Source organism: Lepisosteus platostomus, chromosome 1 (assembly GCF_059453375.1).
Source record: "Lepisosteus platostomus isolate fLepPlt1 chromosome 1, fLepPlt1.hap1, whole genome shotgun sequence".
NCBI classification, from domain to species: Eukaryota; Metazoa; Chordata; class Actinopteri; order Semionotiformes; family Lepisosteidae; genus Lepisosteus; species Lepisosteus platostomus.
In genome coordinates this window covers 53,888,939-54,008,778 of record NC_142611.1, presented here as the reverse complement: position 1 = coordinate 54,008,778, position 119,840 = coordinate 53,888,939, and the positions used below count along the sequence as shown (strand labels likewise).

Genomic DNA, 119,840 nt, shown 5'->3' with positions numbered 1-119,840 from the left:
TTAATCCTGCTCTGCTGCTCTCCTTCACAACACCCCTTACACACAACCCCAAATGTTAAATTTGCAGATGTTGAAACCCCACTGCATTACACAGCAGGAGGAAAAAATTAAGACACAAAATACATTTTTGTATTTTATTAAGAATGAGTCATATATCATTGTATCGGAAACTAAATATTTCTCAGAACTACTGACTCCATATGGAGAGGGAACATCAGCATATGTTTATTCATCCTTTTCTGCTGATGTGATCATTTTGTAGTTTCACGTCATCAGACTTCTTTTTAAGAATGAGAATGCTGTGTACTATAAACCTTACTGACTGGTTTATGCACCTGGAAGAAAGTCATACAGCTAAAAAATAGTTTTTCTTGAACAATGCTCTCATGAAACACAAGAAACAATGCACTTGTAAAGAGATTAAACTCAATTTGATTCAAAGTGATTTCATATTATGTTTGTCAATACAGAGTGTAAAGCCTGGATCCCTACCACATTACACATTCATAATTTTAGCTTTTATTGGCGATATTAATTCCCTCTTGATATTTAATGTAAACGTGCAGAGTGGTCCATGCACATAGCAAAAGCAGAAACTATAAATATAAGAGGCAAACACTGACCTTGAAAAAGATAAACACCTGTTTTCATGTTGAGGCATCATTTTCTAGGCCAGGGGTGGTTTTCATTTCAGTTTAACTCAGTGACCTTAATCTGCTGGTTACGGTTTTAACTGGACCAAACCAAACATCTTATCAAAGTTGTTTGGGTAGTGTTACTTTATAGAGAAATTGAAGACCTGCACACAAAACAGACCTCCTGCCTTAGGATTAGACACACCCATTTTAGAATCAGTTGGATAGTATTAGCACTAGGATATATACAGTACTTAGAAGCACAGAATTTAAAGAGATGTTACAATTGTGCAGTGCACAATAAAAATATGATTTAGAACATTATTTTTATCACCACAATAAAAATTCAGGAATCAGGCTGAGGAAGACTGACTGGGTGCCTGGCTTTATAACACTCACTCTGACAGCCAAAAAGGTTCAGCCAGTATAGCCCACAGAAAATTCACCAATGTTCTCAAACCAGAGAAGGGATAGATAGATGATTCCTGTCCTAGGCTGTTGTCATTTTATCATATGGTTTTTGTTTTTAATAAAATGTAATGAGAAAAAAGTGCCAATATAGTAAATATCAGTTGCTACTGTAAATCTCAAACCAAGATTGAAAAATAAAACTCTGGACAGTTAAAAAGCTTTACAGTAATATTTTATTAGACTTATAAATGTTTGCACTTAAGACTTAACTCTTATTCAAAGTAGATCTGGTATTTGTGTAGTTCATTCTTTCTTAGTTTGCTTAGCATCTTGTCATTTCCACTAAAGGAAGTGGTATCTGCAATTTGATGGGTTTGGTCCCATGTTTTTTTTTCTTGACTTGTTTCTCTAAAATTACAACAGCTTTATAAAAACATGACTGTATTCCACTAATTACATGAAGATTGGTTAAAAAAAATGTTTTACAAAGAATACCATATCAATAGTTTACATAACTCTGGAAGTTGGTTTTGATGCTTATAGAAAAGTGAAAAAATCACCTCATCCAGTAAAGTATTAGTTTCACAGGCTACAACAGGCTTGCATTATGTAACTGTTCAAAAATCAAAAACGGCCAGTTAAGCAAACGAATAGGTTTAATCTGTCCTATGCAAAAAAATCTATATATATACAACTTTAATGCATCAATGAATAATAAAATTCAATGTATAAAAGGATTTTTTAATTGACCAGTTCAGGAAAAGCTACAGTACGATTCAATTTGTATCCAGTCTCATGAAGTGCCTCTTACACATATATACAGCCAGATATATTGTATAAACAAAACACATACACATACAAATATTTAAGTAACATAGTCAGTTATAGCACCATGACACTTCTGCTTACCAACTGCCTATTGATACATCCTTTCCCACGAAGATCATTTAAAGTTGTGGAACAAGGCACTGCAAACCAGACTTTCAGCACAACCCAAAAGAGGCCCACACCATTACATCTTCTCATAAGTAAGTTCATGGCCACAGGTGGTGCAGACTTTCTTGTAGGTGTCCTCTTCGATCTCTTCCTCTGGCCCGTATTCGTGTTGATGTACACTGGAGTCCTTTTTCCACATGCTGCTCCTCACGGCCCGCCTCAGCTCTGACGGCAGACAAAAGTGACACTGTCAGTTTTTCAAAACAAGTTTGGCGCCTAATCTTGATTGTAAATTCTGAAAAAACAAATTGGTAATTGATACTCCTCCAATTCTTCTATATATTGGTTTATTGAAGTTTGGGAAGGCAGTACTTTCTCATTTAAAAATCTGATTTGCCCATTTTAACACTTTACTGGGTCTTTGTTTACGAAACTGTTTTACGTCATTTATACTGCAGAAAACCGCTTGTGGCTGTAGGACCAACCAGTACCAGTGGTTCCAGTAGGGAAGTGACAGGTTTAAAGCTCCAGAAAGATTCAGCAATACAAAAGCCGTGTGTGAATTCTCTGTGCGACAGTAATGTGTGGATGTTTCTCTAGAGCTGGACAGCATAAAGGTTTCTTTTCCCAGGCCATGATGCTACCCATGAAGATACTGTAGGTACGTGTGATGACATGTCTCTTGGGGAAGGATTGGGGTGTCTTTTTTTACGACAAATAGCTAAGAGTGAAAAACACCTGCAAATAGAAAGTTTAAGGAGTAGGGAGCAATCACCCACAAAAGAACACACGGACTGATAGGAATAGCACTCAATGGTGATAAAGAGAGGCACATTCTTTTTCTGGTCTGCCAGAATCCCAAACAGAACAGAGGAAGGAGGAATAGATCTGTCACCCTCTCAAAGTGAGAGCTGAGCAGTAAACATGCAGTCCAGTCTGCCAAGGAAAGGAAGATTTTATCTCAGGAGCATAATTCTTATTGAACTAAACAGAAATAAATTTAACAAATTTAAGCATAGGCCTGTGAAAATTCAGTAAATCTTGGAACAGCATCTGAATTGTTTGGGCACGCCTGTACCAGTTGACAAGTGGTGATCTGGCTACACTGTTGTATAAAGTGTACTTTGCTAATTAATCAAATACTTACACAAATCTCAGAATGTATAAGTTTCCTACCTTTTACCTTCTTGTCAAATCGTTTCTGCCTCAGTTTTTCTCGGGACTCCTTTCGTGACTCTTTCGCTTCATCCAGTGCTTCCTGGCTACCCCACACCTCCAGAGATCGCTGTATCACCTTTAGAGCCAGGACACATGAGGAAAGTCACCTGACAGTTCAAGACGCGCAATTCACGTAAAGCTTTACACCTGATATCAGACAACTATTTTGCCTAAAGTCAGCAGCTTCAAGCAAGAGGTTGACATATGGCACTACATAAAGTTCTAATCAGCACATTCATGCCTATTTTGAGAGTTCGATAGTTTTTTTAGGTGCTACTTCTGTTTATATTTTTAAAGTAGCTCTGCAGTGACTTGACATATTAGAAACCCCACATGTGAACAAAGAATTATAACAAATGATAAACTTGTAATCTTCTAAATTATTTAAATGTATTTAAAAACTTGAGATAGTAAAATGTCTATGTCAGTTGTGTAGGTATTTGATTTTTTCTCTGTTGCATACAGCGTAATGTTTGTTTCACTTCTCTTGCGAGAATTAGATTATCTGACAATAAAAATGCCTCACTATGTTCTTGCTAGCCCCCTCATGAAGGTATTAACGCGTTTTTCTTGGCTGCTACAGAACTTGAGATGGTTTACAGGGGGTATCAAATTGGTTTCAGGTACACAAAATGTACACTGCTTTCATCAGAAGAATGTTAAAGCTATAACAGTCATCTCAACTTAAACTGGTACTCTGCAAGTTCTGAAAACAACACGAGTGGCAAATTTTGAAAATTATTTTTTTGTTAACCTAATACAGAAAATTGAACATATGCTATGTATTCTTTAAAACTGAAGAAATATGGAGTTTATTAAAATTATTCCCCGTCTGACCTAAGGTGTCAGCTCAAGTAGGGCAGACACACACTCACACTGGGGCCAATCTTCCCAGAAGCCAATAAGCCTACCAGTATGTGTTTGGACTGAGTAAGGATACCAGAATACCCAGAGGAAACCCACTCAAACACAGTAAGAACATGCAAACTCAACACACTTAGCTCCCTTAGTCTGGAATTGAACCCAGCAAAGCTAACTACTGTGCCACCGCAATTCAAATTATCTTTCGTATACATGTAGTTTCATATAGTAACTACAGAGCTCCTTGAAGCAAACTCTTTTAAAGAGATCATCTTCAAGAATCAAACCTGTAAATCTAAACTGTAAGCATCTCTGTATAGCAAACCTTCTGACATGATGCATTTTCTCTGTGTTCTTCTGCATTTTCCTCCTGATGTATCCACTTTTGTTTAAAAAAAAAATGCACAGCCACTTTCACTACTTGTGTATGAACACAAAGCTGCCAAACAGAAATCAGGCATGCGTACCCAAGAATGATGCAGTAAAACTGTCAAATCTTCTAAATACATGGGAAATTACATTTCTTTACTGTAAATACACAATGATGTAGAGGCAATAAACCGGAGACCATTTTGTTTTGTATGTTTGCATTATTGAGTCATTCCACATACCTGCTACGACCCTTAAAAGTCCTACCCCTAGCTGAAGACCTCTGTTCTAATGCCATTCAATCCACTGCTGAGGATATAAAGACAGTAACTGGGGTAAAGTCCTTCCCTAAGGCCCTGGGTACCTGGAGTTTGAGATAGAGTTTCATATCACCCCATCGAGTGTTGTGAGGGTTCTTTTTCAGCACATATCTCAGCACCGGCTCTCGCTTGTCCAGGTCACAGTCTTTCAGGAGGAATTCCTCCTTGGCTTCTGTGCGGGTTATTAGCTTGTGCTTGGTTTCACTGTCCCTGAAACGACACAAACACCAAAGACTAAAGAGGAGGAACAAATGGCAAAACATCCGTCCAACCTACTAATACCCAGTTTGTGACTGGGCTCCACCGATTTACTCAAGGCATTGGGAAGTAAATTTCTTTTTCAAAATCCTGACTACATCAGTGGGGAGAATTACTTCTAGTGCAACACCCTGATCAACACCCTGAACCAAGGATCACAATTCAGAACCCCAGAGAGCCACTGGGCTGGTTACAAAACAAAATGTGTGGCTAATTTTAACATCTTAAATAACAGCATCTCCTGCAACATACCATCAAGAATAAGGTCATCTACTGATCCACCAGCACCACTTTAAACAGCAGTCATGCATTCTTTATATCACCCGCTACACACTTTCTGAACCCAAGTTTGTTTTACCAGAATCTCAGATCTTCAGAATACAGATTGGCATTCCACAATCCATCCATTTTCTAACTGCTTTATCCAATACAGGGTCACAGGGGAGCCAAAGCCTCCAGGTCCAGAACTGAACCCAGGCCCCAGCACTGCCAGTCTGCACTGCTAACCACTGTGTCATGTTCAATAATAGAACAGAAAATTACAAAATGCTGTTAATGGTTGCATTAATAGCCCATCCAAGAAAACTGAGCAAGTATGACTCAGCCTGGATCCTCAAAAGCCAGGTCTAAAGGTTTGTACCTGCAGTTGTCACACACGGACAAGTCAAAGGTGTTGCTGAGGTAGGAGTCCATGAAAGCTTTATTGCATTCTTCACACAACAGGTAGTCAAACTCAACCACTGGTCCTAAAAAACAAAACGAGAAATGGCGGATGTGAAGATTTCTTTAAATCCACCTCACTTATGGAAGAACGTTTAATAGAAAATCTAACCAGAATTCATATTTCAGAGATATGTGCATTAAATAACTGCTGTCCTCTAATGAACTGATATAACCTCTGCTCTGAAAAGGATGTCTCCAGTTAAAAAAAAATCCCATAATTGCTATCCATACTACCAGGGTGACACAACGCAATCTACTCATAACTTCAAGCATGGCTGAAATAATCAATAGCCAGTATATTGATTGCCTGGATTGTGTTTGTTGCACACTGTCTGAATGCCAATGAAGCTGCATGTGAATGGATGTCCTGCACAGGAGATAGTCCCAAGAACGAGCTGGCTCAGCTGTACCTGGTTTGTGAACCACTTTCTCCACTTTTTGCTCTTCTTCCTCTTCCTCAATGAAGAATCCTCCTCCAGAGTCAATGGTTTTGGAGATCTTTGCACAGGTTCCACCTGCGTGATAAAGCAAAAAGAACCTTTTGCGTTTTTTTTTATTTAATGGAGTTTTGTAACGATGGCCAATTCTATCATCCTCAGCTGTCTGGGACTGTAATTACGTGACTTCATTTCATCACTTAAACATCATACTGTACTTTAATTTGGCTTAACCCATTTGCCTGAGGGCTGACCTCCTGGCCATAGGATGACGAGGCTTTAACACCGATGCAGAGAGAGGAGTGACCAAGGGGCAGCTGCAGAGGTGAAGACAGGGTGGAGGAGGGATGTAAACGATGAATGCAAGGGACAGGGGGAGATATTTTAACTTTAAATACTCAATAAACCATTTACACGCCTAATTGTTGACTGTTATCATTCCTAGTGAAATATTTCTTATAATCCTTAAGTGGAGTAGCCAGTTGTGTGTTTTTTTTCCCCACTCAGCTCACAGATACGATCCCCATGTCCACAGAGGAGATTAACAAAACACAGGCAGACTCTTCTGTCCTGTCTATCTTTGAGATGCTTGTCTTTTAACATGCCTTAGGCACCAAACCCCCTTATCAGCATTCAGCGCCACTCAGAGGAGAGGCGAGTCCTTCATCAACAGCACCACAATCCAGGAAGCTGTGGGGAAGCTGTAGAGGTCACTTGTTGTTGCTGAGAGCTGAGAGAGAGCCGGCAGTCCAATCCCACCCTACCCTTGGTGATGCTCAGCCAACTGTGTGCCACTGCTTTGGGAATCCCAGTGACAATCAGCCATCAGTTATCAGTCATTGAACTCAACCTTTACTGGTTGATCCATTCAGGAGGCCCTCTTCTGTAATCTTTGAGTCCCCTGAAGCCCCTGATTAGGCTGAAGCACATACCATATGTTTACAACAAGAAAGGTTGAACTGCATTCCTTTGCAGATCAAACTAATTTCTAATTTTATTTGTGGTACACCCAATGAATAACAGATTTAATACTAGCTACTGTACTACATCAAAACATCAGTTCGCATTACCAACCTGTATAAATAACTATTACAAGAATCACTACATATCAGTAATATGTTAAACTGGTAAACAAAATGTGATGTGTAATTTTGGTTCAAATCTAAAATAAATAAACAGTATGGACAGGAAACATCACATCAATTCTGATTTTAAAGGGATTTTCCTTCCCACCCAGGCACAAATTTAGTATTATCAATACCGAGAAAAATATTTATGTACAGAGCAATCTCGTGTTCATTCTAAGCCCTGAGTCTCACATTTGAATTGTGTATACCTCAAAGACAGCACCAACAGAATTGTAGCCATAGTACCTACAATTTACACAGCACTATGTATCAGGTATAATACTTATGGGCATCAAATTCAAAACTGTTGCTTATATCTCCATTGCTATTTATATACCCATGTTTTTAAGTGACATTTTAGAAGAAACTTTTTCTGAAGACTTGTGTTGGGTTTCACTTTTTGCTACAGTATGTACTGCCGAAAGTTCATAATTATTTATTTATAGAGCACATTTTAACTCACAAGGTTATTTACAGAAGAACACAATGAAAAAAACTAAATTCAAACAAAAATTCTAAAATCGAAAGTGTGGTTACTTTCAAACAGAGCAACTAGATTCTAAAAGTCTGGTTTGCTTCTAGATGTAAGAAAACGGATTAAGAACAAGGAAGAGAATATTTGCTAAAGGCTGCTTCTCCGGTCTTGAATCTCATTCTTGGGATTTTGAAAAGTGTTGTTCTGGCAGACTTCAAGACGCACTGCAGCTCATAGAGTGAAAGCAGCTGCAAAACATATTCTGGCATTTTATTTAACACTGAGTTAAGAGATCAATAAAGGTTTACAATCAATCCTGTTTATCTGGAATATCTGGAATTATGTTTATCTAGAAAACAGACATATAAAGGTTTTATTTTACAAACATCAGAAACGAAACTCTGGAAAAGAATTATTGACATGATCTGTGTGAGATGTTCTTAAATTATACAAAACTAAATTATCTGTATTTCTTTCATTTGTTTCACACTGAAGCAGATTCTGGGAACATCAGCCCTTACTAACCTTAAGCGAACATATCTAATCATTTATGCACCGATTTTAGCATTTAACTACAAAAAAGTCATCAAACCTTTCTCAGACGAATATGGCCTGCTGGCAATCCTTGCTTGTCTTAACATGAGTGCCCGCTGTCTGTTGCGCTCAATCTTCGCCCTCATAGCTGCTGACAGAGGAGCAGGAGGGGTCTCGGTACTCCGCTCATTGTCTTCACTCTGTTTCTCAACTGCAGGTGCCAGATCTGAGGTAGCAGTAAGTGAGTCCATGTTCATAAAATCACCTCTCCCTTGCTTACTTCCCGCAGGCAGCTGGGCGAAAGTAAAAGAATATATCTTCCAGTTAATTAAAAATAATATCTTCGTTGTTGAATCCGAAGGACTGCAAAGAGATCTAATCAAATAAATACGTACTTTTTTCACAATTCTTAACTTTCAGATAAACTACAGTATTCGATCACTTGCCGACATGTGATCTTCGTTCGAATATGTGTTATTCAATTAAATATATTGATATTTTTACATGGTGTATGGATGTACTGATTAAACACAATTTTACTTTGTGTCATGCTTATACAAAAGGTTAAACCATGTCACCGGTTATCAGTTGCACTTTGAATCACATAAATGTTACGTTTAATTCGATACCATTGTTTTCGATTGAATTCAATGGTCTTTTTCTCTGCATGGCTCGTCACGACACCGGTTTTACGAACAACGAAAATAGACAACAAACTAACATAAATAACAGTTTCGTATGCGATAACTTCATTCGTTTACAAAAATGTGCCTACCGTTTTGTTAGTCTTAGATTCCAAACATTAAAAAACAAAGTATGTCGGACAAAACCTAAACCTGATCATTTTTATCTTTACTGGAAGAGTACTTTATTTCACTTTTTACATAAGGATCCCTGCGCATGTTGATGACATATACTTTAGAGTCGCTCACGCAATACACTCACTTGCTCCTTATTTGCATCTGTTGTGTATGATAGGTTGTACGCGTCTGCTGCTTACGTCACGTATCCCTAGTGGCTGAGGCGTCTCACTCACAGCTGAAGGATACCGTGTATAGGAGGATGTTTTCTGCAGAACGTCAGCGCCTTGAGTTTTCTGGGCAGAATCTGATGACAACTCCGTTTGCCAAATGGAAATGCGGACTAATGCAAAACTGAATATTGTCTTCAAACTTGTATCACGATTGCTTCGTATAATTCATATCAAATTATATGTAAAGTATACATAAATCTGTCATAATAACACTCCACGCAAAGCGCTTTACAGATAATGGGGCATTATAATAGTGTGTACCTCCACCACCACCAATGTGCAGCATCCACCTGGATGATGCAACAGCAGCCATAGTGAAACAGAACACTCACCACACATCAGCTATCAGTGGGGAGGAGAGCAGAGTAATGAAGCCAATTCATAGATGGGGATTATTAGGAGGCCATGATTGGTAAGGGCCAATGGGAAATTTGGCCAGGACGCAGGGGTTACACCCCTACTCTTTTCGAGAAACACCCTGGGATTTTTAATGACCACAGAGAGTCAGGACCTTGGTTTTACGTCTCATCTGAAGGACAGCACCAGTTTACAGTATAGTGTCCCCGTCACTATACTGGGGCATTAGGACCCACATGGACCGCAGGGTGAGCGCCCCCTGTTGGCCCCAATAACACCTCTTCCAGCAGCAACCCTGGTTTTTCCCAAGAGGTCTCCCATCCAGGTACTGACCAGGCTCACACCTGCTTAGCTTCAGTGGGTTGCCAGTTGTGAGTTGCAGAGTGATATGGCTTCATAATGATGAAACATTTTGTAATACAGTATTTCCTTCGTATTAAACGTAACAAAATACAAGAACAAAAACAGGTCACCCACCCCGTTAATACTTAACTATTCCATCCCCTCCCCCTTAGCTTGAGTGTCCAGTCAAGGACTAAATAACAACAGCAGTCCCTAGCAATAGGGATCTGACTGCACCAGCAGCATCACTCAAAGTGCCCACAATACCCCTAAGAGCACCATATAAATGACATTACTCAATATTCTGATGACTCAATGATAACAGAGGAAAGAGGACAGAGGCTCTCAACTCAGTGCCATCATCCTTTTACTTTCAGTCAGACCAGTTAATCATATCCTTGTCTGCTAATGCAAAAGGCCAATATAAAGAATTATTATGTAGCAAGAGTACCACATGAGAACAGGGAATAATCCTTTATTAGAACAATAGACATAGAGGAAGAGACTTGCTTCCAGAACTTAAACACGTCTGGACATTACACTCCCAAAACACGTGGAAAAGATCAGGTTAAAGTTATTGCCATGCAGAAGGGTAGAAAGAAATAACAATGTTTTGGCTGTTGAGCCTTCTTCAGATGTGATGGAGAGAGAGGAAGGTAGCAGGGATCTAAAGCACAGGCAAACGGGGAACAGATGACAGAGCAGATGATAATACTGTAGGTACAGAGCAGGTGAGAAAGAGCTTCCCAACAAAGTGAGATCTGGGGGGACAGGAGTGAAACAGCAGTCTGTCATTAAGAGAATGGAGGAGGTGTGTAAGAGATGTTCAGTGTCCCCACCCATGCCTCTTAGCATTAGGGTGTACTGTACATAAGGGACTGGGAACTAGCTTACTATCATATACAGTATCATCATCAAGGGATCAAATACACCCTGTAAAGAAATGTGAATCATACTATGATACAGATTTTTGATAGTAGAATTTATATTATTCCATATATTGTTCCAGGCAATATCTTTATCTGCAATACCGAGTGAATAGTGCCTGTCTCAGATCGCACTGGATACACCCACTTAGATTTAAACAGGTTTAAGTTGACTTTGTAAGAGACAAAACTATCTCACCATATTTCAGCCATGATTATTGGCTTAGATGGATGTCATTAACCTCAAATCTGCTGACAAGACAGAAATAGAGTGCCAGCACATGACTGTACATCCCTGGCTATTTTTTTCATTCAGTGTGACTTGCCTGTTGAATACCTCTGAACATCCACTGTAATGCTATCAGTTCTCACAGGTGTACACCTTATTTACTAAATTGTCTTTACTGCTTATTAGGATAAGCAGCTGTTATAAAATAAGAACTTTTTGAGATACATAACATTAATGCTTAGAATTTACAAACAACCAGAATGTGAAAGAAGATCACTTAATTGGCCATATACAATTTCTTGTATTAGGAATTTTACTTTTCACATACCCCAACTTGCTCTCTCTGAGACACACAGACAGGGAGAGAGGCTTGGGGTTAGAGCACAGAGTCAGCCCTTTATACAGTGTCCCTGGAGCAGTTTGAGTTAAGGGCCTTGCTCAGGGACCCAACATCATAGGATTCCTCTGTCAGCTGGAGGATATGAACCAGCAACCTTCCAGCCACAGGCACAGCACCTTAGCCATGGAGCCACCACACCACCCTAATGTAGTGTCTGTTCATTACCAATTGATCACCAATCACTTCTGACTAAAAAGCTTTAAAGTGAGCAAATTCTTAATTAGCAAGTGGAGGAGAGACTGCATAAAGTTCTGTGCTCTGAAGTTGTTGTAAACAATGGACTTTAAAGGATTTTTGAAACCATCATTTGAGTGCAAAGAAAAACAGCAGAACACCAAGCAGATAAGTTACAGGCACCAATTATTACTGATGATTTAAGGCCCAGTCAGAACCAAAACTAGGAGACACAGAGGTAATACAGGATTGGAATCAGAACTAGTTAAATGAATGTTCAATTAAGCAGATGGAGGAAAAAATTGGCAAAGCACCATATTTCCAGTGAACTATTGGCAGCTGCATTACCACCCTGTAGCCTAATCATGTCAGTTCTCAAAAACATAGAAAAACTGGCCTCAGTAAGTATTGTAATCAGAGCTCTGCCAGCAGGCATATAACTCTGCAACTCACAACTGGAAACCCACTGAAGCTAAGCAAGTATGAGCCTGGTTAGTACCTGGATAGGAGACCTCCTGGGAAAAACTAAGGTTGCTGCTGGAAGAGGTGTTATTGGGGCCAGCAGGAGGCACTCACCCTGTGGTCCATGTGGGTCCTAATGCCCCAGTAGATTGACGGGGACACTATACTGTAAACTGGTGCTGTCCTTCAGATGAGACATAAAACCAAGGTCCTGACTCTCTGTGGTCATTAACAATCCCAGGATGTTTCTCGAAAAGAGTAGGGGTGTAACCCTGGCATCCTGGCCAAGTTTCCTATTGGGCCTCCTTATAATCCCCATCTATGAATTGGCTTCATTACTCTGCTCTCCTCTCCACTGATAGCTGATGTGTGGTGGATGCTGCACATTGGTGGTGGTGGAGGGGAGTCCCCATTACCTGTAAAGCGCTTTGAGTGGAGTGTCCAGAAAAGCGCTATATAAGTGTAAGCAATTATTATTATTATCTCCAAGGAAATTCAGATTCTTGCTGTAAGTAGCGTTGGTGGAGCAGTAGATGGCACTGTTCCCTCTGAACCACAATTTCTAAATCAATGACCTAGTATGGTTACAGAGAACGCCACAGAAGGTTTTGCCTGTCCTTAGTATAAGATATTAGACCGAGGTCCTGACTACCTTGTCATAAAAGGATTCCATTGCATTTTTTTAAATTGTTTTTTTTCCAGTGTCCTGGCTTTACACCACTCTGGGTTTGTAGAATCTGCTTTTCCTGATATTCCCCCTTAATTCAATTAGTAAAGCAATTTCTCACTTCCCATTCTGATCTGTTGTGTAGTGGTGTTCCTGACACAATGGCTGCCAAGAGTCTTCCAGTCGGGTGCTTCCGAGGTGAAGTAGGTCCTCTTTTGGGACATGTTTTGGGATTCTTTTGAGGTGAAGAACACTACATAAATATAAGTAATTATTCAAGTAAATAAGATATGTAATAAGGAACATTTTGCATAAGATTTACTTATTATGAACATGGATTAGTGATTATTTTAGCAGCAGAACATGGTCCTTTCGAATACAGTACTTTCACATAATATAACACAAGCTGGTAGTTTTTCAAAAAGTATAAAATGTATTAAACATTAGTAATAAAAAGTTACAAAAAATACAGCTTTGATTTGTAATTGTTTGAACTCCAGAATCTGAGAAGCAAAGATCACGGTAACCTGAGGGTAACCTTTCACCAACATTTCTGAGACTGTACCTTATCATGTCAGATTCCTTAAAATCTATGTATTAGAACTGAACCAATAATTAAACTACAGTTGACTCATCAGGTTTGGCTAATGCAAACTGAATTGTTTACAAAGGCTACGTTGTTACACTACGGTGTTTTACTTTTCAGAAGTAATATGAAATTAATGAATTCAGAACTCAATTAAGATGGAGACATATGTTTAGATTTAAAACTTTTGTTATGCAGGACTTGAAGTAAACATTAATCTTTTCTGAGAAGCCTTCCATCTGAAAGATAAAGCTCCTTGTGTTGATTGAGGAAACACATGCCCTCAAATAACTAAAACTCTTTTAGAGGAGGAAAAGGTAGGCTGCTATATTTTCTTCACAGCTCCTGTGAATCCATTCCATTTGAAGACCCATGCAAGATGGAAACAAGATGCTCAGTAGGGCAGTATAGTGTTTCCTAATAAATCACCATGCCTAAAATATTTTAAGAAATCAATACAATCACTGCTTCAAATACATTTGTACATAGTTTGTTACTTCCAACATTTTAAGCAGTTGTTTCTACATATATTATTGCAAATTCACTTAAAGATGGATAATATAATTATTATTGCAGTGTAACAATGTTATTCGGGAGAAGCTGTGGTGAACACCAGTAAAAGTCAACGTCCCATCTGAGGGAGTGGAGGCACCAGTTTGAGGTTACTGAAAACCAAAAAGAAAACAAAAAGGAAAAAAGAAAAATGCACCACTTTGAACAGCGGCGTCCAGGCTGGACTGTCCCTAACTAGCGGGGTCCAGCCTGGGGGAAAAAGAATTTCTTGGAACAGTGGGATCTAGTCTGGACCATCCCTATTTGGTGAAGAAAGGGAGCGCAAGGTCAAAAACAAAAGGAACTCAACCCGCCCCAGTGGAGATACATGGCGGGAAAAGGGAGGGAAAACGCAACCTGCCCCGGTGGGAGACAGGCGGCGGGACAGGAGAAAAGAAAAAGAAAAGAAAATGATGCAAAAACGACGGCCTCAACACTCTCATCACAATCCCCTGCGGACCTATCCCTGGCATTCTCCCCTTGCGGGGGTTGCTCGTCTTTCTGGGGAAGTGCTCAGTGTGTCTTAAAGGGCCCCGACAGCTGTGGCTCGTCCTTAGTTAAAGCACAGCTGCCACCCAGAGCTCCACCTCCACGCTGAACACACCCCCACGTAAAACCACATGCAGGTTTACAGTTACCAACACGTACGGTATGTTACAAATTTAGGAAGAAATACAAACAAAATTGTATGCATTTTTGAAATCATGCCACACAGCACTACACCTTTTAGATAAAAGAAAATATATAAACAAATGTACTATTTTCCTATATCAGATTTCTGTAATGACACAATAGATTTGGATGCAGAATTCTTTGCTAAAGCCTGGGAGACTGGTTGTCTGTAGAAGTCACTCCTGACTCTCCTTCATTAACAGCCTCATCCTTCAGCTCATTGCTATTCCCTTCAAACACTGCTTCTTCTGCTTTCAGCCTTTTGTATTCTGTGTGGAAGAAGATGACAAAATAGCAGGTTCCCACACAGCATAAAGCTGCCATCACCAGAGCTGGCACTGCAAGAGAATGAGAAACACTAAGTGGCAACGTGTGCATTACTCCTTGAAGACCCGTAAAAGAACTGCAGAATGTTAAGACCTTAGGCTATTTAAAATCACATCTGCTTTATTTAAAACCACTGTGGAAAGAGTCAGTTCTGCAACAGCTGTTCCTCTTTCTTGTTTTTTGAACTGAGATTTAAAAATGTTAGTATGCAGCCCACTATACACATGACAACCAAGTGCTTTGGAACCTTTGGATTCCCAAAATTCAATTCTGTGGTTTTTGACACACTTTAATTATATCTTTTTGACTAGCTCCCTATTCTCCATATTGTTATCTGAAACATCATGTATTTCCACAGTTTTTCTTACCGTACATCATCTTGTTTCAAAATTTGAATGTTGTAGTATCATGCTGCACTTTTAGGTGCTAAAAGCATTTTCTCAAAGGTTTATCTGCACCATCAGGTCAGCTCTAACTGTAATGATGATAAAAAAGATCAGCCAAAAGGTTTCTGATATTTTAATTTGACAAAGGTCTAAGACTGTGCATTTTACCTTTCCAGCTCAAGGCAGAATTATCTCCTAGTGCACAGGCTGAATAAGGCAGATCTGCAAGTGGCTTAGTCAGCAGCTGTAACACGATAATGAAGACAATGGACTGGATTTGTCTGCAATGAGATGCATTAGGAAGGAATTAAAACATTTCGCTCATTTTATTCTAATTACATCAGTTCTGATTTGCTAAGTACAAAGACTGTGATGTAAGAGTCAATGTAATGTCCAAAACTAAAGAGTTAAGACTTAGGCCGTGTCCCAAAAGCCACACTAAAGCTCTAGTATCAACACATGAATATTTTATTCAGGCAACTTCCCACAGCTGTGATGGGTTAGAATATGAAACATCACAATTTTGCAAGGAATTTGGGGTAATTCCCTTCAGAGATGTCAGCTCCTATGCGGACATATCAGAAGGGTTAGAGGGTTAATTGAAACACAATTTAGAAAATGTGACACCCTAAGCCTTTGCCGATCCAAGCAGAAACATGCATGTGAAAGACATGAGACTGCAAGTACGGATATTAGGACACGTCGTTGGTCTAGTTGCACAGACAATTATAACAATTCAAAAAGTGCTTTACACATAGAAGAAAACCCACTTAAACAACCAGTGAAATAAAGAGAAATGTGTGCAATCTAAAGACCCAGGGAGAGGCAAACCTTTTGCAAAAAGACTTCTTTGTAAACTCCACAGATAAGTCAGAATGAGATTCTAATTTTCATTTTTTGCTTTGTGAAGAGAAGACATAAATATTATAGGCTTAAAGCTATCCCTTTTAAACTATCACTTTGAATAAATGTCTAAAATCTTGGAAGAGACCTTCTTTACCCAGATATGAAAATGAGTCCTGCAGATGTTGCCTCTCCAACGGGATAGGAACTCTCTACTGATAATTCCATGGCAATGGGATACACTGAGAATCCAAACAAGCCAAAAAGAGAGCAAACAGCTGCCACCGCATAGCTCTGTTGTTCCATCTGAGATACCTGTTGGTCGAACAAAAGCAAGGAAAACATCGACAGGAAAGATCCCATAAATGCATACTTCTCGCTCAGTCATCCATACTACCATTAGGGTGTTTTAGCAAAACTTCGGAAGTTGAACAGCATGGATTTAATTTTGTGATTCTCAGGTTGTAGGACTAATCTGAGCAGATCTGCACTCTGACTAGGGAAGCTCATTGAGTGTAGAACTGCCAATTTTGTGTCATAAAATTTTCATTTCTAAAATATTGTACAGCAAGTATGTGCGGGTACCAACTTTTTAAAATACAAATCCATAAAAAGGAATTAACTAATATGTTCATTTCAAACTCAACTTACCACAGCAAACACAATGCAGGCCAGTGAGGAAAGACACATGTTGATTTTGGTGACTTCTATGAAATTCTTTGTCCTGTCTACGTACATCCCAAAAACAAAAGCTCCCAGTATACCAAACACAATAAAGAGGGCACCACAAAGTCCTGCAAATTCCTGTTTAATGAAATAAAGGCAGTCATTCATTCCGTATTTCTTGTATCAGCATTTTACCACGTCAGTACTTAACAGCTCAGGAGATCATGAGGTTATAAATGTACTGAATTTTCTAACAATGTTTTATATGTCTTCAGTAATCAGTATGATTTCCTTTTTCAGTTTTGAATTGTTGATTATTTTCTTCCTTTTTATGTACCCTCACTATGGAATAATTGATTGCAAGTCAGACGTATTCACTTCTACCTTGGAGCTACTTTACAACACTTCCTAATGTAAAATTACATCCAACCACTGAAACATACACCATCAAGTCACCCACTTGTTTTTCACATTGTGAGCTCTGATGGCAGATCTAAGGTATCAGAGCCAACTTTTACTGTTCATACTGCACGTTTACAGGCACCAAGCAAACCAGAGGCTGCTGTTGTACAGAAAGGCAAGAATATAATAGTTGTGAACAAACCCAACCAAATCTCAAAACAACTGGCTAGTTAAAGTAACAGTGGACTTAAAAAACAGGTTATATTCATTAAGTGATTTCTGCATTATAGGGTCTGGCTTCTGCTCTAAATGTGCCTTTTCATTCTGGTAAGTCTGTTCTGATTAGTGTGCCTGCAGCCTTCCTTCACAGTGGACCAAGAATACTGTTAAACTGTAAGTCTGAGATACTGATGTTTGGATCCTTTATTTACTTACATTTGAGTATCCTTTAACGCATAGCATTTGCTCCAGCAGTGTGGAAAAGCAAGTGAAAATGGCAATCCCACAGCCGAAACACAGCAGAAGAATCATGTATGCTTTGTTCTTTAGCAGCTGCAGACAAAGAGCAGATAGAAGAATGTTGTTCAGCATCAAGTTCTGTTTGTGCAAGCCTGGCTCACTCCTACTTTCCCTTCAGCCTAAACAAAGACAGAACCTTAGGTAAGCTACAGTACATGCTCTTAAAGTCATATTAGCACCATCACCTACATATCCCACTCCCCAACAAAGATGTTAATTGTGAAAACACAGCACTGTAACATATTGTAAGCGCTCAATCACTTGAATCAGCACATGATATGTATTCTGAAAAAAAGTGTTTTTGTCATTTTATTTTTTAAATCAAATCTGATGATGCAGTTTCACTGATACAAATGATAGAAATAAATAGAATTTGCTTGAAGTGTTCTGCCGAGACAATTGCTTATGGGATTGTATTAGTTTACACAATTTCATATCTTCATATATTGCTGCCTTTCTTCTGGAATCAAAAGTTTAGTTTCCAAAAATTAGGAAATATTTTTACCTGTTACTCTTCCAGTTTCTTCTAGAGGTAAAAAAAGGTTTGCCAAAATGTACTTATTTAAAACTGATATTATGAGTTAGATTTATATCATTACTAAGTAATACTTACTGCATGTTTTTAGTAATACTAGTGATACGTATGCTATTGCTATTGCTATTAGTAATACTTTACAAAAAATGAGTACGATTATGAATCATGAACACCAAGTGTTTCTACAGACACTTCTGAGAAAAACAGGAACCAGAAACATGACAGAGCTCTTTCCCAAACATCTCAGAATGTTCAGAGAACTACTAGAGACATCCGAAACTGATCTGAATGAAACACCTAATTCAAATTACCAAAACGTTATCATCATCTTTCTCTTATCACAGTAGAGCAGACATTCAGGATTACATCCATTTTTTAACTCTTTACCAGATTTATTCCTGCAAAAAATGGCTCCGAACTGGATATTTCAGCACTGGCAGAAGGGGGTGTCGGGGGAACGCTGTCTCGGATGCCCAGTGTTGCTAGGAGACAGACAATGGAAGCTGGAATAGTATAAATTCCCAGCTACAACCCAAAAAAAAACATTTCAAATTAATTTTAGATTAATCAGCACAAAATCACTGTATTAAAAATATTTTCACAATGAACAGTAAAATATAAGTGGTTAATTTTAGGAAACAATTTGGTCAGAAAGATGATAGATAAAGTTGATTTTGCATTAATATGAGTCATATGAGTTAGACTTAGTTTCAGCTTAGTTCAGCTTCAGGTTTGTGTAGAAGGAAAAAAGTTAAAGAAATAATCCTTTTTTCAGGGATGACATCTCTACCCCAGAATATCTGATTTCCTTTTGTGAAAGTGTCAGTTTTTTCCCCAACAATGCACTCACCAATAACGGAATTTCATTTTTGTCCTTAACAATCAAAGGAGAAATGATGTTTGCAAGCAGAATTCCCAGAGGGTTTGCTGCAACAAAAATAAAAAATGGAAACTATGTGATATGATTTAACATATTGTCACACATATTATTTTACCCTAGATATAAATTTAAATTGTGTTTTTACTCTGTATTTTACTGTACAGAAATACAAACCTCGGACATCACAGCAGTCTTAGGTGAAATTGCAATTTGGTAAATGTACAGTACAGTATCAGTATATACATTTCAATATATTAATATCAATATGATGATAAATACAAGGTCCCATATTATAGAGAATTATAGAAATACAGATAGAGTGGTCTATATTTGGCCATTTCTTAGCTGCCAATGTATTAACTGCAGCTTCTTATTAAAGTTCCCATTTGTAATTTAAAGAGTTTAAGTCTGAGTTGGTCTTTGATCATTTGTGGAAGTAGGTTTTAAGCCATTTTATTACTTCCAGGCAGGTGTTTATGGATCAAAGATGCTTTATTTCACAGTGGTAGACACTCTTCAAATTGGACTGCATTGACTAGAAGATATCACAGCCACTTTCCTGGCATCAAAACATTCCTCAGTCACTTACACATGGAGGCGAGCATATTGGCAGTGGCTCTCTGGTGTTCTGGAAACCAGAGTGCTGCCATTTTGGTGGGCGAGAAGATGACCAGTGGCTGAGCCAGAGCACACAGGCTCTGTCCACCCATCAGCATGGGGTAGTTTCCAAGGGTGTAAGGGGTAAGCCCCAGAATGCTGACGAGGCGAAGGATACTCCCGGACATGTTAAGCCAGGAGCTGAGTATCAGCTGCAGCCCAAGAGGATGGAGGACACAAAATGATAGATAATTAAGAAAACAATCACCCCTGGGACTTCCTGCATTCACATGACTCTCTGCACCAAGCAAACACCTAAAATTCCTTCTGACAATACCTTAAGTTTTAAATTTACTGTATGAGACAATCACCTATTAACAATTATTTCAACTAAAACGAACGTAACCCAGTATTAAATTACTATTTAAGCTGCTTTTTATTAAAAATGATTACACACATATTCCCCTACTGAAGTGCAGCTCTGCTGCAAAATGTTAACAGAGGTAGAAATCATAGATGAGAACTTGCTACCTTGGATGATTGATTTGAACAGAAGCAATTTCTTGGTTAACATATAGAAGAAAGGAATTGAGAAATACTGCATTTAATTTCATTTCCTTTTTGCTCATTAGCTAGAATGAGCTTTCTGTAGTGGTGACAACACTATAGATGCACAACATAAAAAGTAAGATCTCGTTCATATAGCAACAATACTTTATATTATTTCATAGGAAATAAAATGCTTTACAATTTTGTTCATAAATAAAGCAGCCAATAAGACTGCACAAATTAAGTGTAAACAGAGAGCATGATGCAAAATTAAGTTAGACTCATACATTTAAAAAGACACTGCAGTAACAGCTCGCAGATATAGCATTTTCTAAAACTCACCGACATTCGCAGTCCTAAAGTGTCAAGCATCCATGTTGTTCCAAAGCTCACAGGAATGGCTACAACCATGTAAACAAGTGACAGCCAGTTAATCTGATCCAGAGTGGCATGAAAAAACTGGGCTGTCTGGTCAGCAACTGGAGCAAAACTCAACCATAGCTGAAAACAGAGACACAGCTATCATTTGAGAACAGAAAGACAACCAGCTTCTGAAATACAGATCAATATAACAAGTGTTAAAGTAATACCCAAACACATACATAGAATATAAAAAGACATTGGCTGATTTAGGTATTACAGCAAACAAGAGTGAACTCTGCCCCAGCTTCTACCTCTTGAGAGGTTCTGAAAAGTAGTCAGAAAGATTAGATTAGAGTTTAAGCATAACAAGAAGTTACACTTAAGTGAAGAAATAAACCTGAATAAGGAGTAATGGACCAAACAAATAGATTTCTAAAATATTTTGTAATAGATCCAAAGGGCATTTTATACAAAAATATTGCGATATACGAGTTCTTGTTTGTCACACCACAGATTTCAGCACACCAACAAAATTGTATTCTTAGTTACATAGTAATGCAAGCTAACGTTTTCTAAGATATTTTTGAACAGATTTCCCTTTCTAATCTTCTGCTTCCCCTTTCATATTTAATATTGTGTGGTATGGTCAGTCACCTGAATTGCAGAACTACAGCTGACACCAGATTTCTGCACCGAGCAGAATTTCTCAGAGAGCAGGAAGAAGCACTAGTTGTGTTTCATAATTTCATGTGATGTGGGCACGCTAGATATACCAAGTACTCTTCCTTTGCATCTGCACAATAAAAGTGTAAGCAGAGTGCTGCATGATGCAAACGTTTAGCAATACTGTTTATACTGTCTTTATACTGTTGGGAGGGGCTTTTTAGAGACAAATAAATGACAATTTAGAGACAATAGTCAACATCTAGGTAGTGTCAACATTTGCAGTTCTCAGGAGATTCAAATCAAGAAAGGAAGTGAGCTGTTTATTGAGTTTATTGAGACAGGAATTGTCTGGTGTCCCTTGGTTAATTAAGTTCCAGGCAAGTGATTAAGAGTCAGAGGATAAAAAGAGAGGAGAGTGGAGACAGAGCAGAGAGAAGAAACAGTGTCTGGAAGGATGTCCTTGTTCCGATCAGCTTTTAAGACTACAAAATGAGTATTTGAACCTTGTGAAGAGATCATGGCATTCTGTTGTTTTAAGAAAACTGATTTCCTTTATAAAGAATCCCTAGGTTATAAATAGTCTCTTCTAGTTAGTGGATGCATTTTTTTAGACTATGGATAGGTTCCCAGTAACTTTGTAGCATCCAGATATATATAGAGAGATTCAACTGTAGGTCATATTCTATTTGGTTTAGAAGGCAGGTTTATCATATTTTTTTGGCCTGTTAGATATTATATAGAATTTGAATATTTTGGTTGGTCAGGATGTAGGCCTCCAAGACATAAACAGAGAAACTTGTAGAGTGACTTGTATGTTATATTTTGTGTTACGTGTTCTAACTGTGTGTTAATGTCATTATTAATAAATATTTGTTTAACCTGGTGTGCTGATTTATTACTCTTTTCGTCAAAGCTGTGCCAGGGAACGAACATCTCAAATGTTTCTAATTATACCAATTCCTCTGGTTTATTTTTGTCAATCTTTACAATTTGGGGGTTATGATTATTTATTTTACTTATTGATTATTCCACAAGGCCATTTTCACCATTCACCTTTTTGTAACCCCTTATTTATAACAATTTTATAACTTTTAAAAATGTTAACATTTAATAATAACATTTTAAAATACACTGCTAATTTTGCACTTTAATACATATATTCTGTAATACCAGAGTAAGATATAATCTATGTATCTATTTACTGTTATCAAAGTTTCTAAAACCACCACAGTTTTCAGGACAAAACCTATGTTATTGTAAGTGTCTGTCTGGACATGAACAAGCTTTCTGGAAACGTAATTCAACAACAGTTTAACACCTATGCAAACAAGCAATTTGCCTTTGAGAATCATTTTATGCATCATTTGTTTTGCCGCGAGTACCTGTGGTGCTGTGCGGAATAGCAAGTCAAGATCCAAGAGCTCTGGGTATCTCCAAGGGTATTCAGGGAGAGTCAAATGCAACAAGTGTAGGAGTAGAAAGGGCTGTCTGGGGTTTTTCAGGCAGACTGGTGTCAGGTTAAAGGCTGCCCGGGGTTTCAGGCAGACGGGGTTGACAGCAGCAGATGTGCCTGGGTCTTCCAAACTGCCAGGTAGCTCGGTGGTTCAGGCAGACCAGCGAGGCTGCCCAGTTTTCAAGCAGATATAGACTGAGTCTGGCTGCCCAGGATTTAAGTCTGGCAAGCTAAGATGCCCAGGTTCCAAGCAGAGGAGACTGACGGCTTAAGCGGTGCTTGACACAGTTCTTGACAGAGTTCTCAATCTGTATTTGGATGTAAACGGATCTGATCGCCAATGGCCGTCAGTAGCCCAATGACAGAGTGCCAAATAAGCTGTGAATCAAGCCTTTATGTGGGTGATAATTAGAGGCTTGATTAGTAGCCTCTTTAGTCAAAGATTAGTAGATTAGTAGCCTCTTTAGCCGATGATTAGTAGATTTGCTGCCTGATTGAAAGGCAACCGGACGAACAGACAAGCAGCCTGATCTCGATCTTGCAGGCTCGCCGGGTAGGTGAGCACTTGTGGGAATGCTGCCGTTGCCCATGGCAACCACAGGCTGGGAGCCACTCCCGGGCCGGGCGCGGGATCATTACATTTATGGATATGCATAAATTAATTAACAACGATTACAGACATATATGATAAATATATCCTGTAACAACGCCTTCTAAATATGGTGCCTTTACTTCTTGCTTATTTTTCTCAGCCTAATGTGGAAATAAAACATTGTTACAGCATGTATGAAAATGCATGGGGATCTTGCTGCACATAAGGGTAGAAATTGTCTCTGTAAACAATTGTACAACAATTTTATTTGCAAAAATGAAAATGAAAATTTTCTGGAAATACAAAGGAGTAAAAAATTAAATAGATTTGTATTACAGGGAAAAGTTAAATGCTTTTTTATTAAGTTTCAGTTAACTACAGTAGACCATTGAGCTAGTCTAACTGCAAAGTCACTTGATTTGACATAACCTTTAACCACAGCATTTTCATCAGATTCTCGTCTCAAAATGGCTCCTATACTAACATACAGGAAATACTTATTTTACTTTTACCAGCCACTCCTGCTTAAATAAAGGAATTAATCACAGGCCACAACCTTAGCAGCTGAGGCAAGGCATTACACTGAAATTCTCAGTTAACGAAAAAAACTATTGTATACACACATACAGCTGGCTGAAATGTATCTCAAATAAAACAAGACTACTATGCATGTTTTGGCAACAAATGGCAGGTCTTTACACAACAAGGTCAAACAGTGGTAACTACTTGTTTAAGCCATGGGGTGTGATTTTCTATTAGATAAGCCAACTTCATATGCTTTAAAAAGAAACCATTCTTGGTGAACATCAATAATTCCAAACCTCAATTTGTATACCATGTTGCATACGCATGGCAGGAATAATTACCATGAAGGACGTATTGTAATAAGAGTGGCACTGTGGTGTAGTTGTTAGTAAGACTGCTTTGCAGTACTAGGACCCTGGTTTCAATTCTGGACCTGTGGTGCTATCTCCCCTGTTTTTGTGCGGGTTTCTTCCCACAGTCCAGAAACATACTGGAAGGTTAATTGGCTTCTGGTAAAACTGGCTCTGGTGTGATTATGTCTGTCTGTCCTGTGACAGACTCGAGTCTTGTACATGGTGTATCTCACCTTGTGCCCATTGCTTGCTAGTATTGGTTATAGCTCTCCTGTGCCCCTTAATTGGAACGTTAAAGTCATTAAAAATGGATGGATGAATGGATTTATTATAACACAGCATTAAAAACAGGGATTACAATGAGTATACAAAGGGGCAGTAACTCTACAATATAATGCCAAAAACAATTAATACTCAGAATTTATAGTGTGATAGATTTATTTTGATAACCATGATGTATTATACCACTGTCAATTTTGTACGATCAAAATAATCCAAATACTAAATTAGTGAGGTTAGAGACCAGAATCTGACATACAGTATGAATTTATGAAGAAAATGACAAAGCTATAATGGAATGAGATATCAGCCTGACAAAAAGCAGAAAAGGACATAAAATTCATCAGGCAGACTTTAATGACTTTGAGGTAACCAGTTGCTTTGATTTAATAATTATAATAATAATTGCTTACACTTATATAGCGCTTTTCTGGACACTCCACTCAAAGCGCTTTACAGGTAATGGGGGCTCCCCCCCACCACCACCAATGTGCAGCATCCACCTAGATGATGCGACGGCAACCATAGTGCGCCAGAACGCTCACCACACATCAGCTATCCGTGGGGAGGAGAGCAGAGTAATGTAGCCAATTCATAGATGGGGATTATTAGGAGGCCATGATTGGTAAGGGCCAATGGGGAATTTGGCCATGACGCCGGGGTACACCCCTACTCTTTTCGAGAAACACCCTGGGATTTTTAATGACCACAGAGAGTCAGGACCTCGGTTTTACGTCTCATCCGAAGGACGGCGCCTGTTTACAGTATAGTGTCCCCATCACTATACTGGGGCATTAGGACCCACATGGACCGCAGGTTAATTTTGAGAACCCAGTTATTTGACAAAGATACAAACAATTTTCAAAAAGTACATTTTACAAGGAAATTTATGTGATAAAGTCACAAATAATTCTTAATAATTTATCTTTTTCGATAAATTATTTTTTGTTGTTAGCTTCTCCTTTGGTGGGGACTTGGTGTATCTGCCCACTAAATATTAGCCAATAGGAAGTTTTAATTTACTTCAGATTGAAGTCCATGAATGTTAGGGGCACATTTTGCTCTAAAAAGCTTCTAAAATCATCCTAGTAGTGCCGCATGTCAATCAGTGTTAATTGAATACTAGTGTACTGTGTGCAGCAGAAAGACACAAGGAGAGGAGACACTGATCCTCTTAAATGAGCATGCCAATCTAAAGGAGTATTGCTACAGCTCCATGAACTCTAGGGCAGGGATCCCCAGTCCTTTTCTTGGGGAACCACACACTTGCTGTATATGTACTCTTTACTTAACTGAATCTTTAATAGAACTAACACTGTAGATCAGAGGTTTCCAGCTGTAGACACACTGGGCCTCCTGTGGCACGACTGGGGGCCTCACCTCCAACATGTTCAAACTCAAATTAACTATTATTTGATTAATAAAAGCTTGATTTCTGGAAGTGAGTGTTAAGCCAGAATAAAGACCTGAATGTGGGAGCCCCTGATACAGGGTAGGAATCTGCAGCCCTGCTGATCTGTAGGACTGCAATGTCTTCCCAGCAGTTTTTTCAGCAGCCTTAGTCAATGAGCAGAGATGTTAACAGCATGTTAACTCCTAATTAAGAAAATGATTAATCCAATTAAGCCATTAAGAGGTGAGTACAAACCAAAACCAGAAGTCTGTGGCAATCAAGTACCAGGACCGCAAAATTCTGACCTAAGGTAATTCATCAATTGTGTTCCATGTTTACAAAGTTTATTTTAAAGTGACATGCCTACCTTAAAAGGGTAATTTACAACTATTGCATTTTCACTACATTCCAATTCAGCAAAACCTATTTATTGTCAATTGGATAGAAGATGATTTTTTTAATTGTAAACCATAATTATGTCATAATTGCACAAGTCAGAATCGAACCTAGAACCCAAGAACTGTGATCGATAACCTCCACGTCACCGTGCTGCCCTGAAACAAAGTTCTCAACGGCTCAGGTGTAAAGGGAAAAGTGGTTTGACTTGTTCTTTTATTAGCAGGGGCATCGTGTTATACCAGGACGCGAGTTCTGACAAAGTTTAAAGGACCGTCACGTGACAAAACAATCTAAAACTATCCAGGAATACTAAAGAGAGCGTCATGTGTGATTATATCAATATCAAAACTCCAGAGCAGCTGAACTTAACCCTTCACCCGAATGCGTACCCTTTTAGCTTTACAGTCATCGCCCAACCACATACCTTACTTTTAGTCAGAAGTCAGAAGTCATTCCCTACAATGGATTTGTTGAGTTCTTATCCTTTAGGATCAACCCTGATGTAATTGTTTTGCTTCTTTTCAGAATACTACACCGGATTGTAAATCTTATCTCTGGGCTACACAGTAGAATTAACCTAATAAAATCTGTAGTACATTGTTTTATGTTTTTAAGCAATCATTTGATTCCAAATCCCAAACATTTATCATAATACGCCAATAACAATAGTCAGGTTTCTCACTCGACGAGATATTGGTTGCACTTATTGATAAAAAAAATTAACTGGTTAGATTAGTTTTATTAATCCTAAAACAAAAAAAAAACTAATTTCAATACCTACCATTGAGTTAGAACTGTTGAGGATACAGATCACAAGCAGGAGGAACCATCTCCGCTTGTACACCTTATACTTCAGAAGTTTAGTCAGATCTTCATTTGGCTCGGGAACCCGTATAACATCATCACTGTCGGAATCCCCATCCTCTTCCATTCCTTCAACACGAGTCTGTCTTCTGACTCTAACCGCAGTCTCTTTCTTCTTTCAGTCACTCTGAACTGAGGAAACGAAACCAGGGCAATGATCTGAATTAATGAAAAATCTTATTTGCTAGAAAAACGATACAAAATCTTCCGTCTCCACGAGGAAGAACCAGTCTTTTAAATCGATTTTTTAAATGAAAGGAAAAATATAATCTTTTGTGATTAATGAAATGTATGCAGCTCAGTGGACTCTTCACGGCGGAAAAAACAAAAACAAAAACAAAACTGCAACCGAAGGTTACCTTAACACACTTGTCTATCTCACGGGATCTGGAGCGATGGGCAAATCGGCTGACTCGCTGCTACCACTCCCTTTGTATCGCCCAACCTGCTCCCTGTACTGTACGGTCATAGTGCCTGTCGTTTTCAACGTTTATAAACGGCACCAATCTTTTTACAATAGACTTTTTAAATTTCTTTTTTACACCTTAAATGTTCTAATTTGTAACGTGACTGTCATCATCATCATTATTATTATTATTATTTTACATGGCTTCTGATATTTTCTCGGTTTAACTTCAATTTCTACCCTGCATACTGTAAGTAATTAAATGAGTTAAAAACGAGTTGAATGAGAAAAACTAAATTTTTAAGTGACTATTCGGTCACTAATTATTTTGATATTTTGACATATTTTACATAAATAAAACTCCAGTTTAATGAATTGATGAATATTCAGCTTATTTTTTATGTACTATAATATTGATGGGTACCAACAGTGTTCTAGCAATAAAGGAGACCTCTGGGTTAAATTAGTTGTTCTTTACTGGGCTGCTGAACACCTCTGTGTTACATAAACAGCTGGCTGGAGCTAGCAGTCCTGGGCTTCTGACAGGCTGGAATCCGACTGCAGTGACTTGGAGATCTTTGTCGACTGGCAGGGAAAGCCGATTGTGGAGGAGAAGATGGTGATGTGTAATGGAGGGTGGGATTAAGAGTGTGTGAAGGCAAACAATGCAGATGGGTGGACGGTTGTGGGGAAAGATGCAACTGGATTGGTGCCGGTATTCAGGAAATTGTCAGGGTTAAGGGTTGCAAGTTTCTGGCTGCAGGTTTCGGGTTTTAGGGTTAAAACCCTATTTGAGATCAGAGCTGTCTGCTCTCTCAGATCGGAGCTGGGCATAGCACTACCAGACGCACCTCAATGTCAGAGCGCCGTTTCAGTGGTGTAACTGGGTATAAATAAGGAGACTGGAACTGGGTGATTAATTGGATGATGGGGGCTCGATTGTGGTCTGCTGGCCCCAGGAGGAATTTGGTCACTTGAGAAAATTCCCAGGGCACCTGTGGGGTTCAAACTCCCAACTCTCCTGGCATGACACTCAGTTCACAGGTGAATCACAGCCGACACTTACTCTCTGGAGAAGAAAAATAGCTGAATCTTAATTCCCATCCACCCCAGGGCTCACATCCATTCACAAATAATCAGAAATGTTACAGAAGTGTATGAAGAATGATGGCACAAGGTAGAACTCAAGGTAATAACACAAATCTAACAACAACAACATACAACATACCAAAGCTCTTGGGCTTGTGTATCCATAACATCCAAATTAATACATGAATTATCATATTTCCAGCACCTTTAGTGGTTTTATTCTTCAGGACAGGGGAGAATGCAATGGCATACAGTGCTACAATATATACTGATGGAAAAAAGAAACGCAACACCTCTCCTCCACACTCTGGCCCTCCCGTCTGCGTGGAACAGGCTGAAGAGTGACTCATCCGTGAAGAGGACCTGATGCCACTGCTGACGAGTCCATCACAGCCTCTGTCTGGCCCAAGCCAGTCAGGTGTGACGTCTAGGAGGTGTGAGCAGAGAGCCTCTGACAGGTCGCCTTGCTCTAAGGCCAGCAGCATGGAGCCTCACTGTCCTGTCACTGATGTGGGCATTGTGTCTGCCTGCAGTTTCAGCAGCAGTAAGGGTGGCAGATCTGAAATGATCTCTCAGATTGACAGTCTGTTGTGTCGGTCCTGCTGTGGTGTGGTCACATGAGGGCGACCGGATTTTGGACGGTCGTTTGTCCTGCTGATCTGCTGAAACCTTCTCTTACTCCATAGTGTCTGGAAATGCTGGCACATGACATGCCTGCCTGCAGCATGCCAGTGGCCCTCTCCCTTGCTTCTGGTGACATTTGAGGCATTATGAAATTCACAGAAAATTGACTATGTGTGGCCTTTTTCTTTCAGTGACCTAAGTTTTGAATTAAGGCCTTTTTAAAGGTGACCTGATCAGGCATTGTTCCACCTGAAAACCTTATTGGTCTCATCATTGCTGGAGCTTAATGTTAGCACACTTAAGTTCTACAACATTAGAATTTCTATCTTTCTCTGGTATTTTTCATATTTTTTCAGATAAGTAATTTAACTTGGATGTTACTCCAGTGTCATGGGTACAGTGTGTCTATTTATTTTTAACGGCCTCTGGTGGAAAGCTGGCTGATAAAGTCTTGCTAAAAATCCAGTCAGCCACATTCTCCTTAAATTAGAGTGCCCATTTACCGCTCAGTCAGAAAGCTGATGATGGCATAGCATTAATAGCATAGTGATGAAAGGTATGTGAAATGTAGGAAAATCCAATGCTTGTTATTATGTGTGGGATCAGAACCTCATTCTTTTAATGGTGGGAGGACTTGGTCTGAAAGAGGGAAGATGCTTGAATGGTAAATTACTACAGAGGAATGAATTATCATGAAGGAAAGAGATCAGACATGATGAAGGTGAACTGATACAGGTGTGTTCTGAGAGATGACTCAGACTGGAGGGACAAAAACAGACAGAGATGCAAAGCTTGACTCAGGAACCTCCAGTATTCCTGGTCCTGAGGGGCTGGTGTGTCTGCAGGTTATCTAGATCTTTTGGAAGCCCCAGCACCTGAATAGCTGAGAGAAGTAGTTAAAGCTGTCAAATTATGCCAATAAAGAGCTGATTGGGATCATTAAGAGCTGAGCTGGAATGACGACCCCTGGCTTATGTTATGACAAGCAGTGTCCAGTCCAGGTACAAAAGAGTTGCAGTTGCAGGCTTTTCTTCTAAGTCGGTTCTTAAAGACCAATACTTAAAGACTGATATCAACTCATTACTCGTTAATTTCTTTCTTTCCTGGCCCTTCATATGCTAGTGCTTTGAAAAAAGATGTAAATCTGCAGACATATCAGCCTTCGACCAGCAGCCCTGGTCCAGAAGAGCCCCGATTCAAAAGGATTAATCATTCACCATTAAATCCATGGCCACCATTGTACATATGTCAAAGTGCCTTGTGTAAATCGATGCAGAACCAATTAACCCATGGAATGTTTACATCATTTAGTACAAGTTACATGGTACAATAAAAAACAATATAATGTATAGTTATTTTCAAGTAATAAAACAAAACTATTTTCAGGTTACCCATTTTCTCAAAACTGTGAGAGGAAAAAACACTGAGTATATTTTAAAAGCAGGTAGAAAAAGCTAGTGCTGGTGATTCAAGAATGAACTCTATAAAGAATTTCCCACTTCTTATCAGTAACACCTAGTACATAGAATTTAACAGCACCCTTGGGGGGGCAAATATTCATAGACCTATCAGTGTCATTGTCTAGATATTCTGGAAAAGCAATTGAATTGGATGGTTATTACTGAAAATTCAAGTTCCCCAACTACTTGAAGAAACATGTTGATATTGTGTGCATGTTGCGGTGTTTAAAGTACATTATTTTCAATGTTATTTGAACATTTTCAATTTTATATTCAGGTGGTCTTCTTTTGACGGGCTGCAAGACAGTGAGCATCAGATTCATGGAGTATTAGTGTATCATTTTTAATAATAGTATCATTTTAAATAAATCAATGCAAAGAAGGAACCGATAATTTAACCCTAATCTCAAAGATTACATCTAAAGGCTTTGTCAGTCATAGTGCAATCTCCTGTTTAAAGTGCTGTTTGAGTTCAGTTTACAGCATTAAGTTAATTTTTTAAAACAGATTTAAAGTAGATTTAAAGATTGCAATGGTAGCATAAAAGCGGTGGCTCTGTGGTTAAGGATCTGCGCCTGTGACTGGAAGGTTGCTGGTTCAAATCCTGTGGCTGGCAAAGGAATCTTACTCTGTTGGGCCCCTGAGCAAGGCCCTTAACCCTAACTGCTCCAGGGGTGCTATACAATGGCTGCCCCTGTGCTCTGACCCCAAGCTTCTCTCCCTGTCTGTGTCTCCATGGAGAAAAGCTGGGGTATGCGAAAAGATGAATTCCTAATGCAAGAAATTGTATAGGGCTAATAAAGAAACATTATCATTATAAAGATTATTTCTACTTTTATTGAAATAGATATTACCATACAAGGACAAAGAAAGTTTGAGATCCTGGCTTTGGGAAAGGATCTCAAATGTATTCAGTGATTATGCTATCAAGTAACATCTTTTGGTTTAATTTGTATATGTTATTTTGGGTTGTTTTTGGTCTGCAAGTTTAAAAATAATTAATAATGAATATTAATAGTATATATAATTTATTAACAATGTAATTAATCTATTCTGCTAATGGAGTTTTAATTAAGTATCACACACTGCAAAATGTATATATTGTTTTGAGCATTTCTGTTGTGACACAATGCCCAGTGTGACTCACAGTTTTTTTAATTTCATTGAAAACATACAAAACCTCCTTGCAAATAGGAAGGGATCTACTTCGTCCACCACTGAGGAGCAAAGCACTCTTGGCTAAAATGTAGCAGTCATTATGTGCCAACAGCCCCACTACACAGTAGATCAGGTGGAGTGAGAAATTGCTTTAAGAAATAAATTAAGAGAACATATTATGCAGACCAGATTGAACAAACTCAAATAATAAAAAGATAATAAAAGCACAACATCAGAGTTAAAACCATTATTCTTACAAACAGTGCCATGGGATCTTTAATGATCAAGAAGTTAGGACCCTGGTTTAACTTTTCTTCAGAAGGACTACACCTTCTACAGAACTGGTTCCCGGTTGTTGTCTTCTGCTTTTTGCCCTAGCTGAGTTCTTATTCACAGGATAATTTATTTCAGATTTCAATCTAAAGGAATATTTATTACTTTGCTTTCAGTTCTTAAAGGATCAAATGGAATTTGTAATTGGTATCAAAGCTGTACCAATTTTATAGTTGCATAATTAACCGTCATTTGAGACAATGTAACTAATTGGACCTCAGCAGAAGGAAAAAATGTGGGAATATCTGATACAATGTTATTCCCACCTCAGTGTGTTCATCAAAAACAACTAGTAATAGCAGTTCAGTCAAAAGGTTGACAAGAGATTGTATAAAGTTCTATAAGTTGAAGTTATTGAAACAGTACCCTTAAAGCTAAATAAAAGTCTAAACAAGCAAGGGGATCAATAATGTTCTAATTTATTTTTTATCATCCAGGTGGATGCTGCACATTGGTGGTGGTGGAGGGGAGTCCCTATTACCTGTAAAGGGCTTTGAGTGGAATGTCCAGAAAAGCGCTATATAAGTGTAAGAAATTATTACTTGCTTTGTTTCTGAGATGTAAAAAGATCCTGAGCATATTCCACTGCCTCATAAGTAAGCACTCCTTGTAAGGCACTCCTGACTGATGAATGATACAAGCTAAGGAGTGGAATGATTAGTTACTGCTCCGTTCTAATAACATAGAGCAAAAACATTCAAATGTTAAAAGTAATTTTGTGCCTTGGTTTGGGTATTGTCTCCATCCTCTGTTCAAAAATGCAAAATATGACATAATTAGCTACTTTGCATAATTTCCTGCCAAAACATTGCCCTCACATAAAATTTGACCAACACACTCAATGTACAGTAGAAGCAATGGTTTTTATGTTGTCATCATGTTAAACTGAAAGTGATATGATGTTTCACACAGGACTCTTTTTACCGGACAAGTATTTGCTGAGAACATTGAATTCCATGGCCATTTTATATCCACATGTATTTAGAAGCATACTAATATTTATAGGTACAACACAAACTTGAACTAAAACCTTGACATAAAGATCAAATAGTGCAGTGATATCATTTTGTCATTGTTAACCCATTAATTCCTGTTTTGTTCAATAAGATTTACTGTAAATGGTAAAAGTATTACTAATAATATACAGTACATGTCCCCCCAAATTCAGCTTCAACTAAGCATTTTAGACAATGAAACTCTTTGCAGGTGGAACTAAGTAGTTTAGAGTTAGGATCAAAACACTTTTCAAAGTAAGATATATTTATACAGAAAAATTTGTGAATTTTATTTTCAACACAATCCACAATTCAACAGTGGTATACTATATACAGTAATTGCATACACTTTGAACAAAGTTGACGCTGATCCAGACAGAATTTCAGATGTATCTCACCTGTGCACCTCTGTGTAAACCTGCAGCCTCCTCTGCAGTGCATGTATCAGGACTGACTCTTCAGCCTCAGGGGAAGCAAGGCAGATGTCAGCGCTGTGTAGAACACTGCCAGATGGAATCCTTCTATTAGAATTGTTATTACTATAAATACAGTAAAGTCATTAAGAGACACAAAATGCACCTCTGTTGTGACTTCATTATTTATATATAAAAAGTACATTAGGATTTTATGCTTAGGCAATAAGCAGTGATATAGTCAAGTTACTGTATTTTTGTATATTACTGGACTTTTTTGGGGGCATGGATCCTTAAAGGATAACATTGATGAATTTTTCAGACATGCAGATTGCAAAGTCTGATGCAGGAGTGAAACATCTCATTAGGAAATTGGAGTTACAAATGTGACTTTGAACACTATTTGCCCCAGTACCCACTTGTCCTCGGAAATAAATTGCCTCTAATTCCATTTAAACCTGAAAAGGAGCAATAATAAGCATTTTTATCAAGAATCGTTGTCTTGTATTTCTCACGTGTGACAATTTTCTCAGGGCAGCTTTTTCCCCTACATCTACTCTCATTATTATATAAAGAAAGCAAGTTATGGTGAAAACCTTATCCTTAGTGGGCCTGGATCAGAGTGCAAGAAAACTATAACAGTAGCATGAAGGCTTTTTTGTTTATTGTTTAAATGTGCACATTTGATGACTGCTGTACTGCAGAAGAACTTTAAATATAGACCTGATAAATTCATTTGTAAATTCATTTCTGGAGTAAATTGCTCTGAAAAAGATTTTCTTAAAGTAGATTTGTTTAAATAATGTTACCACCTTGTGTGCTGAATCATTATATGGGACAAACTGTATGTGCACAAAGACTTTACAGAATAAAAGGCTTTTTGTGATGCATTCCTTCTGATAGAACACAGTGAAAGTAACTGTGCACCAAAGCAATCTTTGTTGTTAGTATTAGGTGTACTGGCCTGCATTAGATATGCAGCACTCAACAGTTGCGTTTTGCAGTATTTTTCAAAGATGTAAAACAAATTAGGATGAATAGATAAAATGTACTTTTTGATATTATGTGGGAAATATTGTGCTTTTGGATGCTTAGACACATATGTGGATTTTCATATGATAACAGGAAGTTTAATCATGTGAGTACTAAACTGAGGAACTTGGGAGACAGAAGTTTATGGAAGGCCAAATTTTACAAAACAAAGAACACCCAGGAAATCATAAATAAGAACAGGAACATAGTTAATATGACACAAATGAGACAAAGAGGCATCTGATACAGAAATTAATCTCAGTAAACAATAAGACAAATCAAAAGAGCTAGACAAATGAAAGGTACAAATAAGCTGAAATGCTCATGTAAAGTCTTAAAACACTAAACATTAAGTGTTAGATCAAGAATCTTGTACTGTATATACTGTATAAGATAGAGATATGACAGATATAACAGAGATTTGGCTAAATAATGAGAATGAGGATGCATACAACACAGTTAGATGCAAACTTTTTTGGGAAACAGGCTGTCAGAAGAAGAGTTGTTTTAGCATTGCTATTTAAACTTCAACAATAACAGCTCAGAAGGATATCTTGACTACACATCTGTTGACTTATAGGGGAAAATGAGAACAAGTGGTATTGCAAATAGTAAATGATTGTTTTTTAATTTGTTTTTTTATCTGCCAGTTAGAACAACAAACAGAAATAGTGTACGTCTTTACCTAGTGTTGAACACAGAAGGCATGACAGAATTTGTAGTAGTGAGGTGGTTGAGTTGCTTAAATCAGGTGATAATAATGTAAGGCAACGGGGGCTCAGACGGGCACCCTTGCCGCATTAGGTCGGCCCCATCCCGACTGAGGCTCGAACCCGGGACTCCCGTGTCTCTCTGCAGCAACCCAGCCCAGTGAGCCAAAGAGAGATCTCTCTACAGCCCAGTAGCTGTAGTCCTGCTATCACAGGGAAGGGCGGTGACGTCACCTGCTCTGGTACGCCGGCTCTTACACAGTGCCTGTCGGCCGTATGCGTTACAATAACATGGTCATTTTTGAGGATTTTTTTTATTTAGAAATGGTGAGTGTTGCAGCACCCTGGAGCTCACCTTGAAAGCATAGAGAGCAAACAGGGCAGAAAATAAGTGACAACCTACCTCTGGTACACCAGTCTTCTGCAGGGCCATGAAGAAAGGAACAACTTAGAATCATCAATGAAATGTTGTCAGTATACCTTTGTAGGAGGGAGGAAATTTGCAGTACCCAGGGAATTACATACACACAGTGAATTGGCATGGAAAATGATGAGGGACCTGCCAAGCATTCTCAGCTGGTAAGATTTCAAACATATATAAGAAGCTGTTGAAACAGACAAAACTGCTGTTTACGGTGCCATGAGTGCACATTAAACATGTAATTTAATACTTCACAGAGCACCCTGACTACTGACTGTCATGGCACAGTGGTGTAGCGCACCAGTGCTTTAGTACTCAACCACCGACCCTTCTTCCTCTAAGCCTTCAGCATCACACACTCTTAGCTCAGACATCCTGTCCTTCCTGGACTTTCACTCCAGCACTCAGACAGCACCTGGGCAACTATCCTATCCTTTCCCACTTGTGCTTTTACATTAGACATGGAGTTTAAATCTCCATAGTAGTCTGATTTCTTCTCAATATCTTCAGTACAGGTGTGAGTCTTTGGTATACAATTCTGGTGAGTCACACTTTCTCAGATTATGTCGAGATGGTAGGCATGGGCAGAAGAACCTGCTTAAACATGCATTCATACCTGTGGTCATGCTGGCCTGATTCAGCTGTTTTCAACGTTTAGGTGTTTTTCTGTTTGTATTCTGCTTTTCTTTTCTCAATATCCAATTGTATAACTAGCAAGCGAGTAACGGTCGTTATATAACGTTTTAAGACAATATACGGATATGTGAACATTCTTAAAATAAGCACAACTGTGGAATGTACTACATAGTGCCCTGACTTTATAGGTCAAAATAATTGTATTAAGTGAGCTAATTTATTAGAGTACATTGATATCTTTCAAAGAATTATTGAATCTTCGTTTCGTTTGCAAAGGCAGTACCAGAATTCGGCAACTTCAGAATCATTATCTTATGCATGTAGCGGCATGTGCCTTTCGTTCTCTAAAACAAAACAGACTTTAGGCTGTGTTAAAATATTTTTTTTTACAATTCTCGAAGTCTGCAATTACTTCTAACAGCACTGTTAGAAGTGATTGCAGTGCAACACAGCTGTTCCCCCACTGTTTCTACTAGGTAACCTGTTTGCTTCCACCTCTCCGCTCACTGTTCACAACCCCCTCAACCATTTCATCCGCGCATGCTCGGGAGCAAACACGGAGTACCCGCTCGGTTTGTTTCGGGATTGCCCGGACATTTTCGCCTCTTTGTTTTACTGAAAGTGGATTTAACTCGGATTCAACCCAAGATCCTGCGGACTGTTCTGCCCAGAAACAGGTCAGTTGCTTAAACTTGAAAAAAATCGAACTGGGAATTTTGCAAAGGTTATTGCTCGTCCGCTGTAGTCGGTTATCATAACATATCCTTGTGTATTTTTTTTCTTTGTAGCTTTTTTCTCTTGGTGGTATGTGCATGCTGTTCGTGTTGTTGTGTGTGTCTGTGTGGTGGTGCTGTGTGTGTATGGCGACGCCGGGCCCTGCAGTTATACACCGGGGTCATTTTTTTATTGAAAAGTGCAGCTTAGTGGGGAATCAAAGGGTCGAGGGGACGCGCCGTGATTGTACCCCTCACATGTGGAAATGCGGTCATTCAAGATAATATGTATTTTTGAAAAAAAGCGTAGGTGCTATTCTGCATGTGAACCAAATTTTTCATTAGACTGGAATGTTCATGGAACCCACGGTCCACCATTAACCCCTTCATGCTTAGAAAGTTTGGGGGTGGGAAAAGGAGGTGGGGGTGTAGATGACGCCACACGATTTAAAATAGGGACAAAAGAAAGTTCCAGCGTGAAGTGTTGAAGATTTTGAAAGATGGTGAAGAAAAATGCCTAGGTGCACGGTTGTGCTATGATTTTGAGTTTTACTGAGGTGGAAAAATCACTTGTGGACTCATTTTCTTGGACAGGTAAAATGCTCAACTTGTAATTCATACTTTATGTGTTCAAGAACTGAGGTGTAGAAATGCTAAAGGAGAGTGGAAATGCTAGGAAAAACCTTGGGGTCAGAAACGATTAGCCAAATGACGGATGCTGTTGGCTATGTCCTCTTTTAACACAAGGCAAACCGATTGAAGTGAGGCGTCGAACACCCTGTGAGAGATCCAACTTTTATTTTATGTTTTTTTTCTTCTATTGAAAATATAATTTGACATCTTTTAGCTCGTTGTCTAGTTGCTTTGTTCTATGCTTATATAGGAGTTGTCTAGGAATTAAATAGGTTGATGCTTTCTGTGAAATTTCTGTGGCAAGTTCATGAAAATCCTCTGTTTCGAATAAATTCGGTGGGTAATCAGATCAGACTCAAGCAGAGGGCAACCGGTTAAAAACTCCTGAAATGACTGGGTTTTGATAGCCTATTTTCTGCCAAAGCATTTCTGAAATGTCTACCTGAAGTACACGGAGTAGAAATCTTGGGACTCTTTAAAGTGTTGTCTGAAAGCAGACACCTCACAGGAGTGTCCTTTAAATCCTAGGGTATCATAATGGTATTTAAAAAGTCTGTCCACAGAACCACTATTTGGTATCATTTTGACATCTCCAGCCTGGTTAATAGAGTTTCGCAACTAACATTGCAATTCCGTGTTTACTCATGTGTGGATGACATGTAGTCATTTAAATACCAGTACTCCATGCACAAGGTTGGCGCAACAGTGGGATACTGAAAATTGGGCCCGAGCGTCTGCTGTAGGAACCTTTTGTAAAGATTCATTTATCTGTTTAGAAATGAGGAGTGGACAGGTTTCTTAAGTCACTTCAAACCAGAATGTGTAATTGACCGTGCTGTATTGTATTTTGAATTTCCTGCTACTTGTAAAACATGTTCAGTCCAAGTTCTAGAGTGCAGTTGGTGGGAGCCTTCCTTGTCTTAATTTTTTTGATTGGAAATATTTTCAGGGCATTGAAAGTGGATTCAAATAATTAAATAGCCAAGAGTTTTAAAATGTGGAATAGCAGTGGGGTGTTAAAGGTGTGCCCACTTTAAATTATGTTTTACAAAGACTGTATCACACTATCACTTTGTTAAAGGGGTTGCTTCATAAGTCAAACCCATCATATAAAACTCCTGAAAGTTGCAACTGTTAATGTTGAAATCTTTGTTTTTGTTACATTTACAGGCTTTAAAAAGCAATTGGCAAAGGGCCCCCTGAAGGAGCTTTCCAAATATCCATTGACATTAATCAGAAGTTGCAGTGCATTTTAATTTTCAAATTCATTAGAAGCAATTTTGCCTTTTGGAGAAGTTTGCGAGCATTTTCTGTACTTGCGGAGACCTGTAGCACAGGCCCTCAGACTTTGGGATAGGTCCTTTTGTAGTGTGGTTTACCTGCAGCTGCAGTTGTGGCCAAGTTCAGCTGTGTAAACCGCCGCTTTTTCCTTGTCATTAGGCAAGCAAAGTGTGAGCTGCATCTTTTTATAGATTTCCCTTTGTCAACAGCTCTAGAATAGTTTGATTTAACTCTAAATGTTCTCAAACATTTCAAAATGATGGTAAAGGAAATTTGCCTCATGCCACTTCCACAGCTGAGCTGTCTCTGACCAATTCACAACAAAAGGCAAATCGGAACACAGAATCGTAATTTCAACAATACTCACATTTTACTGAAACTTGTTTTTCCACTGTTTTCTTTGGATGGACGCTAAATTTCAGTATTTTAATTTTAAATTTCAGCTGTTCACATTGCTTTAAATCTGTTATAGCTGAATTGGCTTTGGGGTTGTTTTATTGGCAATTAGTCAATCGCCATATTTAAATTGTAGCTTGATTTTAAGTCTTGACTTGATCTTGGGACTTTAATTATAAATGTTTCTCTTTAAAAAAAAATCAAATTGAAATTGGAGCAACGGTTAAGAGTTTACTCACTTGCTTTAGTAGAAAATGATTCATTTGTACCTTTCAACCTTGCTGAAACAACCAAGAATAACCTATTTTCATAAAAGCTGTATTGAGAATATTAATTTCACTAAAAAGAAAACTGTGATTTGTCTGGTCTGTGACTGTTGAGTGTGAACATTAATTCATTAGAAAATTGGCATATTTATGTGGTTTTTCCTGACCAGGACAAACACCATTACTGTTATCTCTAGAGGAAGTGAATAAACTACTTTTAAAGTCAGTTTTTCTTACTTTTCTGAAATGCAACCTTGACTGTCAGGCTCACTGAGAATTTTAGACAATCTTTGAGGCTTTTTGCGATGACTTTGCAGGATTGCGAAACCGCTATGAAAATGTGAACGTACTGTTCTCACAATCTGTTTTTGTACAGTTGTGGAAATTGGTGTTAGTTTTGTTTCTCTCACTCCAAAATCAATTAATGTGTTAACTCAAACTGTAAGAATTTGGTCAGAAGTCATTGTAGCTCTAGAGTTCACTGTTATAATTTATTCTCATTTTAAGATGTTTGGTTCCATGACAAGTTGCAACTGAAGTCACGGTTATGGCAATCTCATCGTTGTAGAAGGAACTCTTTTGTACAAGTCTAGGAAAAGCTTTTTGTTAGAATAGGTGACAGTTGCACGTTTCATCTGTAGCAACTGCATTGTTTTCCTCAGCTCTCAGACAATGGTAGAAGTCTTCTAATTGGGCCGAACCTTGACTTTCTGAAGCTGTCCGTGATAATCGGGAATAGCACCATAAAGTAAATAAGATCAAAGTAAATTACCCACATCCCCAAACATATCAAACTAATTTCTGGTTTGGGCGTGGTTGAAGGGAATTCAGATGCGTTTGACAATTGATTACCTTACTTTATCCGATTGCTTCCCCAGGCAGAATACCATTATTTTACCACAGGCTACAGAATGATGAACCTACATGCTTTGTGAATTTGTTCTCCTTGGTTACCAGGAGTGGAATGGTTAATAGCTCTGCGGCCTAACAGCTTGTAGGACCTGTGTTAGGTTTTTGCCCAGGGCACCTTGTGTATGGAGCTTGTATTTTATCCCTGTGTTTACTTGGATTTCTCTGATGCTCTGGACTCTTTCCACCTCTCAAAGACATACTGGATTGGTTAATCGGTGTCTTTTGAGTGTTCCCATTTTGTGTGTATGTTGTGCCCTCCTAATGGACTGGCTTCCTGTCCAGGGTGTAATCCCACCTTCCACTCTGAAATAGATTTCACATTGCTGTCTCCCTCACTAGGAATAAATGTCTTTCTGATGATGGATGCATACCAGGAAATACAATTGTGATCAATTAAAGCTGGTGGAGATGATCAGGTTGCCCAGAATTGCTGAAACACCTTTTTTGGTGAACTTCTTATTTTCCTAAGTAATAAAATCAAGTCTAAAAATATTCCCCACTCCATTCACATTTTTCTCACCCAACACCCTCAGAATACTGGAACTCTGCTAAAACATTTGAGAATTGTACAATTCATTTTTGACGAAGAAGAATGAATAATTAAGCAGTGTTACTCAAATGGATCCTTATAGTTGTTTGGTTTTTAAAGAGGTGCTGATGTAAACCTAAATGTCACCTTCTTTCTGGTCCAATCAACTTTCTGTTTGAAATGTGGTATTTCCAATAGTAAATGGGGACGGGATGTGTTTTTTGTTCATTTCTGTGTCAGCACAGTACTTGGGACGTTAAACATTTGTGGTAGAATGTACCTGCTAGAACTTTCCTGGCTAATTACTATTGAATGGCAGTTTAGCTAAAATGCTTGAATAACAAGTTTCAATTTTGTATGTTCTATTTCTTTATATTTTAATTGCACACTAATTCGTATTGAAATGGTTAAGGCAAACATTTTTAAGGAATATTTGTAGCCATATTAAACAATTCCATATTGCTCTTGGGTACTATTGGAGTTATTTGATTATAACTCTACAAAGCTATGTGTATGTATGTTATGTTAGGCATAAGGGGGAGGGGAATGAATTGTCAAACTACTGAGTAACAACTAAATAACCTTTGTGAAAAATGGCCATTTGTTCCAAGGCCATGCATAAAACATAAATAACATAGAACAATATAGTATTTAGTATTATAGTACTATGTTATCTTTTCCTTTTTCTTGTTTATGTGCAGATGTGGTCAGAAAAAGGGCTGAACTCTAGGGCTACTGGATATTGGAGCTAGCATAGAATCCGTAGTACATCATGAGAAGTGCTTTACAGTAATGCTTTCATGAGTATTGATCAAGGTTAGTCCACATGTGATCAACAAGGTGCCTTTTCACTGCTTCACCAGGCCATGACATAGCTGTGGTATAGCCTGGGCAATCGCTAGTTATTAACCATATGATTTCTCTGTAGGCATTTTCTCAGAGTATGGGTGCTAGTACTTCTGGAATATTGCTGTTTCTTCAAGAATTATTTTCATTGATGACACTTAAAGATTGTACTATTTTACTCTCACTGGAAAACAATTAGTGAGATAATGGACAAACTAGATCACCCCTTGATACCTCCTTCAATAGAGTATTGATGTGCATCTTGGAGTTGTTACATAAATAGAATTATTGTTCCTTTTCTTTGTGAGGAGAATATAGTCATTTCCACCACAGCATGTTGCTGGCAGCTTATGCAGATAGGGTAAAATGAATGTTTTCTGAAAGTATTAAAAATTGTTTTTAACTGAAAAGATTAAGATCAACAAATTAGTGTTAATGTGGTTTCATTGCAGGTTTTAGATATTGGAAAATGTTTCCTATAGTCTACAGATTAGTGTAAAAACCAGACAACACATCACCCTAAAAAACTGATTCTGATTTTTACATGATATTTACAAATAATAGGTTTATTTGTGCTGATTATAAATTACAAAGACGATACAAATACTTTATTTTCTTTGCTAGTGCTGTTTTGAATGATGGATTTTTTACAATCAGTGTTTTTCTCAACATTTCATAACGCTTAATACTCTAAGTGTCTGTTTTTGTGTTCTTTTCATCAAGTACTTGTCGATCAGTCACTCGAAACAAAATGTAAATACACGTGACCCTTCCTTCCGCTTTTTCCTGTTACCCCATAAGCGACGGGTTTCCTCTTTAAATACTGCTGCAGCCCTGCTGAATAATCTGGTGTGTGGGGGCTGGGGTTCAGTCTTCGACTATCTGAAATAACTTTATTTTTCTGTCAAGCACAAGAACCACCGCAGGTCTTTGAATAAAAAAAAAGACTATGATCAGCTAGCAACTGATCTGCTGCACTGTGAAATTTCAGGAAGCTTTTGGCCTGACACACTGCACTTAAAACTGCCACAACTATGAAGTCCATTTTTATGGTACCATAAAGGTGGATTAAAGAGATTCTGGTCAGGAAAGGCTGTAGGTATTTTGAGCATCATACACTTCTATTACTGTAAGATATTGTGGACACTAGCCATGTTTCTTCTTGTTTTCTAAGCTTACTCTAAAGAACACACTTTATTTTTTCTTGTTTCCTACAGTATTGTTCAGTTTGTAGGTTTGCTGTTGTAATTAACTGCCCCGGAATCATTTGAATTAGTTAAAAATCTTTCTGAATTATACAACTGTATCAGGAGAGGAGCTACATTGCTACTTTTCCAGCTTCTTGCCAGTGGCCATTGCAGTACTGTGGGTCATTATTAAACATTTTATATAACCTGTTGGAACAGGTAATTAATTTGGTATAACTTATACAAGACTCCATGGTTTTGGATCTTGTTGACTAAAATGATGGTCCAGGTCTATTTTCCATAGCAAGAAAAATAGGTATAGTTTTTCTTGGATTCCCTTTAATTTTGCCTTTAATACTGCAATTTGCTATAGACATTTTATTATGTGAGCTTTCATTTTAGCCACTGGAATGTAAATGAGCATTACTACTGATTAAACCTTGGACAGGGGTCTTGTTAAAGCAGGTCTTTCAACATGTTTTGCAATGCAAAGCAAGGAGATCTAGGCCTGTTGCTTAAAAAAACACACTTAGTCCCACTGCAGCTGTACGTTTTCTAAGTTTCCTCTCCCAGCTGTGGATGTCTGTTGAACTTTAGTGATGCTCCCAAGTAAGAAGACTTTACCTGAATGATTTTGCTTCCAGTTAGAGGGAAACCAACCTTTGATAAGTTTGTTTAGCTTTGCTCCATCTGTGATGAGTCAGAGGAAGCTTATTTTCTGTTCTACAGGACAGGGGGATTACTTTCTAGGTGACCTGATCCCTGCAGACAGGCAAAATTAATACACTGAATTTTAAATCTTTTTTATCAGGTTCACCAACATATATCTGAACAGTTACACGTCATTAATACTTGAATTCCGTGAGAGCTAATTTTGTTGCAGTCTAGTAGCATACATGGCCACCATCCATTAAAGGCAGAACATCTGCAACATATCCTTTGCGTCAAATTGCAGATATTTTCTTGTGAGGTTCCTCTCCTAGAGGAACAGCCAAGCATGTCTCTGTCCTCTGGTCTCTCAGCACTAGATGCCACATGTTTTTCCATAAATGTTCAATGAGGCTCAGTGGTTGGGTAGGGCATCCACATCATAATGGTCACATTCTCATGTTTCAAGAAAGCAGTTGTTACATTGTTGTGTGGTACACAGACAAAAAGTGCATCATTCTGCATGTGCATGCTGTACTAGCTGTTGTCTGTCAGGAGGGTCTACACAAAACCTTGATTAACTGCTCGAGAGGACTATTTTTCACCCCACTTTACTCTTTCCTGTCCCTCTCTCTGTGCTGGAAACACCTGTCCAAAATGAGCATTTTCTGTACCTAGAGGGTTTGATTAGTTGTCATACAGTGTCACTACGCTGACTAGGTTCTGCTCTCTATTGACTTGTAGTATGGGCAAACTGCGGTACTCTTGTAAAAATCCAAGAACAGGAATAAAATTGTTATAGGTCATATGTCGGCATCAGCATGAAGAATTAAATTTCCAAATGTTTTCATACAGTCTTGAGCCCTAATTAACATAGAACATTTTAGATTTATTTTGGCCACTCATTTTTAAATGAGTAGAGCTCTGCGTGGACATCTGTTGCATTGAAAAGTCAATCAGAAAGCCGTATTGCAGCGTTTATGATTAGGTGTAACTTAAAAAGGCTAATATTCTCAGAATACACATCCATCCATTTTCTATTCTGCTTACCCACTACAGGTTTGGGGGGGTGCCAGAGCTTGAACCAGCAAGCAAACGGTGCAAGGCAGGATACGCCAAGTCCATCGCAGGGCATGCACAGACACAAACATGCACACACTTGCACAAGCCACTTTTCCCAGAAGCCAGTTAACCTTCCAATATGTCTTTGGATGGTGGGAGGAATCCCATACAAACAGGGAGAAAATACAAACTCCACACAGATAGCACCCCAGGAAGTGAACCCAGGGCCCCAGTTTCTGTGAGGCATTATTGCTAACTGCTGTGCCATCATGCTGCCCTGTTCTCAGATAATGTGAAACCATTGAATTCATACAATTCATTCTTTGATTAAGGATTTCAGCATAGTAAAAAACAGACCCGATTTCACAGAGGAGATGAGATTTCATGGTCTGTGTCATTTTTCATGGCAGTGTTTTTGGTAGGGCCTTATATAAAATCACCGAGTTGCAAAATATTACTGGGAATGTTTTCCCTTCCTACAAAAGAGAAAATAACTTCGCACTCAATTTTATGTTACTAAGAGGATTTTATTTTACAGCGGTGTTTTCAGCCTCACCCAGAGGACATAGGAGGTCCAGTGTCCTAGTCCAACTTTTTGCTACATTTGGGCATACATGGTCGCAGCCAGTCCATTGCACAACCAGGAGGTCTGGGCTTTGCCAAGGCTTCTGGTTCTGTAGCCGCTGTGGTCCTGTGGATATTCCAATTGCAAAAGTGCCTTGAGGTTAATTTAGAATAGGCAGTCTGTAAAGGTAACACCGCCTAAGAGATCAGCACATCGCCAAACCTGGGAGAAACGATAATCAGAGGACATCGTAGCATGTTTATCCACACATGATGCTGCATAAAAAGATCTTTAGACTTCAATGACTTGCCAAATCACGTCCCTTAGTCATAATGCCACTTTTATGTGGTGAATGTTTTAAAGGGTAAAGGGACCACACGTGAAACTGGGTAAACCTTCGGTCATGCATAAAGAAGGCTCCAACATTCCATTTTGTAACTCAGGTGTGATTGTAAAATATGATGTACCAAAGTGAAGGGACCATCGAAACAGCAATCTTGAATATCTGCAGTTAAGGAGGACTTTTTCAAATTTGGTTTTTACACTTGTTTGTGAATATTAAGTAAAAAGAAGCTAATCTCAAAAGTCATTTTGCCGAACATTCTTCTTTCAGACAAAAGTTAGAAAAAAGATTGCACTTCAAATTAACATAAAAATATGAATGATGTATAAATTCAGAAAATTCCCCAAACCCATAAAAATATGAATGCCAATTTTAAAGTAAATTGTAAAGTAATCTTTGTGGAAGACTGGGAACAAATAGATCCCTTCTTATGTGTTAACAGATTAACTGCTCTTATTCCCTGCATATAGGTATTTTAATAAATTAATCTAGACCCATTCATCTTCATCACTTTAGCACTGGTTTGTGGCCTATCCTGAGAAATCTATAATTTTTTGTAATTTTTGAGGGATAAATAACTTAGCAGATATTTGGGGGGGGGGGGGATCCTAGTAGAGTGAGGATATTTGCTATACTTAAACACTAAAAGTATTTTTACCTCTATATGAAGGACAGAATTCCTTCTTAAAGTCACATTTCTCCGTTCTCTCCCGTACATCGTAATCTTGCTTAGTGTGTGAATTGGGGGTCATAGTTAGGGGCTGGCCGGCACCACTTCCTCCGAGTGCTTGTCTCCTGGATGTGGTTTTATACTTGGGGTGCCTTGTGTGTGCAGATGGCATGTGTGCCTGTGAGTTTTCTCTAGGTGCTTCATTTTCTTCTCACCTCCCAGAGACATGCTGACTAGGGTGATTGGTGACTGTAATTCAGGGGGTGGGTGTCCAGTCCAGGTTCTGGAGGGCTGCAATGTCTGCCAGTAAACAGCTGTTTTTAGTTTTTAGCTTTGTAAGAGCTGGAATGAAATCCTGCAGACGCACTGGTCGTGCATGTAGGATTGGACACTCCAGCTCTTAACAGGCCCTGTGTGGTGGTGATTTTGTATTAGTTTAGTGTTTGAGATATTCATGTACCACGTCTTATTTAATAATTGTGGTGATTTATTTTTTTCCACCTCTATATTTTTATTTCTCGCTTTGGTCTACATTTAAAGTAGGCAGGTGAAAACAAGTATTTTGGAGCTGAATTAGCCAAGAAATGGGATTTTTAAGGTGATTCTAATCTTTGTAAGAAATTTGGAACCTTGGCTTACTGACTGGGTGCCCGCAAGGGAGTTGATCTTCACCCTGTGCCTGCCAGCATGTCTACCCAGCTGAAAAAAAAGGAAATGTTTGTGCTCGGCAGAAGCTGCAGCTGAGAAATGCCAAGTGCATTTCCCCATCGGGGTACTGTGTGGACATACTACTCCACCTTGCCAGAGGTATTTGTTCTTGGGAACTTGCGTGGAAGAAGTGGTAGGAGCTTGTGTGACAAACTCCCTTTCCCTCCCTGCCTTACTGTGTGTGGCTGCTCTTTTATTAGCCTTTATAAACCAACAGATGTCTGTTTGAACATAGCAAAGAGCCAAAGGCAAAAAATGCCCTAATATTTCATATTACATTTTAGGCAGCCATTACTTTTCTTCTTTGTGCATCTGAAAGAAGTGATTCCTACTTAAAAGGTTGTGGTGAGTCTTTAGTTTTTTTTTTAGAGTAACCATGTTTTGTTAATAGTGCTCATAGGGTCATAGTGGTTGATGTGCAAGTTCCAGAAAATTCATTTACAGAAGTCTGCTCTATTTTTCCATATTTTGGAATCTAGACAAGTCACTACATATTGGTGAGCAAGGGAATTGGAGATGTGGAGCTAATGTCCATGTCGTTGTGGAAGATCTAGTGGTGTTGTAACTTTTTAAACTTTTTTAAAAAAGTTTTTATAAAACGGCTATCATGTGTTTGACAAATGGATGAAATTAGAACTGTGGCCATGCTGCATTTCCTGCTTCCTGCTATCAGAAGGATGAGGTCAAAGGTGGGGAAAGTATTCCTTTCCATTTCATTTATCTAATTAATTCCCGGGCAGAGATGGTGTCAGATCTGTGCAATTATGTTTAATTAACCATGAAATTACTTACATCTTTTTTTTCTCAGCTAAGCTTTCCAGTAAGTTAAATTAATTAAAACTTCATATGAGGTAAACAGTGTATAGGTATAGGTGAGGTACCTATACAGTGTATAGGCATCCTTTGCAGCCTACGCATGCTGACGCAGCTGCTCACCTGTACTACTAGAGGTATTTGTAAACTTCAGTTAGAAAATCACTTTCAGTCTGCTCTTTGAAAATGTTAATTTGTTGTATTGAATACAATTTTAAGAAATACAAAAAAAACTTTAGGAAGGTATAGCAAATTCCCACATTTTACAGCTCAGTTGGCCACAATGACCTAAAGTAAACATCTTCTACAACAAATGCATAGTAGATTTCATTTTATAATACATTTAATACATGCAAAGATAATGTATTTGTACAATCTTTATTTTGGAAATAATGAAGCCAATATCTCTTAATAATGACTATACTTAGTTCATCAGATATGCTTTAACATATTTAAAATGAATCTGTCATTTATTTTATTTATTTTTATTAAGATGCATTCTGGGAGTCTGGCCTGGATTAGCAGGGGTACAGCTGGCTAAGGGGATCTTCAGTTCACAGTGTGAACTGATACACTGTGTGCTGTGCCTGGCCTATGCCTGAAGCTCAAGTTATTTTTTTCCCTTAACAGACAGCAGCATGAAAGATATACATGTACAAATATAAAGTCCTTAAAGCCAGTAAGGGCATGAGAACAGTAGTTAGTACAGATAAATATCAAATGGAGACTCCTAATTGGCTTAGGACACAATATAATAGCTGTCTCTAAAATAATTTATTTTTTATACTGGCAGTCAGAAGAGTGGGGACACATGGAAACTACTGAAAAACAAGAAGGAAATGAAGAACATGTAATAGCTAATGATTTAAACATTTAATAATCCACTCAGGAGGAAATGCAGCAGGAAATAAGTTTAACTTAAGTTTTATTGCCTACTTTCCACATGCTGTTAAATATCTTCCCCTCCTGTTTAGAATCTGTAGTTGATATTGTGGTGCTGTGTACAACAGTGCTGCAGTCCTCCTCCTAGGTATGCTCTTGCACAGCTTGTCTTTTTGTTTTTGAAACTTCTGTCTTAATTGCTTCTGATTACATATTTAGCCTTTTGGCGATTGTAGCCTTTTTAATCTTCTCTCAGGCTTATTCCATAAAATCACATTCAGATTGTAGTATGTTGACTGGTGAGCCTAATATTTTAATTAAACAAAATCTGATTTAATTACTCTTTGTTCTGCTTTTAATAATTGTGGCATAGCTTGGTTGTCTTTCTAAAGTTATTATCATGTTTGAAAACACTATTAACCCACATTACATATCTGATAGTATAATGCAAAATGATATTTATATGCAGGGCAGTGCACATTGTACACTAGTAGCTATAAAGATGCAAATCCATCCACTTAATAAATAGGAATGTATGTATCTTATGGTGTGCTTTACTGTCACGTCTTGCAGAAAGAGCGTTCTATAAAAAGCAAGCATTAAGAAAAGAATATTAAATTGTGTGCAGAAGCAATTTGATGGCATTAAATTTGGGTATCAGGGTACTACAAACCTTGAAAACTCTAAGCAAACTTTGAACTTGGAAGCAGGAGTGGGAAAAAAAAGTAAAACTATGCAGGGGATTCGAAGGATTTGTGAATTCCCCCTGTCAGTGCTCGGACCTGAGCCTCTCTCCTGAAACCGTCACGCTGCTGGATCACTTCTAGCTGTATGTTCTTCCAGGGTTTAGAAAGAAAACCCTTAGCTTTAAAAAATGCTGACACAGTTACTTTAACAATCATCCCTTCATACTAAAAACTATATTGCTATTTGAGGTATGAGTTAGGTCACATTTAGTTCCAAGGTAAACGCCTTATTCTTACTGTTTTTGCTTTTTTCTGGATTCTGGATCCTTTACTGACTACTAACTCTCTGCATCTGAAATAGGTCTTAGATGTAAATAAAAGTATTAGTTGTGCTGAATATTGTATGTTCACAGCTTGTCCAGCCTCATGGTGGTTTTACAGTATTCAGTATAGTTAAAATGAGAAGTTTGATAGAGGCTGCGTTCCTTATACAGTCATAAACAGATTTTTTTTCCCACCTTTAAAGATCAGAGATTAAAGATTGCCAGGAATCTTATCTTATTTTAAATACATTCTCAGTGTTACTGATGTTGGCAATGTAGGATACTAAAAGTTTAGTTAATGAAGTATGAAGTCTTTTAAGATTTGACCTATTCCTACGAATCTTATCGGAAGAATTATTTCTTGGAAAAATGAATGGTATGGTAAATTGCAACTGGGACAGATGTAGGACTTCAATTCATTTCTTTGCTACAGCAGCAAAGTTTTAATATGAAGTTGGTAAAATTGATGGGTGTTTGCAGTATTATTGATGTAAAGGTTTTTTTTATTATATTGTTTAAGTATTAGTTAAACCATTTGTTTGATAGGTGGATCTTCATAATCAATTAGTGACTGAGCCCTTTACTCCAGCTCCCTTAGGTCAAAGGTCATGGCAGTGAGGCAAAGATTCCTCTGTGTGACCAGTATGGCAGTAAAAGGTTTAACTCGGCTGAGCCTCTTTGCCTTTAATGCAGCAAAGGCAAGTCTCATTATGAAAAAACAACCTTGAAGCTTCAGTCTTGATTCACTGTCATCAAGGATACTTAGAGCCACATAGGAGACTTTTCTGGATTGTACCAGGAACTAGGGCAAAGGAGAGAGTGATCTGCAGCAAAATTGTGTCTCTGGAGCAGGCTTAGCAACTCCTCTACTTTACCTCTTTCAAGTTAAAAAAATGCTTTTAAAATGAAATTCTTTAGAGGAGTACAGCTTTTTTAAAAGGCTTTGAGAAATACAAAAAATGCAGCATAACATTTGAAGAATGTATGGTGGTTTGTAAGCTTTGCTTTTTTGTTGTTTTTTTCACGTTGTTCTTTTGACTTATTTGACCCATGTCCATCAGAGGAACACAAGGCTATATGTAAATAGGACATTTTAAGGAAATGTGTGTGTTTAAAATGTAGAATTAGGTAAAAGAGCTCGGAAAGAACAGTTACAATCCACAGTAACATCCTCAGTATTAGATAGTCGTAATAGTGCATTTCGTCAGGTACAATGTCACTGAGGATAAAAAAAGATGAGTGTGGTGCTAGTAGAAGGATCATTCCACAGAAATCAATCAAAAGGACAGTTTTGAATTGTGTGCTTTGCTTCTGAAAATTTTTCAGGATTGTGTGCTTTTGGGGCTACATAATTAGACCTGGGTAATTTTGCTCCCCTCCAGCAGGGCCATCATGTCCATTATTGTTTAAGTATATACGATATTATAAAAACACACACAGCAAACAGTATACACAAAATACATTATCTGTCCTATAACCTCGGCACAGCTTTATTGCTAACCTTGGATTTTTCATTTATTGTACCCTACACCCTTTTCAGCATTCCCTGAAATTTGTGAGCACTTTCAATACAGAATGCCATGTGAATCTTTTGAGTGTATCAAGTATACTCTCCTGCTAAATTGACGCTGTAGTGGTTTGGTGAATCTGTACCAGCTTTTAATATATTAAATCAATTAACAAAGGTGCCCTTGTAACACCATTGGAGAAATAATGTAATAGGTTACATGTGTCATGTGCATCATTTTAGTGAAGCAATTACACATCTCATACAGTAAGTAGTTATTAATGCAATTTGTATTTGAGTGCAGTGTCCTGTTGCAGTAAAGCAGCAGTGAACTGGTGCAACTGTAACATTCATGTTAAATAATTTACTAAGGTGGCCTGTTAACACATGACTGTATAATAGCACAGGTGAATTAAATAAAGATCAGTACTAGAATGTGGCCTGTAAAAGTGAGACACGAGATCCCAGCCGTGTCCTTAAAGGACACAAAGGTGTGTAATTGAACTTAGTACTATTCCAGAATACATTCATGCATTATACTGATCAGTGTAAGATTTGTAACGTAAATTACTGCAGTCTAAAGAGAATAGGTTGACATGAAAAGTAGTGCCAGTGATTTTCTTAGCTTTAAAGACATTCAAGCATGTTACCCCTTCGCAAAGTGTCTTGGAGTGTTGTGGGAAGGTTTGCTCCTGAACAGTGTAATGGATCACGCTGCAGCAGAAGCTCAGCTTTGTGCGTAGCCAGAAATGGTTGCACTTGTATGAAGCAGAGATCCCTTTGCCCTCCTTATGAAGACCAAGCTTATAGGATCTTCAGCGAAAAGTAACCCCCAAAAATAAGATGATAATGCTGTAAAAAGATGTTTCCCAGTTACTTTCATTTTCAAATTGTGCACATTTTATATTCTTGCTTTATAATTTAATTAAATTTATAGTGGTAATGTCCTTCAGTATTCCTCCCAGCTGCCTGGGATGTTATACTCCTAAGTTATGATGAAAAAATTACTCTTGATGTAGGAAGGCTTTGCAGAAAGGGCTTTAGAGAAGAACAATGTTATAATTTAACTTGAATAATTTTTCACTTGAATAATTTTGTTCCTTAAATGCCTTAAACTTGCGCCTCTTGATAATCTGTGTTGTGTGAAGACGTCTTGCGTTTTGTATAAACGCATGTCTTTAATGACTGGTGCTAGGCATCAGCTTTAGAAGAACTCAAATTGTTAACAAGCTCTTTTCTAGATGTTAGTTTTCCTGTCCATGCTTATATCGTATTTCAATTTGAATTTTAATTTCTCTGCCTCCTAAGATGTGATAACAAACTGTCTGCATCTTAATAGTGTAATAGTTCAGTTTTTTGTCATGTCTGTCCTCTGAGAAAAACACAGCATACTTTTTCTGTCTTAATATGTTGCTTACACTAGTTTTGTTACAGTTGGTAAATTATTGGTCTAATTCATTCAAGTTAGATTTACACCAGCACCATGTTGTAACTTGTCTTTATCATCCAATAGTTTATGCAACAGTTTCTTACATCTCATTTTTAAATACTATATATTTAAAAAAAAATGATTCTGCAGTAATAGTACTGTTTCATGAAACAACATGTTTGTTAGCTTATGTGAAACTGCCCCAAAAATAAACAAAGTTATTTAGGTTCTTTAGTTCTGGTGCAGATCGATTTGTTTAGAAACTATACATATGTAAAAAACAGCTTTCCTAAGGCTTCTAGTTATGGGGTATGGGATGATTTAGTTATGGACTCCACATTTCAAGGTTAACGCACACAGTACAGCTTTCATGTTCCCAGTCTGGACAAAGATAAGATTAATAATTTATTAAATGACCACATTTACTAAGTATGTCAACCTTGTTTTGGTTTTCCATTGAATAAAATTGAGCAAAATGCTTCTCTAAACAGATTACATTGATATTGTTAAATAGCATTATCTTTCATTAAGTACTAAGTCACTTTAAACAAAGAGACATCTACTTCTGTGAAATCCTAGAGCAACATATCAAGTTAGGAAATACAGCTTAAGTGGGATTCTGAAGAAAATTCACATGTATCATTATGTAGGAATACAATACACACCCAAAGAAGGCTCCACAGCCAAAACGTTGTTTCTTTTCAGCATGGAATAAACCTTCACTCATTCCTTTGCGACATACAATATTGTTTTATAATGGGCAAAAAATTAGGTGCACTGACATTTTATTGGACGGAGGTAAATTAATTAAGTTGATTAACATATGTCATCAGCAGGAGGTCTGCTGAGGAAGTCACAGGCTAGTAGCATGTGTGACTATTATTGGAAGCAGTACAAGCTTTACATCTGTTACACATGCTTTGCACCATGTGGCAGATGCTGTCCTTTGGGTTTCCGTCCCATTCCTTGCACATAGCCTGTTGAAACATGGGCCTGTTCACTGGTCTCTGATACCTTGATCCCCCATTAACCTAGCCCATCCCACAAATGTTCAGTAAGGGCTCAGGCCTGCTGAGTAGAGTATTTACAGCGCAACTGTCGCTTTGTCATCTTGCAAGAAATGTTTGTTTGTTAAATGAGTAACATATGAACAAGCGTTGCCCTGGTCACGGTGATCCCTTGGGAGACGAAGAAGATGAGGTCCCAGGACTTGATCAGTGTAGGGTTATGTTGTCAAGTTGCATTCAGTCACTGTGAGTGGGGTTCTGGATAGATTAGGCCTACACAGACCATGACTCTGGAAAGATGATGCTGATCCTGTTGTGGTGTCGTAAGTAATTAACTCCCAATTGGCGTACTCTGTTTGGATGTAACTTCTTGTTAGGCTAGAAATTGCTGGCTGCAAGAAAGAAGCAACAGTGTACTGCTGTAGTCCACTTTCCAATATACCAGTAAAATGAAAGCATCATTATTTTATTGATCAGGCATTATTGATTCCTTTGTCTGTCCTTCATGCTTGATTTTCAACTAGTCATCAACTCATCACCTGTGCCCATCAACTCTCTCAGTAATGAGGGGCAACCAATAGAGTTAAGCCTATCCCGGTCCCTCATAACCAATTAGTTAAGACAATATTTAATATTCAAGATCCTATTTTTAATTTTTCTAAAAACATGGTAGCATACATTTTTTTTAATCTAGTATATAATGATAGCGACATGAAAATGACCAAATGTCTTCCACATCTGTTATTTTCTATCTTCAGGGCGTACATATTTTTAAACAGTTTAGCTCATACTGAATCAATCAATTAAAATATCAAACATACTTCTGTGAAGCAGGAATAAAATTATATATGCACCATAAATGTTCATTTAATATTTTATTGACCTACGTGTTTGTTTTAGTCAGTTGAGTTAATCCAGGCACCTTGATTGATTCATTAATTCTTTAATAGCTGTTGTAGGGTGAGCAGTCTCTCACAACTGCAGTTTAATAAAAGATTCTTTTCAAATGTGTAAACTTGATTGTAGAAGGTAGGTAATTGCTTAATCTAAAAGATTTACCATATAGCAATTCAATTCTGTCTCGACCTTTGATGGGCATGGCATAAAAGTTCAGTTCTGGTCCTGGAGTACTGTCTGTGTGGAGCTTTTATGATCTCCCCATGTTTGTGCTTCTCCTGGGTTCTCTAGTTTCCTCCCACAGTCCAAAGTTATAGTGGTGGGTTAATTGGCTCCTGAGAAAATTGGACCTGGTGTGAGTGTCTGCGTGCCTGCGTGTGCCCTGCAATGGACTGGTGTCCCTCCACTGTGTATCCTGGATCTGGATCTGGATCTGCTGGGCTAATTGATGTTGATAGCTGTGATCTAATGCTCATTACCTGCTTCCTAACAGTGATCCAGCTGAGTGTTGAATGTTGGGAGAAAGATGTAATGCAGTTTATTAGAAAATACAATCAGACCCTACATCCACCTGTATTTATTTTGTGCTATATTGCAGTCCGGAACAGTGCCATTAGCACTCAATTTAACTGTGGTTACTACACTGCTGGAAAAGGCTTTTCTTGGTCCAACTATTATTGGGATGTGAGCATAGAAGACATTTTTTCCCAACAAATTCTTAGAATGAGCTGCTTGAATTTGAAACAGATTAAGCTATCTCCTAAACCCAGACTGGGATGAGCTTCTATTTATCAATAGTGCTCAGTCTTCACTTTTCCAATCACTGAGACAGTCCAAGGTACTTAATAATTAATGGATGATCATTATTGCTTACCTGGCAGTTTTGATTCTGTTTAGCCCTGGTGTTGTTTTTGGACGTCATTGATCACAGTGTACTGCTGACCTCTGTTGAGAATTGTGTAGATATTGAAGGATTTGGGAAAAGGTCTGGATTTCTTTAGCCTAAATAGCTGACTAACAGCCAGTATCCCATCTACTTCAGTTTTGTTTTTGCTTACACTTTGCTGTGAGATATCCTTGATCATTGATATCCTTGTTTAAAATATATAATAATTGTAAAACTTCTTACTATATTTGTCATTTGTACATCTGTCACTGATGATGTTAATACCAGCTGTATAATGTATCTACACTCTGGTTATATGTAATTTGATTAATTGTAATTTTTAGCTGTTGAATTCTTACACAAAACAGTTTGTCGTCATGGGTTCTTATGTCTTAAGTAAAATGTAAAATTCAGCTGTTTTAACTGTTAATTAAAATCTTAATTAAATTTCACATTAAAAAAACTGAAAATAAAGACATCTGTGTGACCCGTTTTGACACACAAACTGATCTTTGAAGCTCTTATACAAAGTTGTGCTATAATTGTTCTGAATTTTTGTTTGTTACTCAACAGTGGTTTCATTGTTTAATCCTTTCTGTTGACTTGTTTGATTTCTGAATACCACAGTAGAACCATTTCTCTGACCGATTACAAACTGCACAAGACAAAAAGGCTTCCTTTCATTTAGGAGGTAATTCTGATCATTTTTCTTTGAGCTATTAAAAGTAGTAACAGGTAATCAAATCTAGTTGTGGTATTGTGGTATTCTAAATTGAGAAAAAACAAGTGGAATTTGCATGCACATTTTCTTTTTGATTCTGTTTTTTGGTGTAGCTGCACAATTGTGAGAAGAACACTCTGCCAAATAAATCTTTCTGAGAAAGAGAGATACCTTTGAAGTCTTAGTGAAGGTGCTTTAGGTAAAATCTTAAGATGCATGTTAATAAATTAAATGGTAAGATCAAAAATATATAGGCTTCATGGATTAGTTATTTGACTTATTAAATTAAAACGTTTATTGTTATTATGAGTATGGAGTGTAAACTACTATTTCTTGCAGTTTTTGCTGACATTTAAATCTCATCCATAAAAGTGTTCAGTTTCAGGATTTGTTTTGACAAATAAGGATGGGATTGAATACTTCAGCAAGTCACTGTATGTTGGTTAGTCCTGAACCAAAAAGACTTGATAAGCCCATTCTAGTATTTGTATAGGTCTTAGACACTGGGGTGCGAAAGAACACCTTTTCCTTAGGGTAGTTATGTCTCCATATATCTGTAATTTACCAAAAATGTTACAAATCCACTCAGAAATGTTTATCGTAGGACAGTTTAGATACTGAAAGAAAGCCATTTTTAAAAATGTCCTGTCAAACATTGGTGTATATGTATTAACAAGGGTTACATTACAGAGGAAATTTCCCTCCTTGGTATATCAAGGACAGAGAAATCATTCAAACAATTCTGCAACAAAAACTTTACTTTTATGACTCATATTGGAAAATGAATTTCTTGAACTAGAAGTAAATGAAAGAGAAAATAATTTTCCACCACAGTGTAGTCTCAGTTTTCTGTGCTCCTTTTTAGAAAGGTGGTTTGCTGTCAAAAAATATTTTTAATATATGAAACTTTTATCCACTTAATTGGATGAGTTGTGACATTTAATATTTAAAATCCCAGACTGGTAAAAAGCAGACATTTTTTCGTTAAGGGAAAAATAAGTGATACTGTAGCAGACAATATAATGTGAGTATTTGGTCAAGTGAAAATAAATCATTAATGATTACTCCCCCAAAGTGAAAAGTTTAGTATAAACAATGTAACTGATCAGACTCAAACACAGTCTCTGTCATCAATACATAGTCAATGATGGCGTTCAAATAGTCCATTCAAAGTATTGCAGAAAGCCTACATTCTTCTCCAGTTAAGATGCTCTTGTATCGGAGTGTGATTGTGTCCAGTTAAGTCTCTTTTTTTCAAACATCTGTAAATACCGAATTATTGTGTCCTTCTTCTACAAGGTAAGATGAAGACAATAAACAAACCCAGAAGCGTGCTCTTTCTAGCAGTTCCAGATGTGTACAAAAGTCTAGGCACTCCTTGTTAAAATGTTTCATTGAATCTATATGTGAACAAAAAGCAACACAACCTCAACATGCTACAAAATTAAGACCCAAATGTTTTTGCAAATTGATTAATAATTTCTACTAAATTGCTGATTTTAACGGATTGGAAAAAATAAAGTAAATGTGGTATGTGCAGTAATTTGGGTACCCTTCAAGTTAGTTCATTATTAATTTTTAATTTGTTTTTGAAAGTTTGATTGACTCTTTGGGCCTTAAATTAAGTCAGGTGAACACAATTCCAGGGCTGAACCAATTCTGTGACCCTTTTAGCCTTTCAGGCTGTATTTGTTGTTCTGCCTACATTGAACAGCCATGGTCTCCTCTAAGCAGCAGTCTGAGGACTTGAAAATAAGATCATTCACTCTTACAAAGCAGAGGAAGGCTATAAAATGGTATCTAATTGCTTCCAGCTTGCAATTTCAAATGTCAGGAACATTAAGAAATGGAAGTTATGTGCAGTTGTTGAAGTAAAGGCAGGATCTGGAAAACTCTGTGATAGAATTGCCTAAAATGGGCAGATCTGCAAATCAGAATCCATAGATCACTGCAAAGAACCTGCAAAAAAGTTGAGCTGAAACCTGAATTAGTTGTCTACTGGTCAGTACAGCATTGCTTACACAACAATGATCTGCATGGGAGAGTTGTCAGAAGGAAATCTTTCTTATGACCTAATCACAAATCATAACAGCATTGTCTAAAGTATGCAAAAGAGAATCTTGATAAAGCAGGAACTTTTTGAAACAAAAGTGCAGTTGATTGATTAAACAAAAATTGATCCTTTTGGCCATAACCACAGTGATGGTTATCTGAAAATATACATCAACATAAACCATTAAGTACTTAGAGGAATGAAACATTAAGGTTTTGAATGACCTTCACTGTCCCCAGATTTGAATATTACTGAAAATCTGTAGCGTGATCTCAAATATGCAGTGCATGTAAGAAGACCTAAGAATATGTCTGAGCTGGAAGAGTCGGAAAATATTTCTAAAAGCAAGAATAGAAATGTTCTAATTTGGCTACAGAAAACATTTGGAAGCTGTGATTTCTCCCAGTGGATGTGTTACTAAGTACTAACTGATGGATGTTTGCACATTCCATATTCACGGTTTTGCTATTTTGAATATCTACAACATCCAATATACATTATATAAACCAATGTAACTGTCAGATATTAAAGAAATAAAGAATAGCAGTGGTTAATAAAACATAGCAGTTATAAATGGAGCCTTATTGAAATATTCAACATCTGTATTCAAGCAGTAAATTTCAAATTTGCAGAGAGACTATTGGGGCAGTCACAAAATACACTATTGGTATCAAGTTATTATTATTATTATTAATTAGAGAACCACAATGCATTGGCTGTCTCAGGTGTTTTGTTGGGCTCCATTCAGTTTTCGCTTATTCAGATTTTCATCACATTTCCACGTCACCTTTGAGTGGGTAAAAATGATCTGTTGCCTCAGTCAATTTAAACTCACACAGTTCACGGTGTGTTACACTTTTTGTTAAGGAACAGGTAGCGGGTTTATTCCATGCTGAAAAGAAAGGAAACAACGTTTTGGCGGTGGAGCCTTCTTAAGGTGTGAGAAAGGCAGAGCAGATGGCAAAGATTAAACAGCGTAGGAGAACAAAAGCTGGAAAAGTGGAGGGAGAGGGGAGAGGCAGAGAGGCCACTCAGGAAGTACAAAGTGGAGAGGGGTGGAGAAAAGTGTGAAGTCAAAACCTCCATGCGAATGGAGAAGTTGACACAAAAGTAAGTCTTCTTTGACAATGGAGACGGATAGATCAGTGTGATCATGGCCATCTGAGATGAAATGAGAAACTATGGGCTTGCAGAAATCTTTAATCTTCACAGCCCTAACATGTTCTCAGAAGTGGTCTCCTAGTCTCCTTCCAGTTTTCCCAACGTCGATAGCTGTACATTTACTGCAAGAGATACACTAAATGGGGTTGCTGGAGATACAGGATGTCATCTGGGTGATCCGGTATTGACCTGAGGTGCCCTGAATGAGCGTTTTGTTAGATGTGTATTTGCAGGTGATGCAGTGAGTTCTGTTGCAGGGGAAGGTGCCTGGTGGGGATGATTTCCGAGTGCAGTCGAGGGAGCAGTGAACAAGAAGTTTACATAGATGGGATGGTCGGCAATAAGAGATGATTGGGTGGTCGGAATAAAGGGTACCGATGGAGGGATTGTCCTGTAAAATGGAGTAGTTGTTAATAATGGTCCTGGGGATAGAAAGTGTGTTAGCGTGGTAGGGAAGCACCAAGGGAATGCGGTTGTGAGACTGGGAGTTCCTGATCGAGTTGATAATCCGAGGGCTGTTTTTGGCCCAGGTGTGGGCCTTATCGATAACCTGGGTGGGTTGGCCTCTGTTGATGGAAGAAGTAGGTTCAAGTAGGTAGCTGCAAATGCTGAGGTAGCTACCTACCTGAACCACTTTTTATTAATATTACACTTATGATTTTGCTCTATAGAGAATGAAAAGGAATCTCCTTATCAGACAGCCATTTGTTCTTCATAAAATATCTATCTACATGTCTAGAATCCTAGTTTTCATATTGTAGATTGCCCCTTTCTTTTGCCAAGCAAAAACCCTTTATTTATCTTGGTATCTCCAGAACGGCACATTACCCAGGAATTTTGATGTGGTGTTGGGTTTGCGCCAGGTAGATTGTTTGCCCATTGTTATACTCCATATGGAAACTTGTCTAGTTCAAAGATAACACTTCATATTAAATACAATTATCTGTTAATTTTGTAGCATTCGTGTTACATCTCCCATTTTTTCCAGGTCATTCTGTTTTGTTTTGAGGTTTCTAAGACTTAAAAAGCTTGTCCTCCATTTCAGTTGCCTGACTGTCAAGGTCATTAAAGTAGCATCTGTTTTATTTGCCTTGTCTCCTAAATTGTTCAAATTAAATTTAAATCAATAGGATGTTATTTAGTGGTGAAATTGGGGCACATTTTACATCTTCAATTTGTTTCAAGAGATGACCGATCCTTTTTGTGGCCATTAGATTATCTTCCTTGGAGTTCATCCATTTCTGTCGTCCTAAAAGTTGAAGGGCTTGTGCTGTTGGTTTCAGACCTGTTGGATTAATCATCCATTTTAAACAGAAAATGTAGGGGATAAACATATTATTTAATCAGTGTTAATTTAGTTGTCGAAAGTTATGACATTTATCAACGACCCATTTTTCATTTCAGTCAACAAAGACGAAATGCTCACGAAAATAATCCACAATGATGACAATCAAAAATTGCTTTGCGGTTTTTGTTTGAGTGTATTAAGACGACATGAAACAACCCGTTTCATGAAAACTCATGCTGAAAATGAATTTCGTCATATGAGGTCCACCGTTTGCACATTTATTTTCTGTCTGGCCAGTAGCAGACTGGTTGTAACGGGTATAATCCCAGGGCTGTGGCGTGGTGCCTCGGGGCTACTACTGTGCGAGAATCGCCAGTGTGCCATTTTCTCTGCTTTTGTTTTCTAGCTGTTTCTCATTTCCAGTCGGTCTTTCTCACACCTCATGTCATGAACTCTCATTGTTTGTGAGTTGATTGGTACCCAGATAAACAGTGCTATGTATACGTTGTGCTAATTTGATGAAATATTAAAACTAGAGTACTTCGCTGAGAAAAAGAAAAGCCACTGAGGTCCAGTAAATGTTTGTGGTTGTTAATGCTTTTAGCTGGAAGAAAAAGATCTGGAGTCTGGCATTACTTCATTTAGAAAGAGTAAACCAGGAAAATCTATAAAACATTATTGAAGATAAACAATACATTGTAAGTTGAAAACGACGAAAACTCTGAAGCGCAAGCACTTGCAGCTGAGCACCCAGGCACTTTTGCATGAAGACATCCGTTTATTATATTGTAGGTAGTCAACAAAGTAACTAGAAAACTAAGCAAGAATTAGCCGTATTTAACAGTTTGCATATTAGAAAATTACTATCTTTGTGTCTTGGATAGAGATGAATGTATAAGTAAGATACTCTCTTAAAATGTGAAAATTGGTAGAACACGCTATGCGCGCTGCATTTCTGCTTCGTAATGGCGCTGTCAGAAATGTGATTTCTTTGGTCGTCTTTTATTTTTAAAATGTTAAAATGAGTGTGTAAAATGCTTTTTGTGTACTGCATGTTTCACAGCATTAGTAGCGATTAGAAAAAAAGTTCTTTACATGTAGTTTGTTTACGGTTAGCTAAACACCCAATAAGGTTGGGTGTTAAGCTAATCGAGAAAATTGTATTGTAGCGCATGCTGGAAATCCGTCTTACTGCTTCAGAAGAATGGAGTGAAAGCGCAGTGACAGGCCTGTCACTTTGTCAGCACGGTACTAGCATGACATCAATAACACTTAGGTTACTCTTAGACTATGGAAGTTTTGAACTGAAATATTTTGGAGTCAAAACTACTAGTTATTAATATAACATTGAGTTAAAGAATGTAATATATATGTATACAGTGCCCACCAGAATTATTGGCACCCTTAGTAAGGATGAGCAAAAAAGGTTATGAAAAAATCTTTGTTTATCAGCTTGATCTTACACTGAACATATGAGAGAAATCTAACCTTTCAGTGAGGTGAAATTATTCAAAGAAAAAAAATCCTTATTAATAAAACAAACATTTTTCTGAAAAACACATGGGTCACAATTATTGGCACCCCTAGAAATACCTATGAACAAATCTAACTGACATATATTCCCAATAATATTTTACCTTTTTTAATAAGCACACCTGAGTCTTAAGGATCTCTTAAGTGCTCACCCATGCCACTCTGTTTCACTGGGGTATAGATATGAGGTGACATGCAGGCTGAACACCCTTAGTCATCCATCAGGCAATGGCTATAAATAAATAGCTTCACACCTAAAAATACCCATCTCCACTATTAGAGCAGTAATTAAGAAGTTTCAAACAACTGGGGCTGTGATGAACCTGCCTGCAAGGATCACAGTTGGACAATTGCAATAGTTGGTGCATCCTGGGGTCACCAAGTCTCCAAAACTACATGAGACACCACCTCCATGCCAACAAACTATTTGGAAGGCTTGCCAGAATAAACTCTCTGCTGTCGTCAGACCACAAACAGAAGCACCTGGAGTTCGCTAGGCATCACTGGAACTTTGATCTTTACCAAGGGTGCCAATAGTTCTGGAGGATGCTGTATTGCTTTTCCTATCTGGTGTAAATATTTTTAATAATTCATGTAGCAGCTATCCTATAGTTTTTGCAAATTCAGTATTGGCAGGAGCCTCTATTGAATAAATCTGTAATATTGCCTTATTTGAAACTTTGGAAAAAATAAATTTACAAAAATAACCTGTGCAAAACTACAGAATCATGAACAGTCTAAAAACTGAATGCGTTTTCCTAATAAAGTAAAATCCATGTCTCTGTATAAGATTATTATTAACCCTTTATTGCCCAGTTATTTCTTGTTTGATATTTGGCTTTTCTGGGAAACAATAAATACACTTTAGGTTGTGCAACAAAGACCTTTTGACTTCTTATTAGATGTGTTAAATATTTTCTTATCAATACATTTTGTTATACCTTTATGCATTTAAAATTTTAATTTAATTTTGTTTTAGTTGACTAGTAAGACTAGTTATACTCAGAATTTAGTTGACTAGAGTAAATTAAGTGGGTGAACAGAAATAAACACTAGTGGACTTGACTAAGACTATGGCTAAATCAAAAACTGGCGACTATATTAACAGTGGCTTTATTTTAAGGCCTAAAACAGGCCTCTACTGTCTCTACTTCCAGTGATATTACAAAATATTTGAGGAGATAATATTCTAGGTAGAAATTGCTTCTGGAGGCCAAAGACCATTTGGAAGCTCGTTTAAGTACTTCTTTCTCTCAGCCAGCCATCGTATGAACTACACTGCTCTCAGCTAGCACTTGTGCTTCATTTCTTTGATTCAAATGACTAGGTTTCAGAAATGTTATTGCAGAAGAAGTTTGAATGATCAAATGAAACACGCATTTAGCAAATGATGGTAAACTGTACTTTACCTTTTCAGTACTGTTGGTAATTAGTGCAGAAAATGGTTATACCTCTTCTCAAGTGTAAATGGATTTTACAGTGGTAATCTGTGACTTGGGCTTCATGGTCTGTCAGTGTTTCTGAGGGCTTGGAAGAAGTGAAGATGTCAAAGATAACACTCTTGGAGAATAAATTGCAGTTGTCCTGCTGTGGCATGAAAGACTGCAGTTGTCTAGGAATCTGAAACAAATGGGTTCCTCAGTCCAAGTTGTCTGGGGTTGGTGCTTGATCTTGACGTTCTGTGACTGCTGTAATGTTCACACAAAGACTAATAAACAGAGCATCAATTTGCACTATTTAGTACTAACTAAACATGGGGCAGCATGATGACATGATGGTGGCCACTACTGCCTCATAGCACTGGGGCACTGAGTTTGATTCTTGTCGGCTGTTGATGTGTTGACCTACAACAGTTTTCCATAGGTGCTTTGGTTTCATCCCACCTCCAATAACATGCTGATTAAGATCGATTATCTGTTATAAACTGTCCGTTTCTCTGTGGCCCTGTGATAGTTGTCTCTTAACAGTCAGGGGGGAGTGTAGGTATGTTCTCCCAGTCCTGCTTTTCACCTTATGCTGCCTTTATGAAAGGTAGGGTGGAGATCTTATCTGGTGTCCCACGAGATGGTGCTGTATATTTTGATCCTAATCACATAACTTCACAACTGCTTCATTGTGGCCTGAACTGCATGTGTTTTTGAAGGAGACTTGTCAGATACTGATTGTTGGACTTTGTTTAAAACTCAGGTTTATGTGTATTATTCTTAAGTTAACCTGCAAAATCTGGTGTCACTGAGTTTTGAGTTAACGAGCCATGAGACTCCAAACAATACAAAACACAATGTACAAAAGTGTAACGAGTATACAGTGTCTTATCTAGATTTAAATTTGTAATTTGTGTAGAGCCAAGGTGTGTATATGTATGAATGTTTTCTTTTTTCTGTAAAATATTTTTTGAGTGACCTGTTTTTATCTTTTTTTTTAAAACTGTTTAGACTGGCTTACTTTAGGCACTGGCTTGCCACAATCCTCACAATACAGGATTAGCAGGTCAGTGGTTCCAAGGTGGACTCTGCAGGCTACACAGCTATTATGTCATCCAATTTGATATTTTGTGCAAAATCTTTTGTGATTTTAATTAATTCTACATTTTTAAATATTTTGTGTTCTTACGATGAAGATTTTCCATTTTACAGTTTAATATACAGTAGGATCTTGACATTTGCGAGAGTTCACTGCAGAAAATCTTTGTGAGTGGCCAAATTTGCATATGACCAAATCCATCCCTATATTGTGGCATAAAGTGCTGCAGTATATAGTCTGTATGGTTAAAAGAAATAAATAATCCACCCTTACATGATAATTAAAGTACCAATGCATTGACTTCAATTTAAATTAATATTGATCAACTCAAACAAAAGTAGTCATAAAGTTGTAGTAATCAGCTAAAATAAACAAGATGGATCCCTCCTCTGTGTCCAGAGAATGTCTGCAGTTTCTTCTGTGTGATTACTATACCCCACTGTTAATGAAAAGGACAATCACACTGTCAGTTATCCTGTAAAGTTGTCTGCAGCACTGCAAACATGGACATGTTAGTTACAATATTAAAATAAGTCCCATTTAGATGCAGAAGCTGGGTAGTGGGTACTTAGACATGGGGTAGGGAGAGGCTCAATTCATCTCACGGTCCTAGTCTGTTGAGGGTCTAATTTGACATTTGCGCTCTGTTCTTCTTTCACCCAAGACCCTGTTGGCGAGCCCGAATCCTGAATAAGCAAATTTGTGAGTGTTAAATTCACAAAGAGTGAGATGCGACCGTATTGATAATTTGCATTTCAATTGTTCTATCAGTTGTCTTTGAATTTTAAATATTTGCAGAAGTGATATTCTCAAATGTGTTTTTAGTATTTTAGTAAAAGTATTTAACATTAGTTTCAAAAGAAAAAAAATCAATGTTTTGGAGTGTCCCAGTCAAATTCCAGACCTCAGTCCAATTACCTTTCCAAAAGGTGCCATGTGTGCCTGATTTGGCACACAAAGGGATTTTTAACGGCACTAGCAATGAAAGCAGCCCTACTGGCCGATTAGACTTTTGTGCAGTGAAAGTCTAATAAACCATGAAGAAATTAACCTAAAAATAAAACTATGCTTGATTGTTGTGTAATTCTCTCCAACATGCAACCCAATGAAAGCTCTTTGGCATAGAAAATAATCTTCCACTTGGTTTATTTACTACGTTATTTTTAGTCTTACTTGCCTGTTGTTTTCATAGGTAATGGTTCATTCCATGCTTATGATAACATTTTTCACTGTTGAGTGTAATGTCAACTATTTTTTCAGCCCTTTTTGATGAGAGTGTGTTAACATAAAGACCATGTTAACATAAAGACCATGGTCCAAATGACCATAAACTGCACGATGAAAAATGGGTTGCAAAACTAACGTTTCTAGCCGACATCACCATGATTATGAATGAACTCATCCTTCGCCAGCAGCCATATCGCCCTGCAACTCACAACTGGCAACCCACTGAAGCTAAGCAGGTGAGCTCCTGGATGGGAGACCTCCTGGGAAAAACTGGGAAAAAAAGGTTGCTTCTGGAAGAGGTGTTAGTGGGGCCAGCAGGGGGCGCTCACCCTGCGGTCCATGTGGGTCCTAATGCCCCAGTATAGTGATGGGGACACTATACTGTGAACTGGCGCTGTCCTTCGGATGAGACGTAAAACCGAGGTCCTGACTCTCTGTGGTCATTAAAAATCCCAGGGTGTTTCTCGTAAAGAGTAGGGGTGTACCCCGGCGTCCTGGCCAAATTTCCCATTGGCCCTTACCAATCATGGCCTCCCAAGAATCCCCCTCTATGAATTGGCTACATTACTCTGCTCTCCTCCCCACTGATAGCTGATGTTTGGTGGGCGTTCTGGCGCACTTGGTTGCCGTCGCATCATCCAGGTAGAAGCTGCACAGGAGTGGAGTGGTGGTGGAGGGGAGTCCCCATTACCTGTAAAGTGCTTTGAGTGGAGTGTCCAAAAAAGTGCTATATAAGTGTAAGCAATTATTATTATTATTATTATTATTATTATTATTATTATTATACGTCTGCAGGTTGCATATCAAACTGTTATGGTTCTTTTTGAAATGCAGAAGGCATTTCCTGTAAAAATTACAATTCTTTCTTGGGACATTGACTCCTCAACTTTCTGCTATTTCCACAATCTGAAAGAACTTTCACAACATTGCACACTCCACGTTGCTAGGTTTGGAGTGTACATGCAAAAACTGGCATCAGAAGTTTCTGTCGGATTTCAGCACTCATCCACTGCTAATTGAATTAGTGTTCAGATGTCTGGAGATCAAAGTTCGGGGATCTGCGAAACACACTTGAGGATACGGAAAGCAATCATAATGTTTCTATAATCACCCGTTGGAAGTGCCTGCCGGTGAAACATGACATTTTGAAGAAAGTGTCATTTCCATTGCTCTCAGCATTTGGGTCAACATACCTCTGTGATCAGGTAGATTCACGGATGAACTCATTTCTTTGTTCCTCTTGTGGCCAGTTAACAATTGAACATTCAGAGGCTGGCGTACTGCTTAAAGTGTCGAGCTATAAGCCTGAGACTAGAGAACTCAGAAAGGAAAGCAAAGGCATGGATCACACTAAATTTTAAAATGCATGAATTCATGGGTTTTAGATATTATATTTTAATATTTTTAGTTATCAGAATGTAAGTAGGGCTGTTATTAACATTACCAGAAGTATCAATGTCACTCAGATCCATAAAAAACAGTGTGTGACCTAAATCTTGGCACCACCTTTCTGAAAGGTTGCCGACCCCTATATTAGGATGTTTAAAAGTGAACTACTTTTGACCTGCTACATAGTAGTTTTTTAGATCCCGATGAGCAATAGTTTTGGACTTAACAGGAGCAGCAATAAAATCGACAAGATTAATTCTGCACCTTTTGGTATTGCTTGACAATGTAGACCTGTTCTACATTTGATCCAGAAATTATAATTGAAGTTACTTTTAATTTTTTGGACATGCATTGTAAAGATTAACAGTTATTGTTTCATGTGTACTTCTATCAGTTTTGACTGTGTGAAATCATAATACAGTGAATTTGTGATTATATTTTATTTAAACATCTGTGCATCTATAACCAGTTATATCTTATGTTTTTAATTGCATTTAGCAATAAATTAAGCGTCATTAAGAAAATGAAGAACCTAAACTTAAACCTAACTCTCGGAGCAACTATATGTGACCTTGAAGCACTATCCTGATATTTGCACCTGTCCAGAGGCCTGAGGGTTCTGTTCCTTTTCGTTCTACATGACCTCTTAATGTATTATAGCCGAATAAACTACTGAAGTTCTGTTTGTGGAATTTTACTTTATACTTTGAGAATTATAATTACCCTATAAAAGCAGGAAAGGGGATGATATAGTCAAGAATAACATAATATTTCCAGTACTCCTTGATATTGGAAGTTTGAAATGTACATTGTCTAATGTGATTAATTGGCATTTCCAAATATGATTTGATCACTATTAATATTCAGAACAGTGAATCATTTATTAATGTCTGGAGCAAAATAATCTGAGAACAGAGTTTCCCTGCTACTGAATAATCAAGAATTGGAGACTTTGTTCATGATTTAGCATAGGTGAAAGTGACTTTTAACTGTATCAAGAGTTTTGGGAAATTATTAAAGATAATAAATATAGAATAGTACCAGTTGGAAAATGGCTCTGACGCTGCAAGGAAGTCAATCCAGCTTTTATTTAGCCTTTGTTACTGCTTGTAGAAAACCCTGTAAATATCTCTCTTGTAACAGGTAGTTGAGCCTTTTATTCCGAACAATCCATATTAGCGTGGTAGGAGAGGGAGTTTTTTATTGCTTTCTTGTGTTAGTTGCAGTAACTATAATTCACTTGTAGGTGGTTTAAGGAATGATGGATAATGAATTGAGAAACCGAGGTTGTTGTAAATAAAGGAAAATAGCAGCTTACGTAGAGCACATTGAAGAAATGGGGAAAAAAAATGAAAAGACTTAAATCGCTGTTTTGACAAACTTGTGATAAGCGAAAAGCTTTTGTTTGGTGTACTTCTTCTGTTGCTGTTTAACAACTCAAATAAAATATTTTGAAATGTTTTTTCTTGATAGCACTTTATAGTGGGATATCATAACTGGCTTGCTTAATTTCTCATTTGTCCTGTGCAGCTCTTTTAAACATTTGTAGGGCCAGGCTTTGCTTGTAATTACACTAAATTTATCAGTTTGCTCCTTATACAGAATGGTTTAATAAAATTTCTTAGGTTATCTATTCTTCTGCTCTACATTTTTGTGTTCTTTTTAATTTGAAAGTGCCAATGCATTGACGTTTGTTTGATAGATCAGTGGTATAAACACAGGCAAAACCACAAATTTTAAGTTATATTTTATTCTTTATAATGCCTGTCGCACTAAACAGACAAAGGGTACTTGATGGAATTAGATGAGTCGTTGGTCCGATATGATGCTTTATCCCAGAAATGCTTGTACACAGTTATGCAGGTGGGTGGGTTAAGAACATTAATGCTGCAGTTCCTTGCTCAAGAATAACACAGCACTGTTCTCAGTGGGGGAACCTATGTTGCTCCAATTAAGAGTGCCCACACTGTCCTAACCACTACTGTGCTGCCCCTATTCTTAACGCAATATGCAGAGTTTCTTGTTAAAATCAAAAGCCTTTTTTGAGAGTGTGATTGTTTAACTGCAGGAATGTAATGGCAATTAGTTCTGTAAATATTTTTAAGAATGGTTGCCGTTTTACTTGCATTCTGTTTTTAATCTGGAGTTGGAGTAGGGATTGAAAAAAGTTATCAAGCAAAACGTTAAGAGCAGCTTTCTTTTATGATGTGCGCTTCATTGTCTACAGATTGTATGTTTAGTAGTGTAGTCTGTGTTTGTGAGATATGTGCTGTAAAATCTAGCAAACTGCACTTCTAGGTATTTACACGCCAAAATGGTTTGCGGTTTGGTCTTAATGTGGTGATTTCCATTCAAAATTCAATTGCTTTTCTACATCTAAGAGGACAGTGTAATTCCTTTAGACAGGACTCTTTTGTATAAAGGCAGTATTGTTTCGGCCTTCAGTTCTATATTGTGAGATTCTGTGTTCTTAAATACTTAGAAACAATCAGCAAGCTACCATGATTAGTTCTCACTCTTCAATGTGAAGTTCTAATCTGAAAGCATGCTGTTTAATTTAAAAAGCTGAACAAACAGATGTCAATTTTTTGTAATTCTCTACAGGAACATTATAAGGTCTGAGACTAAAATAATATCAAGGTCATTGATTCCTTGGTTCTCAGTTACTTCTGTGCTGGATGGAGACAGTTTATGAATGCATAACGTCTTATTTTCCCTCACCACTTTTTTATTTAAATTTTCAAGTTGTGTCCTGTTTCAGGCTGAATTAACTCCTGGATCACAAACAGCATTGTAAATGGTGTATTTGTTTTTGATTTTTTAGCATATACTCTAGTATGCATGCTATTTTAAAGGGCTCTTCCTTTATAAAACTGAATCAGACAGTAAATCCTCCGCACCTGTAAGTCACTGTTTTTAGACTTGGAAAGTTTTTGCCACCAGGAAATTGATATTTATAGCCCACATAATGTAGTTTTGAGGTTGGTAAAGACTTAAAAACACCAGTGTGTGGAGAACAGAGCTTTAATGCCAGAACTGCAATTTCCCTCACGGGATCAATAAAGTATCTAACTATTTACATAGCAGCTAGGCCCAAACAAATTTAAAGAGCTCAAGAACAGGTCTGCACTAATCTGTGTGCCCAGGGGCGTTTGAGTGAATGCCATTCCACCGGGCTATTGTAAGATCCAAGCAGGAGATGGAGCCCTGTGGTTTGCATAGAGGCAAGCACTGGCTGAGTCAAAAGCCTTTGTTTCCCTTTCGGGACAGGGACAGCTCATCCAGTCCCAGGGCCTGCCACTCCAACCTCAGGGTGTCTCCATGACATGAGGTGAACCAAACATTTCCTCTTAAAACTTCGAAAACGTTCATCCAGCGTCATTAAATTAACTCATCCAAGGACATAAATGAAATGATTTTTTTTTCACCTTTCACCTAGAAAACTCTCTTGGGTTTTAAGCATCTCACCTTTTGAAGTTTGCTTAGAAACAGGGTTGCAATATGTAAGGGTATGGAGATGAAATAAAGCTCTTTTCTGCTGTAAGTGGTGGAACTCTTGATGTGTTCCCAATGGCAGCATTTTTTTCCCTGTATCTGATATATGCGGGTGTCATTTGGTTATTGGCTAGAGCTCTACTTTCTTGGCATTGTGGGTCAAAATGAATTTAAAAAAGCAATTGACAAAGCAAAACAATATGAGCTAAGAGATTTTAACTCCCTTACTTTCTCTCATTAGCTGAGTGCTTCATCCGGAAGTAAGGATTTCAGATATCTTGTTTTTCTTCTTTTTAAAAGTCCTTGTTCTAAAATTGTTGTTAAAGCTATCCGTGTACAATTGCATCATTAAATTTGTACAAAGGTATGCAGCTTTTAAGATTTGAAATGGAAGGTTTCCATCTTAAAAGCTCTGTGCAGTGGAAGCCTTATTCTTTACCTACATTGCATTTTCATATAATTCAGAATACATTGTGTGTAGCAAAATCTTGATTTTAAGTGAATACTTTTTGTTAGTTTAACAGTGCCATGTTGTTCTCACCGTGTTATGCTCATTTGTAAAATATCACCAGCTGTGCTTTAGTAATAAAGATGTGAAACACATGTCTGTCAAGTGCCTTATATTCAGTTTTGCCAGCTGCGGTTGTCTGTCCTGGGTAATAAACACACTGATAATGATCAAAACTCAGATTCTAGGATTATTTTGCCAGTGGCAGGCCACAGTCCTATTAATTTTATTATATACAGCGTGCCAAAGATCCCATTCCTGTGCAAAATGTGTTATATAGAATTAGGGCTGCTAAACTATTACTATACAATCATCTGGTTTATTGTCTTTCAAATGTAACAACGAGCTTGACCTGTATGTTACTGAATGAAAAAACAGAAACAATACAGATACAGACGTATGGCTGCTTTGAACGGCTGTATTAATCATTGATTAATGAGGACAGGATGCTTCCACCTGATTCCATCCCTGGATTCGTTAATAGATGAAAAATGTGATCAGTCCCATGAGATGACATGACTTTTAATTTGCCTTAGTGTATTTGTGCATTTGACTACAGGTATTGTGAGAGATCTTCTGACCTTTTCAACAGTATTTAAGTGGTTATGTTAGTATAAATAGCAATAGTCTTCTTATATTTACGTAATAGCCATAAGTCTACATATGAATTCCAAAGCTTCAAATTTAATGCCTTACATTTTTGCATTGAATTTTTCATCCTAAAAGTACCCATGTGCATTGCCCACAAGGAAGGACTTGCCTCATCCATCACTGAAAATGCAGCCCCCACCATCCATGTGTCAGCAACCCCATTTGTTGTCAAGTACAGAAGGGAGAAACAAGTGAATTAAGGGGGACTTTTGGCAGGGCCATATTTTAATAGCCCAGAGTGGAATTTGGTTAGGGTAGCACCCCTGTTTTTTCAAAAAGCACCATTGGGATCTACAAAGCCTGAGTGTTTTTTAATAACCAGGACTGTAAAAAGGGTAATTTAGTCAGGGCATCCTGATGATGATCATACTTTTAAGAGCAGTGTCATGGGACTTAATGACCAAGTAGATAAACATTCCACCAGAAGGGCAGCACCTCCTACAACACAGTTTTCTTAGTCATGACTTCTGGGGCCTTGGTTTGGACTTTTTCAGGAGGAAGAGTGACTTACCAGTTTGCCAACAGGTCTGTTGATGACCCCGTCAACCTGGCTCTCCATTGTATACTCCAACATTTGGAGAAGCCAAATTCCTATGCTCGCATCCTTTTTTTGGGGGGATTTTAGTTCAGCAATCAATACCATTAATCCATATAATTAATTCAATAAACTGATGGACTTGAACATCAACTCCTGCTGTGTTGTGTTGTGCTGTGTTGTTGGATTCTGGACTTTTTGGCACATCGTCAATAGACTGTCAGGGTGAATAATAGGATATCTTGCTGTCATCCTTGGGGAGCACCTGTGCTTAGATTCAGTGTCCTATCTCCATGGCTCTTTTCCCGTTTCACAAAACCTCGCACCTCGGATGACTGTGTCAAGATTTTCAAATATGCAGATGACACTACCATTGTTGGCCTCATCTCGAATAATGATGAGACTTGTTAGAGAAAGCAGACTGACTTGGGAACAGCCTGGTGGTTGGACAACGACCTTCTACTCAATGTATCCCATGCATTCAGAATAAAAAAATTCCAGTCTTCATTAATGATGTTCCTATAGGGACCACAAACTGCTTTAAATTTCTGGGTACATATATAAACGGTGATCTTAGATGGAGTACCAACACTGATCACATAGTCAAGAAAGCACAGCAGAGGATGTTTTTTTTAGCAACTAAAAAAAACAGAGTGAACTGGCAACTCCTCTTTCTGTTCTACACAGCCTTAATCCAAAGTGTTCCGACAACCTCTATTACAGTCTGGTATGGGAGCTTGAATGACTACAAACTGGAAAGGATTGTGTCAAAAGCTGCAAAATTTGTTGGCTATGAACTCCCATCTATCTCATCTCTCTACTCAAGCCACACCTCCAATCGTGCCAAGAAAATCATTTCAGACCCCTCTCACCCAGCTCATAATCTCTTTCAGTTTCTCCCTTCTGGAATACGTTTCAAATCCTTCCTCTCAGGGACTGCCCGCTTCAACCTCAGCTTTTCCCACTCACTGCCATACGAACTCTGAATTCACGTTGAACTCTGAATTCCATTGTATAATTTGTGCTGTTACATGGAAAGTTGTTTACATATGTATGTGACGGTTTGTCTGTTTTCTGTCCTATTTAAATTTGTACTGTATATGTTGTATGTATGTCTTATCTATGTTTGTGCTGTACTGATAGCAAATTCTACCAACTATTGTTGTGTGGCAATAAAGAATAATCTAATCTAATATTTTTTCATGTTTACATTCACCTGAGGAATGGTCTCCTCTCATTTTCTCCTCTCATTTTATGTTGAATAGTGGGCCTTTCAACATACATAAAATGTCCTTTCATCTTCAAAATATATGTGAACAGACCACTGTTTCTGTATAGTTCTTAATATTTTGTATCAGAACTGTTCTCTAATGTTTCACAAATGCAGATAACCATAAGAGTAAAAGAACACCTTTTATCAACAGATGATGAAACTCTTGGGACTCTTCAGAGATGTGGTGCTGCTCACCCAAAAATGGGTGTAATACTGTAGCAGTTTAGGAATTACTGTATTCTGAGTCCATTGTACTCATATCTGAGAAGAACCTTAGCAGCGCTTTGCATTAAAGTACTCGTCCATGTAATTTCAGTCCTTTAATTTTTTATTAGACCTTAATTCTTCTACGATGGGACTGTAAAAAGTAATTGTCGTGTTTTGTAGCGATTAAATTTAAACATAAAATGTATCTGTTTTAAATACATTTCTTAAAAGACTGCATGTACATTTTTTAAGTTATGTGGCTGTTTAGAAATATTTTCCAGAGAGGAGAAGAAAAATACAAAGTTCTACCCAAAAACGTTTCAGGATAAATGCGAAAATTGCTGAAAATAGCTAAATGCTGAAATTGAGCATTAGTGTTTTTGTCACTGTCAGCTCTTTGAGAGAATTACTCATTTGGGGGTAGGTGCCAGTAGACATCAAGAATGTCTGGGGGTGGCTGGCTGTGACTGAGTGATTCAGTAAAAGTGGGCTGGCTGCCTCCAGTTCAGATCTGCTAGAAAGAGATGCCGTTGCTGCTCCTTTTGTGTGGAGCAGTGAGTTCTTGCTCTGCCCAATCTTGGCAAGGAAGGAAGGATACAGGTGGATGCTGCACATTGGTGGTGGTGGAGGGGAGTCCCCATTACCTGTAAAGCGCTTTGAGTCGAGTGTCCAGAAAAGCGCTATATAAGTGTAAGCAATTATTAATTATTATTATAGAATATGGCATGGTAGGTAGTCATGCCAGTTTGAGTTTGTCTGGCATCTGTTCTGGTATAGTGGTTTATCTTCTCCGATTGTTGGTGAGAGTAAGAAGGTCCTAGGTTTAGACATGACTCTCTACTTTAGTAGGGTGCGTGTTGAACTTGACCTGTAATACCACCCCTGTATAGTAAACGTTATTTTTCTGCACTTGCCAGGAAAGGTACTCCTATCTTAAAGTATGCCTTTTGGGGGAGTAAGTGTACCCTGGGGTTTTTGTGGGTATCCATCTGTCAGGGGCATTATCCATAGGAGAAAACTCTCGAGGTATGGTTTCAAAGCTTCCAATCTCTCTAACCACAGTAGAACAGTTGACATCTGGGGAACTGGTGTAACTGCAATTATTTAATCATGGTGTTTACAAGTAGGATAATAAATCCTCAGGTTTGGGTTGATGTGGCAGGCCGGCAGTAATTACTGTAGTGGTTCCAGCTGACCTGCCACTAGAGGTTCTTCATGCCTATGTCATTAGCACATATATTCTGATGTAGTGAATTAAAAGCCAATTGGGTAATTGATGAAGGTCCAAGAGTCACATTCGTAAATGGGTTTAATCTTGAATAGTTTGGTATGTAAAGGGATGATTACTAATATGTGCTCAGGCTTCATGCACTAGCCACCTAAGAGGAGTTTGTTACTCATATCTTTGTCTTTGATCAAAGTTCGCTGTATGTAGATTCACCTGTCTGCTTCTAGATTTCAACTGGAGCAAAAAGATCCTCATGTAATGTCTGTGCTACTCTCTTACTGGAATGCAGGCCAAACAGTTCCCGAGAGTAGATTAGGTTGCTTCACAAAGCTATAGACATTTATGCAAAGGTCAACAGATAATTGTCCGCCCCATTACACATCCCTACCGCTGCCCTTCATTGCAGATACAGTACCCTTTTATCATACTTTTTTCATTTTTATTATTAAAAAAAGTAGATAGTATGTCCATCTTGCCCCATTAAAGCGTAATTTTCATGTCATTGTTCAAACCACCCCTGCAATAATTCACGTGACAGTTATGCTGTGCTGGCAGAATAAAAATATGGAAAATATAGAAGCAGATGTGCTCAAAGTTCTGTTTTTCAGAATTCAGATCTTAAGAATACAAAAGCATTATAAATAAGAGGAAGACATTCAACCCACCTTTCTTGTTAAATTGATATTAACTGAGTCCTGAGGATCTAGTTCGGATGTTTATTGAAAGAAGCTAGAGTGTCAAGTTTTAACAACATGACTATAGCTTATTCCTGTCTCTCCCAACCCTTTGTGTAAAATCAGAAATGGAAAATTCAAAACTATATCCTAATTTTTCAATTTCACAAAAAATTCCCTTCAGGCATACTGCAAGGTGAAGAGTGTTGCAGCCATACTCACAGACTGTTAACTGATTTCATGGTTTAATGAACAGTGAAAAAAATAATTGCGAATTAATTGTTACACTGGAATTGGAACTGTTGAATGAATGAAAGGTAAATTGATGTTCTTCCATTCATAAGAGAGCCAATTAGATTAGAAAACTCAGATGTTGATTTGCATTGTTAATTTAGATATCCAGATCTAAAGCATAATATCTAAATAGTGAATGATTTTTCTGCTATGTGGCTGAACAATTTGGTATTTGTTTATTCATTCTGTGTTTTGCACAAACCTATTTTCTCACACTGCCACTTTCACGTCTATTGAAGGAATGAAAAAGGTGACAAAAGTCAATAAAAAATCCTACATCTGAAAATAGAAAGACTTGCACAGACTGTTGCATATTTACAAAAAGAAGTATTGGGCCTAAAGAATCAACTCCAGCTTTTGTTTGACATTTCTTAGAAATGTAGGGCACACGTTTACCTGGATATCACTTTAATTTAATGAATTAACTTTTAGTCAGTACATAAACTACATCTTATTATAAGGCACTTGTGTTGTGGGCATTTTAATTTGCTGTAAAATTAATAAATTCTAATGGTAAATTGTGAGAGTACTTGACAACTTTTAGGATCCAATCAAACAAATTTACCGTCTCACACATGGATTCTTAATATACCGTATACTACTAATTGATGTAAACCAAAACATGCACATAGGAACCAAACAAAAATTTGCCATTTCAGTAGTGGATTCTTAATATACAGTATACGATTTATTGATGTAACACCAAAACAGGCATAACATGAAACTTAATAGAATACATAGCTGAAACCATGTGCTGTGATATGGAAGCTGATTGTTTACTCAGGGAATATAAGAAGAATCCATAACTTCTGAGTTAGTTTTATCAGTCTCATATAATAAAATCACATGTATATTCTCAGATACATGTAAATATGCATTTTCTATCATTAACCATCTATCAGATGTGTTTGGAATAATAGTTCAACTCTTAAAAAAATATAATGTGAATAAAAAGTTTTATACTCAACAGATCCATTGGCCAAACACCGCTGATGAGTTCAAAGTTTGTGCTGAGGAGATGGAGCTGGCTGGATTTGTACGTGGTTCAACATGACAGTTGATTGCTCTGTCCTGGGAGTATCCTGGTGCAGGGAGAAGAGAGAGCGCTTTGCCTTGTATTTGGACTCAGTAGCTAGAGTTGAGTCTCAGACAGCAATGCCAGAAGTTAATGTGGCTGACCTTAGGTCTTGAAATAATAGTGTGTGTGCGCAGTTTGTCGTCTTGGCTCTGGCCACAAGGTAGACAAGTGGGAGAACTCAGTTTGCCTGACTATAACTTGGTTCTGAATATACTCAAATACTCATTAATTGTCTTATTTCATTGCTCAGGTGGAAATAACAGTGGGTTCATGAACACAAGATTTCTTCTTTTGCAGGAAGAATATCTTGGGCATAACTCTGTATTTTACTGATGCACTATACATCATTCATTGTACAGCACTGGATGTAGCTTTACAATATCCAAGGGACCTTTTACTATATTCCTCTCCACTTTCAGGAGGGCACCAACCTGTCGGTGTTGTCTTGAACAATGATTATTAGAGATCTTTAATAACACTTTATTCTTCGTGAAATAATATGCCTTGTTGTTACACACTGCTTTGAATAACTGAGTTATTTGTGATTAAGTGGTGATCAGCATTTAGAATTTACATGGTAAGGATGGTGTTAAAGAAATCTAAAAGTTATATTACTGCACAGTGTCAAAAAACAGTGTCAGATTGCAGGCGCTTTAGGGAAAATTAATACAAACATTGTGAGTAGGTGATACATGATCTTCAAATGATAAGGATTCACAATGTACAGAGTTTCAGTGAATAAAGCTAATGTAACACTTGCATTAATTAAAATGAAAAGATATGCAACTTTGTATTCAAGAAATAAAATAGTTTGTATAGGCACCAGTCCATATATCTCAGCTTGAATTAAATCTGGTGACAAACATTGCTATGGTAGGCAATGAAATCGTGACTGTTTCCAACTCATAAATCATTTGGAGTCCATCATTCAAGCAATATGCACTGGAGTCCCATTTTCCTTAAAAATACTGCAACTTCTACTTGATTCACCAAGAGCATCCAAAAGAACTTATGTTGGTCTTTGCCAGTGGCCATCTGTCCAGATAAAACAGGTTATGAAACATGTTTCATGTAGCCAGTTTCTCTAAAACTGTATTGAACTTGTTGAGCTGGCTCTTGGCAATTTCATCATACAAAGCTGTAAAATTAACAATTATGTGTATTATAATGGGGCTTAGACTCACAGCTCTTTCCTTTCAGGAGCTGCAAGTAGCTTAATGCAATGGGTGTATTGTTAACTAAAAAGAAACTTCCATGTTGTATGGGAATGGATGTGTAATGCCTTTGTTCTCATTTCTTCTAGTCACATGAAGCACAATCAATAATGCAGAGCTAACGACACAATACCCCCTGTCGGAAGAAAGGTGGCAGCCAGATTGTCGACATTTAACACATGGCGGCTCTAGGGGTAAGACTTATTTATCTTTTGTTAGGTCTATTTTCATTTTATTTTTTATAAATAGCCTTATTTACTCACTTTGTAAGGGGAAGAAGTATACCAGTAAACAATAAGTGACCTGGATTTGGTTTAAATACACCTTTAAGTTACTATATAAAACTATATTTATTTAATTGCATCTGTTTGGAATACCCTTACTATAAGGGACTAAACCCTTATGGTCTAGATGTCTATATTTCTAGTCTGAGCTGTTCATTAGCGGATTGTTACCAGGAATCCTGAAGTGTGTAGTCTCATTTTGCTGAATACTGCAAAGGTGAGGTGACCAGGTTATTTACCCTTTGATATGAACACTGGGCCTTGGTCGGTGCCTTTGAGCTTAATGTGTGAAAGTCAGATGACTATTACATGCATATAATTTGGAAAAAATACCAGCTTTATCAGATTTTACCCTGTGTATTGTCGGATTTGGTAACTCAGTGTGGGCAATCCAGAAACTTCTGCCCATATTGGTGCACGGTTCATCTTAGAAGACTACATACAATAGGGAGGCAAAGTAAACAAACAGAAGCACTATCACATGTCTTTAAGAGCTGAAGAAGGGTTTTAGAATGATTTTTGTGTCTCCATACAGAAAGCAATTGCAACACCAGAATACTAAACAAGATGCCATTGATAATAGTGCATCATGTTAGCATGCCATTCGCTTTGGTAAGCAAATTTAGTATTGTACTAATGTGCTAGATCTTTCTATTTCTTATTCAGAACCCCGAGATGCTGACCAGGAAGATTAAGTTATGGGATATAAATGCTCACATCACCTGTCGTCTGTGTGAGGGGTACTTGATAGATGCCACAACTGTAACAGAATGTTTACATACATGTAAGTACAAGTGTTTAATTATTGCACCTAATGCCCCCAGATACACAAATTTGTAGGACTATATGATCATTTTCACATATGGCATTTGCAGTTCTATAAGCTGGATGAACACTTTGTTCCCTCTAAAAATGCCTCCAATTAATGAGATCTATAACTTTAAATTTGAAAACATTTTATTTTGTATTCAGACTGGATAAAAGTGTTTGAATTTAGTGTGAGTTTAGTGTTTATTGTCAGTATTTATTCTTAAAATATCTCCTCAATATCTGAACACTTTTGCATCTGTTGTTGACCCACATAGACATTCTGTGGTTCACAGATATGACTTGTTTTCTGATTTACCTGGATCCTGACCCCTTGTTTTTCAAATTTTCTGATGCCATATCAAACTGGTTCATTAATAGCACTTTGAGTAAACTAAGTCAGAATGTGTTCTGTGATGTATACTGTCATGCCTGATTGTGTCCCTGTTGGTATCCTTTATACAGCCAACACTTTGGCTTATATTATTGCTTGCATACTGTGACTATACATGTGTATGTGTTATTTGAACTTGAACTTTATTGCCATATGTAACCGGTACATGTACTGGTGCGATGGAATTCTTACTTGCAGAAAGTCTCTCGATTGTTAAAAAAAAGTGTAAAACACAAAGTGCACACAGTACATCAACACAATATACAAACAAACAGTAGACAAAGTAAATGGTTCAAATGTAAGCAATGCAGACATCTTAGCAATAACTGCAGATGTGCAATAAATAAAATTACAGTGAGGCAGATGGTGTAGGTGTGGTCCGAGGGGAACAGACAAATGTGTTCACCAATCGCAGTGCTCGTGGGTAGAAGCTGTTGAAGAATCTAGTAGTAAGTGTCCATATGCTGTATCTCTTGCCTGAGGCCAGTGGGGTGAAGAGCTCATGCCTGGGGTGGTGACTGTCCTCTGTGATGGCCAGAATTCTACCACAGCAGATGTCCTCATAGAGCTGTTAAATCTCTGTGAGACCACAGCTGATCTTCTGGGCCGCATTCACCATTCTCTGCAGTGCCTTTCTCTCTTGAGAAGAGATGTTGCCGTACCACACGGTGATCCCGTTGGTGAGGATGCTCTCGATGGTGCAGCGGTAGAAGGTCACCAACACATATACTTGCATCCCCCATCACATGAGGCACCTCAGGAAATAGAGGCGCTGCTGAGCCTTCTTCAAGATAATGTCCATGTTCACAGTCCAGGTTAGGTAATCAGAAATGAATTCCCAAAAACCTAAAGCTGGTGACTGTTTCCACTTCCGTTTCATCAATACTGAGTGGGCTGTGAGTGTGAGGCTTGTGTCTCCGAAAGTCCACTATTAGTTCTTTTGTTTTACTTACATTCAAGTCCAGGTTATTATTATGACACCACCTCAGCAGCTGTCCAACTTCATCCCTGTAAGTGGACTCATCATCATTGCTGACCAGGCCTATTATAGTGATGTTATCCGCAAATTTAATGAGGCGGCTGTTGCTGTGTCTTGCTGTGCAGTCGGGAGTGAATAGGGAGTACAGCCTTGGACTCAGACAGCAGCCTTGTGGGGTGCCAGTGCTCAGGGTGAGTGGTGTTGATGTTTTATTACCTATCTGCACCACATGTGGTCTCTCGATTAGGAAATCCAGCAGCCAGTTGCAGACAGAGTTGCACAGTCCTAATCCCCTGAGCTTTGTCACCACTTGGCTGGCTATGATTGAATTGAATGCTGAAATGTAGTCCACAAACAGCATTGTCACATATGAGTTCTTAGTGTCCAGGTGTTCCAAGGCGGTATGTAGAGCCAGGGAGACGGCATCATCCAATGATCTGTTGTTCTGGAAGGCAAAGTGCAAGGGATCCAGGGACTCTATGATGGAGGAGTGGATGTGTGATAACACCAGCTTCTCCGGGCATTTCATCACCACAGATGTTAATGCTACTGGGCGGTAATCCTTCGGGCACATTACTTTTGCCTTTTTGGGGAGTGGAACAATGGTGTTTTTTTTTTAAAGCAGTTGGGGACAATGGACTGTGACAGGGAGGAGTTAAAGATGTCCGTTAACAATGTGGTCAGCTGGGATGCACACATCCCAGGATGCAGGGTGGTATCCCATCAGGCCCTGCAGCCTTACGGATTTTCACCCTACTCAGAGTTTTCTGCATGTCTTGCTCTGAAAGTTTCAGAACAAACTCACCCTGTACGCTTGGGGCCTACTCAGCAGTGTCCATGTTTAGAGCATCAAAGCGGGCACAGAAATGGTTCAGCTCATCAGGCAGTGATATGTTGTTCGTGTCAATCTCCTGGCTGCAGCACCTGTAGCCTGTGATTGACTGTAATCCCTGCCACAGGCTGCAACACGTCCCCGTATTTATGCCCATCCTGAAGATCCTGATATGGTCCGATGTGTATACTGGGGGAAAAAGCTGTACTATACAATCAAGATATGGCAGGGTGCTAATAATCGAGACAGAATCTGTAATCTGACACCATCTTGCTTTGCAAGCAAATAAGATTAATATTTTAACTCCCTAAAGTCGGGGATTACAGAGCATCGTACAGCATATGCTTTCTTTTATTCTGTCACTGTTCTGACGGTTAGTAATAATAAGGTCCAAACTTGGAGACAAAACAATGTTAACAATACTCCATGTAACTATACAGCACATTTTATCTAAATTTGTAAAATCGGTGGGTTTCAGAGTTCTACTTCAGACTAGCAAAATTACAAAATTCTGTCCCTGTAGTTTTAATGCACCAGAAAACACTTTAATTGGGAAGAAAGAGCACAACCTGTATCCTAGTAAAAACAGATCCTACCCTTTCTCTCTAAAACACGGATGCCCTCTAGTAAGTGGGAACCATCCGTCCTTTTTGGATCTAATTTAGGATCGTGAGACAGCCAGAGCCTATCCTGGCAAGCAATGGGTGCAAGGTGTGATGCACCCTGGCCAAGATGCCAGTCCATTGCAGGCAACACACGTTCTCATCAGGGCCATTTATTCCCAGAAGTCAATTAACTTACAAGTATGTTTTTGGATTGTCAGAGGGAATGGGAAAATCTGGCAGAAACCTAAGACACAGCAGGAATTCAATGGCAATAGCACCCCAGGTCTGGCATTGAACCCAGAGCTCCAGCCCTGCTACGTAGCAATGCTCACCACTGTGCCACTTATTTCTAATAATGCTTCACTAAAATATGAGAGCCTAGCCACTGTTCAATGTTTATTATTTGTTATGGAGGTCTTTATGAGTTACTGTGAATGAATTAGTGAGTACATTATTAGGAACACCATTTAGTCATCTGTTTGGTCATCATGTTTACTTGCCATCTAGCCCGAGGGCATCTAAGTAATAAAACAAAACCCATTGTTCAGAACCTGAGTAGTAAGGTAGTCTGTCTGGTAAGGGCGGATGTTTCTAACCTTGCTGAAATGCAAATGTGCCCCTCTTCCTCCAGTCATGACTATATATACATCATAGGTATACTTATGTGCAATTTACACTGTGCAAGTCAATATAAGTGTGAAAACATTATAGAAATACAGTTCTGCACAGTTTTCGATTCTAAAAAGAATAGTAAAAATTAGCAAAAGCTGTATCTTTACATGGAGCGCATTAATCTTCAGAAATATGTTCTAGTGATGAGACTGAATATGCCCGATGAGTTGATGGTGGAGATCAGAAGTTGTCTCATCAGTGTAATGACCACAGAGATTTTCCTTATTGTGTGAAGGCCTTCATGACCCTGGGAAATTAATCATTGATACATTTTTTATTGGCTATTTTTTGCACATTCAAGTAACTACTGTTTGTGAATTAAATGTGCAGTTTTGTATTGAAAATAATCTTTTTAGAGGTACACATCCTAGGTATTCTATGTAGCAAACAGACTTTTAGTTAGAATCAAACTATATGTGTTATCAGACAACATAAATAGAACATTTGAGATGGAAGTATCCAGCCTCCCCTTGTATCCCTGGATCCCATCCTGTCTTGATACGATGTACATGGAGGTCTCTATAGTTCTGAACCATGGTGCTGGGGGAGTCTGTGAGAGGTGGAGGTGAAAGCACGCATTGTTGCAACTGAAGCAGTCAAATCCTTTCTGGATAATGCTTCTGTTTAATCTGTGGACTGCCAAGTGGGTGGAGGAGGGGAATGCTGCTGTATTGTGCTCTTCTGATTTTGAAAACTTTAATAACAGTAGCTCACAACATGTAGGTGCCATGAGTTGATAATCAGTCAGCACTCGCTCATCTCTGTGTGTGAAGACATAAAAGTCTGCTTTCACACTTCATCTGACATCAAGGCCTGTACTTGGATATAAAGGAAGAAACTATCATCTGTTCTGGAATGCATCACAAGAAACCTATCACTATTTATGCATTTGTTTTTTTTAGTATAAAAAACAAGTGTCAATTCTATTAACTGAGCAAAATCTGAGTAAAGTAGTGTCACTCAGAATACATGAGCGTTCGTGGCTGGCCTTAATGCCTTAATAGTCAAATAATAGCCAGGAATTGGTCAACTCCTGTGAGCTAGCTGGAATGCTTCTGGTGTAGGAATCTGATAAGCACAATGCCTTGGTATAACACCCAAAAACCCCCTAAAACAAGCCACCATAAATTGGGTCCATGTTGAAACGCCACAAACTGAAACCTCTCAGTCTGCAGCTGAAGGAGGAATGCAGATTTAGTCTTGCAGCCCGACTGGGTGTCACCTGTCATTAATCCACAGACAGGGCCAAAGTGACCCACCAGTGAGGAACATGCCACGTGGATTTTCTTCTTCACCTAATTATGACACAACACATTCATGATTGGCCAGGAGCCATATCACACTGCAACTCATAACTTGTAACCCACTTAAACTCAGCAGGTGTTAGCCTGGTCAGTACCTGGACGGGAGACCTCCTGGGAAAAACTAAGGTTGCTGCTGGAAGTGGTGTGAGTGGGGCAGTAGGGGGTGTCACCCTGTGGTCTGTGTGGGTCCTGATCCCTCAATATAGCGATGCTGACACTATACCGTAAAAAGAATTAAAATTCCTAGGGTGTTTTTCGAAAAGAGTAGGGTGTAACCCCAGCGTCCTGGCCAGATTTCTCATTAGCTTTTACCAGTCATGGCCTCCTAATAATCCCCATTTGTGAATTGACTTCTTCACTCTGTTCCCCTCCCCACTGATAGCTGGTGTGTGGTGAGCATACTGGTGCACTATGGCTGCCGTCGCATCATCCACGTGGGGCTGCACATTGACAGTAATAATCATTATTTAATGTGGTGCAAAATAATGGTGGAGGAGTGTCCTCATTAGCTTTAAAGGGCTTTGAGTGGAGTGTCCAGAAATATGCTTTATAAGTGTAAGATATTATTAGAAGGTTTAGCATCTGAAATACTTTTACTTGGAACTTTGCTTATATTAATTTTCTTTGATAATTAACATGTCTGCTTTCAGTATATATGAAGGTTGCTTGGTTTAGAACTCCTTTCTACAGGGTTGACTAATATTGACTAGGTTATTACTGTCAACATATTTAACCTTTTATTGGTTAGCTCTTGTAATCCCTGAATGATATGGCCAATCAATGTGTGTTTCTCAACAGTCTGAGTTATATCTGCATTCATTTTGGACAAATTGTGCTCATTGCATTGTATTGCATTCTGGTCCTCTAAGGAAATTTAAACCAAATCACTGCAATGTCAAACCTGGTGAAAATCAAGAAACAGTGGTGGTATCATGCAAACAGCTCAGATGGACTTGTCAGCAAAGGAGACAAGTCCACATCAGCAGTGAATCAAAACTTTGTGTGGAGAACACCCTGCTGGATGTCAGTGAGTGTGGTGCAAAATGATGTTTTAATTTTTTGTACTAGAGACTAATTCATGGGGAAGTCCAAATGTGATATTTGTCAAGGGGTAGGTTCTATAGAACTTTGGAAGTAGTGATTGTTGGCAGCAAGATTGTGTAAATAGCAGTGGTGGGTCATTAGGTGATGCTGTTTTTATTTAAATCTTACCAGTAGGAGTGCACTTATTTGTTCACCAAATAACTCGGTAACCACCAAACAATGATTAATGAAAAATTATCCCTCCTTTGATTTAAGTCAGATGTTTTCTGTGTGTTTTGTTAAGTATTTTTTGCCATCACTGAGTGAATTGATCAATTAATTTTATATTGTGTTGTGACCAATGTGTTATTTATAAATGCACAGTTTAGAATCAGATCTATTCCAACACTTTAATACTTATAACTCGTAGTTTGGAAAATATGCTCGCTCAACAGGCCACCAGAAATACTCAGAGAGCTGTGATAGACGTATAAGTCAGTTTTCCTATTTTCAGTGAGCAAGAAAAATGTGAAAATTGAGAATAGTTGTTAAATGTAAGTGATTTCTTCTTGTAATTAATCATTTGGTGTGTTTTGTAGGTTTCTGTAGTGTTTAGTGGTTTAAGATTGTAGAAAATGTGTTGAAAAGGAGAAATGTTTGGAAGTGGTTTTCAAAAGGAATTCATTTCCCTCAAACCACTACAAGAATTGATTTCCAAGAACACCTTTACACCTTTGGTTTGACATTAACAAAATATTTTTTTAAAGAAAGAAATAGGCTGTTGAATGAGTTTTTCTACAGGCTGCAAAAATGTTTTAAGCTGCTTGGAGTTTAAAAGGTTATCAACATTGGCGCAGAAATCAACTGTACCAACCATTAGGTGAGAAAAAAGAAAATTTGTCTCTATAGCACAAAAAGAAAACCAGGCAGACTATAGAAAGTTTCTCCTTGTTCGATATGAGAATTCTACATTTGCTTTAATCTCCTTAGCTGCACCTGTTCTCCATGACAACCTGTGGTATTCCTGTACTTTTGCTTTGTCTCAGAAGCAGTGTTGTTTGGTTATGTGGCACACTTCTGTAGCTTTCCCTGTAAAAAAAAGGTTCAAATGAGGTGAAAGACTTTATTTGGGCTGCTATGTGGCTCTACCTGGTGGTGGTAAAATGCAAGTACAACATAGAACTGCTTCCTGGCAGTTTTCAGAAGGCAATTATTAATATATTTTCTTTTTGTATGGTGCTTTTCATATCAGAAATTCCCAAAGAGCACTTAATACACCACTTCAATACAGTATCTACCAGGGTGTTGTCAGACAGCTCATGTACACCTGCAGCCCAGTTTTACAGCAGATTGTGAACAGGACAGAGAAATTGTTACATCACTAGAAAAAAGGCAGATCTTGAGAGAAGTCACACATAATCAAGGTCCCAGTGTCAAAACATCATTTTTTCTTTCTATTATTCAGTGTGAAATTTACTTTAACTTATGGAGAATCCATGCAAACGCAAAGCCATAGTGGGATATAGATAAGACACTAGCGAGAACACTCCAAAAAGTAAAAAAACTCCTCAATTCAATGTTTCATCAAAAGGATGCAACTTTCTACAGTACAGTGTCCCCAGTCACTGTACTAATTAGCCCCCATGAAATTACAAAGTATTAAAGAATAATTTGTCAGTTTTAGAAGCTTTTAGAAATATAGCGCAGTTGCTATAATGTGTGCAAATCCTAAGGTCTCAAGCTGGTTTCAGTATTATTAATGAGTTATATTGGAGCCAATTTAAATTTACAAAGATAGAAGAACATCCACACCACTACTTTAAAATATTCATGCACCTTACTTGTTTTTAACAGTTTATTTAACAATTTATTTTGAATCAGTTCTTTATACATTGAAAGTAGGGGTTCTGTGGATGTGGAATCCAGTTGTGAATGGGCTCTTGGAATGAACCAGAAATGTAGCTAAAAATGAAAGTCATGCAACTACTCCTATTTCATGCATTCATTCAGGGAATCATTTAGTGCCCTGTTTAAAAAAAAAAAAACTGGTGGATCAGATGACGGGCATCAGCCATATGCATTTTTCCATTGTGTTCAACACATAGTTCTATTACAGCTGTTAATAGAAAATGAGTCAAAAAGGCAGAACAATGAAAGAGCATAAAGTGACTCAACAGAGCAAGTAGGAAAACATTTATGCTGAGTTTATGTAATTATTAATTTCAACAATATAAACAGTTAACATAATGGAGTTCTCCACATGTGGCCATGTAGTTTACATCTAACTTGAAAGATGACACTTGACGAAGTGTCAAAGATTGCTTTTTAATTGCAGAATAGCTTTCAGCTATGTTCTGTGAAATCCATTTGTCAGGATTTATGAAAACAATACATCTACTTTTTTAGCAAATTGAATCATTGAGTTCATGCAAGAACGTTTATGACCCCTGTTCTGTCAGTCACGTCATAGGTGACAGATTGTACTTGGAGCAACATTCCAACTCTTAAATTTTAAGGAAAACGGCTTCTCTGTGGTATATTATAACTGACACAGTAACTGAGAGGATACCTTGGTTCAGTAGTTGAAATAAATGCTTATTAATTTTTATTTTATCTAATATTTGTATTGTTCTAAATTGGCAGAAGAATTGTTGACTAAAAGCAAATTTTTAAATTGCCTTTAAGTTGATTAATTCCATAAAAAATCTAGAACAGCATTTTTCTTATCTCTTGATTCTTTTGTAAAACTAATGAAGAGGAACTATGAATAGTTAGGACTTCACTAGATTTTCACAAATTATTTTCATAGTCTACTAATATTGCAATTGGAGCCGTGGTAGCTCAGATGGCAAGGGCGTCTAGTTCCTGACCGGAAGGTCCTGGGTTCAATCCCAGGTAAGGACAAGTGATGTCGCTTGCTCTAATTCCTCCCAGACGGCTCCCAGGTCCACTCAGCCTGCTTTCCAAATAAGTACCAGGGGTTAATCCTTCTGGGGGTAATAGGCCGACCAGAGCATCCAGTTCCAGTGGCGGATGGTCAAGAAAAATGGTGGCCCTTGCCCCCCCATTCCCCATGGGTTTTTATGGCTAGAAAAGGGACCTACCTGCTAGTATTGCAATTATATTTTTTTGTGTAAAATTACATTTTAATCAGCCACATTATCTACACTTGCAAGAACGTTTTGCACTTTTTTACTCTGCTCTAAGCATAGACAGACCTAGCATTTGAAGCTGCTAAATCACTAAACAAATGTCAGGAAGTGACCCTAGTTTCTTGATAAAATTTCCACAGCTTAAAGAGCAAATAATGCTGTACCAAAGGCCTTAGCCCAGAAGTCATCAATACTGGTCCTGTTCTATCACAGTGTCTTCTGAGGTTTTTATGACATATAAGGCCTTAATCAAGTTGACTTATTAAGAGGGCGCTTAAGACGTTGTATGGGGTAGTTAGTGGCAACAAATCTGAACCAGTTTCTGGGTTTTGCACCTAGCCTATTTTAGGTATGTAGAAAGTATTTTTTTGTGTGGGGGTGTTTGTTATAGTATCATTTAAATATGTTAAGAATCACCTACTTAGCATTGTTTAGACATAAATGATGGAGAAACTACAGAAAGGTAAGGAGACTGGGCACAGCTCTGTTTACTAAATTGTCTTATTTGCAGCAGCATAACTGCAGCAAGATCTTAAAGCATGGAGTGCATAAATAGGCTAAAACATGCCAAGCAAGAAGTTCAGTTACATGTATTAATCTTCACCAATGCCATTCAGTTTGCGGTTCTCAGACTGGTTATTGTTCTTTTATTGTGCAAAATGAGGGTCATCACTTTCGCTCTATTTCTGTACAGTATTGTAAAAATGAAAATGTAGTTGCTTGTTGTTGGCGAGTTTCATCACTACAACTTGTTTTGAACCCTGAAATAATGTATATTGTGTTTTACTAACTTTTACTTCATTCACATGATTATTAATTCATAAAAATAAAACATTTAAGCAGTTTCAGGGTTTCTTTCTGGTTTTCAAGATGTTGCCAGTATACATAAAGGGCTGTGGGAGTAAGGAACAAGTTCCTCAGCCATATTGTTGAAGCTCAATTTGGAGACAAATTGTGACTATATTACTACAAGTTTGTTTGTCACATAAATGTGACAAACTGGTAAAATCTTTCAGTACGATAGGCTTTTAGGTGTTTCACCTGCTCAGTTAATAGCAAAGCTATACCTTTCCCCTTCTGAAGGGGGTTAGATAACTTTTTCTTCCCTTAACAAAAGTTTTTAGGAAATATGTTATTTTTAGCAGTGTAAGAAATCCACTTATAGTTAGGAATCTCATGGTACAATATGCAAGTTAGCTTCATTCCTTATTAGCAACCTATACGGTAATAATAAATCCTATTCTTAAAGCAAGCATGAAAGCAGATTTCTTGAGAGAAGTATAAAAGTATAATTTGTGTGGTAGTCTTTTTTATCTTAGTCATTTTAGATAATGGGTCTAATATGTGTAATTGAGTCATGATTTATCGCAGTAAAAGAGTGCAAATTCATGTAGGGTTAAGTGTTATTGAACTGTTCTGTGCTTGACACTAGAGGGAGACCTGCAGCCAAAAATAAATGGAGGAGTAAAGTAAGGAACTTTGTGGAAAGGATACACTATGAGAGATTTATTTAGCATTATTTTAATAAAATAACATTAATAGGCACCTTTAAGCTAAATTATATATAAAATAATTATTAAATTAAAATAGTATATTGTTTATTTTTGAGTCTACAAATGTCTTGCCAACTGTATGAGACAATTAATGTCCCTTCGACACTCCCTGTCCATTTGAACTATTAGACCTTAGTCCTCTAAAACTGAATGCTTGACATACCTAAGTTGCTTGCAGTCCCCTAGGTACTTTAAATAGCAAAATTTAAAAAAGCTTTACTAAACACAGATCAATTAGATTGAAATAAAAACAGAGGTATTTGTGAAAATATACATTTTAAGTAGGGTAATGTTATACATAAACATTTCTAGTGTTGAGTGTTATTTTTTATATCTGCAAGAATGTTACTCTGGATGAATTTAAATCTCATATTTATTTGTTTAATTATCTGTGCAGTCTGCAGGAGCTGCCTGGTGAAGTACCTGGAAGAGAACAATACATGTCCAACGTGCAGAATTGTTATTCATCAGAGCCATCCTTTACAGTACATTGGGTGAGTACCAGTGCACATCTGATGTCTTTTGCTGGAAAAAGACCAGGAACCCGCAGCATCTTGGAGCTCCCTGAAGCCTGTCACAAAATGTAATGGGCTGCTTCAGTGACCTCAGCAATTCACCAATTAAAATACACATTGAGTTTTTTTAAAGATGTCTATTTTTAGCCATAGCTTTCTAGGCAGAAACAGTTTTGTTTAGAAGGAGGATCAGAATTAGAATTACATGTTTGTTGTTCTCTAGCACAGCTTTTATTAGTCTTGAATGTCAGATTTTCATGTTCATAGAGAAAAGACATTAACCAATAAGTGCTTTAGTTTGCAAAGGCCTGCCTGCTATGGACCGATACACATCACTGTAAAAAGCTGGGTTAATGTCTATCCAGTGGTCTTCTTTTGAAGGGCATTTAATACTGAGAACAGGAAGTACTTCTTTACACAAATGGTTTTAGGAGTGTGGAACAAGCTACCCAGCCATATTGTTGTAGCTGGTGTACTAGCTTCTTTAAAGAAACCGTTGGATGAGATCATTAGATCAATTAGCTACTCACTACAAAATGGAAGACTACAAGATGGAATAAATAAAAAATACAGGAAAAATACAGTGCCTTGCAAATGTATTGAGGGCTTTCCTTTGGTGCCCTATTTTGTGATTTTACAAAATGATGCATAGGCCTTTTTTAAAATTCAGGCAGATATTCTTAAGCTTTCTCGGATTGCTTGGGAACCTCTTTTCAGCTTTCTCGCAGTTTTCAAGTAATTCCACAGATTTTCAATGGTTTTTCAAATCAAATCAGGACTGTGACTGTGGCTAAGGATCTGCGCCTTTCCTAAATAGAGGTGAAAGGCTTTTAGGGCGGAGCGGTGGCTCTGTGGCTAAAGATCTGCGCCTGTGGCTGGAAGGTTGCCAGTTCGTATACCGCGGCCAGCGGAGGAATCCTACTCCATTGGGCCCCTGAAGCAAGGCCCTTAACCCCAACTGCTCCAGGGGCTCTGCACAATGGCTGGCCCTGCGCTCTGACCCCAGGCTTCTCTCTCCCTATCTGTGTGTCTCATGGAGAGCAAGCTGGGGTATGCGAAAAGACAAATTCCTAATGCAAGAAACTGTATAGGACTAATAAAGTAATCTTATCTGACTGGACCGTTCAAGGGCATTCACTTTCTTATTCTTAAGGGACAGCATTGAAACCAAAAAGTTCCAATTTTGTATTGTCCCACCAAAAAACCTTTGGCCACACATTTGCAGTTTCACTAGAAAGCTTTCTTCCAAACTCCAGTTGGGATTTGCGATGGGTTTTTCAATTTGCCATACAAGCCAATGGAGTGAACGTTAGCATTATTACTCAGTCATAATGTTCTAAAAACCTCATAGTAACACATTATTTTTACCTTTAGGTTATAGAATTACTGTAGTAGTTTTAACTTTTTAATAGCTGTTCTTGACCTGTTGACAAGTAAGGTGATTGTAGTTTGAGCATTTAAATTCCCAAACTACAGTTTATCACCCTAAAGCTTAATTCTGTAGCCTTCTAGTGCTAGTTCTACTGTGTATAATAATGGTTCTCAAATATCCGTACAAAATTACACATTTATTTCCACATGTTAAGGTTCAGATAGTACTGCAAGGGAGACAAGGATGGAATGCAAGAATAGTTGCAGTTGAATTTATATTTCATTGATTTATTTTGTATACTATACATTCATTTTCTTGGTCCTCACTAGGAATACTAGTAATCCTGCTCATCATTTTTTTTTCCTCATGGATTCACAGAAGATTATTTTCTATAACCTATGATGGCCACATACAGCGGTTGACATTATCATACACAGACTAATCAGCCCCACAGCAGAGACTAATTGGATTGCTGTTTTTCTGGCTTTCTGCTTTCTGATTCAGGTGCCATTTCACGCTGTGTTCTTCAGAGAAGGGACTGCCAAATCAGCGTGTGATGCTTTTCTTTTGTCTTTGGAGTGTCAATTTTAAGGGCCCATCTGCGTCCTTTAGGGGTCGCTGTCTGCCAGCAGTGTTTTTTGTTCCAACTGAGATACATTTTCACTGTAGCGAGATTAACTGCATAGATTGAAAAATATGTCATTTTAGTAGATGCTAAAAAGTCTAACAGCGATTTGTTTTGCATAATGTTTGCAGCCTTAGTTAACTATTTCCATAAAAAAGCATTGAGAGAGTCATCAAAGCTCATATGTTACACTGGTGTACTTTAACCATGCAATTTGTTTTTTCTCAGCCCTAATAGGTTTTTTTTTACAGAATTTCAGAAGTGTTTTGCTGGAATAGATAATTTGCCATTTACAAATAACCCAAGTAATCTAATGCTCTGTTTTTCTGGTGAGAACAAAATTAAAACAGTACTTTTCGTCTAATGGACCGGAGAGACCTGAAATTAAAAGAACTCAAAGAGGGAGAGTCTAATGTTTATTTTTAGGAGCACATCAAAGTCCTTCTTTACAGAGAATGTAGAAAAATGTAAAAGTGTAAGCGCAAGTTCTATTTGGCATCAAACAATTTTCTGTACAGCTTTGCAAGAAACTTGTAGTTATTAATTAACTGAGTTATGCTGTTATGATGTTATTGGATATTCAGATTGCATTAGGAGATAATTATACCCTCTCAAAAAGAAATCAGTGTAGTAAACTGTCCTGATATATTTACGTGGGGATTTCAGTCTTTGCACTAAAGATTAATGTATTGTGTTCCTAGAGATCATAATAAAAATTTCGCGTAGGGGAATGTCAGTGCTCTAACCTCTTGAATAAAAAGAAAAACTGATTAAATTAAGGATTCCTATCATTTCTGTGGAAACATCAGCACTTTCTATCAACACTTTTTTCTGACTTGACTGCAGCCAGCACTGTTGTAAAATTGTTTTAGCCTGATGGTTGTCATATTTTTAGTCCATTAAAGGTTTTTGCAACATGATGGAATCCCAGCCCCTTTGGCATCTGCTCAGTGCCATCAGTGAATGTTATGCAGGGATTTATCTTAGGCTTCCTGTTGTTCTTCTCTCTGGAAGTTGGTTGTTTGTAATAATTTTCATTAATTGAATTGTCCCACTGTCCATAATTATAAGCTATGTGATTCCTGAGACTATTAAACTTACCAGTTTTGATGTGCATGTGTTGGTCTGCACATGCAGGCTTGTAATGGTTTCATATTTTCATTTCTGTGCGTAGTCCATCACATTTATTTTAATTTTAACTTTATTCTGTCTGCTTTGTACTGTCCATCTGGAACATTAACCAGTTTTTTTATTACTTTTTTGTAGTCTGTGACTTTTTATGGCCTAATCTGGTCAGATCTCAGAAGGTAGGCAAGGCTGCGTCTGATCAGCACTAGGAAGGGAGACCTCCAAATAAATCCATGTTGCTACTCGAAGTGTTTTCATAGAATAGTAGGTGGCTCTCTTCCCACAAAATGAAAATATCCAAAATCAATTCCCCAGTGTGAACAGGAACGTTGCTGTAAGAGGTGCCTTCCTTTGGATGTGACATTGAACCAAGGTCCAACTGTGTGATCATTAAGCATTTCATGGGTGTTGTCAAAAGAGTAAGGCTACTAAACCAATTGTCCTGGTTAAACTCCATGCTGTGCTTTTGTACACTCTGCCTTTCTGAAAGTTCCCACTTAATTTAGTATATGAAGCAATTCTTCCCTTCTGTGCGTTACTCAGATGGGTGTTGCACTTCAGTGGAGGACGAAAAAGGTTCCCTCCCATGTGTATAGTGCTTTGGTATCCCTTTGGATGAAAAGCAATATGTTAATGCAATAAATTACTATAAAAACATTAACAGATTCCGGCTGAACTTCTGAAAAAAATGTTGGTACGTGATTCAACTTCTAGTGTGTGAGAGTTTTTTATATGCTTCTGTGCTGTAAATTAATTATCTTGTATGTGCTAATATATTCTAAAAACACTATACATTTTGAATGTAATGAGGCTTAATATAAACTGGACTTACTGTGTTAGTCTTATCTAGATTTTTGATAGAGCACATAAGCTGCAGTTAAAAAATAACCACAAAAAATGGCACATTTTTTATAAGCAGTTTTCAACAAACTCAAAGCTTTATTCATTATTTTGTGATTTGATAACATTCACTTGATATGCAGTGGTATAGTTATAGAATGTTTGCTGTCATGATTTGTGGTCATTTTAATTTTTTGATTAACTTAAGGGCCAATGAGTACGTATGACTTCGCCCGATGAATGACTTTAATTTTAACTTTAGTTTCACAGCAGAACATGGCTGCCTCATACAGTACGTGCACAATCCACTAAAGGCTTATACAAACTCTAAAGCCTTTCCTTTTGCTTTCAAACTATCTGAGCTGTTTTTGATAATTATTCAGACCAAAAATGTCAAATAGCCTTTTTTTGTCGGCATGTAAAACTTTTGCTAAAACCATTTCCTGTTATATATATAGAATTCTGTTCTACTAAAACTCACAGTAACATTAAATATAAATAAAAAGACCAACAAATCCATTTGGAATAGACCTAAATTTTTTTACTTGAATAATTTTCTTTGGTCTTTGAAAAACTTACAATTGAGTTCAACTCCTTTTTCAAAAGTCTAGTTAATGGAGCTTATCAGCACAGTAGTTAATGAAAGGAACATTGACATTTTATCATTACCCTGGGTATACAATACGCCAAAGTTAAGTAGAGTTTCTCCTCATTTTAAATTAAAATTAATTTTCTTAGTTTTGTACTGTTAGACTCCAGATCTATCCACAGCACTACTGGTCTGGAAACTAAAAGAAAAAAGGAAACTAATATGCATGTGTCCACCAAGTATGCAGGGCCACTGAAATTGTGATAGATAAATGAAGTGGGGTTGGGGTCAGCTGTTTTATTTGAAATCTGTTCCCACCAGCTGGTGTTTATATACAAATACAATACCAACTTCTGAATGAAGGTGTATTTCGGAAATCTTTCTGAGAATGTATAAGATGCTAACAAAAAAAGCTAGATTTTCTGATCACTCAGTCTGTTCTGCCCTGAAATAGGTAGATATGAGTAGCCTGAGAAGGTGTTCCAGGAGATCTGATGTGTTATTTAAAGAAACACAAGGACAAAATATGCCATAAGTTGTAGTTTGTTTGCTGAAATACAGAAATACATATTCACTAGAATGTTGCTCTTAATTTGTTCTCTGGTCTCCTGCTACATAATTGTGCATTTTCTCATTATTTTGTCAGCTAAGCAGCTGCTATTGGAAATAATGTTTTTATTCATCATGTTATCTATGTAATTTCCAGTAACATTTATTTGCTTATGAAAACATGTGTTTTGGGTAATTATAACTGCGGTGCTAGAAGTAACTGGCTGATTTATGCTACTGTACTTCACAAATAATTATTTAACATGATGTGCTCTGTGAAAAATACTTTTTTTATATAACGAAGACATATACTGTTTAATATGACTTAAAACATGGGTGGCAGACAAGGCAGTTGTTCTTCAGAGTGAACCATAAGTTTTTTGTATCAGATCACCAACATTATGCCCTGGATACTCTGTCATCTCACAGCACAAAGAGGGGGGTAGAGTATACCTGGAAAATGGTAGAGAATTTCATGAGATACCTTTTGTGTTTTGGCAATGAATAGAAGCTGTATTTTGTTTTTTTAAACATATGATTTAGATCATTTTTTATTCACCTTGATAAACATAAGTAAATATAGAATTAAAATACTCAGATACTTTTCTCGTCTCCTCATAGCCATGACCGAACAATGCAAGACATCGTCTACAAACTGGTGCCTGGGCTTCAAGAAGGTTAGTATCTGTATGAGACCGGTGATGGTGATGCAAGTGCTATAGAATGTTACCTAAATCTTTGAATACATTGTTGAGTATATTTGTCTGTTCTCTGTATCGTTAAGTACAGAGAGGGAAGCGTAAGAAAGATGGTGTTCATTCCTCAGGCTAATGCCAAATTTGCTGTGGTCTTGGAATCCTACAAGTTATTGATCACTTCTTTAAAGTATACCAGACTGGGCACTCATGAAATTTAGATGTATTTTATGGTGGCTTAACATCCACCTTCTATTGAGGATAGCTGTACATGTTAACATGTTTGATTGAACAGAAATGCAATGTAGTGTACAGTCTTTCCCATACTTGCAGTGGCTATACAGTTACATTTCTTGCCATCATTATAGTAAAAAAACATTTTTGGAGGCAAACCAATTGTGTTTTTTGTATCAACTATACTGGCGTAAGTATTGTAATCACTAATGCGTTTGTATGCAGTACTGTTTTAGTTTTTTTTTGTCTGGGAGCAAAAAGTCTTATTCAGACTCTGTTACATCATTTCTGATGTGGTGCTGTATTAGTAGGAAAGACTACTAATCTGTAAATTGAAATGAAGACTATTTGTTCTGAGAAATCAACACATAAGTAAACCATTCCTACATTTGAAGTTTTTTAAAAATATCTTTGAGGAAGCTTCCTTATCCTTATAAGCCAAGACTTCTAATTCTCCAGAGGTTCCAAAGGGTAAGAGCAATTTTGATGAACTCCAATGTATTCAGATTTTGGTATGCCGATAAGAGTGTATGCGTGTATTTCCATATATTTAAGCTTTGTATAATTAATGTTAGTCTCTCACCACCAGCTAAAGGTTGAAACAAAAGCCAATACAGATCCATCTGGGGCTGCATTCTACAAGTGCTTTGAAATCCTGAGTCACAACTGCTGCAGACGTACCTCACCAGGCTCCATATGTAACAATATGCAGCTTTTTTATATTGTTGTTGTCAAACTGTCGTATCTTTTACATTTTGATTAACCAAATACTTTTTCCTAGTCAAAAATCACAAAAGCATTTGGTTGCTGAAAATGTGCATAGTCTTTTCTTTTAAGGGTACCATTGTTTGGATTTCATTTAACAAGACCTGAGGTGGCCAAGGTCACCGGCAGCATGAAGATTGTGTTAAGTGATTTTTAATTACTTGATACTTAAGCAATGCTTGCTTATGCTTTTTGCTTCTTGAGCACAATGAAATAGATGGAAAACATGCTCTCTCTCTCTCCAGCGGAAATGAAGAAGCAGAGAGAGTTCTATCAGAAATTGGGAATGGAAGTGCCTGGAGACATCAAAGGGGAACTCTGTAACATGAAACCACATTTAGACCCTCAGCGAAATGGTAGATCACATTTTTGCTTCTTTATTTGAAACAGAGTTCACTGTACCCCCATCATCTTCCCTGATTGAAAGGACCAACTCTCATTTTTACCCGACTTTGTTTGTGTGAATGTACAGGCACCTGATGTCTACAGATACTGTATGTGATGGCTCAGTCATACCACATTAGGTTTTTATATGTAGTTAAGCTAAATAAGTTATCCATAGCAAAATTATAAAGCTGATTGCCAATGCATGTTTCTAAACGCAGTTATGTAAGTTAAAGGAATTTCATCATATCCTTCTCTGGTAAAAATAGCAGGAACTCTGTTTAAGGTACTAAGATATTTCTGCATTTTTAATGCTGACTTTGAGTGGGAAATTAACACAAATGCATTAATGTGATCACAACACTGGAATATGTCCCCAGCCTGCCTTAAGTGCTGTCAATGACTTTAAAATTGTTACTGATATATTGATTAATCACCTGATGTCCTGGCTTAACATAAAGTGCAACCTTGCAATAATAAATATTAATAAGAAATGTTCTGCTGCAGTGTATTTAGATATTCTGTTCCAATTTTGTATGTATTATTTTTGCATAGGGTTTCATTTTGGATGAATGAATTATCCTCTGTAGTGAAAGCACGTTTGTTTTAATGCTATTATCTCTCAGGGTCTTTTTCCCTACTGACAAGTAGGTAAACTAAAGATTTTCAGAATACAAATGTTTCTGCATCTATTTACTGTAATCAAAGGTATGGTATCCTACTGAGACATGTGAATTGCACTACGGGATAATTTGTGTTCTCATGAAATTGTGCATATTTGTTAAGTTGTAACACTGTAGACAATTTCAGGTTTGTCCAGGGTAATTGGAATCTGATATATATATAACATCATTTTTTATTTACTTTTTGGTATATTTTTATAGTTTCTAGCTTGAGTCACCACAGCTTGCTTGTACTATCCTGGAAGACATGTTATTTGGGCTGTGTTCAGTCAGACCAGTTTTTCTCTTCTCCCTGAGGTTTCACTGTAGACAGGAGATTTACTTGTTTCTCAGAGGGCAGTCACATCCCCTGGTGCCTAACTGGTTAGAAAAGAGGTGTCAAACTCCAGGCCTAAAGGGTTTACAGACCTGGTTACATTCTGGCTTCATGTCTTAAATATTTGGCACTCAGTTATGTTTTTAAAGTGTATATATTAGGTCTTCTTTCTGGTATAGGTGATCATATGAAAGATGTCACTGAATCCATGTATAGTTAGTTGTGACAAGAAACTGTCTCAGGTCCTTGTGTTGGACGTCATCTTTGTCCATTAGGACAGAATATTTCTAATAACTCCATTGTTCTCCTGCCCGTCCTCCTTTTGCATGACCTTTTTTGTGTTCTCTCTGCAGAGCTGAGGCTCAGACTAATTACCTACCTGGCTTGAAATGTAAACGGTGTTTTAAGGGACACATCCTGAATTTCAATGTGTAGTCTTTTGTCTGAATATGCAGCATTCATTGTCCTTTATACTTCACATTTCTCGATACGCATTGTACACCTGGTATCTATTTTCTAGATGCAATTATCTTATTACTTCCATCGTGAAAAGAGTTAATTATGCCCTTGAAGCTGATTAAGATTTTATAATTGTACATCATTTTAATGTAAATTGGAAAGCTATGAATGTTTAAACTAGTCTATTATTACATAGAGCGTAATACTGGAATGTGGGTTTCTGCGGTTATGGTTATTTTTGGCAAATGATTGCATCTGCTTATTGACTACATCTTTTTCTTCCAATAATCATAGGTGATACAAAACCAGAGGACACACTGAACAAAGAGACAGCGGAAGAGAAGCAAGATGAAGACAATGATTACCACAGAAGTGATGAACAGGTACTATTCTGTGGTTTTAATTTTTAATTTATTATTTTCATTTTTTTTAATTTGTATTTACAGGTCCATCAGATATTTTTCCATAAGTCTAGTTAAGCCTCACTCTTGAGAACTTGTTCTACAACCAAAAAATAAAACAGGAAATTATTTTGGAAAGCTACGATGAAATAAGATTTTAAGTAAGCAATGAACCAAATGCAAATTATTCGTTCCGTAAACATCTTGATCGGCATGAAATCTATGTAATGTAATGATTTAGACCTAGACAGGGGGACACAGAATTTCAAGTCATTCCAATATTACTCTCATCCATTTCTTTCAAAAGTACGACTACTGAAAGTAGTCAGTACATTAAAAATGGTTAATGCCCCCAAAACATACATTATGAAGCTTTTTTTCATTTTTTGATGTTCTTTATTTGTTCACAGATGTATGGATTATTTCTCATGACTGAGAGATCCTGACCGATATACAGTAAACTAGTTTCAGAATAAGTCTCTGTAGTTGTCTTAAGTAATAAACCACTATTATTTTTCTACAGAGTGCTTAAAAATAATGGAAATTACACTTAATTTGAATGATGTGAAACCTTCTGGACCTGTATAGTGAGTTTTTTCTTCTAGACACAGCAAGACACAGGTTGTTTGTGGACATCTTCTGGAGATGTCTTTCTTAGAGAAACCATGCAAAAAAAATCATATTCTTTAGCCAGTCCAGGTTCAGAAAATGCTGGTACATTTTTTTAATCTCTATTCCACAAAATTATTGACTTTTCAATAATGGTATGTCTCAATCCCTTAAATACCTGAGGCAGGTGGTTTTCAGGTGAGCTAAGTTTCTGAGACTTGTGGCTTTTCAGACCTCAAACTTGCTCTCCGTTTACTTTACCTTAATGTTATAATGGTATTATACCAGTCTTCTGTTACCCTGCCCTTCAGGGTGTTACCAAATATTACAGTAATACCTCTTGCCAGTGGGTATTTGTTTTGAATTGAACAATGACATGGTTAAAAGAGCAAGAAAACAGAAGAACATTTCCCACATCCTGATGTAAAGCATTCTTTTGAAAAATATATGATCCAGAAAATTAATTTAATCTGCAATAGCAATGATCGTAAAGTATCTTCCGGTATGGTTAACAGAAAGCTTTGTGTTTGAAAGGGTAATTAAAAAAAGTTTAGATACTGATGCCCACTTTGGATTGGTTTGTTTAAAAAAATGCAGCATATCTGATCCAATTAGATATTCATAGCATTCAGCTTAATTTGTATTCAGTGTATATTAAAACATTCATAATTCAGGATAAAATTACTGCAGCTATGTAGTGTTTATTTATATTTATGATTCTAATCATCCAAGTACTCCATGCTGTGATGTAGACCTCTTAAAAATGTTGCTTAAATTGTTTTTTTTAAGATAGATATTTATGATTGGGGAATACTGATTTTTTACTTTGCAATTTCTGTGCAGTCCGATAAGTTTTTTATATGCACATAAAGTATTTGGTTTAGCCTTTGATTTTCTGCAGACATGATTTGTGCACACTGCTCTAGTGCAATATTATGCATTCCATACACACATCACATTGCAGGGGAGTTTTGTAGTGGAGACTTGGGTGACATACATAGCACAGGAGGAGAGAGCACGCATCCTTGCCTTTTCAGTTCACTTGGTCATTATGAGTCATATTTCATTTTTTCAAGGCACGAACAGTAATCTCAGAGCAGCTTTCAGGTTTCTGATTTTCCAGTTCTGCTGTTGCTGTGTTTCAGCCTCTGCCACTTAACCTTGGAATGTGACCTTGGAGAAGGAAATGCAAACAAAATAATTGCCTTTCTTTCAAAGTGTAAGAAAAAGTTAGCAACGAAACATTGGATTTTCCAGTTGGTAAAAGAAATAATAAATAATAAATTTCCACATGGACTATCTAGAGAGTTTGTTATAAATCCTTTTAATACAGGTGCTAAGTAATAGGGAGGAGGCTAACGGTGGTTGATATTTTCAGTTCAATAACCGTTTTACTCTAAAACACATATGTGATTAGCCCTGATATGTTCTTGTGCATATGCTTCAGTTCTTGTGATTAGGGTTCATGGTATGGTATGATCTGATTAATAATAGTGAATAATAAGGACAATGTTTTAAGTGAATACAGAACAGAAATTAAAATGTAAGTGCCAGTAAGATAATTGACAAGTTTCACATGATTTTTTGCAAACACATTTCATCTTATAGTCAAATATTTGATAAATACATGATCATCTACATATAGTATATTATCATTGTATGAATATGTTTGTGACTATAATTCTAATATATTGTTTCTATTGTATTAGTGTTACATACAGAGTTTAACTTGTTAATAAGCTCCTTAACACCACTATCATAATATTGTGTCCTCTTTATTCAGAATTTTAAATTACTTGTAAAATGTAGGGCTCTTTCTAAATCATAATGTTTTTTACAGTGAAAGACTCGAATGATAAAAACACTTAGATTATTTGGAATAATCTCAAGTGTCCTGCCATCTCAATGCATTCCTAATAAAACACTGTACAGTAATTTTCACAGTGGTGTTTCTGCACTTGAGCATCTTTGATGCACTTGAGCCTCAACAAATTCAGAATAAACCCCATTTCACGACTCTTAAAATTTAATATTAGTCAACAAGTGTTTTTCTTTTCATATCAGATCAGTCTCTGCCTTCTGTTTCCTGTTCCTGCTTCCTGTTTGTCAGTTTTAGGTTTTTTCTTAAGTTAAAAGTTAAAAGTACCATACACCTCTCTTGTATGTGTTGTCTAACAGTGGCATTGCAGTTAAATGAGGTCTAATTTAATTGCCAAATGTTTATTGTGATTTTGTTTTAATAGTGATCTTGTAACTGTAGGTTATGCAGACAGGTAATAAGTAAGATATTTCTAAGTGATTTTTGCACCAATCAACCCCTGAATATAACAGCAATAGAGATACAGATGTAAACCTTTCTGTTCCAGTTTTGGAAGGTAGTCAAGAAAAATGATCAGGTTCCACTGCAAATCCCAGTGCTGATGGTGCACCTGAATTAAACATGAATATTCTGAGAAACATGCAGAGATACTGTTTCCAGCAGTTTTGTTTTGCACCGAGGGTCCTGTACACTGCTAATCATTGTAATAGAAGCCTAATCTTGGAGAATCTTATTTTGCAAATGAAAGTAGGGTACTTGTTATACGAGTTATGTGATCAAGATGCCCCTATGCAACCGTGATGCAAATCATCTCTATGCTTTCTCATCAATTTAAACTTTAAATTCAATATTTAAGAGATGATAAAGAGTACGTGAACAAACATTCCATGTGTAAGAAAGTTAACAAAATGAAAATAACAGGACGTTATCACTGCTATTGAGGCTACAATATACTATATATTACATATTTAATTAGAATTATTATTTATTATTATTCTATTATTAGAATTATTTTAATTGTACTGTGGGTATAAATGTTCTTAGTAAACATAATACATACTGCGTGTGAAGTTTTTACCACCAGAGCAGTATTGTCCCCAATGAGGTGCGACATTGATATTTTTACTTGAAAAAAACATCTTACAAAACGACAAGACACTCTGTCTGATTTTTCAAAGATACTAAAGCTTTTTTCAGAATTTGCTCTCAACCCATTTAAGTCTTTGCCCCTGGGGCCCCAGGAAAAACTACTGTTTGACATATGAAGCCAAAGAGAATAACTGCAGGCCAGCTTAAAAGGCCTTCTTTTGTATTTGACTCTGATGCATTTTTTTAACACGGGGACCTGTCTTGCTGCATTAGTGTATCAGGCTTTAAAAATAATCATACAAAACAGGATGGTATGCAACTCTGCTGGAGTAATCAGGTTGGATTACAGTCACGTTCAGTTTCACAGTATACTTAACGTTGTTTGAAAGGTTCACCTCTTGGAACCACAGGCTTTTGAGGCCTTGTCCCCACCCGCAGTGTCATTAAAGTTAACAGAAAAAAAGTACACTTCAGTGTTTAGGTTTTAAAAGAAAAAATAAACCAAGTTTAAAGTTAGTCTGCTGAAGGCATTTTTACAGTCATTGGAATGGGGGGTCATGGGGCGGAGCGGTGGCTCTGTGGCTAAGGATCTGCGCCTGTGACTGGAAGGTTGCCGGTTCAAATCCCGCGGCCGGCAGAGGAATCCTACTCCGTTGGGCCCCTGAGCAAGGCCCTTAACCCTAACTGCTCCAGGGGCGCCGTACAATGGCAGACCCTGCGCTCTGACCCCAAGCTTCTCTCCCTGTCTGTGTGTCTGTGTCTCCATGGAGAAAAAGCTGGGGTATGCGAAAAGATGCATTCCTAATGCAAGAAATTGTATAGGGCTAATAAAGAAACATTATCAATTATCAATTATCATTACCCATAATGCTCTTGGTGAATACACTTAACATCTTTTGTAGTATTAACTGCACTAAACATTAGATGCATATTTTCCCTAATCCCAACCATTTAAATTGTTGGAGGCAACACAGGAAGGTTATATTCAGTGCATTCACTAAGGTCACACTGCTTGCCCAGATATGGCTGTAGAGACAGAAGAACTCATGTTAATTCTGAATTTACTGAAAGGCTTGTAGTCCTAATGTGTATAGTGTGGAGCTAACATATCGATTGGGCTTCTTCCTGTAGTGCATAAGTAACCATCCCTGGTCCAAAAGGGATGGTTACTATAGGTCCAGTGTAGGTCGTGTATGTACCGTTAAATGATCAAGAATTGGAACATGAGGTTTAGATAAGATCACTTTATTGGCCATATACAATTTCTTGTATTAGGAATTTGTCTTTTTGCATATCCCAACTTGCTTTCCATGAGAGACACAGACAGGGAGAGAAGCTTGGGTTCAGCCATTTATATGGCACCCCTGGAGCAGTAGGGTTAAGGGCCTTGCTTGAATAGCGAAATGTGCTTCTTGAAAGGTAAAAGGTGTTTGTATTTTTATTACAGGTATTAATTTGTTAATTGAACTTAACTAATTAATTAACTGAACTAATTACTAACTTGTGACTATAAAATGAATTGATCCATATGTATAGAAATTATTTAAATATGAGGGTTAGCCACTTTTTCTATAGTGCCTGCTTGAAGTGAAGCAGCAGCTGCCACTTAAAAATCTTGTAAGCATGCTATTCCTTTTCATTTTTCTGTGGCTCTTTACAGCTGTCCTAGATCTAATTTTTTAACAAGAATCACAGCACAGAGCTTCACATCAAAAGGTCAACCTATCCTGAATTACTAGCTATTAAAACTAATTATCATTACATAGAATTAAATGCATCCCTTTTGAACATCAGTGACAATATTAAGCTTGAATTAAATACAAGCTACTTATAAATTAAAACACCACACAACCACACTAATTGGGACCAACTCCTGTGCTGTTATGGAAACAAGCTGTTGATTAGTAACCTGATCACAAATTGTATTAAATAGTGCAATATTCTATAATACACATATTTAAATCAAATATTGTATTTAATTAGTTTATTACTTGATTATGTAGGTATACAGAATTCTGTTATATTCTGTTATATCGGTAATTCTGTTATATACAGACACACTAAGCAGATGCTATTTATGTAGTGCTCTACTACTGAACTATATCTATACAGCCTTATCAGGAGAGTAAAGCTTTGATTCCTTAATCATGATATTGAATGTCCAATGCTGTTAGCATTTGTGAAGAAAGAAGCTTTTCTTTCAATTTGGTGAAGTTAGATTGTGACCTTGTATTTTTATGTAGGTTTTACTTCTTATTTCCATTTTCATTCCTATATTTAACTTTGAATCTAAACTTGGTTAGAAATATTTTTGTCCCTTGATTCACTCCAAGTCGTACACTTTATTACACAAAAGAAGTTGAGGTTCGAGACCATTAGGACTCAATTGTGTTTTTTTTTTGTTTGGCTTGTGACCTAGTAGTATAGTTGCTTTATAGGACTAGTAATTGAATTATAATTCAGAGAAATGTGAATTATATAGTAATCACATTCTTTACATGCACACGCATAAGGTCAGAAGTGGCCTTTTGCCATCTTTCCTGCTCGAATGGAAACCATTCGTCCCAATTTGTTAGTAGCTAAATATTTTTAAGGATCCTAGCTGCTTCTTAAAAAAAGCCAGTGTATCAGCTTTCACAGCATGGTTACTACTTCTACTGGTTACTAATACTCTTTGTCATTGGTGAATTATCTGTTATTTTTAACAGATGCATTTATCCAAAGCAATATACATGAAATAATTGTAATAAGCATAATTTAAAAAATAAATGCATTATGTAGTGCAATAAAAAGTGATATTGTGATTGCTGAAATGGGACATTGAAAATGGTTATCAGACAACCAGGACATAATGTCTTTCAATCCAGTGGTTTAACTCAAATTCTAGTTGATTTAAATTCTGTATTTGAGGCAAATTTTTATATTTGGTTTCAGGTCATAAACAATTGTAACATGTAAAAACTTTTATGTGGAATTAGAATTAGAATGATAATTCTCATTCAGGTGTGTGATTTCAAATATAACCAATTGGACCTCTGCAGAAGGGGAAAATAGTTCGTTGTTGAAGGGGAGGGAGATTTATTACATTCATCCATACCCACGTCTTGTTTATCATAAATTGATCATGTATTGAGAACAGACAAAATGACAAAGAGTGTGTAAAGATCTGTTTGCTCATGTATTTCTTTAAACCAAGGACTGAGTGCAGAAAAGGATAACTAAAAGTCTAAACAAGGAAGCAGATCAATTAAAGGCATCAGCTTCAATGATTAAGAGCTGAGTTGGAATGAAAACCAGCAGATTCAAGGCTCCGCCAGGACTGAGGCTTTGAGTTAATGTTTCAAACACAGCTATAACATCTGAGAGGAAATTTCATTTTGTATTTTGTTTAATCAGATCTTGTTCTTCGTCTTCATCTGCAAAATATGAACAATTTTACATTTAACAGTGCCCTTTTTGCTGTTCTTGAAAATAGTAAAAGCAAATTGCCCAATGCAATGGAAAAGGAAAAAGCCAAAAAAAACCCAAAGATTTAATGTATTATAAACTGCAAATTTAAAGCTTTAGAATGACTATGATGTGCCGGGTATCTCAGGTGCTGAAAAGAGAGAGACATAGGTGAAGAGACTAAGAGAAAGTGATTATGCCAGGATGCTGAGCTGTCACAGTCTTTTGTCACTAGATTAATGCAGGCTGTCTTCAGAGTGTATAATGAGGACTGCGGGAATTCTTATTAACTGTCCCTGCCTGTGTGTTTGCTTTCTCCTGAAGGTAAGCATCTGCTTGGAATGCAACAGCAGTAAGCTACGAGGATTGAAACGCAAGTGGATCCGGTGCTCTGCACAAGCTACCGTCCTACACTTGAAGAAGTTCATAGCCAAAAAGCTCAACCTGGCATCCTTTAACGAGGTAATCCGAAACTGCAACAGCTGAAGGTTTTCCAGCATTCAGTCAAGTGTTAACTTTGTGTATATATTTGCTGTTTTCACAGGCACACACATGAAGATTTTGGTGTTTTTTCATCCCAGTCCTCTATGAAGTTCACTATGCCTTATTGTAATTTTTATGAGACACCTCCCACACACAAATGCAAAAAAAAGAATCGCCATGTTATCTCTTGGAATTTGTAATGTCTTCCTGGAATCTTTTCCTTAAAAAGAAAGACAGTTATGCATTAGGTGATGCAAATCTCCTAGCAGAAAAGTCTGTTTATTAATTGGAAGTCCATAAATGAAAAATTATTAAATTAGAAGAAGCAGTCTTTACTATCAGTGAGACCAATTATCCAAATGAATTTGGATTATTCAGATTAAATACATTTCTACATGGACATACCATTGATATGATTAAAAATGCAAATACATTCCTTATTTCTATACGTTAACATATCTGCATATGTTAGATGCTAGATTTTAAACATTTGATTTAGAAGAAGAAAATTACAAGAACAGAAGAACAGAACACTACGGAAAGTTAAAAATAGTCTGGAAGGCAATTAATGCTAAAAATGTGTGTGGAGTTCTTTTAACACATTTGATGAATTAACAAAGCTAACATCAAAAAAACATGTAGCCTGATGATACATTATTTAACCAGTAGATGTTGCTGTGGCTATGTGAATTTAAAGTAAATCCCAGCTGGAAAGTAATCTTTTTAATATTGAGTGTATTGAAAAATTGCTTAATGGTTGATAACATGACACATCTGAGTTTGATAAATAGGGCAAAACTGTCGCAGTCATATTTCTTTTGATGAGGTTGTGCCTTATCAAATACCTGGAACCTGTATATTCAAAACATCCAAAAAAGTAAGGGCTATCTTTGGGTATCTGGAAAGAGCACTGTAGATTTGTATAGAAGTAAAAGGAATAAAGGAATGAATTCTCCGTCTGGAATACATATCGTCCATCATAGTTTTAATTTTTCTGAAATGTAGTTTTATTTATAAAACATTTTTACATAGACTCATGTAGTAGTTCCATCCTGTCAAAGGAGTGGTACAGCAGTATAAAGTTTCTCAGGGTCATGCCCTGAAATGGGTGCTGTATTTTTTCTGTTTTTCGTATTCAGGTTTATTAAAAAGACTGAACTGTTTTTTATCTCTTCCTTTGTCAGCTGGATATTTTATGCAATGAAGAAATCTTGGGCAAGGACCATACGTTGAAATTTGTAGTTGTAACAAGATGGAGATTTAAGGTAATTATGGAATAAGGTTAAAAACAAAACCAACAGGATATATTGTTTTGGCTATTAATGTAGAGGTGTAAATATAAAAAAAAATCTTCATTCAGCATGCATTAGTCCTTAATGTCAACCACCTACGATGGTTAAACATGTTAGATGCAACCATACAAAAAAACGTTTGTCTGCTCTGTAAGAGTTCCGGTGAAAAGCAATGTGTGCTCTTTGAAATTCATTACAAATATCTTGTGTGGTTTAGAAGTATTGTTCTTCACTGATATTCATTGAACATACCCTTCAGAAATGTCAGTTATTGGAGGGTTCTTGCAGTGATGATTTTCTTGACCTAATCCAATCTGTTTTCGTGTTTGTCTGGCTTAGAGATTGCAATTGAATATCGTTGAAATTTCTTCATAATACATTTAAGAAGTAATCTGTATATTCTCCAAGACACTTGCACTTTTTAGTATCATTCCATAAATTTTCTGGTAACTGTTCTCAAATAATGCTTTATTAAATCTGTTCTTGGTTAAACTTTGTTAAATCAAAAATCAAATATGCTATGTCCAAGATGGTTAATAAGCCCATCTTCTCAAGTTTGATTAGGCCAAATAAAATAGACCCGCCAAAAAAGGCTGGTTTTGAATGATAAAATATTCAGGTTTTGCAAATTAATATGGGAAGTAGTGCAGTTCAGTCACTTGAAGAAACACTTCCTAAGCTGTTATCTGAAATGGCCATGCTCAACATTTGAATGAGACCAAATAATGTTGACAACTTCTGATTACAAAGATTTAATAATTTAATGGTAAAATGAAGCATGAAAAATGCCATTCTTCTTGTGAATACATGGAATGAATCTGAGGTTTTTCTTATATTGAGTAATGCAGTGCTAAAAATACTGTTAACTGGACTTTCCTCTCTATTTTCTTTGCAGAAGTCCCCCCTTCTTCTGCATTACAGACCTAAAATGGATTTGCTGTAGGACAGAGCGGTTGTTTTGGCCCACTGGCCCAGGACTGTGCAGCATTTTACTTATGCAGAGACTATCACCCAGCACAAAGTGCACCAAAAAAAACTCACATAACACAACCAGCAAGCCACAAACGCAGGAACTGATACTGTAACTTTGTGGGGGGGGGGGGGGAGAAACAACCTTTCTTTGTCCGCTATGTCCTAGATATGTGAAATATTTGAAGAAAGCATATATTTATACTTTTGTACAGAAGAGAGATTGGAAAAGGCACCAAGACACTACTGGTACACAGTTTACACAAGAAAAAAAAGGTTTCGTACTTCAGGACATCAATCCTTTTTGTTGCAAACGTTTTGAAAGGTAATTTGGGGCAGAAGAGGTTTTTTTAACAACACATTTTCTTTCAGGTCACACTTTATATGTCTTGGGAGCACAGAAAGTATATATAGTTATATATGAAATAATTTCTAAACTGTTTATTGAGTTGTATATTGTCTCCAAACATTTTTTGTTAATTTTCTTACTTTTGAGTCAATTGTGAATAGACTGGATTTAATATTTTTGTGTAGTTATTTATGTTCTATATACAAGTCTTGTATATAAAAGTCCTTAGAAATGTTTTGAGCGAACTCTAGGCATGGTTTCAGAAAGTGCTATAATTGGGGCTACCATTGTGTTGTAAAACTCAGAACAACAGACTTTGGTATAAAAAACACACCAGCTTCTTATATTAGTAAATTTATGGTTTCCTTTCATTTACAACCTTTTGTATCGTATTATGTTCCTTTTCTAACAAAAAACTTACCACTGGTCTTTATTGGCAAAAGGCAAAACAAATTCTTTTCCTTGAAAATGTCAGTGCAAATATGGAATTGCTTAACGCTTCATCAACATTATGGGAGCAATACGTTTTGGAAACATCTGGTGAATAGAAACTGTTTTTGAGGTACATTCAAAACTGGGCTGAACTGGGAGGTCAACTGCTAAATATGGGATAGCATTGATCTGCACAGAAATCTCGATTTTCAATAGGCTTTGTTCAACAGAGTTTAGATATCGCAGTAAACCTGCAGTAGATTCTTTGTATTTCTTTAGAAGACTAAGAAACAGGCACTAGAATGGTCCAGATCCCATGTCATATATAATCTATTTGAAATTGCTTAAAGTTGAAGAAAAATGTAAAATTGACATTTTTTAATGTAATTAAGAAATGTGGGTAAGTTTTAAAAGTTAGTGAAAGCCCCAAAGAAAACCTTAATGTCTCAGTAATTTGTATACAATGCGTGCCCAGTTTAGAATTCTGAAAAAGCTTAGGAAATGTGTATTTAGTACTTGTTGTACAGTCACGCAACAGATAAAATATGCACTTTGTTGTTTCGGTCCTCTTGACTCAACCATAAATGCCATAGGTGACACGAGACCTTATCATGTCACTTCACATATGCGGTGTGTTATTGTCAGGAATAGAAGATTCATATCCAAGGACAAAGTTAGCAGTCATCTCCTAACCCACCAGTGAATGTATTTTCCCCAAACAGTTTTCTTTTACCATGTACGGTTTCCAAGCTTATTGCCACCTACATTGCCAAATGCACAGCCTAATCCATAGGGTTTTTATGCTTGGCTTCTCTGTTTTGTGTGGCAGGCTGTTTGAATTTACATACTGAATTAATAGTTTAAATCAGATCTTCTGAAAGGTATTTGTAAATGATTTAATAGCAAATAACTTAGTTTTAATGCAAGTATAACCTAAGAAAGATGAAAGCCACCATTTTTATATCAAAAATTGCTTTGAATAAACCACGAAGGTTAAATTCATTTTGTGCTAACAGTGAACTATTTGGTACAAAGCCATGAAAAGCTACAACATAGGTAAAATAGTTTAATTTTCATAGATATATATAATGACAGAACAGTGTTAAGTGCTATTTTTAATAGTGCATACAAAATACTGATTTTGTGGTTTATTTTGTTTGTCTAGTAGCCCAGAAATTAAACACAAATCTACTGTTGATATAAGGATATTTTAAAATGTTTAATATTGAGTGACCTGTGTTTAATATTCAAAGTCAGATATTTTACAACTTCCTAGTGAGAAATCTAAGAAGATTACTGTAAGATGATCTTTTCCATCTTGTAATCTGAATAGTGTTCTGATATCTAAAGTAAAGCAAACAAAAATGTATTTGAAGTACAGATTTTTGCTGCACTGCACCAAATTAATGATAAGTGATTTCTGTTTTTAATTGTTTAGAAGTAATGGTGCAGAAGAAAGAAAAAATATGAAGGCAGATAACCAATCTTTTTGCCCTATTTCATAATATAAAAAATTTGCATGGCATCACATCACCAAGTGCAGTACCAATAAAACGAAAGGGGGGTGGGGGGGGTTGGACTTCCTCTCCTTTCTCATTTGATAATTTTTTTATAGAAATTTCCTTTTGTTTAACATAAAACACACATTCAGTTGCAGCCTGTAATTCTGTTAAGTAAATTTTGATATCAAAATGTTTTGGTTAGAAATTCAGGAGAAGAGTTTATGATGTTTTTATTCATTAGTAAGAAAATAACCTCTAATTGACAGGTTGCTTATGGTCATGAATCTGCCCTCTGAACTGTCTTTTAATACAGACTTACCTTTTTGCAAAACCAATGTTTCTAACTTTTTTTCTGTAGAAAGTCTGATAAGTGCTTATTGGTTTTGCATCCTAATGTACATTTAAGAGGGCTAATTTTCCACCTCAAACGATCTGAAAGAATGGTGGATAATTCAGACCACAAATGGTGCTGTCTTGAGTGCCGTTTAATGGGTTAATTCAGTATAAAAATGGCTAGTTCATAAATTTTTATTAAACTGGTCATTGATCAAAAGTCTGCCATTTTTTTATTTGAAATTTAAAATTGCCAATTATTTTTGTTCTACCCACCCAATCTGAAATGGACATTTGTGTGTTTTTCATGTCTCGGCTAGCGGCTACGAACCCTGCAGTAGCACACGGGAGAATGAGGAAGTGCAGACATGTTTCTCAAACCCGCCCACTTTCAAACCATTCATCTTTTAACATGTCACATGCCTGTGCTGGAGGTTCAGCACTGATTGGAGAAGTGGTGTGTCCCTCATTGACAGCACTATAGGCCTGCAAGCATCTGGGAAGCTGCAGGGGTAGGTGAGAGCTGAACAACTCCACCTTTGATGGCACTCAGGTGCTTGTATGGTGCTGACTGGGGAATCGTGGGCATCATAGGCAATCAAATTAACCGGTTTAAACCCACAATCATAGCACACAGCTTTCACTTAGGCAAATTCCATTACTAGTTGAAGTCGGCAGTGCTTTAATTTTTTAAGCATAATCCACTGACATTACTCCATGCTTCCCTTGCCCTTTGTCTTTTGCCTTTAACCATACAAAAGTAAAGCTATTGTGTCATGCCAATAGGCTTTTTGTATACCTAAGCAAACTAGCAGCTTTATGTATGATAGAATCTGCTTTAATTTTTAATGTCTGAAGCTTGAAAACAGTATTTTACATTTACGTTCTTATGATTACTTACTTCATGTACATGTATACCTTTTGGATTCTGAGCAATGAAATGGCTGCAGTGTGAATTGAGTATTTTAAAAATGTTGAGCCAGACATCACTTAATTCTTGTGGATCTATAAGATCAGTATCAATTACTTTTTTAAAACTGATGTAATTAGACAAAGGCTTTTGTTACTTTATTTTGGTTTAATTTTTTCAAGGTGTGTTTTGTATTTGGAGGTAAATGTTCAGGAATTCAATGGTGCGAGTTCTGGAACAGAGTTTTTGTAAGCCTAAAGATGGATAAGCTCTGCCATTGTGAATGGTGGTAGTATTTTGTCTCGGCACTGGAACTGATTATGGTGCTAACATTTTATACTGTAAACTCTGGTGCAAATCAGTTTCCAATGCAAAGTACTGCGGCTTTTACCAGCTCATTGTATAAAGAACATGAACAACACACTTTTCTATAACTTTCAGTAAAGACCCGACTAAGAACTGACAAGCAATTTTTTTAAAAAAACATTTACTATTGTTGTAGCTCTCATTTCAACATAAAATAATGCTTAATGTCTGAATGCATACAGTATTTTAATGCAGAAAGCAAAATATAGTCAGCTCATGTCAACATTAGTATTTATTTGTGATCGAGTTGTTTGTAGTTTGTCCTCTTTTGAGAGCACATATCCTGACCATGCAGTATCAGTCAATGTATGTAACATGTTTTTTAGCACACTTTTTCTTTCCACTGGCAAATTTCCAGCATTTTCACAGGCCCTCTAGTCTACCTCAGTGGATCTTTTGGACATCATGTTCTCTGGCCTTATGGTTGTTGTTTTGATTTGTGAAGAACTTATTAAGCTCTTGAAACCAGTCATTCAGAGATGTGATGGTGTACCAATAGAACTCTTGAATGTTAATAGGGGTGGAAGGTAACTTGTCTTTTGTTTTTCACCTCAGGCATTACAATACATGTTAAAGGATGATTTTTTTTGTAGTTTTATGCATAATGATGTTGAGACAGTCAAAAGAATGACTCCACTAAACTGTTTCACAAAAAAAGCATTAAGTGCAATTAGCACTGTCCAGAATTATAAAGGTACTCCTGTACTCTGATTGAAGTCTGTCACTTACATTTGCTAAGGGGGAACTAAAGAGTCTTGGTGGTATCAACCTTTTACTGAGACATTAAAGGAAGGCTGCATCTTGACATTGAAATGACAAGGAGACATTTATGTGATAAAGATGTATACATTTCCAACCTTTTAGTGTTAGTGCTTTTGCAGTGAGAATCAAATGGAGCTGAAGATGTGCTCATAAAGCTGGTTTTAATCTACAGTACACTAGTACACTGTTACTTTGGTTTTTATTCTGTAATTATTCAACCTATCAGGGTTGATATCTGTGTCGTAGATGTTTCCAAAAAGTTACAAAAACCTCATCCCAGTTTGGTGATCCACACAGCACCAATTAAATATTTACATTAATGTATATTGTGTTCAATACACTAATGTCCCTCACATATTATTAACTTGAAGATGTGATTTTTAAATTCGGTGTACACCACTACAGATTTTGAAATCTGTTGTTGGTTGTCTTGAAACCCCAATTAGCAGGGATTACATGCCTTATTAGTATACACTTGTGTATATATATATACAGTGTTTTCCTAGAAGCTGCTTTCTGTTGTTCTCTTAATTGGGAGGTACATAATTGCTTCATGTGAATTAGAAAGATCTTTGTTTTATTCGTAGTGTGATCCAGAGTTTGATGTGTTTTTAATAGGGTATTAAATGTCGGCTTGTTAAATTGACCTGGCTGATAAATTTTTGGACTAAACAGCTTTACAGTGCTTTCTTTGAGTACAAGTATTGTGAAGGGTCATATGCCAATAGGTGGGAGTTATTTAGTAGGACTGTCTTTCCCCTCTTTTTTTCAGCATTTTAACGTATCATCAGTGATTGAATTTGGATATCTGACTCTACAATTTTCAGAATGCCATTCTTTTAAATGTCATTTGAGTACAGCAGGAGTTTTTTTCAAAGAGTTTTCTGCTTGTTTTATATGGTTGTCAACAGAGAAAGGTTGCATCATTTGAAGTAAATAACAGAAAAGGTGACTTATTTCAAATTTAGTTTGCCTGTTTCAAGAATTTAAATATTCAAAAATAATACCAATCTTAATCCTGTTAGAAAACATTTGTTTTCTTACCAATTAATGGTAACACAACTGAGATTAATATTACCATTTCATGAGAAAGTAAATTTTGCATTTAGAGGTGCAGTTGTTTTCAGTACAGCCCCCCAGAAACAATTATTAAAAACTTTAAAAAAATTGTAATCTACATCTAATGCTTTCTACTGATACCCCTTAGTCTGTGCTCAGTGATATGGTTTCAGGATGGACTCTTGAATATTGTAGGATACTGTAATGCAATTTTACCTAATTTTTCAGTGTCTGTCAATAGCAGTCCCAAAGGCACATGTGTAGCTCTAACTGAATCTACTCCAGTAAAATGTATGTTTGGTGGGTGTGTTTAAGTCATTTCTCAAAAGGAACATGAATAGCAAGAAAGAAATACAGGGCTATAAAAAAGTAGCTGAAGACAATAAAATTATGGCCTGCCAAAGTCCAGTAAGTTATCTGTATGCTTATGTCTAATAGTTTACCAATTTTATAAAAAATATTCATACTCTGGTCATACCATTATTGTAACAGAAATAGGTCTTGACAGGCCTAAAAATTGAAACGTACATCTGCTTTTTTAAATTCTAGAGTGAGAAATGAAGCTTGTCAGAATCTAAAGATGGTTTTGTTCAGCTAGTACATGGGTGCCCAGACTTTGACACGGGATCTAAATTTTCTACAGTAATATCAATGCATTTTACCGGCATAGTCTCCCTCCTACCCCATAGATAAATATTTAACAGGTTGTGTTATATAGGTACAGTAATATCTGTAGATAAAAAGTGTAAGAACGTAAGAAAACATACCTACACACTTATGTATACAAAGTCTATTAAGAAATGTCCTTATTGTCACATTTTTGTCTCTTTTCAACTATATTGAGACTGATCAGGTGCACGATACTATTATTAATTTTGCCTAGAAATACATTTTTACCTTTTCAATGGCTACCTTTCATAGTTTGATTTTAACAGAAATTTCACCCACACCTCTCGTTAACAATTTTGAAATGCTTTCTGTTTCCTTTCACTACGCTTGTATGTCGAATCAAATGTGCACGTTTTAACTGGTCATTTTAAAATGTATTCCCCCCACTCATTTTCAAAGTTTGTTTTTTTTTCATAATAAATACAGCACTCATTTTAGGACCCCATCCTCAAGATATATAAAACCTAAGAACAGTCTAATACATGTAAATGAAAATTTCAAGTACCTCTGCTCTCTTCTATGATTTCAAGACACTACCTTGGGACTGGGTAACACTTAAAAATAACATTTTGCCATCTGGCCCCAAGCATATTTGCCCTTTCCATCATATCAAACCTCATTAATTTCTCCGGGCTAATCCCCCTCCTGCCAGCCACATAAATGCTCTGGCTCCTGCCAATCTTTACAATCTTATTGAGAATTACTATTGTTTCTATAAATTAGTTTCTGATCGATGTCTTGGGCACCCCTGGGCTAGTACAATAGCTGGTGTATCAAAGTTAAATTGGATCTGTAGTTTTTCAAAATCTTGTATTTATTGATATGACAACATAATGACAAAAATATGAGTAGTAACTGTAGTGATAAACTAATTTTTAAAAGTTGTAGTGATACAGTATGTACGAAGCATTAAAACCTTCAAAAGAGTGACAGTATTTGGCAGTCTTGCAGAGATTCGACAGTAGAGAGGTGCTTTAATTATCAATACGCAAATCTACCAAAAAAATCTCAAACGGGGAAAAAAAGCATAGTTCCTAAAATAACATTGAGGCAACTAATGTACAATGGACAATATAATTGCAGCTGTTTGTAATGCAAATGTAAAAAGCCGCAGTAGCCAACCTTCACGCTGGTGAGTTCCTCGTAGCCAGAACTGCCATCATCTGTTTTGTAGCCTGAAAAAGAAAAGGTTGTACTGCAAGGGTTTTTTTGTTCAGTAGCTGAGCCATTTCAGTATGAGGGCAAAGCTCTATGACCCTTAAGAATTCACAGCTTTGTGGATATCAGAGTTTCAGGTGTAGTCATTTATATTTCTTATCCTGGCTAAATATGACTATAACCATAGGTATGGAATCTTGGGGTTTCTTGCACGAAAAGAATTCTATAAAACTTAATGATGTACTTTTAACACTTTCCCCTTCCTAGCATTATGCTGTGTGCTCTGCTTTTTTTCATTCATTTTATTGTTGTGGAATGTGATTATGTTTGCATTATTGTTCTCTGTGTGCAACATACACTTTAAAATGTGCTCCTTTTGGGAACAAGGTCTTATAATTACTTTAATGTGGCAATGTTCAGTAGGCTATATTTTTTGAAAAAAGAAATGTGCAATATACGTGTCTCAGATGGTTTAAAAGTCCAACCTGGAACTCAAGGTTTCTCCTATTTTCCTGTCATTTTCTCAGGTTTCCGATTTCCTTCTCAGTAACCTATCAAGTTGGCTGGGAATATCAGATCACACTAATGCAGACTTAAGCAAAATGGTGGAGGTTTTATGGTTTTTATTTTATTCTTGTTCTCAATGTTTTGTGATACATGTGTTGAGATTTGATTTACAACATGGGCACTTAGCTTGGTGTCTTTTTCTTTGTTGTTTTTTTTAAATAATTATTTATTGCACATGTAATAAAACTTTGTTTTCATTGCCATGTCAAAGCAGTTGGGAGTTGAAGCTCAGTCAAGTTAGAGAACTGGGCTTGTTTTTCTGCCACACATTATTAAGGAAGCATTTTGTTGAAAAATTCAGAGTGTGTATTTCATTAATAAATGCCTTTAAGTAGCCTTTTACTGTATGTGTTTTATCCCCCAGTCAGCGCTTGAGTACTGTTTGCATACTGCTCACAAAATGCTTGTTGATTGTCCATAAGCTTCAATTATACACTTTTTTTCCTTTCACAATAAAATTGACTCAAATTATATAATTGTAAGCACTATATATATTCCATCTTCTTGTCAATTATTTTATATTCATAATTTATCTTTTATGTGATCTTAATGCTTGCACTATTTTTACATTATCCATAACGTTTTGCCATAAAAATATTCATAACCTTCCTATGGTGTCCTATTGTGTGAAATTAGAAAATGATGCATAAACATTTTTTAAACTTAAGTTTACTAAAAGTCTTGAGTATTTAAGGGTAAGTTAAATTATAATAAATGTTGGCAAAGAGGAAAAAATGCAATATATTGATTGCATATGTATTCAGAACTGTGAATGCAATATTTAGTGGAAGCATCTTAGTCAGCAATTATAGCTGCATGTCTTTCAGTACTTCTATCAAATTTGCACACCAGCTTGGCACAATTTCTGCCCATTCCTCTTGGACGATTTGCTCAAGCTCTCTCAAGTTGATTGAGGGATCACCTTGTGTAAAGGTTTTCAAGCTTATCCACAAATTCAAATCTGGACTTTGAGACACTCAAGAAAACTTTCTCATTACTGTAGCTTTGGTCTTGTGCTTTGGATTATATTTCTACTGAAAGGTGAATTGTCACCCTACTTTGAAGTATTCAGTGGATTGTAACTGATTTTCTTCTAGTGTTTTCCTGTACTTTTTTCTTCAATCCTAAAAAGTTGAAATACCTCTATATAATTGTAGTAGTGGTATTTACTAGCAGATGCATTATTTTGAAACTGTGCCAAAAGTATCACTTGGCATTTACTGTGGGCCAGAGTTCCAATTGTGTCTTGATCACTCACATGCTTTGTTACAACCTCCATGGAGGATATGAAATTGTATTTCCATTCTGTTGTACAAGCCAACTTTCTGGAGTGACTTGGATATATTGTTAGTCCATTAACACTTTGTCTGTCTCAGTCACTTAACTCTGTAATACTTTTAAAGTCACCATAGGCCTCATGGTGACATCCCTCACTCATTATATCTTTGCCTAGCTGCTTTGTTTTCAGGAACAGCCTAATGTAGGCAGTGCCTGGAAGATTCAGCTTCTTAATTATTGACCTCAATATGCTCCAAGTGACATTTAAGGCTCTTCAAAATATTTTTCTCCCTATTGCTATTGTATTGCAACTTCATCTGTGAATTGTTTTGAAAGTTCATTGCTCTTCGTGGTTGAATTGTTGCTTGAAATTCAATATCTGACTAAGGAACCTTACAGTATTTATTCTGAAATCATGTGAACCACTGTTGTACACAGAGGCCATTCAATTAATTGTGTGGTTTATTGAAGTAGTTGTATGCACCCACATTAATATAAGTTTGCCCAGCAAAAGATTTGTATATGTATGACATTTGACTACTAGACTTATTTATCTTGCATATTGTCTAGTCTTCTTTGTTTTGAATATGTGAAGTAGGTTATGTATATAACATATCACTTTCTACTTGAAAGTATCATGACTGCAAGCCTTAAAGCAACAAAATGTGAAAACTGCAAATGTCTCAATACTTATGCAAGACACTGTATATAGCTTTGAAACATGATTTTGTTGTGCATGCTTAATTTCCATTCAGTGTTAATTAAACAGGGCTT

General features: G+C 37.2%; 3 protein-coding genes across 5 annotated transcripts; 1 reads left to right on the top strand and 2 right to left on the bottom strand.

Annotated features, from left to right (window-relative positions):
* Window positions 1-1,261: 1,261 nt before the first annotated feature.
* xpa (xeroderma pigmentosum, complementation group A) lies at window positions 1,262-9,245 on the bottom strand. Its single transcript, XM_088632330.1, has 7 exons — window positions 9,080-9,245; window positions 8,363-8,597; window positions 6,142-6,246; window positions 5,649-5,754; window positions 4,795-4,960; window positions 3,159-3,276; window positions 1,262-2,207 (listed from the first exon to the last, which is right to left on the bottom strand). The coding sequence occupies exons 2-7, from the start codon at window positions 8,559-8,561 to the stop codon at window positions 2,059-2,061; spliced, it is 843 nt and encodes a 280-aa protein (XP_088488456.1). The 5' UTR covers window positions 8,562-8,597; window positions 9,080-9,245; the 3' UTR covers window positions 1,262-2,058.
* Window positions 9,246-13,304: 4,059 nt separating this feature from the next.
* slc49a3 (solute carrier family 49 member 3) lies at window positions 13,305-27,745 on the bottom strand. 3 transcript variants are annotated; one of them, XM_088632272.1, is made up of 11 exons: window positions 27,655-27,745; window positions 27,213-27,427; window positions 20,751-20,909; window positions 19,852-20,071; window positions 19,233-19,309; window positions 18,770-18,907; window positions 17,764-17,880; window positions 16,912-17,064; window positions 16,418-16,575; window positions 15,586-15,698; window positions 13,305-15,042 (listed from the first exon to the last, which is right to left on the bottom strand). In XM_088632272.1, the coding sequence occupies exons 2-11, from the start codon at window positions 27,360-27,362 to the stop codon at window positions 14,849-14,851; spliced, it is 1,479 nt and encodes a 492-aa protein (XP_088488398.1). In that variant the 5' UTR covers window positions 27,363-27,427; window positions 27,655-27,745; the 3' UTR covers window positions 13,305-14,848. The 3 variants fall into 3 exon arrangements, with proteins under 3 accessions (XP_088488398.1, XP_088488389.1, XP_088488408.1); XM_088632263.1 differs by lacking the exon at window positions 27,655-27,745 and having other exon boundaries at window positions 27,213-27,648; XM_088632282.1 differs by lacking the exon at window positions 27,655-27,745 and having other exon boundaries at window positions 20,751-20,809; window positions 27,213-27,352.
* Window positions 27,746-37,115: 9,370 nt separating this feature from the next.
* On the top strand, window positions 37,116-112,295 carry pcgf3 (polycomb group ring finger 3). The gene is made up of 10 exons (XM_088632249.1): window positions 37,116-37,249; window positions 78,903-79,007; window positions 79,764-79,881; window positions 90,816-90,912; window positions 96,658-96,713; window positions 97,976-98,086; window positions 99,867-99,955; window positions 107,262-107,399; window positions 108,605-108,685; window positions 109,608-112,295. The coding sequence occupies exons 2-10, from the start codon at window positions 78,993-78,995 to the stop codon at window positions 109,653-109,655; spliced, it is 753 nt and encodes a 250-aa protein (XP_088488375.1). The 5' UTR covers window positions 37,116-37,249; window positions 78,903-78,992; the 3' UTR covers window positions 109,656-112,295.
* The last annotated feature ends 7,545 nt before the right edge of the window (window positions 112,296-119,840 follow it).

Bases quoted from the DNA above. Each gene is read 5' to 3' on its own strand.
- xpa (XM_088632330.1), bottom strand. From the start codon at position 8,561: ATGAACATGGACTCACTTACTGCTACCTCAGATCTGGCACCTGCAGTT. The intron at 5,755-6,141 runs GTACAGCTGAGC...TTTGTTTTTTAG, and splicing joins GAAAGTGGTTCACAAACCAG to GACCAGTGGTTGAGTTTGAC. The intron at 2,208-3,158 runs GTAGGAAACTTA...GTCTGCCGTCAG, and splicing joins ATTTGACAAGAAGGTAAAAG to AGCTGAGGCGGGCCGTGAGG.
- slc49a3 (XM_088632272.1), bottom strand. From the start codon at position 27,362: ATGGAAGAGGATGGGGATTCCGACAGTGATGATGTTATACGGGTTCCC. The intron at 20,910-27,212 runs GTAGGTATTGAA...CTCTGTTTTCAG, and splicing joins TCAACAGTTCTAACTCAATG to CTATGGTTGAGTTTTGCTCC. The intron at 15,043-15,585 runs GTAAAATGCACA...ATTCTCTTGCAG, and splicing joins TTCTGCCTTGAGCTGGAAAG to TGCCAGCTCTGGTGATGGCA.
- pcgf3 (XM_088632249.1), top strand. The intron at 79,882-90,815 runs GTAAGTACAAGT...TTATCTGTGCAG, and splicing joins AACAGAATGTTTACATACAT to TCTGCAGGAGCTGCCTGGTG. The intron at 96,714-97,975 runs GTTAGTATCTGT...CTCTCTCTCCAG, and splicing joins GGTGCCTGGGCTTCAAGAAG to CGGAAATGAAGAAGCAGAGA.